At 44.8% G+C, this 125,971-nt stretch overlaps 2 protein-coding genes and 1 long non-coding RNA gene across 3 annotated transcripts; all 3 read right to left on the reverse strand.

Moving 5' to 3' along the window:
- Positions 1 to 270: 270 nt before the first annotated feature.
- On the reverse strand, positions 271 to 89,276 carry CCDC3 (coiled-coil domain containing 3). Its single transcript, XM_069547367.1, has 3 exons — positions 88,447 to 89,276; positions 84,430 to 84,604; positions 271 to 2,087 (listed from the first exon to the last, which is right to left on the reverse strand). Exons 1-3 carry the CDS (start codon positions 88,818 to 88,820, stop codon positions 1,812 to 1,814), a joined length of 825 nt encoding a protein of 274 aa, XP_069403468.1. The 5' UTR covers positions 88,821 to 89,276; the 3' UTR covers positions 271 to 1,811.
- Positions 58,156 to 60,955, reverse strand: LOC138416925 (prefoldin subunit 1). The gene has a single exon (XM_069546405.1). It carries the CDS (start codon positions 58,868 to 58,870, stop codon positions 58,502 to 58,504), a length of 369 nt encoding a protein of 122 aa, XP_069402506.1. The 5' UTR covers positions 58,871 to 60,955; the 3' UTR covers positions 58,156 to 58,501.
- A 20,586-nt stretch (positions 89,277 to 109,862) lies between the features above and the next one.
- Positions 109,863 to 110,624, reverse strand: LOC138417796 (uncharacterized). The gene is made up of 2 exons (XR_011248283.1): positions 110,375 to 110,624; positions 109,863 to 110,293 (listed from the first exon to the last, which is right to left on the reverse strand). It is a non-coding gene; the product is annotated as an uncharacterized lncRNA (long non-coding RNA).
- Between the last annotated feature and the right edge of the window lie 15,347 nt (positions 110,625 to 125,971).

Below are 125,971 nucleotides of genomic sequence, written 5' to 3' on the forward strand. Positions count from 1 at the left end.
TCGGTGCGGATCAGAGTGCACTTTTGCAGGCATTGATTATTGAAGCTGCGTGTCCCTCATGAGGTGAGGCCAGGATCACACGGCTCATCTGCAGGTGTGTGGGAAGATGGGAACCCAGGAGACAGCAAAAGTGGACTGGGCTCAGTCCCCCCTTTCTCCCAGGTATGACCCGCAGGTGCTCACCCCAGAGCACGGAAATGGCCTTTCCAGGCTCATGCTGGAAATCCCGCAGTCTCCCTGCTCCAGAAGAAACACACATCACTTTGCTGCTGTGGCTGAACTACTGCTCATCTTTATTGAAAAGGCAGAACATAACGCATCTGAAGAGACCCAGCTTCCACAGTGCTCCAGACGCTGGCTGTAAATCACCCGTGGGTGGCAGTGAAACTGCAGAATGGAACGTCCCTGGGAAGAAGCAACCAGAAGATGCACCTCCTGTTGTACCAGACTGTGAAGACTACGACTAATAACGTGCAGGCAGAAGCGTGGCTGTGAAGAGCCCTTGAGAAGTCCCCCTGCTGTGCAGACCAGGGCACCAACTTCTCCCCTGAGGCCATTGCCTGCCACCAAGGGACACAAGGCTCATGCCCCAGACAGTCTCCACGAGCAAGAAGGACATGATTTTTCTAAAAGCAGTGGATGGAAATCTGAGCATTTCCAGTGGAGAGGATGGCATTATCAGGCCCTCCTGTATCTGGGGTGGTTACGGGGCAGGGAAGGGAAAGTGGTTGGTCTATAAGATCGTTAGCAGAGGATAACCAAGGGGTGGGTGACTACTTAATCACACACCTGGAATCTGATCACATGTGGGTAAGTCAAGGGCTCAAGTGTTAGCACTGCAAAAAGTAAGTAAAAGATATTCGCAATACCTCTCTCTCTAAAGGTTTCTTCCCAAAGAAGGTGAAGTGATCGTACACAGAATCTACCATGGTGAGAAGTGGACCAACACACAAGCACTACTGCTGGGGTCTGTCTGGACAGTCCAGGTGGGGGGAAAGCATTTGTGTAAAGAAGCCAAGATCGGGAGGTCTGCAATAAGCCCTTTCATGAATAGAGTGCAGACGGCAACAAGGCAAGATCCCCAGGTCCCAGTAGGTAAAGAAATGTCTTTGCACAACAGAAGTTCACAGCATGTTGGGTCAGCTCACCTCGAATTTGGAGAAGTTGGAACCAAGCACCGAGCAAACAGTAAGTTCGAATTTAGCCGTGGAAGTTCAGGCTCTTCCAACTTAGAAATGTGCTGTGATGAAACACGACAGGCCCATAAAGGCAGTTCCCCTTTAGGTTAAAGTGGCCCACGGGAGTCCTCTGGGACGCTGAGCAGCTGCTGTTGGACAGCAAGTATTATTCACCCTGCTCAATTACCAGTTCCATTCCCTGACCTGTGATGAGCTCATTAAGTCTTAATGACACCAGGAGGTACCACCACTTGCTTCTTAACCCTCCTCCAAGCTCAGGGTGGTCCTGCCACTCAGAACTGGGACCACACTGCCTTTCCTTGAAAATGGAGGCCGAACCCCTTGAGTCCTTGTGCCCCTAGAGAGATTCTGAAATGTTCTTTCCCTAGTAAGTGCATTTCCCAGCTGCTCCTCGATGCCAGGGTCAGGCCCCAGGCACACAGGAGGGCAGGAATCGGGCAGCCAAGGAGACAGGAGACTTGCCCTGTAAACCCAGTAGCCGCTACCAAATGCAGAGTAAAAACGTCATCTACGAGGGTTCTTGACTTATGTGCGTGTACCAGTCCTGCCTCCCTTTCCACTCCCTGGAAAGGGCCCCGCCTGGGACCAGGGGAGGCCGGTGCTCCATGCCCGCTAGCCCCGCAGGTAGGGGGCACCCGCGGGCTCGCGGCCCAGCGCGTTGATGTGCGGGAGCACGCCCGCCGCTGCTGCCAGCTTCTCGCTCAGCTTGCGGTTCAGCAGCTCCAGGTGGCGGCCGTTCTTCCGCGCCTGCCGCAGGGACCGCTTGACCTTCTTCACCCGCTCCCGCAGCTGCTTGTTCCGCTTCTCCAGGGTAGCGACCTTCTGCTGCAGCTTCTTGACGTGGTCCTCCTCCTCAAACAGGGCCTTCTGCACTGAGGAACACATGAGCTGGGGAGGAAACGCGAGGTGTTGGGGGGCGGGGAGGGGGAGAGAGAGGCAGGTAAGTTTCAGAAACCTCCCCAGGTAAGCTTCCTGGGGTTGCTAGCCCCGAGGCACAGGCCTCCTGTCACTAATGGCCTGACCCCAGAACAAAGCCAGCCCTCATACCCCCTTTTTGCTTCCCCACTGTGGACCACACTGCAGAGCCCCGCTTTTGCTTTCTGTGTTGGGTACCTAGATAATTTTGCTGTAAAAAGATGCTCCATGGTTTGTCTCACATGCTTATCCATTTGTATCCTGTCTCTCCCCTGCTGGAGCAGTCAGTCTTCACCTTGTGCTCTTTCACCTGTACAGTCAGTTCAAATCTGTCTAGAACATTTTTCAGGAAAGCCAAAGCTTGAGGATCACCTAGGGAAACTTGTTCCACAGAGGGCCTTCAGCATATTTGCACCAAAGAGCTTTGCTGGCACCAAGGTGCAAATACCCTCATTCTGGAAATCTTTCTAGTTGCTGTGGGATGGACTGCAAGTGAGCGCCTCTTTTGAAAAATTGAGTTGTTTCTTACCTAAGTCCTTTTGGTTTCTTACAGGGAAAAATTCTAAATTTTGTCACTCTAGCAAAAAGGACAGCTCTAGTGACCCAAAAGAACAAAACCTAAAACAGAAAAATGCACAGAGAATATGGATGGTCTACAGGAACGGTAATATATGATTCTCTCTTTAACATAGGAAAAGCTTAACCCTACTCTTAAAGGTAAATGCAAAGTAGATCCACAATGGATTGATTTCTTTCAACAAAATGAAATTTTGATTTTACCCTTTGGTAAAATCAGAGTCCATATTTGGGGAAATAGGCATTCTCATATACTGCAGGTGGGGAGTAAACTTCTATAAAGGACAATTTGGCTGTATCAAAATGAAAACTGCATATAGCCTTGATCTAGTCATTCTGAGGCTTCATCTGATAGAAACACTCCCACGTGCAAAAATACATATTATATATCATCTAGAATAATAATTATGTGATATCAAATATAATATAGTAATTGTATTATATATAAACACACAGAGAAAACAACAAACACTGTTATAAGAAGGCTGAAGAATGATATTAGCATCGTGACCACATAAGACATCCCTCTCCCCTGCCCCAACAAAAAAATTGGCATCTATCCGTGAACAAAAGTGACTTTAGAACTATGATCCACCAGGGGACCCAGGAGGAATCTTGCCCACCCATGCATCTCTGATTTCCACCTCCTTCTGATTTCTTGCCCATCTCCTGTTGTGTCCACAGAATATGGACACAACAATATGTCCCTGCATATGCAATTTGTATAAGTGAAAATGTTAATACATTTTGTTAATCTTGAAGCATTAAAAAAGACACCAGTCCCGGCTATGGACACTGCAATGGTCCATGAGTTTCACCAGACCTCAACAGATGTTTCTCCAAAGAAGACATACAGGTGGCCAACTGGTATGTGGAAGGTGCTGGACATCACTAATCATGAGGAAAATATAAATCACAACCACCATGAGCCGGGAAGCAAGGGAAGCTGTCTGTTCTCCCTCCCAACTTCTCGCCAGGCCTCTGATCAGTTTCTATTGATTAAGGAGGCCAAGAACCCTGGTTGTTAACACACGTTGTGTGCTCAGTGTGTCCCCTTCTGGGGAGAGCTTCTGGGCACCCCTGGGCCCACTGAACACGTCACCCATGGGGAAGCAAAGAGGCCACCTGCAACCCCCGTTTTAGCGTCACCACGTTTGGTAAATCTGCCTTCCTGGGGCCTCAGGACCTTTATTCAGGCAATGCTTCCCTCTCCCTCCCCTGGACTCTCTCTACTTCTCTCTCTGTCCTCTCCTCTGAGAGAGCAGGTCCAGCATCACCCCTCGCAGTCTGTGAGACCGGCCCGCTCTGGCCAGCAGTGGCAGGAGAGGCTCTCTTCACGCCATGCAGACCCTGGTCCAGGGGGCTCTCCCTGACCAGAGATTTATAAGAGGTTCAGGCCTCATCTTGTGTAGTAGATGGAAATTCAGTCCTTCCAATATTCTCATCAAGAAAAATCCTGCTGGGAACAGGCTGGAGTGGCAGATTTCTATATGTGGGTGTATGCATGGGTGAGACTCCCACCTGCAGGTTGGGGGCCCACAGACAACCTCCAAGTGGCTGGTTCCGGGGCTTGACCACCTCAGTGGGCCGTGGACAGGGTGCTTGCTCCCTCCTCCACTGGCCCTTTCTGGAAACATGCATGTTGGTTGAAGCAGCAATGTCCTTCGTTTTAGTCTTTTCTCTCCCTCCTCTCTTGACCTCTCCTCCCTTGGTTCTCACCCCTGCACATCCATCCCCTTTACCCTGAAGACTTCTTCCTTGTGTCTGTTTCGTGATTGCTATCTTTGTGATGTAGTTTTGTCTGTCCAACTATTCCTGCCAGCCTTGTGAGCACAGTGGAGCTCTTCAGCCTTGAAACACAACCCACACTGCCTGAGACTCCAACTTGGGTTATATAGTGGGATTTTAAAGAAAAAACAGGACAGACAGACACTTGCATCTCTCCCTCCTATGTAATTATTCTGCCTGGGCTCTCAGGAACTACCTGATTCATCTGTGGTCCCCCAGAGTAAGGGGAGAAATGGACCATTTTTTTAACGGATAACAATGTGTTACAAATATATATAATGGAATATTATTCAGCCATAAAAAATCATTAATGCATATATGTGGGATTTAGACAAAGGTACAGATGAACCTATTTGTAGGGCAGGAATACAAACAGAACAAACTGACTTGTGGACACATTATAAGTGCCTGGTGACCTGTGATGACCTAGACAGGCGGGGAAACACTGTATAACTATGATCCACATTTGTAAATCAGTTATCCCTCCAATACAAAAAAAATTAAAGAATAGTGCACAAAGTTCCCAAGTTACACTCAGGTCTCGCTGTGACTTCCTTGTCTCCCTCTCTTTCCTTCACACACACGAGAAATGTCATATTAATGCATATATGTGAAATCTATAAAGATGGTATAGATTCTCCTCTTTGCAAAACAGAAATAGGGAACCAATGTATATACACCAAGCAGGAAAAGAAGAGGTGCTTTGGGAGATAGGGATCAACATATATACACTATTAATACTGTAGATAACTAATGAGCACCAACTGTATACCACAGGGACTCTGCTCTGACCTAAATGGGAAGGAACTCCAAAAGAAAGTGGATATATGTATACATATATACCTGATCCACTTGCTGTACAGCAGGAACTAATACAACATTGTAAGGCGACTCTACTCCAATATAAATTAATTAAAAGCACAGGCTCTTGGCAGAATGTTAGTGTACCCCTGAGACAACACCCTTCACAGGCATCTCTCAGACCCAGGGGCCAGCTCTTCCCCATTCTTGTTGTTTAGTCGCTCAGTCGTGTCCAGCTCTCTGTGACCCCAAGGACAGGAGCACACCAGGCTTCCCTGTCATTCCCTGCACTAAAGACCACCCTGACAGTGGCCTGGAGGAACCAAGATGTAGCACAGAAACAGCTAGAAGTGTGTGTGGGGATGGATAGAATGACTAGAGCTCCTCAGTGTGTCACTCTTGAGCACATGGCCTCCCTTTGACATGGGTAGGGTCCGAGTTGGAGCAGGAAGATGTGAGGAACTGTATCCACGTTACTGCCTACATGCATATGTACAGAACCCATATGCAATAGAGAATCACCTCTAGATACATGCTTATTCATTTCAGCAAGAAGCATTTATTACACCATGCTTGGTACCGTATGTTGCAAAGTTCTTCCTGAATTATTCTGCCACTAAGCTCTGTATCTAATAAACAAAAAGACAGTACATTAAAAATTACTGTTTCATGGCAGTAGACACACTAAGGCTCACTGAGAGGAGTCTTGCCTTTGCAGCTGTTTTCAATTTAAATAACCTAACCTATAAAGACAAAGTGTACTTTCTGAAATGTTAAAATTAGGCAAGTCCCAAAATGGTAACACTGATCAGCAACTTGCCTTTTTCATACTTCACTTCCATTCTTAAGATTCAAAACAGAGGGAAAAAGGAGGAAATTAAAAACGAGAACAGAGGTCAACAGACTGGCTCATGGACCCAGTGTGGCCCACCACCCATTTTTGTGAATAAAGTTTTATTGGAACACACTGCCACAGTCTTTTGTTTACACCCAGTCTGTGGTTCCGTTCCTGCTACAGTGGCAGAGATGAGGAGTTACAACACAGACCGTGTAATCCAAAAAGCCTAAAATTGTACCTGGCCCTTATAGGAGAAAATTCTGGAACCCTCGTCTTGAGAGGAGCTCAAGGCAAACCAAGATGCAAAGGTAACAGTTGACAACTGGATGCATTTGGAGGGAAAACAGACAAGGAGTGTGGAGGAGTGCAAAGGATGAAAATAGCATCGGGTCCCAGAGTCTGCCAAGACCCTCACTGCCCACCCCCCATCCTTTTCACACCACTTTCAAACACCAAAGTGCGAGCACTACTTTGGGCAGCCAGCTCAAGTTCTCAGGGATTCTCTCAACAGACTGCTGCTGGTTTCACACCCCCAGATGGACGTTCACAAAACAGCTCTCTCCAAAATGGTTAACACACTGTTTCTAAAGTGATTCCCCAGGGACACTGGAAAGATAAGCTTTCTGGAACCTACCCCACATTGCCCAGGAGCATCCACTCTCAGGGCGAGAGGCGCTCTGAAGTGGGTCACTGGTCACATGATTTGTCAGTTCCGCAAAGCTTACACTGCCTCGTGTCTTCTGACCCAGTCAAGGCCAGAGGCCAAGATGCCTCCTTTTTCTGGGTGAAGCAGGGAACTCCTGGGGGTGTTGATGGCGAGCCCACCAGGCTTCAACCCGAGTTCCCTCCAGTTCTCTCAGGCCCTGTCTCTCCATTCTACCATTGTTTTTAAACCTCTTAGAGTGGGGCAAGGAGGGGAGGTGCGGAGCCAAGTCAAAGCAAAACGGCTTCCTAAAGGACTCGACAGTAGTAATTTGGATGATACCCAGCACTACCGAGAAAACTCCCAAGCTGGAGTGACCACAGGGCAGTTCTACTGCGGACTCTCTGGAGAAGCAACCCGAGGTTCCCATGACTCTGACTTGGCACCCGGTCCTGTGCTCCACCCCAAGTCAAATGCCATCATCCCCCTGTGCCAGGAGCCCAGCAGAAGGCAGAGCACACTCCCAGACAGGCTGCTTGGAGGACAGCGAGCAGAGGCGGGGGCAGAGCTGGAGGGGGGGTGCTCTTCCCACGGGCGGCACTGGCTCCAGGGCTCCCCCGCCCCAGACACGCCGCAGGATCCGGCATCCCGGGCTTCAGAACCAAGCAGCACCGGGACAGCATCCTGGCTGCCCCATCTGACTGTGGGGCCTCGGCGGCGTCAACGCAGCTGCTGCAGCACCTCCCCCTCCTCATTCATACAACAGGAACAGTGACATCTTTGAAGGTGAAAGGTTAATAGGAACTTCCTTGGTGGCCCAGTGGCTAAGACTCTATGCGCCCAGTGCAGAGGTTGGGGGGCCAGGTTTGATCCCTGGTCAGGGAACTAGATCCCAAATCCACAACTAAGACCTGGCGAAGCCAAATATTTTAAAAGTAAAATAGGATAATAGATGTAAAGCATTTGACATAGCACCTGACATACAGTAACCACAGCATATGAATCTTTATGACTGTTACTCATCCCGAACTTTCCTGATTGATCTACTCCTCCACACGGGGCTCCTTCAATTATCCCTCAAGTTATCTATGCCTCTGCACTCCTGCTTAGGAAACCTCCACTAACTACCCCACAAACCCTGAGACAGTTCTTATTCTCCAAGGGTTCAGGGTCACCTCCTCTGTGAAGCCTTCCCTGATTTCTCCAGAAAGAGCCATGTCATCTTTCCCCAGTTCCATTGTCAAGTTCATCACACTGTGAGTCTGACTCTCTGCTGGACAGTCAAAGCCACTCAAGTGCAAGGGCTCCATCTTTTCATTTTTGTATCTAGCACCTGGCATGGAGTACAGCCCTTAATGAATGAAGCGATGCAGGTTGAAACAGAATCAAGTTCAGTGATTTAAAAGTGGACAATGAACAGAGAAGCAGGAACAACCTTTGGAAAGTGGGTACTGGGTTCCATGTGGCCCTTGTGAAGTCCTGTCCCAAGTCCATCTGACTCCCTGTTGCAGTAAGATCAGGAACTGGCTTTAAGGGTCCCTGAAGTTCACGCATTTTCTTTTCTGATTCCCACCCAGGCCCAGCTGACTAGGTTGTCTTGGACATCCCATACCAAACCCACAAGAGTTGCAGGACATGATGGAGATGAGAAAAAGACTGAATTTCAAATGGGAGATGCTAGGTTATAGGAACCCAGGTAAATTTGGGAGATGGCGCACATTTCAGAAAGACTCCAGAAATGGTGGAAGAAGCGGACAAAGTCTTAAAAGGCCAGTGCTCAGCTCCTGAATTGACCACAGTTAAAACTAGGAAAGATGGCACTGCTTTGGGTCCATTCCCTGCCACCACAGAGAGGGGAGTTTACCAGTTCAGTTACAGAGAAATAAAGTCAGATCTCCCAATTAATGCACTTAGAAAGCACTGCCAAAGTGAAGTCCACACAATGCTCATCAGATGCTCACATGGGGACAAATGGAGGTGGTTTTTTTTTTTTGGTCACATAGATTTCAGAAATTCTGCATATTATGTGTCCCTCTTTGATGTGATACACATTAACCTATTAACCGTACTCACTGGTCTCGTATTAACTCAACCGCTATAACTACACCGTCTCTCTTGGCTGTGGCAGAACCCTCCCACAGGCAACAACAACCAATTTCAAGGGTGAGGGTTTCCCATCTCTTTAGGCCTGGAGGAGGCCAGACCCCCTAGCTAGTCCACTCAGCTGTGAACCAGGAAATACTACCCACTCAATTACATGCACATGGACCTCACCGATGGGAACTGAACTTGTCTCGTTCTGCGGCATTCCAGTCTAGGTTCTCAGCTTCTTGTGGGGGAATCTGTATCTCTCCAAGGAGCTCCGCAAACATCATTTTCCACTGTGATGGAGGGATGACTGGGAAGCACGAGGTCACAGAACACTGATTCCAACCCCTGAGGCTTTTCTGGACCTATCAAGGGAGGTAAAACTGAAATCACAGATCCCAGGGTGAGAAGGCAGCTAGCAGCTCTCCTTCAGTTCTGAGCACCTTCCATGGTGTAAGGAAGAAAAGATCCAGGGAAAGCAGGAAGAAGAGTGCGATCGTTTAGGTTCCAGAAACTCACTCCAGACATTGGCATCACGGTAGAAACAGGGGCACCACCATCTAGTCCCAGTTCTGCCACCAATGAGTCAGTGACTGTAGTGAGTCATGGTCCTCCCTCAACCTCGGTCACAGCCTCAAAGACATCTTCCCAGGTCCCGTGCCTCTGAATGTTTGGTCAAAGCCTCTGTGGGCATTTCAGGCTCTCATTGGCCATGGCTGGGGTTCTCTCCCATGAAAACAGTGTGAGGAAAACAGACCCATGGTTGACTTGCCAAAGCAGGGATTCTCTTTGGGGGCATGGGTGCCGTTCCTGGTCACTGGGATCTCAAGGTTTATTTAAAGATCCGGCCGCTGGCCTTCTGATGTACGTGCTCCGCCTCCCCGGCATCTCGGGCTGTGAGAGAGGAAGAAGGACAAGGCCTGCTGGTGTAGGCACCTCCCCTAGAACCCAGCAGTTGACAGACGTGCTGCTACTGGGGATGGGGGCCAAGTGCATTCCTGCCACAGCCACTGATTAGCTCCTTAAGCTCCAGGCCTTGGGTCACTGCTGTTGCCCAAGGAAACAGCATGCCAAGTTGAAGCTTCCACCTTGCCCTGTGGACCTCTGAACTCGGTCGTAGATGACCCAAAGGCAGCCCCTCTGATCTCAGGACGTCTGGGTGAGGCTGCTGAGAGTGGGAAGGCTGGACCATGGACCACCAGGATCCACCAGGGATGGGGAAAACTGAGAGCAGAAACTAGCCCCAGCAAGCTGCCTGCTCTGTCCTGCTCTCCCTCCAAAGGCACCATCGTCCTGACCCATCTTGGATTGAGGCTCATCTCCCTGGGGCCTTTCACACACGCAGGTTTTGAGCATTCAGTGTCCAGCCCTTCTTCTAGAAGGAAAGGGCAGTTAAGGACCAGGCTCTACTTTTCCTCCCGATGCCTGGTGTGTTTTCCTGGCATCATCAGTACTGGCTAAAAAACCCAAAGGGTTCCCGCCACCCGCCCAGCCCAACTGGGGAATGTGACAGAGATTTATAAGCTGTGAGCGCACTCCTGTTTACTTCCCAGAGACTGATGACTTGTCCACATGCCACATCCAGGGCCTGACTCAGCCCAGGGTCTGTTTGCTCCGGAGAATTTATCAAACCCAGATACAGGCTTTTCTGCTACTGAACCAAGACAGATAGCCTGGGAGCCGCCTGTCCTTAAAGGGGCAGAACTGGGGATGGGATTCAGTGAGAGTCAGCTTCAAATCTGGCTCAGGCTGCGTGGCTGTTTCTGCTTTCAGAAAGTGGAGATTCAGATAATGGTGAGACTGCATGGAGGCATGTGGGAAGCATCCACTAGATACTGACCATTATAATTACATACAGGCCCAGTCTCTAACCTCATGTCCCAGCATCAGTATTTTAATAGGTAAAAATATTACTGGAAAATCCTTAAACCATAGATGACAAACAGATACTCAAGCACAGTGATGTGTCTCTGCCAGCCTTCAAGGGCTATCCTTCTAGCTTGGTATGTGGCACAAATCCTTGCAAACTTGAAAGTTTCAATAACATGGCCAGGGCACATTTTACATGTGAAAGGCATTATAGAATCCTACCCACTCTGCATGGTTATGGCCAGACTCTATGACAAATGAAAAAGAAATGTTAGCTGTGAGGAGAAAAATTTTAATATGCCTAATTATTGTCCCATTATACAAAGAGCCGAAGTTATTCCTAGCCACTTCTTTAACAATTTGCTCTTCCATCTTCCTGAAATGCTGTTCCATGACTGGATAGCAGGTTACTTCTCATCCTTCTGGTTCCTGTGGCACCTTCTCAGATGTCTTTCCTTGCCACCCTGTAAGTAACCTCTCCTAATGACTACTGGCACCCTGCTCGTATCCCTAGTAGCATAAGCAGTTGGCTAAATAATGGTTAATCTCTTTCTTCCACCAACTATGAAACAGGGGCTCTGTCTCTCACTTTTAACTATTACCCCCTAATGCCTAATACAGTGCCTGCCATACAGTAAGTGCACAAAAGAGTATTGACTGAAATAATGAATACTATTACATGCTAAGTATTTTAAAAATTGGAAACTAATAAAAACAGAAGAAAAAAAAAAAGTCACCGCTAAAAGTGACTTCTTTTACTGGTGTGATTTTTTTTAACCCGGTTATAAATTACCCTGTATTTTCAATTTTGAATTTGGCTTTCTCAAGCTTTCATTTCATAAAAGCCTTACAGTCTGAGAGTTCCATTATTCTGATGGCTGAACCTATTTCATTGTAAGATTACTCTTTAATTTATTTAGACACCTTCCTTTGGTTGGGCACACAGGCTGTTTTTATACATTGTGCTATTGTAAATAATGTTCAAGAAAATAAAACACCACATTTTTCTTTATTGGGGTTATTTCTTTAGGGTTGAACTTGAAAGTGGAATTATTAGGTAATTAGACTGGAAGCACAGCACATTTCTAAGAATTTTGCTCTGTGTTGCTAAGTTGTTTTCCAAAAGTATTATACTGATTAAAGGTTTACTTTTTCATATTCCTTTAAAAATTTACCTAGAATCTATTTGGGTATATGGTATGATGTGAGTACATAAATACATTTTTTTTTCAAATAGCAAATTAATGATCCTCCCACATTTTATTAAATACCCTTCCCTGAGGACTTCCCTGGTGGTTCAGTAGCTAAGACTCCACGCTCCCTGTGCAGAGGAGCCCAGGTTCAATCCCTGGTCAGGGAACTAGATACCACATGCTGCAGCTAAGGATCCTGCATGCCACAACTAAGACCCAGTGCAGCCTGGTAAATATTTTTTAAAAACTACTCCTCCCTTTCCCATAGATTGTAGTACCTCCTTCCTCAGGATTCTGACTTAGACACTAAGATCTGATTGGACCAACTTTGTCCTGTTCAGCTATGGGATAGTACACCAATCTCATGGGGCTTTTGTATTAAAAGTATATTACAAGATATGATCTTCCTTTTCAAAAATTTCTTGGCCAAACTTTTTAAATCCAGAAGGATTCTATACGGATCTTAAAACATACTATGAACCCATACAGCTCTAAACATATTTTGAATAGATCAAAAACGACTAACCATTATTATCTAACTTTAAAAATTGCTTCAGAGTATATGCTTTTCTGATCCGTCTTCCTGCCCATTGTTTTTTCCTAAATAAACCCTTGATTCAACACTGTCTTATTCCTATTCAGGGAATAAAGCCATGAAAGTTTATGTTTCATTCTGGATTTAACCTATAAAAGCTGTATGTTCCCTTCTTCTCATTCAGTTCAGTCGCTCAGTTGTGTCCAACTCTTTGCGACCCCATGAATCGCAGCACGCCAGGCCTCCCTGTCCATCACCAACACCTGGAGTTCACTCAGACTCACGTCCATCGAGTCAGTGATGCCATCCAGCCATCTCATCCTCTATCGTCCCCTTCTCCTCCTGCCCCCAATCCCTCCCAGCATCAGAGTCTTTTCCAATGAGTCAACTCTTCGCATGAGGTGGCCAAAGTACTGGAGTTTCAGCTTTAGCATCATTCCTTCCAAAGAACACCCAGGACTGATCTCCTTTAGAATGGACTGGTTGGATCTCCTTGCAGTCCAAGGGACTCTCAAGAGTCTTCTCCAACACCACACTTCAAAAGCATCAATTCTTCAGTGCTCAGCTTTCTTCACAGTCCAACTCTCACATCCATACATGACCACTGGAAAAACCATAGCCTTGACTAGATGGACCTTTGTTGGCAAAGTAATGTCGCTGCTTTTCAATATGCTATCTAGGTTGGTCTTAACTTTCCTTCCAAGGAGTAAGCGTCTTTTAATTTCATGGCTGCAATCACCATCTGCAGTGATTTTGGAGCCCAAAAAAATAAAGTCTGACACTATTTCCACTGTTTCCCCATCTATTTCCCATGAAGTGATGGGACCAGATGCCATGATCTTCGTTTTCTGAATGTTGAGCTTTAAGCCAACTTTTTCACTCTCCTTTTTCACTTTCATCAAGAGGCTTTTTAGTTCCTCTTCACTTTCTGCCATAAGGGTGGTGTCATCTGCATATCTGAGGTTATTGATATTTCTCCCAGCAATCTTGATTCCAGCTTGTGCTTCTTCCAGCCCAGCGTTTCTCATGATGTACTCTGCATATAAGTTAAATAAGCAGGGTGACAGTGTACAGCCTTGACGTACTCCTTTTCCTATTTGGAACCAGTCTGTTGTTCCATGTCCAGTTCTAACTGTTGCTTCCTGACCTGCATATAGGTTTCTCAAGAGACAAGTCAGATGGTCTGGTATTCCCATCTCTTTCAGAATTTTCCACAGTTTATTATGATCCATACAGTCTACCCATCTGGAAAAATATGCACAGATGTTCCTAATGGGGATAAGGAAGGATGGTCACAGAATTGTTTATAAGACTGACAAAATAGGAACAACTTTCATGCCCCTCAGTAAGGGAAGGGCTAAATAAACTAGAGCCTGCCCACCTGATGAAATGCAATGCACAATTAAACGGATAAAAGTCTCCAACATATATTGTCAAGTAGGAACCACCCTCCCTGGTTGCAGACCCATTCATATATTATGATATCATTTATACCACACACATATAAAAAACTCACAAAACTTGTTTTCATCAGAGTCCACATACATGCTTGTGAAACCCTGTCAGAGGTTTGGAAGTTCATCTCCAGGGAGGGTCCTGGGACTCAAGAGTGTAAAAGTGTTTTTACCTGTAGTATTCAAATACTCTATTCATGTATGTTTCACTCGTAGAATGAGAAATCAGTACATGATTTTAAAGGCATACACTCTACAAAGTGATGGTCAGCTCTTGGGTGCACAGGTGGTCAGCAATACTTAGCCCTATGGCGCACCCGGGGCATCAGCCTCCCAGGGATGTGCTGTGACCGAGTCCTGGCCCCACAGGACTCACAGAGATGCTGCAGTTGCCATTTCAGGTAAAAAAAAAAAAGCCATGCTCTGGAAAGCTTGATCAGGAGGAGCTTGATCAGGGTCAGACCAGCAGCCAGGGCATGGATGACACTTTCCAACCCCTGTCATGAAGGAGCTGTTGCCAAACATGTGACCGACTGGGGACATAGGATAGAACCTGTCAGAACTAGCTCACGGCTTCAGAGGCACTGTTACATACCCATGTCCCAAGATCCCCACACTTGGGACTTACTGGTCTCTAGATTTTGGTGTTGCAAACAGAACAATAACCACCCTTTATCACTTCATGGGAAATAGATGGGGAAACAGTGGAAATAGTGTCAGACTTTATTTTTGGGGCTCCAAAATCACTGCAGACGGTGATTGCAGCCATGAAATTCAAAGACGCTTACTCCTTGGAAGAAAAGTTATGACCAACCTAGATAGCCTATTCAAAAGCAGAGACATTGCTTTCCCAATAAAGGTCCGTCTAGTCAAGGCTATGGTTTTTCCAGTGGTCATGTATGGATGTGAGAGTTGGACTGTGAAGAAAGCTGAGCGCCGAAGAATCGAAGCTTTTGAACTGTGGTGTTGGAAAAGACTCTTGAGGGTCCTTTGGACTGCAAGGAGATCCAGCCAGTCCATTCTGAAGGAGATCAGCCCTGGGTATTCTTTGGAAGGAATGATGCTAAAGCTGAAGCTCCAGTACTTTGGCCACTTCATGTGAAGAGTTGACTCATTGGAAAAGACTCTGATGCTGGGAGGGATTGGGGGCAGGAGGAGAAGGGGACGACAGAGGATGAGATGGCTGGATGGCATCACAGACTCGATGGACATGAGTCTGAGTGAACTCCGGGAGGCCTGGCGTGCTGCGATTTATGGGGTCGCAGAGAGTCGGACACGGCTGAGCACCTGGGCTGAACTGGCCGGCCCAGCATCCGCGTGCCAGGCACCATACTGCCACCTGCTTTGGATGTGTTCTCTCATTAAATTCTGACATTTGACCCCCAAGGTAGGTTGCACTATTTGTCCCATTTTAGAGACCAGAAAAAGAAGCTCAGACTGTGGAAGCAACTTGCCTAAAGCCCACACTCTTGTCTCTTCAAGCCCTTTGCTCTTAAGCTCTGTAACAGAGCTCTTCAAAGAAGATTTCATTTGCAAACCAATAGCTCAAGAGGTTTCCTCGGGCCTGGCTTTCCTCTCTGGCCTTCCCTGACCCTCAGCCTCACACATAAGGCCATTTTCCCTGAACCACCACCTTCCAACTACTCCCCCTATTGCCCCACCACCCACCCCCCCCCCAAAATTGGGCAAACTACACATGATGACATTTGCTGGTGACACCGTGGTTTCAGTTACCAAAGAAGAAAACTGAAGACCAGCAATCCAGGTGCCTACCTCCTCCTCCCTGTTCCTAATCCCACTAGCAAGCAGTCAGTCTGGATATTCAATTTAAAATGAATTAAGAAAGCAACTTTAGTGAAGAAGGACGTCAGCGTGGCTTTTAAAATCTCACAGTTAATGAACATCAAATTCCACTCTAGTCCCTGAGAAGGTGACCTTTTGATGCATAAACTTTACACATCCTCTGTGGCCAGAGCTGCCTTTGTGCTGGGATCCTGTCCCCAGGGCTGGGGGTGCATGTCTGCTGTGAGGTCAGCCCAGAGAGGGCAGCCAGCCCCACATTCACCCTCTGATAGAGCTGGAAGGCAGGAAGCCCTGCCCACTGATAGACTTGACTGATCAGGGGAAAAGCCAGGCCTTATTCTTTATTTCAAATAATTTTTTAAATTGTGGTAATGTACACAGAGGGCCTCCCTGGTGGCTCAGTGATAAAGAATCCACCTGCAATGCAGAAGGGTTGGGAAGATCCCCTGGAGGGGGGCAAGGCAACCCACTCCAGTATTCTTGCCCGGAGAACCCCATGGACAGAAGAGCCTGGTGGGCTATGATCCGTAGGGTCAGAAAGAGTCAGACACGACTTAGCAACTGAACAATGACAACATACACAGAACACAAAATGCACCTTCACAGAGCCAAGTTTATGTGCACAGCTCCACAGCATCAAGTGCACTGATGGTCATCCATCTCCAGGCCTCACCTCTGGGCTCCCTAAGGGTTTCCACCCCACCCTACCTTTCCCAACATCTGTTCCCCTGCTGCCCTCACACACTGGCCTCCACTTCTCCAGGTGGTGATCGCTTTCTGCAGAGGCACCATGCTGCGGGATGAAGCCTGCACTACAACTACCCACGTGGCACAGGCTCTCGAGGGGGCCCACTCTGATAGCCTCTGGGGCTCCTTACAGACTCAGGCTGGACCTCCCTGCCCAGAAGCCTCAGGATCTGTTGCTTGGACAGCCCAGGATCCACCCCTTTGCTCTCCAGGCTTCTCCTTGTCAGGAGATGCTTCAGAAAAAGGTTACAATCCCACCCTCCTTGGGCAGCCAGGTGGTCCTGGGCAGGTGGCCAAACCTCAAGGAGCCCACACACTCTTCTACAAAATAGGCCCCATATCTAACTGCCAGGGTGGATGTGAGGACTGAAGAAGAGTCGTGTCAAGGGCATGGCAGCAAGAAAGCTCTGTTAGATGCCAACACTCTCCTTCCATGGGATGGTGCCAGCTCCCACCGCTAACTACCCCAGCACCCTCTGTCTCTACCACACTCCTTCTCTTGTCCTCACTTCCTTTTCCCACCACACCCCCGTCCACCCGCTCCTCACTCTCTGCCATCGACTGGAATCCAGAAAGTTTGTATTATCCCACCACGTGGTAGAAAGAGAGAGCCTGGCCCTCCATTGTCTGAACACCAAGGAGCCTCTGTTTCTAACATCTTCTCTTGGCTGAGTCTGGCAGAAAAAAAATGCCCGCTTAAAAAGAGATGTCTCCTCTCAAGCAGGGAATGTACAGAAAGAGATGGTTCCCTAAATGCCAGTTTACAGCCTGGAGGGGGAGCCCAGAGCCTCCTGGGCTCAGAAAACACACTCTTGTCCTGATGCTTACCAAATGTTCAATCCACAGATACAAGACATCCCTTCCTTCCCTTCCCCTTTGTGAGTGAGAGAAGAAAGACAATCCCTTTTAGATGTGAAGAATAAATCACTTATTTCTAAAAGTCACTGTGCAGGGGGAAGAGACCATCTGTAAGCTTTGAAAGTCTTAAACACAGGAAAAAAACTGAGTAGACAAACCAGACTGGAATGGGCTTCCACAGACATCCCCCGGGCCTGTCTGTACCTTTAATCTCCTAGAAGAGAGAGTAATCTGATTGTTCCTCTGCTTGGGAAGTACATGCCAGGACACTTGGATTACATCACTTCTCTGCCCAGAAACCTTCAAAGGCAACCAGAGCCCACCAGGAGGTGGTCCTCATTTAGTGTGCTGACTTGTCATCATGAAGCACTAAATTACAGGCACCCTGAACTAGTCTCACTGTTCCCTGAACAAACTCCAACCATCACTCCTAGACTCTCTATTATTGATTATTTCTTTACCTGGCCTGTCTCAGGCCACCCTCTCTCAGGCCAGACTCTGATGCCACCTTCACAAAGCCTTTCCTATCCCTCGACTGCATGGAATCTACCCTCCTTGGCCTCCCATGGTGCTTGGAACCTCCCTTTTTGCATTCCTCTTGCAGAGGCAAGAATTAAAACCAACTTCATGAAACCTTATATAGTTCAAAGATGGGTCCACCCTAGAGATACATCATGGTCGTGTACATACTTGTCTTCACCTCCATGCTTGATGATGCAACTTTGAAGGCAACACGTGTGTCTGCCTCCTGGTCTCCATCACTCAGCACCCCTGCTCCATGCCTGGAACTCTTCTAGTATTCAGTAAACATCAGTCTACCAAGCTTTGCAAGTTGATGACACTTCTCTAAGCATACAGCCTGTGGATACAACCTCCTCTCCATGTGGATCTTTGCAAATGTAGGTAAGGAACCTGAACCCAGCAATGCACACATCCCGGCAGAATGGCTGCCCTCTGCAGTGAAACCAAGGGAAAGAAGAGTTTTCTCTCTGTGATAGATTGGCGACACACTAGGTCTGGCCTGAGATTCATCCGTGCGTTCAATTCTGTACCCTGAAGGAGACAGGTCTCAGAAGAGGCAGAATTCTCATCACCTCAATTCCTGCTTGAGGCATCTGGTGTTAATAGCTTCTAAGCTATGCACATTTCCAGGCGAAGCTCTGAGTTTTTAGAGCCCTTCCCCATCTCTCAGAAAACTGTAGGGCAAAGAGCTATTCCCTATTTCCTACTCTGTCTTGAAACCACCTCACTATAGAGTGTGATTTAAGACACAGAAAGCACTGCATTAGGCTGCAGACTTTCGAGCACCAATGAGCTCATTAGGTTCTTCTGCTCTGTTTCAGGAAATGCGATGCCTGTGGGTTGAAGCAGAAATCCTAGAATGCCTTCCGAAGTGAAAATTCGTTGCCAAAACAATTTATAACTGTTGCCATGGCAGCGAAACCTGTCATGTTTTACTCAGCCTAACAATATCTAAACCCTGATGTTCTGAGAACAGGTGAAGTGGAACGGCCAAGTATGATCTCCACAGGGGCCTGGGGTAAGATCCATTTTCCCGCTCTTAACCCGCTGTGCCTCTGTGTGGACCTCTCAACTCCCTGACTTCTCCCCCTGAGTGTCACTGCAGGGACACAGCTTTTAAACTGGGGGATGCCGGCTACAGCTTCTGCTTTTCTACCATGCTGTTTGTGCATATGTGTATCCGTGTGAGGCTCCCAAAAATATGTGGTCAGTGTGGGTCTCCTGAGTGTGGGGGACCATGGAGAAGAGCAGGAAGGAACAGACAAAGAGGAGTTGGAGATTTTCAAGGGAGACTTGCAGTTCCCCAAGGTGGGGACCGGATGTGACATGATGAACAGCTCCTGGGTATCACTGAGCACAGGGGGAGAGGATGCAGTAAGTCTGAAGTTCTAGAAGCTTCTGTGTGCTGAAGGAGAGGGAGCCACCCATACCATTCATGGGTGAAGGTAGGTTTGGTGAGCAGAGATGGTCTGAATGAAACACAGGGTCCCAGGAGAACCCATCTGGGGAGCAAGAGACCTTGGTCAGAGCAGTGGGTCTCCATCAGGAAGCAGGGAAGTGCAAAAGAGTTTCCAGAAAGAGTGAGCAGCAAGGCCTGTAGAGACACCTTGAAATGCCAAGAAATCCTGCTAGTGGGAGGGCTGTTAAGGTCACCAAATGAGGGTATCCTCTTCACTTGGCTTATGCTTGTCAAATGTTTGGCAAAATAGGTGACCAACCCTAGTCAAAAAGTCATCCAGATGGCCTTTCTCCTCTTTAAAGTCCTTGAGGGCCCACTATGAATCAAGAGTAATTTCAAAACTCAGCCCCACTCAATCATATGTTTCGAGCTCCTGCAGGCAACCTCTTGCCCAGTAAAGGCAAATGCCTCTGATAAGTGGCCTCCAGGGAAGAATATGCCTGACATCCAGCTCACTTGATTTTCCAGCACAGCTACCCACCACAAAGGCAAGAAAACCTATGCGCCTTGCAGCAGAATATGACACAAACACTTTCAACTCTCCCTTCTGGAGTCGCACAGAATAAAGCCCTTCCCCCTTCTCCAAGGTAACATGCCAAAGGTTTGTATCAATGCTACACAAGTTCAAGCCTTCTTTAAGTCCTCTCCATCTGAGAGTATTCTCACATTACACTTTTCAAGACCCCTTGTGGTCTGACTCTGCATCTCAAGAAGCCCTCCAATCAATCCATCCATCCATCCATCCATCCATCCATCCATCCATCCATCCATCCATCATGTGATGTCTAGAGCAGAGACCACTGTGCTTAGGAGGTGTTCTAACCGGGGCTGTTAAAGCCCAAAGCTTATGTAGGAGGCAAGAAGGAGAAGGAAGAGGAAGAGCTGGGACTCTCATAAGGAAGTTCACTAGGGTAGAATAGGCTGTGGAGGCCTTCACAGGCTATAGAAGGAGAATCTGCAGGTACGGTTGGGTGTTTGTGCTGCTGTGCTAAATAGGTTGGGCAGTGATAGAGAAGGTCAACTGGGCACCTGGTGATGCATCTGTTCCAGTCCCGGGTGGGGTCTATGACACTGGGCAGGGCAGAAACAGGTGGACCGTCAGGAGTAGAAACCAAAATAAGAACATCAATTCCTATCAATCCTTTCTATGGACCAGGGAACACAGTATGAAGACAGCTGTGAATAAGCGACAGTAGGCTGGTCTCTACTCCACACACTGGGCTGTGTGTAACTAGTAGTGGTCATTAATTTCTGAATCAAAAAAATTGACATAACCCTAAGATCCACTGAACAGAATACCAAAACCATGTACTTAAAGCCATTAATATATCTTTCTTGTATACCAAGAACTGTGGCTGAATGGAACCGAAGGATGGCAGGCACCAGTAGCCTTAGCTATGAGGTCCAGCGAAAGGAAGGCGGGACAGATATGATGCCCTCTCCAGGGTGCCTCATTGGTGATGTACCGGAGTGGTGATCTAGCAGGACTCTTTTTAAGACTGTGATGTGAATGCCTCCTGGAATTCTGCACCTGCCCAAACTCTCTCTGCTCTACATCCTGTTTTTCTATTAATGTGGACACAAAGATCAAATCACATGTAAGACACAGAAAATGATAAATAGCAAGATGGTACAACTAAATTCAACTATTAAATATGAATGAACTAAGCAGTAATTAAAAGGACAGAGATGACCTAACTGGAAGGAAAAGGAAGACCCAACTACATGCTATTTATAAGAAATGAAGTTTAAATAAAAAGACACAACTAGGTTGAAAGCGAAAAGGTAGAAACTGATATATCATGGAAATATACAGCACAAGAAATCTGGTGTGGCCACTCTCAGGCAAAGTAGATTTCAGCACGTGGTGTCCATTACTCGAGATAATAGAGGATATTTTACCAAGAGTCAGCTCATCAGGAAAGCATTATAGTCATACACATTTTTATCCCTAAGACAAAAAGTGTAGGAAATAAACTCAGGGAACATTTCTTTAATGGTGTGGGGCATTAGAAAGATAAATAAGATACAGTCACTACCCTCAAACAACTTCCACCTTGTAAATAAACAAGTATTTAAAGATTTTCAGAGTCCAGTATTAGCAACAGAGAAAGACACTCCAATAGCCTGGTCTTCCAATCAGCTGATGTGATATTTTCCAGCTCCACCCAGAAAAGGAATCTTTTTTTATTGTGGAAATTTCCAAACACATCAAAGCAGAGGTGAATACGGTAAATCTCCATGTACCATCACCACCCACTGTCAGCAATTCCCAGCATTCTGTCTTTCTTGTTTTATTTATCCACTGGCCCTTCCCCCAACTATTTTTTAAGAGTATTTTACCGGAAATCCCACATAGCACATCATCTAACCTGGAAATACTTTCGTAGGGTTCTCTAGTAGCTAACAACATTTTTGAAAGCATAATCACCATGTCCTTATCACACTTAATAATACCTTAATATCAGCTAATACCAGTACTATTGCTTTACGGATATCTTTTGTCTATGGGGTTTGTTCAAATCATGATCCAAGTAAGGCCCTTATACTGCATTTGGTTGTTACACCTCCTGAGTCTCTTGTGCCATAATAATCCTCTCCTTTTTCTTTTTACGTTATTGATTTCTTAAGAGAAACTGGTGGCTTATGCAACTGAATAACAACAACAACAAAAAGCAATGTTTTATGTAAACAAAGATCTCTGCTAGAGATAAGTATTACCACCACATAAATAAAAAATATTATAGAAGTTTAGGAGTGAATTCTCTAATACATACTCTCTGTTCCAAAACATTCTGAAGAGATGGCTTCTCATTCCCCAGGGAATTCGCTCAATCTGTTTTAAGCCAGTTTGAACCTCATCAGAAATCCACAGATTCTATTAAAATCATCAGGAGCAAGGCTTTTCAATTTCAAGAGAAATTCAATCTGCATTTCAAAAGTACTAACTAGACTTGCAGGTTCTGTCAACCTCAAAGCACACACATATATCCAGAAAAGTCACTAAAATGGAGAAAAACTTCAGAGGGCCCCCTGGGCCTGAAGGAGATGAATGCTGACTGCCAAATCATAAGTAACTATCTAATTTTTTTCTAACTTCTAGGCTTGCCAGGGCACATGGAAGATGTCAAGGAATGCAGGTGTACACACCCAGGGCCTCAGCGTGTTCAAACACAGTCAAGCAAATGGCATCGCACCACTGTCCAAATAAGACTTAATACTGACGCACTCCGAGCTTAGAGGAGGTGCTCACGACAGCCGCAGCCCAAGGCTTCCTTGGACTCTCTTAGAGAGCTTGGAAGCCTACCATCTTGGGAAGAAAAATTCAGAAAACCACAGGCAGGGAAGCACTAAAATAAAGAATGCAACAACAGGAAAGAAAGAGAAAGCATTAAATGACTCTTCTTTGTAACTGACATCCTCGGTAGGACATACTGAGGAGCTGAAGAAGGGAAAGGCAAAGTTTCAGTTGCTCAGTCATGTCCGACCCTTTGCGACCCCACAGACTGTTGCCAGCCACACTCCTCTGTCTATGGGGTTTCCCAGGCAAGAATACTGCAGTGGGTTGTCATTCCCTTTTCTAGAGGATCTTCCCTACCCAGGGATGGAACCCGGGTCTCCTGCATTGCAGGCAGATTCTTTACCATCTGAGTCACCAGGAAGCAACACCAGTTTATCTCTAGTGATTCACCTTCCTGCCCATGGACAAGGCTATACTCAGTCACCAAAAGGAAAGTGGTCTCTTCAATAAGGGAGATGGAGTCACTGCAGTAATCTCCCCCTGGAGCTGCTTTTAGGGGTGTGACTTACCTCTCATCCAAACCACCCAGGCTTCCAGCCTGCCCCAAGCCTCCCCGCAGGAAGGGACTCTGCACACAGGAGCCCTGGTGGGATGGAGTAGAAGTATTCTAGGAACTCTATCCTCTGACCACCGCCCCACCCCTGGACCACCCCCTCCCCACAGAACAGGTTCTGATGTGGCAAGAAGGCTCTTGTTCTGCTGAAGATACACCTAGTCCCCCAATATCCAAAGTGAGAGGACAGACAGATCTCGGTCATGGATCATTGGCAAGAACAGCTTTGCAGGCACCTGGTCGACCCCAGGTGGAGGTGAGTGTGATGGTTAACTTGATGTGTCAACTTGACCGGGCTAAGGGGTGCCCAGAGAGCTGGTAAAACATTGCTGTGTGTGACTGTGGGTGTTTTTGGAAGAGATGAGCATTTAGTTGGTAGACTGAGTAAATAAGGCCTCCCTTCCCAGTGTGGATGGGCATCATCCAATCCCTTGAGGGCCCGAACAGAACAACAAGGGGAAGGAAGGGCGAGTTCTCCCTCTGCTTGAGCTGGGATGTCCCTCCTCTCCTAGCCCTACACATCAGCACTCCTGGTTCTCGGGCCCTCAGACTCAGAGTGAGACTTACACCTTTGGACCCCTGGTTCTCGGGCCTTTGGGTTTGGAACCACACCACTGTCTTTCCTGGACCTCCAGCTTGCAGATGGCAGCTGGTGTGAGTCAATCCCTTCTAAGAGGTCTTTCTATATTTCTATATTTATCCTCTTGGTTCTGTTTCTCTGATACAGTGAAAATCCAGGCCAACAGGGGCCTCAGACTAAAACAGGACTCAGAAATGCGACAGAATGCTGCCTAAACAGGACCCCTGCTCAACACTGAGGTTTCTTTTTTTTTTTTTTTGCACCCTGTCATGACAGAGAAAACACTCGACCTGCCTCTGCCTCTTCTTAAGGCCACTAAAATCGAGGTGCAAAGGCAGTAAGGGACTCTGATGAAGGACTGTCATAGAAACAGAGCTTGTGAGCATCAGGTAAGACGATGCTCCTTCTTCAATCCCTCTATCGTTTTCCCTGGAAAGCCCAGTCCGTCCTTGTACTGATGGGTGATGCCCACACACCCCTGTGCAGGTTAGAGTCATGGGGAAATGAAGACCACGTTGCCCCTTTCTGCCATGTATCTTCCCCATCACTGTCCGCCACATGCCACCTAACATCACAGTTACACGCTCACCCATCATGGTGGCCCAGGACTGGTGTTCACCCCTTTCCACTGGTCCAAAGACCAACGTGCCTCAAGACTGATCCCCTTAGGACAATCCAACATCACTTGATCCTGAGCCGGTAACCTTTGCCTCTCAGGGCTGTTTTATTGTACTTAAAATGAAAGTCCTGATGCCAATCTGATGGAACTGGGAATCACATCACGCACAAATATGTATGCGTAAGGTCTTCGTAAACTATAAGATGCCACACAGAAGCAAGTGAAGGATCGAGGTGAGAGAAGTAAAGTCCTATTCTGCAAGGCACAAAGACAGAAAAGCCAGGATGAAAAAGAATCTTCTGGGCTTGCTCTGGCCACTGAAATTTCTTTTCATAAGGAGTAGATGAAAAGTGAAGGGTATTAGAAGGCAGTTAGCTAACATAAAATGGGAAGGAAATGATGATTAACAGCTATGTTTTCAAATAAAAGTACTGTTCCTGTATCTATGTGTCATAATGAGAGATGCTAACTTGGGAGCAAGTCATGGTAATGATTTTCCTCCCTGGTTTTTTCTTTCATAATTGCACAGTTAACTGGAACAGAATTCCAGATGTCATCAAGCTCACACTCCAGACAGAATCTCAGCCAAATCATTTTCATCAAATAGGTTTCTAGTTCCTTCTTTACAACCCCTTTCTCCTAGAAAGCTTTTTAAGTTTCTCTGTGAAGGGTCTAACATTTCTCACTTTCTTTTCTATTCAGTGATAATGGGTCACCAATTTGGAATGTGCCCTCGGAAAATGTATGTGTCGCAAAAGCAGTCTGCAGACATTTAGCAGAGTGATGAGCATAATCAGGTATTATTTTGAGGGAAAGCATTACCCGTTTTATGTTGTCAAATACTGTAAACAATGGAAAATGCTCTTTTCCCATGACTCAGATAAGAGTTCCTCTCAATCTGCGAACATTTCTCTGTACTAAGAAAGAAGTGGAGTGTAAGTCACTCAGTTGTGTCTGAGTCTTTGCAACCCCATGGACTGCAACCCACCAGGCTCCACTGTCCATGGAATTCTCCAGGCAAGAATACTGGAGTGGGTTGCCATTTCCTTCTCCAGGGAGTCCTGGCCCAGGGATCGAACCTGTGTCTCCTGAGTTGACAGGCGGATTCTTTACCATCTGAGCCCAGAGGTTAATTTGACATTAAAGGGATGGGATGCCGTTTTGACATGTGCAGTAGAATTATCTTTCTGCACAACTGACAGGTAGTGGCTGCTACTTTTGGGTTAACAGCTGACACCATGTTCTGCAGCAACTGTTCTCAAATGGGGATGATTTGAAGCCCCAGGGGACATCTGACAGTATTTGCAGACATTTTTGTCTGTCATGACTTAGGAGACAATGCTACTGCCATCAGTGGACAGAGGCCAGGAATGCTGCCAAACCTCCATAATGCACAGGACAGCCCCCCGTGGCAGAGCAGCCCGTGTCTGTCCCCTAATGTCAACAGTGCTAAGGCTGAGAAAGCCCGTTCTAGAAGGAGAGCTAGAGCAGACAGCCAAGGCGGAGCCTGTGATGATGGGGGGTCAGGGGGAACTCCAGTGACACGTGTCTGCCCCAGGTTCTGGTCCAGACCTGACTGTACACAGTGAGGGGCACAAACCCACTTAAAGCTCTGACGAGTGCACTGTGTCCACAAACCTACGTGAGTGAGGTCCACTCCTAAGTACAACAGTTATCAACTTTCTTAGGCAGATACGGTAAAACGGGAAAAGCCCGAAGTCCTAATCTGTCTGCATTTCAAGAAGCAGGTCCTCGGCTTATGTTTCCTCTGTGGGGGTTTCTTACTCTGGGAGACCCCCACCCCACAAAGGGTCTGTGAGTAGAATTCAGAGACTCTGTGGATTTGGGTGGGAAAACATATTGCATATTTATTTTCACTCTTTTCTAACTGAAACATAGCATTTTGCTCTACTCTGCATTCAGTCAACAAGCCACAGCAGTATTAGCAACATCTGACATTCAGTCACTGGTGGAAATCACACATGTTCCTCTCACCTTGGATCTCAGTAAATTACTGATGCTCATCATTACCTGAAATTATAAACGTTATGAGGCCTGCACCTAGTTTTTATTCTGTAAGGTGTCAATAATAAAGCATGTGTATTTCTATATCACAAACTTGGTTTTTATATTCTGATAACCTCCTTACATGAAACTTGTTGCCTTTGTAACCCTGGGCATCTTATGCATTAAAAAATATTATTCTGAAAAGGGGTCTGCACACCATCACCAGACTGTTAGAGAGCTGTCTGGCACAGAGGAGGTTAAGAATCCCTGTTGGGGGACTTTCCCTGTGGTGTTAACATTTAGAGGCTGTGCTCCCAATGCAGGGGGCCCAGATTCTATCCCTGATCAGGCAACTAGATCCCGCATGCAGCAACAAAGATTCCATATGCCACAGCTAAGATCCACCACGCTAATTAAAAAAAAAAAAAAAAAAAGGTTCCCTCTTGGTGACACAGAGAACAGACTTATGGTTGCCAAGGGGGAGGCTGGGGAAGGAAGAAATGGGAACCGGGGATTAGCAGAGGCAAACTGTTATGTACAGGATGGATAAACAACAAGGTCCTACTATACAGCAGAGGGAACCGTACTCAATATCCCATAATAAAGCATAATGGAAAAGAATATATACACACGCATAACTGAATCACTCTGCTGTACAGAAGGAATTAACACAACTGTAAATCCACTCTGCTCCAGTAAAAAGAAGCCCCGTCAGAGAGGGACAGAGGACGATTCAGAAGCCCGTTCACAGCTGGCTGCCAAGGCTAAAGGAGAGCTGATGGTCTGTGGAAAGCAAGTCCGTTTTGGCCTGGCTCGGATGGAAGGCCAACCTGGGCCCTCTGGACAATGGTCACGACCTGGACCTTGGCCTGCTGGAGGTCCATGCAACTTTACACCAGGGCCCCACCTGGACCCGTGAAGGCAAACAGTCCACCCAGGCCTGTTATCAGTCAAAACATTGGCCTCTTCCACCTCCCATTCTTGGCCCTGCTCCTGTTCCCATCTTGTCTGTGTTCTGATGCTTGGATCCAGGCTCCCCACACCCTCCCTTCCTCCCACATCCCTGGAACTCGGTGGAGCAGAAAATAAACCCTCAAACATCTTCACCTTATGGGAAGAATCCTCCTCCCATCTGCCTGCTAAGCTGAGGCCTGGCCCGTCCCCAGGAACACAGCTTCCCAGTCCCTCAGGCTGCAGGGTTGGGAGGAGGGACTGACTTTCTCCTCCCCCAACAATGGCATTTCTGAACTAATTCTCCTCCACTCACCTGTAATAACCTGGAGCTTTCAGACTCGGGCCATCTGACTGCATCACCATCCCCAGCTCATCGTTTGTCATCCGCTGGCCTTCTAACCACCAGCCTACACTCCTGAATGTTTTCAGCCCAGTCTTCTCTCCCCGCAGGAACCACGTGGATAATGTTCCTTCCATCTTGCTTCCAGGGACCTTCGTCCACACTGGGCTTTCGCCACTTTCTCCGATGGATGTCCCCAGCGCTGGGTAATCACCTGCAACCACCTCACCCTTGGCATTCTGCACACACTCTGACCACAGCTTCCTAGAGGCAGTGTAGGTACAATGCAGAAAGCTTGGGCTTTGACGCTAAACTATCTGGGTTCAGAATTCCAGCTCTGTACTGAACAGGTTACTTAATTTTTCCAAGCTTGGAAAGTGTGAAGTCTTTTCTCATATGGTTGCGGGAAGAGTTAAATGAGTTAGTTTCTACCAAGAACCTAGAATAATGCCTGGCACACGTACAGGGTTATTTACACCTTGGCTTCCACTATCATCCTTCCAGATTATTCATACCCTCCCTTCCTTTCTTGGTCCTTGACTCCCTGAGGTTTCTCATCTCCTGATTGCTCCTTTTCTCCAAAAGTATCCGTTTATTTCTGAAATCACCACCCTCCCTATCCAGCCACCCTGCCTCCCATGGTTGCTTCATAAATATTTGCTTAATGGATGAATGAATCAATGAGCTGTAACTCCAACTATGTTCTCATACTTTCAAACCCCCTGCCTTTTAATAAATACACCAGCAATACACCAGCCCCAGAGCTAACCAGAGACCTGTCTTCTCTCCTTCTCCCCACAAAGACACTGACTGTTTCCTGTTTCCACGGAACTCAGCATCTCAACTTCAACCCTGCCCAGCTCTTCTTTTACTTACTTTTAAAATTAATTTATTTTAATTGGAGGCTAATTACTTTACAGTATTGTAGTGGTTTTTTGCCATACATTGACATGAATCAGCCACGGGTGTACATGTATCCCCCATCCCGAACCCTCCTCCCACCTCCCTCCCCATCCCATACCTCAGGGTTGTCCCAGGGAATCAGCTTTGAGCACTCTGTCTCATGCATTGAACCTGGACTGGCGATCTATTTCACATGGTAATATACATGTTTCAATGCTATTCTCTCAAATCATCTCACCCTCACCTTCTCCCACAGAGTCCAAAAGTCTGTTCTTTATATCTGTGTCTCTTTTGCTGTTTCAGGTATAGGGTTGTCGTTACCACCTTTCTAAATTTCATATATATGCATTAATATACTGTATTGGTGTTTTTCTTTCTGACTTACTTCACTCTGTATAATAGGCTGCAGTTCATCCACCTTAGAACTAATTCAAATGTATTCTTTTTAATGGCTGAGTAATACTCCACTGTGTACATGTACCACAGCTTTCTTATCCATTCATCTGCTGATGGACATCTAGGTTGCTTCCATGTCCTGGCTATTATAAACAGTGCTGCGATGAACATTGGGGTACACGTGTCTCTTTCAATTCTGGTTTCCTTGGTGTGTATGCCCAGCAGTGGGACTGCTGGGTTGTATGGCAGTTCTATTTCCAGTTTGTTAAGGAATCTCCACACTGTTCTCCACAGTGGCTGTGCTAGTTTGCATTCCCACCCACAGTGTAAGAGGGTTCCCTCTTCTCCACACCCTCTCCACCAGCTCTTTCACGCGTCACAAAAGTCAGCTCTCTCCCCCATCAATCACAACAGCGATGCCAGCCTTCAGCACTCTCCTCAAAGCCACCCTCTCCTACCACCTGCTTTTTCAGTCCTGGCAGGTGACTTTGCTTCCTGCTTCATAGAGAAATAAAGGCTTCTAGGGGTGGGTGTGTGTATGAGAAATGAGAGAGAAACAAAGAAACGAAAGTGGGTAGAATAAAGGCTCCTCAACTTTCTTTAAACATATCTACAACTTCTAATCTCCCTGTTACAATAGAAAAGCTGCCCTTCTTCGGAGTAAGCTAAATTCCTACTCCAGTGCTCAACATCCATCCAGTCCATTCAACTACAGCTCTTAAGCTGCCTGAGAAGAAAGCTTTATATTTTATAGTGAAGATTACTAGTATGTAATAAATGATGGAAATGGGTCCATCCTGTCCAGATATCAGCTGGCCTATAAGAATGAATAAATAACATTCGGGGATGGTCAGTTCTCTCACACGGGGCCAAACTAGAGATTCTAACCAACTCATGATAAGTATCTAAAAGAAAGATGAAATCAAGGCATAAGCAAACCTATTAAGAACGACCAAAATTGGGACTTCCCTGGCATCCCAGTGGTTAAGACTCTGTGCAGGAGGCATAGGTTCAATTCCTGGTCAGGTAACTAACATCCCTAATGCCTCGCAGTGTGGCCAAAAAGGGACTTCCCTGGTGGCTCAGTTGGTGAAGAATCCACCTGCAATGCAGGAAACTCTGGTTTGATTCCTGGGTCAGGAAGATCTTCTGGAGAAGGGCTAGACTACCCACTCCTATTCCTTCTTGGGCTTCCCTGGTGGCTCGGATGGTAAAAATCCACCTGCAATGCGGGAGACCTGGGCTTGATCCCTGGGTTGGGAAGATCCCCTGGAGGAGGGTGTAGCAACCCACTCCAGTATTCTTGCCTGGGAAATCCCATGAACAGAGGAGCCTGGCGGGCCACAATCCATGGAGTTGCAGAGAGTCAGACATGACTGAGCAACCAAGCACAGCACAGTGGCCAAAAAGAGGGAAAAAAAAAAAAAGACTGACCAAAATCAGTAACTTTTTACAGCCCCCCACGATGTAATAAAAATCTTAACTAATTGGCAAACCCAAAGAATCTCCTTGAGATAAAGACTGTTAGGTGCTAGCCTAATTCTTCAAAGTGAGACTGGAGGCCTTTAAACATAGGACAGACCTGGCTCAGATGGACCAAACGCCCATTCCAGAGCCTTCCCTGTCTCCAATTTTACTTCTGTGTTAATGTATCAGACCTAAATGTCTGAAAACAGGCTGATTTTTTCCAACAAAGCACAGGACCCTGCTGGCAGATGTTTTACAGGGAAAAGAAAATAGCTTAAAATACATTAGACTATATCAGTTACAGAAGCAACAACACAGAAAGAAAAAACAAGGCATCTGGAAAAAGTAATTGAAAGAATTTGGTCCCCTTAAGCCAAGCCCCAGTACACCACTTCTCCTGGGAATGAGATTTTACAGTTGAGAAAACTGCTACCTTCCAAATATATTCCTGGTACCCAGGAGACTGTAATGGATTTAAAACCACATGGTCCTTTGAGAGTTACACTAGTAATATCCATGTTAGGAACGAGCTTAGGTGTCTGTAGAAATCACAGTAGGGTCAGAGTGGTTCCCTAGTCACAGGACGGCAGGGCTAAGAATTGGATGTGGCTGAAGGAAGCCAGGCCACATACATATTGCGCTGTCCAAACAGTAAGTTCGGGTTTTTGTACCATCTCACCAAAAAACTCGAACTTTTTGACCAACCCAATGCATGATGGAGGGGAGGGGCCACCTTCGCCCCAGGCTGCGTCCTTCTTTCTTTTCTTTCTTTCTCTACTTGTATCTGATCTCTTCCTAGAACAGATCTTCCTCAACCTTGATGTGAAGGTCACTGTTGGACAGGGTGTGCCCCTCTCAGATCCCAGGTTCATATGCCTTAGGTCACTGGGAGCATTAAATACACCTCTGGTGACCAACTGAAGACCAACAGGTCTGGTCAGAACTCGACTTCTTGTCGTTAGGCCAGTTCATTCATATCCTGTGGCATTACAGGGGTACACAGGAAGCTGGGCTGGGAGTGGACTGCAACAGCACATTTGATTTTTAGGGCTCCTGGGAAGGAAGACTCTTGCTTATTTAAACAGCCAAACATCACTGCCAGTGGTCCCTCAATATCAGGTCTCTCTTTTCCTCAGTAACAGAGTCCTATAAAGTGAAAGTGAAAGTCACTCAGTCGTGTCCGACTCTTTGCGACCCTAGACTATACAGTCCATGGAATTCTTCAGGCCAGAATACTGGAGTGGGTAGCCTTTCCCTTCTCCAGGGGATCTTCCCAACCCAGGGACTGAACCCAGGTCTCCTGCATTGCAGGCAGATTCTTTACCAGCTCACCCACAAGGGAAGCCCTACAGAGTCCTACAAGAAGTGTGCAACTGGGCACATGGCTGCCCAGATGAGAACCGATGTATCTTAGCCTACCTTGAGCCAAGTGTGGCCATGTGAACAAGGCTCTGACACAGGATATGTGTAGAAGTGGTAGGTAGAGTAGCATAACGTACAACTCTGGGGAGTGCTTCATAATAGAAAAATCCATGTCCTTCTTTTATCTTTCCATCACCTTCCCACTAGCTGGAATACAGATGTGATGGCTGGAGCTGGAATGGACATCTTGGGGCATGAGTTCAAGTAAAGTCACAGAGGCCATGCACAGGGAAGTAACCAGACGGAAAGACCAGATCCCAAGGCTTTCCATTCCAGCCTGGCCTGCCTAACTGACTTTCACACGAGTGAGAAACAAACTTCTGCCTGAGCCTGTTGGATTTTCTGATCTTTGACCCAAACGTAATCCTAAGGAAGATATGTCAAGTTATGTAACATGACAGGACTGGTTGTCTTGCTTACTGGGAAAGAAGTTGTAATAACAGTCTCATGGTTCTAACTCAGTGGAAGTAATTACCTGGCAGGACTCTTTGAGGAGGTCACGTCAGATTCTTGGACAAAAGACTCTTTCCTTAATACCAATATATCCGGGTTTTCTGACCAGAGAAAAGGGTGGCCATGGGCTTCTCTGGCTGGAGATCACTACGGGTGCAGCCTGTCAAGCAGCAGGTGCTGACATAAGCCCATGGTATATACACGTGGTGGTCATGCAGGCCCATCAAAATGGCGGGACAGTGGGCTAGGCATCGCACCATACCTGTTCCCGAGTGTTCCTGAGGGGAGCACACCTGTGCTCTCTCCTAGCTACTACAATCCCTCACCCTTATATACCAACACACTCTGAGCTCCCGTGGCTGTCTCCTCTCCAGGACAGCCCTCTTCCCACACCCACAATTCTCCTGAAGGCACAGATTCAGCCCCATCCCCTCTTGGAAGCCGGTCCTTTCTTGATCCTGCTCTCACCTGCACACTGACTAACCCAAGGGCTCCCCATGACAGGTCAGAGCTCGAACATACTTACTGAATGAATAAATATAATCAGTAAGGCTTCAGGTCTGAGAGTTAAAGCTAACAGGAAATTCCCTCCAAAGCACCACCCCCTCACCCCGCCTCGAGAAGTCAAGCAGCAGCGCCTATTGAAAAGAAAGCCAGCCTGAATGGCCACTGCTCTGTCCATAGGAGCACCTGTGGAAAAAAAAAAAAAAAAAAAAAAAGAGGGAACACTGCCTGCTGGAATGCTAAGCAAGACTCTGAGGGAGAAATTCATCCATCACCCGTTCAGATGCAGGCCATCACGCCCGAGGTCAGCCCAGGAGCGAACAGCAGAATGAGGTGAATTGATCTCTATTGAAATGAACAACATGAAATGCTTTAACCACCTGGGGTTGGTGAACCCCAGAGAAACGTATATTTGATTGCCATCTTTTCTCTTTATCCTGGATTTTCTGGCTAACTCTCCTGTACGCCACTGGAATAGAGAAGATAAACATTTCTCAATTTTCCACCTCCTCACCCACATCTGAAACCCGTAGAAGAATCTGCATACCCCAAGCAGAGCACGCGACACAAGCAGTCTCCCCTGGGGGAGGTGTCAGGTCACGACTGTTTCTTCAGAGCTGAGAGCAAGACCCTCTGGAAGGACGGTTCTGACTCCATTTAATGCCCAACTGGAGCAATTATGGCCAGGGTCACCACAGGAGGGGCAGGGGAGGTGGGGGGGCATAGATGGCTAGGATTCCTCAGCCACACAGAGCCTGAGTGATCTGTGGTTGCGCTTATGCACAGTTGCTTGGCTTATTAAAGGCCCAGGAGCTGCTGAAACAATCCATCAACAAGTACTTAGTGAGCACTGGGAGAAATAAAGACAGTTGAAACCCTGTACCAGCCAGCAAGGAATGTTAGCCTTCATGCCAGATTCTTAGCCTGGAGGTCACGACCCAATCACAATGGGTTATGAAATCAATTGAGCGGGTCTCTATCTGCACTTGTAAATAAATCAGGACAGAATAGAAAGTATCAGGGCAGCACTTCCATAACTCTGTGAAACTTCTGTTTTGGTTCTAAAGTGTTCTTTGTGAGAGCTCCAGCCAAAAACATGTGGGAACCACTGCCTGAATGAGCGATGGCTGGGAATTCATGGGAATTCCTCTTTCCTGTTTCAGTGTATACGCCCTGGTGGAATTCCACCCCCATCTGCACAACCTCTGACACTGCTCTTTGAGTGAGTTCAAAGAAGCCACGATTATATCCTTTGGATAGATCAGGGATGCAGGTGCAAAATATATTAACAAAATGACTCCTGGTGGCCACACAGAGGACACAACTAAAATGACTGTGCCCAAAAGAAAAGAGACCAAAAGGCAGGCTTATGTGTTTCTCCCCAAAACTCCTGCGGAGCCAAACAATGAACAGCCACAAATAACCAGTGGCTGCCAGTTAGAATGGACGCTCCAAGAGGCAAAGCTTTTCTATAGCTCACTGCTCTACCTTCAGTCCTGGAAACAGTCCCAAGCACAAAGCTGGCCATCAATAAATATCAGTTGAATGAATTATTCAACAAAAGAATGAATTAGGACAAAATCACAATGTACCAACAAACCCGACAAACCAATCATACTTCACCGAGGTGCAATAAAGATATTCAGCCAGACTTAGAGAACTCGCTGTGTTAGAACCAAAATGACTGAATGCCAGCTTGAAATGTATTGATGGCATCATTTGGACTAAACTGCCCTGGCCGGGGGCATCTCTTCACCCCCGAGTTCCCTCCAGCCTTTCTAGCTACACCTTCTTCTTCCCTCTCAGCCTATGTTGAAACTTCTTCTTCAGTAAGAATGAACTCAAGGAAATTCTCCCGTGTGTGGACTATCGTATGATTTGGTGCCATTGCTTCTTCAGTGTCCTTGGTCTGAAATGCTGGTCTTCTTTGAGAGCCCAGCCACATCATCCCATTGTCCTTTCAGTCCCAGGTCAGGTATGACCGCCTTAAAACATGCCCTTAACCCCAGCATCTGCAGAGTAAACCAAACTCTCATCTGTGCCATCTGCGTACTGCATACAAATCCAGTACAGCTGCCGTTTGCTAACATCCTGCTGCAATTTACCTGCTTATGTGTTTTACTCCCCAACCAGATTGTGAGCCCCCTGAGGTCTACTGAGGCTCATATCCAGTGAGTGTTTATTGGGGGCAAAAATGAATACATGAATGAATGAATGAGTAAACCAGTCAGTGCCCCTGGAGCCCTCCTGCTCAGCCTTAGCCCATCTCATCCTATTCCCATAAATTACAAGGAAATTTAAAAGATTAAAATATATAAACATGCAAATCAAATAGTGTACAGCCTGAAGCAAAAGGAAAACAGAAAGTCAAAGGCTGGTGGTGCTGTCACAGGCAGAGCACCGGGAAGTCAGTGGGCTATGCCCCTGGCACTGCCCATCTGAACGTGCGCTGGGCACATTCTCACTCGCTTCAGAGACACGCTGAGAGGGTGGCTCGCTCGGGCTTAACCCTGGGAAACTAGGACTCTGGGACTGGGGAAGAGCCCAGAGGGCTCGTGGGCACTCAACCACAGGGTGCCGACCCAAGAGGAAGGACCTCTCACATGGGAAGAGGAAAATAGCGGAAGTCTCTAAAAGGGTTTAGGGTGGGGATGGCGATCTTTTGTGATAAAAGGCCAATGAATAGGTATTTTTGCCTTGTGAGGCCCTCAGCCTGGAACTATTCATCTAGACCGTTCCAGCCCAGAAACAACTACACACAATCCCCAACACCAACCAGGGCTGTGAGCCAGTTTACACACGCTGATATACAAATTTCTTACCAATCTTGTGTCACAGAAGTTTTTGTTTTACACCTAAAAATGTGAAAACCACGGGACTTCCCTAGTAGCCCAGTGGTTAGGAAGGACTCCATGCTCCCAACGCAGGGAGCCTGGGTTTGATCCCTGCTCAGGGAAATAGATCCCACACTCCGCAACTAAGAAGTCTGCATGCCACAGTGAAAAGATCTCACATGCCATGACTGAGACCCGGCACAGCCAGATAAATAAGTAGATAAAAAATAAGTAGATAAAAAATAATTTTTAAAAAAGTGTAAAAACCATACCTAGCTCAGGAGCCATACAAAGATAGACAGTGGGCCAGAAGTGACCAGCTGAGGCCAGAGGCCCGAAGTTTGCCAACCTCTAGCCTAGTGTAGAGAAATCATGCTATGTAATGTCTGAAAATCTCCACTCAGAAAGCAAATACTGACATGTATGTATGTAACTGAATCACTTTGCTGTATACCTGAAACTAACACAGCATTATAAATCAACTACGTGCTGGGCTTAGTCACGTCAGTCCCGTCTGACTCTTTGTGACCCCATGCACTGTAGCCCACGCCAGGCTTCTCTGTCCATAGGATTCTCCAGGCAAAAACACTGGAGTGGGTTGCCGTGCCTTCTTCCAGGAGATCTGCCCAACCCAGAGATCAAACCCAGGTCTCCCACACTGCAGGCAGATTCTTTACCATCTGAGCCACCGGGGAAGACCAAGAATACTAGAGTGGGTAGCCTATCCCTTCTCCAGGGGATGTTCCTGACCCAGGAATCGAACCGGGGTCTCTTGCATTTTAGGCGGATTCTTTACAGCTGAGCTACCAAGGAAGTGAAAATTTAAGAAAACAAATACTATATTAGTTTACTCAGAATGCTCATGATCTGAGCTATGCCAAATATTAATATTTCTAGAATTTGGATATTTTAAGTCAGAACAACACCATGTTCATAAAAGACTTCATCCAACTCAAATGCTTTTTGATTTTGGATGATCTTACTGTTTCCTTCCATGATACAGGTTATTGAATGGGCTATTTAATAGATACTTGCCCAATTATAATCCAGTACTCTAAAAAATGAGTTTTGTCCATGACAACAAGCAAGGGACCCAGTCACAATGTGTGTGTCACCTGGGAGACTCCCAGCAGAGCCCTGTGAAGTCCACTGCCATCGGCCCTTCCATTTTTACTGTCTGGATTAGCCACATAAACCTCACTAGCTGTCACTCACAGCCCGGCACTTTAACGCAACCACCACACACCACCCACAACATCAAACCGTTCAATTTTTTGATGACTCATCATTTATTTTTAAACATTTAGAGTAAGTTTATTATTGTCCATACACATCTGGTATTTAGACTCTTCAGTTGGTATGTCGAACGCAGCTATGAGTCCCCAAATTGTTTACAGAGTCCCTGTCAGGTTCTGTTAAAAACTAAGCTCTGTTAATTCAAATAAAAAATAACTTGCTTTCCAAGGACACATCTGCTAGACAATTTGCAGAGTTCCACTTAACGAAATCCTACTACTTGCCTGCTGATGGGGATTCCATCCTGCCCCCACCCCATCTACTCCATCCATCACTTGATTCCCATCTGAAAACAACACCTGTCTGAGGCCAAGCCCAGTTATTTCCAAGCCACGGTTATTACAGGGCAGGATGTTGGCAGTGAAGAGAGGGAGAAAAGTTCCAAACGAGCCCTGTGGATCGTCTGGCTTGTAAACAAGATGCAGATTCAATAACTTTACCCTTATTTCCCTGACTTGTGACCACTACGTGTTGCTCTTCTGCCAAACCACCAGCCCCACGGTCAGAAGGAAAAACTCCCTCACTCCACCATTCTGTGCTTTTTGAGATTACATTGAGCTGTCCGAAAGCTCAGGATGATACTCATTAGGCCAGTTTTCCCATCGAGCATATCTATGGAGAAAATATGGTGAAGACGGACACCAATGGGCCCTCCACCTCACAGAGCCGGGGAGTTAGCAGCAGCCCCAGTGGCAGAGCTGAAATCCACTCCTTGTTCCCTCTTCCTGCCCACAGAGGCCTCATTCTGTTCACTTTCCTCCTGGTCTTGGACTCAGAGAAAAGGCTCTTCCCAGCTCTCAATGGATTAAGATCCAGGAGGTGGATCTTGAGGTCAGACTGGACACTAGTAACAGGAATCACACTTGTTTCACCACAGTCTAAGCCTGGGGCTTTTGGTGGTGGCTTAATTATCATGGGCTGTTAAACTCAAAATGAATTAAAGAGCTAAGTGTAAGGCCAGACAATGTAAAACTCTTAGAGGAAAACGTAGGCAAAATATCCTTTGACATAAATTACAGCAAGATCTTTTATGATGCTAAAGCGGAAACTCCAGTACTTTGGCCACCTCATGCAAAGAGTTGACTCATTGGAAAAGACTCTGATGCTGGGAGGGATTGGGGGCAGGGGGAGAAGGGGACCACAGAGGATGAGATGGCTGGATGGCATCACTGACTCGATGGACGTGAGTCTGAGTGAACTCTGGGAGTTGGTGATGGACAGGGAGGCCTGGCGTGCTGCAATTAATGGGGTCTCAAAGAGTCGGAGACAACTGAGCTGAACTGAACAGCAGGATCTTTTATGATGTACCTTCTAGAATAATCAAAATAAAAACAAAAGTAAATAGATGGGACCTAATTAAACTTAAAAGCTCTGGCACAGCAAAGGAAATCATAAACAAGACGAAAAGACAACCTTCAGAATGGGAGGTTCAACTGACGAGGGATTAATCTCCAAAATATACAAATAGCTCATGCAGCTCAACATCAAGAGAAAAAACAATCCAATCTAAAAATGGGCAGAAGATCTAAATAGACATTTTTCCAAAGAAGACATACAGATGGGCCACAGGCACATGAAAAGATGCTCAACATCACTAATTATTAGAGAAATGCAAATCAAAACCACAATGAGGTGCCACCTCCCACCAGTCAGAAAGTCATCATCACAACATCTACAAATAATAAATGCTAGAGCGTGGGGAGAAGAGAATCCTCCTACACTATTGGTGGGAATGTAAACTGATACAGCCGCTATGGAGAGCAGTATGGAGGTTCCTTAAATTTAAAAAAAAAAAAAAAATAGAACTACCACATGACCCAGCAATCCCACTCCTGGGCATTTACCTGGACAAAATCAAAATTCAAAGAGATATGCACCCTAGTGTTCAGTGCAGCACTATATACAATAGCCTTGACGTGGAAGCAACCTAAATGCCCGTCAGCAGAGGAGTGGATCAAGACGACGTGGTGCATATAGACAATGGAGTAGTATTTGGCCATAAAAGGGAATGAAACTGGGTCATTTGGAAAGACTTGGATGGATTTAGAGACTGTCATACAGAGGGAAGTAAGTCAGAAAAACAAGCATTATATATTAATGCATGCACGTGAAATCTAGAAAAATGGTATACACAGCCTTTACTTGCAAAGCAGAAAGAGACACACAGACGCAGGGAACAAACACATGGATACCAAGAGGGTGGGATGAACTGGGAGACTGGAATTGACATACATACACTATTGATACTATGTTTAAAACAGGTAACTAATGAGAACCTACTGCATAGGACAGGGAACTCCACTCGACGCTCTGTGGTGACCTTGATGGGAAGGAAATCGGAAAGAGAGGGGATATGTATACATATAGCCGATTCACTTTGCTGTACAGCAGAATCTAACACATCGTTGTAAATTAAACATTTCAATTAAACTTTATTTTAAAAATAATAAGGCAATTCTGGCTAAGGAAACAACAAACACATCTTCTCGATGAAGCTGCCCTGAGGCCTGGTGAAGAAGAGGACCTTCCAACTTCTAGCACAAACGATCTTGCCCCTGCATCCCGTTAAAGGACATGAACCAACTCTAATGAGGCTTCTAGCAGCCTGTGGACACGTCCCTGGGTGGACCCAATGCCCTATAAGTTCTGATCAGAAAAGACTCAAAGCTGCCAAAAGAATTTACCATTTGTCTCTGTCACCAGCCTGATAGGGCCTTGACCTCCCTCTTCTTAAAGCATTTATTAAAAAAATAATCTCTTGCAATTTTAAGTCCTTCTTCTGCTCCTTTGAGATGTACTGGGTTGGCCAAAAAATTTGCTTGGGTTTTATGAAAGAAAAACCAAAACTAACTTTTTGGCCAACCCAATATATGTATCTCCTATTACTAAGGAATGTCTTTCTCAAGGATCTGAGAGCCCTTCCCTTCTAATGCAATCATCAGGAGCACCCTGGTCTTCCAGGCTCTGTGGGACACTAGGAACCTAGCTTCCACCAGTACCATGTAGCAAATCCATGTGGCCTCATGGATGTAGGCTGCTGATTAAGCAGCCTACTTTCTGAGATTTTCCCTGCCTACGCTCAAGCCCCCTACTCACTCTTCTCTTAAAACACCCAGCTCCCTCTACCTGGGTCAGAGTTGAGTCCAGTTCTATGTAGACACAAGTCTCTCTCTCCTACTGCCAGAGTACTGAGTGAAATCTCTTTCCCACCTTTAACTCATGGCAGGCTTTTTTTTTTTTCACCTGAAACATAAGGAAAGTCTGCTAGAGGGCTGCTAGTAGGATTCCAACCACCCAAGACTATGAGGGAATTTGGGGAGAAATTTCCATTTGGGATACAGCAGTTGTGTGAGGAGGTGATTTCTAGGGTTGCAGCCTTGCGCCATGAGGGAACAAACTCAAAGATGATGCTGAGAGCCAGGTCCCTGACAGCTGGACAGCCTGAGCCTCTGATGACACTAGACACCGACCCTGGACCCATGCGGCCCTGGGATTCTCATTATAGGACATGGATGAGCATCCCACTGTTCAGGCTGCTTTGCATGTGATCCTGAAGCCAAACACATCCTAACTGATTCAGCCCACAGGATGAAGAGCTGCCCAGAGGCTGTGGCAGATATACAGTAGTGCCCAAGGAGCATCAGTGACTGTGACCGCTGTAGAACACAAATGCAACCCAGAACTCCAACAGGGAAGAAGGATCTCGGGCCCATGAAACTGACACGTCCAAGCCTGAGTTTCGGTTCTGAACTCAGCTATGCTGATAAGACCATCAGAAGCCTCTTCCATCTCCTGTGACTTCCCCGGCGTCAATCTCATCCTCGGCAGGTCCATCCCATGTCACAGTGAAGACACCAACAATGTCAGGTGTACGTTCCTTCAACTGGCAACCCCAAAAGGAAAGGGGAGCCTCTGTCCTTACAGTTCCAGCAAAGAACTGGAGCCGATAGCCCGTTTCTTAGACACTGACTGTGGCCAGCAGACGTGAGTTCTACTGGGCCAGGCCTTCCTCACAGGGAGGCCATTGGTTCAATGAGAAAGGGTGGCCATAGGGAAAGTTGGGGTGCCACTGCCAAAAGCAAGAAGATGGCTGAGACAGCAGCTGTCCACAATGGTGGGAGTGAAATTAAATCTAGGACTCTGATAACTGTCCTCCAACAACAACTGCCCCAATTCATTGTGACCTAAGGAGGACACTCCTCCCACCTCACCCACATTATCACATATTATTATTACTTTACAAGCTACAAAGACTATGCTTTATTATTCCTGAGCACAGTGCCTGGCTTACAATCAACACTACTTACCCACGTGTTCCATCATTTGCATATAGAGGGGTCAGGGTAACCCAAGGACCAGCTCGTAGCAAGCCATCTCCATGGACTTAGTATCTCCTCTACTCAAACAAGAGAACATCAGAGCTGAAAGACACCTTAGAAACCTTCTAGGCCAAACCTCTCAGATTATGGTCGGAAAAAACCTGTGCACCAGAGAGGGTTGGAGGTGTGGCCTCAATCACTGACTCAATGGACATGAGTTCGAGTAAACTCCGGAAGTTGGTAATGGACAGGGAGGCCTGGAGTGCTGCGGTTCATGGGGTCGCAAAGAGTCGGACACGACGGAGCAACTGAACTGATCTGAACCAGGGAGGGTTGGAGGTGTGGCCTGGATCTCAAGGCTGGTCAGGGTCAAGGTCAGCGCCAGGGCCTCTTCGCAGCCCAGTGTTTACCGCTACCTCATGTGGCACCCAGAGCACTTACAGGTGAGACACAGGAAAATTAAAATGTTCCCTCCTGTCTTGACAGTTTTCTCAGCGTAACTGTACTGTCCTTGAGGGTAAAGGCAATGAGAAGGAGAGACACAAGATTTTTGAATCTGTGTTGTGCTTTTATCCTCCAATTCCACAGACCTTTGGGATTACTCATTTTTTAGTGTTTCCCTTGCATGTGTTTGGAAAGAGTGCAGGAGAAGAGCCAGAATAAAGAAAGGCTGGGGCAAGAAAGATCACTGGAAGCCAGAAGGACGTATCTGGGTCCTGGTGACTCCGAGGATGGAAATTCCCTGCCCCTGGGTTCAAGGCTTATCTGTTTATTGGCCAGAGAAGGCAGCTGCCAGACATGGGAGATTTATAATGTGACATTCCAGCCTTGATCTCTGTGGAACAAATAGGCCAAAGCCCACAGTACTCAGTGTCACCCAGTGCTTTTGTACTGGGCTCCAGATCCTTCCCACCACAATGACAAATGAGGCAGAACTGAAACACAGGATGGGGCAGGGGATGCTGGGCCATGGGGAAAGAAGAAAGTTGTAGGAAGGACCCCAGACCCCCGAAGGGGGCAAAGCTGCACAGCCCTCCCCAGGCCCAAGGATCTGGAGAAGTCACCACCTTACCAGAACTACTCTGCAGGCCAAACTCGGCCAGCCAGATCCCAACTTGGGATTTCGGTCCCAACACCCAGAAGCAGCCCTACTGAAAAAAAACCGCCAAACAGGATGGTACACGGCAAGTTCTCCAGGGGGTACAAAGCTCTGCACACAAACGCAGGGAGCTTTGGGGGGACTTCAGACTCTTAGCCTCACAGTTTAGACTGGTCTGTTTAGAATGTGCTGTCTCAGTGGGAAAAAATTAGGCAGGAGGTGGAACAGATGCGCCTAACAGCAGGGAAGAGCCCAGAAATAGCACCAATACCCCCTTAGCAATATGGATCCCCTTGAAAGTGCTGTCAGAGAGCATCACCATCCTGCAACCGCCCCAGGGGTCTGCAGAGAAGCACAGGCTTGGGACCCCCCCCACACTCAAGCCCCGGCCCAAACTGCCCTCGCCAGCTCGGTGATTTCACCCCACCCTGTCTCTGCTTCCAAGCCTATGACATGAAGGTCCTAAGAGTATACACATCGCAGGGCTGTTGTGGAAACCTAGCGTCTCCAGAGGCTGCCGTGACTGTTCCCAAAAATGTGTCATGAAAGGACACAGCAGGTGGATTGACTCCTTGCTGAAAACCAGTATTTCCTTCAAAGCCAAAGAAGAATCAGAAGGGCATGAGAAATGCAGAGAGGGCAGAAGCTTCCAGCAGCCTTAAATTATCCATGCAACAGTTTATGTGGCAAACATATTCACAGAAAGGACCCTTGTGAGCCTTAGAAAAGATGCTGCATACATAATTGGGCTGTTTTTTCTGCTGCTTCTTTCTCAAGGCTCTGGGACTACCCTATACAACCAGCCCAGTTTGAGCCCACTGTTTGCTCAGAAGCCTGGAGAACTCAGGACAAAGAAGGGCTTTGCATGAGGAAGTTAACAGAAGCACTAGGCTCATGGTGCTGGGGATGCACTAAGGACTTCCCACCCCCAAGAAACCAGCTGAAATCAGTACAGTTACCACTTCAACCTTCGGTGGTCCAGGTTTGCACTACAACTCCCCAATGAGGCTTCCAAATAGTTACTTCGGGTCTCAACTTCAAAGAAAATACTCAGGTCACCTCAAGGAAGACCCCCTTTTTGAGAGACATGAGAGAAAATGTCAGCCCCTGAGAAAGGAAGAAATGATCATTTGGATCAGTGGATACTAAGTGTCAGAGCAGAGACTGGCAAACATCAGAGTTTAGTAGGCCGATGATAAATAATGGAGCGTAGCTTCCTGAGATTCAGAGTCAAACTTGATACAAGGCCAAGAAGAGTGAAAACAGAAACTGCTGTTTTTCACACCAGAGGAAGAACTCCAAAATTTCTCCCTGCCTTCTCTGGATTCCCTGAAGTCGAAGGATTTGATATGACAAGTTCTACTGGCAGATGGACACCCTCCCTTCAGAGTGATTTGCTTTAGATCTAGGAAAAATACCTAATGATCAGCAACCCCCTCGAATCTCTTCAAACTCTAAGGAGTAATCATCGAGTTAACGCAAATAAGCATTCCCTTTCAGAACTGCCTTCCTTTCTGCTTCTAAAGACAGGTAATTTTGCAGTTGTCCACTGTTACATTGAAAATGCCATATCAAGTGACTGGCACAAAAATCTAAGACCCAAATAACATAAAACACCATCAGATACAACAGGGACCTTTTTAAAACCATGCACTGTGAAAATGAACTCCAAAATCATTCAGGATACAGAGTACATTTCTTCCTGAGTAATGTATCAAACATGGTCTTAGGAAGATTATTTTTAGTTCTAGTTAAAAGCTTCAAGAAGCCAAGTTTTTTCTTTTCCTTTTTTTCTTGGCTAGGATTGCCATAGCTTTTATATGGTTTCTTACAAGTGTACGTGTGTGCTTTTCATAAACAGATATTTAAACGTACACACACAGATACATAACACAATTTTCCAGCTCCATTCTCCCCCCATCAAGAGTAACGGAATCTAAGCTTTTTATTTGGTTAAGAGACCTCCAGCTGTGTTAAGAATACTTCTGCAGTTAAATACCATTTTCAACTAGTGAAAGAAAATAGCTGTGGGAAAGAGGAGACTTCTGAGACTGGAATTCATTAACACGTTGGACAATAGTATTTTTCCTTTCTTTAGAAAGCTGCTCCAACTCCTCCCAAGATAAAGACGATGACCAAATATAGACCAACTGCTCACTCTGGCTCCTCTTTGGTTCTCTGCACCAACTTGATTTTTTCTCTCTTGTTTACCCTGCATCTCTCTTCTTTTATCTCTTATCAAACAATACCATTCACAATACTACTTATTATTGGCATAGCATGCAGGCTCATCAAAAACACGTATGCAGTACAGTAAGCATAAATCCTTCCTCCTTCCTATTAAAGTACAATGTTGTTAAAAGTTCCTTCCTTTTTCATGTGGCCACTGCTTCAGGAGGGGTTGTCCTAAGAGGTGGGTCCTTATTGGGCCAAGTTAAATAAGGTACAGGTATGTGACACTTCCTGGTGGCTCAGAGGTTAAAGCGTCTGCCTCCAAAGTGGGAGACCTGGGTTCAATCCCTGGGTCGGGAAGACCCCCTGGAGAAGGAAATGGCAATCCACTCCAGTATTCTTGCCTGGAGAATCCCATGGATGGAGAAGCCTAGTAGGTTACAGTCCACGGGGTCGCAAAAAGTCAGATACGACTCAGCGATTTCACCTCACCTTATGTGACACTCTTCTAGCCAATGACGTGTGAGAGAAAGTCTGCCAGGTTGTGGGGAAGGAGAAATTGTTCATGAGAATAATTTTATTCGTTCTCAACAAAAGCTAGGCAGGAAAAGAAATATCTCCCTCTTTTGGATCCTGTGGGACCTGGGCTGGGTGCCTTGAGCTGCTGCAGCAGCCTTCTCGCCACCATGAGGGAAGCTAGTCTGAGGACACAGAGTCACCCGGAGGGGACTGAGAGCCCTGACTGTACTGTTCCTGCAGTTGCCATACTTTTTGCTGTCTTGCCTCATGTGATAATACATTTCCTCATTGTTTCAAATTATCTGGGCACAGATTTCTCTCTTACTTGCAGCCAAAGGCATCTGTAATTGTAAATTAAGGGAATAAGACGGAAGGAATAAGAGAAGAAGTGACTAACCTAGAATCACGAATCACACTGCTCGAAAACGTCCTAAGAACATGCAGGCACTAAGGGACTCCAGCTCATACACAGAGGCTGAACACAAGTGCTGAGAGACAGACTTCCAGACACCGTTGCTATAAATTATGCGTGCACACACTATCACAGCCACACGCGCAGTCTCCGTCTCTCTCATACACACCAAGCACAACCAATCTTGAAATTACGGTTAGCAAGTTCATCAGCGCTCAATATATATTTCTGTCTATCCCCAAAGATTGTTGGATTTTGAGAGAGAGAGATTACAGGTGTAAGTCACTACATGGATGGCATCATCGACTCAATGGACATTAGTTTGAGCAAATCCTGGGAGTCAGTGAAGGACAGGGAAGCCTGGCGTGCTGCAGTTCACGGTCACAAAGAACCGGATACGAGAGAGACTGAACAGCAACAAACAAGTCACTGACAGTGTCAGAAGGTGCGTGAAAGGCAGGATTGTTTAAAATTAAACTACAAATAGGGAAAGGAGTACATCAAGGCTGTAGATTGTCACCCTGCTTATGTAACTTACATGCAGAGTACATCATGAGAAACGCTCAGCTGGAAGAAGCACAAGCTGGAATCAAGATTGCCAGGAGAAATATAAGTAACCTCAGATATGCAGATGACACCACCCTTATGGCAGAAAGTGAAGAGGGGCTAAAAAGCCTCTTGATGAAAGTGAAAGAGGAGAGCGAAAATGTTGGCTTAAAGCTCAACATTCAGAAAACGAAGATCATGGCATCTGGTCCCATCACTTCATGGGAAATAGATGGGGAAACAATAGAAACAGTGAAACAGTGTCAGACTTTTTTTGGGGGGGGTTCCAAAATCACTGCAGATGGTGATTGCAGCCATGAAATTAAAAGGCGCTTACTCCTTGGAAGAAAAGTTATGACCAACCTAGATAGTATATTCAAAAGCAGCGACATTACTTTGCCAACAAAGGTCCGTCTAGTCAAGGCTATGGTTTTTCCAGTGGTCATGTATGGATGTGAGAGTTGGACTGTGAAGAAGGCTGAGAGCTGAAGAATTGATGCTTTTGAACTGTGGTATTGGAGAAGACTCTTGAGAGTCCCTTGGACTGCAAGGAGATTCAACCAGTCCATTCTAAAGGAGATCAGCCCCGGGATTTCTTTGGAAGGAATGATGCTAAAGTTGAAACTCCAGTACTTTGGCCACCTCATACGAAGAGTTGACTCATTGGAAAAGACTCTGATGCTGGGAGGGATTGGGGGGCAGGGGGAGAAGGGGATGACAGAGGATGAGATGGCTGGATGGCATCACGGACTCGATGGACATGAGTCTGAGTGAACTCCGGGAGTTGGTGATGGACAGGGAGGCCTGGTGTGCTGCGATTCATGGGGTCGCAAAGAGTCGGACACGACTGAGCGACTGAACTGAACATGGAAGCATATATTACCATATGGAAAATAGATAGCTGATAAGAATCTCCTGTAGGACTCAGAGAACTCAAACTGAGGCTCTGTAACAACCTAGAGGGTGGGATGGGGAGGGAGGTGGAAGGGAGGTTCAAGAGGGAGGGGACATAGGCGTCCCTATGGCTGATTCTTGTGGATGTTTGGCAAAAACCAACACAATACTTTAAAGCAATTATCCTTCTATTAAAAATTTAAAAAGTAATAAAAATGAGGAATTCCAGCATGAAGTTTCCTTAAAAAACTAAAAAGAGAACTACCATATGATCCAGCAATCCCACTCCTGGGCATATACCCAGAGAAAACCATAAGCCAAAAGGAAACATGCACCCGAATGTTCACAGCAGCATCGTTTACAATAATCAAGGCAAAGAGTCAAACTAAACATCCACTGACAAAGGAATGGATAGGGGAAAACACACACACACACAGAGAGGAATATTATTTAGACATAAAGAATGAAATAATATCATCTGCAGCAATACGGATGGACCTAGAGATTATCATACTGATTGAAGTAAGTCTGAGAGAAAGAAAAATATATGACATTCACATGTAGAATCTAATCTTTTAAAAAATGGAACAAGTGAACTGACTTACAAAACAGAAATAAATTTTGTTTTGTTAATCAGGCCCCCCACCTTGCTTAGACTCTCTGCAGGGCCTCCTTCAGAGAGTCTGGTATCAAAAACAAACTATAGTTACCAAAGGGGAATCATGGGGAAGAGGGATAAATCAAGAGCTTGGGATGAACACACACTACTGTACATAAGACAGATAATCAACAAGAATCTACTGCACATCACAGGGAACTCTACTCAATATCCTGGGATAACCTATATGAGAAAAGAATGGATACATACGTGTGTATACACACACACATATATAACTGAATCACTTCACTCTACACCTGAAAAGCAACATCGCAAATCAACAAAGAAAATTTAAAATTTAAAAAAAATTTTTAATAGAAGTGAGGAACTCCAGAAATCAACTTGGTTTGGGGTGAACAGCACAGCAGAGGGGAAAGCAGAGTGTTGTAGTAGAAAAAACCCCAACTTTGAGAGTGGACAGACCTGCACATTACAAATCCCAACACTGACTGACTTCTGTGGCCAGGCAGCCTTGTCCTCTAAGCCTGGTCCCTTCACTGTGAGGTAGGGGTCACACCTGGCTTTTGGAATTGTCGTGAGGAATAAAGTATCAGAGGAACAACGACAGGCGCCCTTACTACATGCCAGGTGCTCAGCCCGGGATGCGGGGAGACAAAGCAAAGCCCGTGGCCTGTTTCATTTCTTGAAGACCTGAAGTCTCTCTTGCTAATACACAGTCAGATGGATCACAGGGGAAGGAGACCAGATGAGACCGGCTCTTAGGGATGCAGGTAAAGAACATCCTAGCACCTTGCCAACCCCAGCCTCCACTGTGAGTCCAGGGATGGGGCCACTACAGTCGCCCACCCTACAGGGTAAGTCGCCATGCTAAATGAAGAGGAAGGAGGCCCTGCAGAGAGTCTAAGCAAGGTGGGAGGCCTGACTGACAGAAGAAGGGGAGAGACAACCTGGCCTCATCCTTGAGTCCTTGGGGAATGTCATTGGTTCTCACCTGTCTGGACCGGCACTGGCCAGCTCTGGGAAGTAGGGGGAGGTGACCATGCTCTTCTGATATGGAAGTCTCCTTCCAGAGGTCAGAGGCTGAAATTATCTGCTGGGTTCCCAGGACCACCAGAAGGCTGCTGTTGCCCCAACATCAGTGAGGAGGGATGAGTTTCCCTCCCATTCATGGCATAGTACCCAATTTCCAGTTCACTTAGGGCTTCCTGGTAAACTAGCCCCAGTCCCACATCCCCAAGGCCTTTGCACGTATAACCCCAGCTGTTCCCCTAGGGGCATTATGTAGCTCTTTAGAAAAGCACTAGACCACACATTTGGGGACCTAAACTACTTTCCTACCCACTAACAACCTCTGTGACTTTGAGTAGGTCACTAGCCTCCATGTTCTCATCTATAATGACGTCTGTGGTTGTGCAGATGAAACAAGAAATAAAAGCACCCCAAGACCGGGCAGCAGTGCAGAAAGGTCCAACATGGTCAAGGACATGGTCAGTAGCCCCTTTAACGGTAGGAGATTTACCAGAAAATGGACAGAGCGTCCCGAATCTGTGGACCCCACAATGAAATATGTTGGACAGGAAAGACCTGCTGGGTATACTGAGAAAAACCTTGTCCCATGCAGAAACCATGGCCAGGCTTTCAAACGTCCTGTCTGGTGTTTCCATTTATGAGACAGGCAGCTTTCGGAGCCTGGCCAAGCCAGCTGGCATGGCCCATGCGAGGCATGACCAACAAGCGCAGGAACAGAGGGCAGCTCAGCGCAGGCCAGAGGTCTCCACTGCCACGAGCGCCAAGCCTGCCGGCAGGGACACACACCTCTCCTGTTTTCCCCTCAAAGTGTGTTTTTATAGTTGTTATCTCTATCAGCAGAGGGGAGGGAGCCGCCTGATGGTAGCCTGATACAGGGAAGGGACAGCAATCCTACAGAACCTGGAAATTACGCATGTGGCCGTTTGATCCAAACTTGGCCTCAGAACATCCCACAGAAGGGGAGGGTGGGGCGGGGTGGAAAGGGAATTACAACCTGGCTGGAGCACTGCCGAGGTGCTGCACAGCAGAGGGCATGGGGCTGAGGGCCAAGTGAGCTCTGACTGGGAGCCACGGTGGCGCCAGGGGCCAAGCTCACAGTGAGGAAGACCCAAGGTGGGCTGTGCCCCAGGGCCACCAGGACACCCCCATCTTTCCAGAAGAAAGGAAGAGTGGGTGAGAGGGTCAAGAAGAGGCCTGGTTTTTCCCGGTGATATGATCTCCATCCTTAATCCCAAAAAAGAAACTGGAGGGTATTTATGAGAGTTCTCCTGCGGCCCAGAGATGCCCTGTGTTCTGTTCATTTCCTCTCTGCCTGGAGGCCTATCCTTCAAGGTCGGATGAGGACACTCTCTCACCACCTCCTCCAAGGGTAGGAACCAACCTTATGTGGAGCAAGACGTGTTTTCTGCCAGGCACACAGTTAGACAACTGGGCTGACTCAACCCATCAGAATGGAGGGCAGCGAGGGGGTGGGGGGGGGCGCGGGAGGGTGGACAGGATGGACCCAGCTTCTCACGACAGACCCAACAATCCCCTGCCTTCCTGGAAACTTCTTGGAACCCAAATCAAAGGCAGGGGGTGGAAGGAGAGGATGGGGGCATGGGAGGAAAAGATGAAAGAATAATCACAGTAAGAACCACAGAACCAATAATCATCCCTTACTCTAAGTGTATTAAGTATATGAATATGAGTTAATACAGTTAATGCCTTACAACCTGATAAGGTAGGGTCAATTATTATCCTATTTTTATTTTTTTATGAAGAAACTAATCCCACAGCTGATACCGTAGTTCACTTTGATGCCAGGTGTTTGAAAAATACCCCAAGGCCTCCTAGAGAGGAGATAATTGTCACTCTGAGTGGCCAAGTAAAAAAGGGTGGCATGTCTGAGAAATGCCACTCCAGGGGCAAAAGCTTTTTTTTTCTTTTCTTTTTTGGCCACGCTTTGTGGCATGCTGAACCTTAGTTTCCTGACCAGGGGTTAAACCAATGCCCTCTGCAGTGGAAGCACTGGGTCCTAACCACTAGACCACCAGGAAGTCCCAGGAGCGCTTTACCGAGAGTGTTGTAGGGAAGAGAAGCAGACACAGCTCTCGCACCCTTGACACTGACCCACAAGCAGAGGCCCCCAGCTCTCTGAGGAGAGCTCCCACCTTCCTAGGTCACTGCCCGCCTGGGTGGCGGCATTCTCTGAGGCATCACCCCACAGGGTACAACCAGATTCTTGAATTCCATCCAGGGATGAAGGTTGATGGCCAGCTCTAGATCTCCTCAAAGAGCTCCAGGAATGTGCTTCCCCCAGTTAACAGCTGACAGGGACTTTTCTGGTCCGGGGCTAAGACTCAGCGCTCCCAATACAGGGGCCCAGGTTTGACCCCTAGATCCCACATGCTGCTACTAAGAATTTACAAGTTGTCCCACATGCTGCAGCTAAGACCCGGAGCAGCCAAATAAACAAGTAAATAAATAACTAAAAATTAAAAGAACCAACAGTCGACAGTGACCATATTTTGCACACCTGTCAGGTGGCACCAGTGGTAAAGAAGCCACCTGCCAATGCAGGAGAGAGAAGAGACCCAGGTTCAATACCTGGGTCGGGAAGAGCCCCTAGACAAGGGCACAGCAGCCCACTCCAGTATTCTTGCCTGGAACATTCCATGGACAGAGCCTGGCGGGCTACAGTCCATGGGGTCACAGAGTCGGACAGTTGGACAGGACGTGACTTAGCATGCACTGTGTGTAAAGGGCTTGCAGTAGCTGGTGTTTTATATGCGTGATCTCCTGAAATTCTCATCTCTTCTGGGTAAGTCATGCCTACCCTGTGCACAATCCCATGACAAATGAGGTCTCTGGGTCCCCCTGCAGTGAAGGCATTTCCAAAGGTCAAACACCTGGCGAGGCCAGGGGTCAAGTCCGTCCCTGACTGACTGCACTCAAATCAACGTGCACGGCCTGCATTCTTAGGTTTACACTGTTGGAACGCTGTGGACTTGGACCCCACCATCCACATTGTCTCACCAAGGCCCTGACCCAGCAGGGAGCAGAGATAACTCTCCACCATAAATGTCCTCCACCGGAGCCTACCAGGCCTCCATCCCCCTCATCACAGAGGGCATCCCCTCATCTCAGAGGGCATCCCCCATCTCAGAGGGCATCCCCTCATCTCAGAGGGTGTCTCCTCTCATCTTGGAGGGCATCCCCCTTCTCAGAGGGTGTCCCCCCTCATCTTGGAGGGCATGGTGAAGAAGACGCTGGCCGCCCCTTCCACCCACCTTGCACCCACAAACACAAATGCTCTCCAGGCCTCCCCATACCCTCCAATGGAAATCAAGCAAGGCTCCTTCAAACCCAGTCACCAGCCCAAGTTCTGAACAGACAGGAAGCTTCCCATGTTCTCCTCAATTCCCCCAACCCCTGCTGATACAGGTCAGCCTTGTAATAGAAAAGGAAGAGTTTGAGTTTCATGAGAAAAGTTGAAAGTTAAAAAGTCCATTAAGTCGATTTGCCCCTGGTTGTGTTTCCAACTAGAAGAAGAATGACACTCAACAGCTCCTCCCGTGAGCCAGGGGGACTCAGTCTCCCTGCTTTGTGGGCCAGGCCAGGCCTGCAGCTAGGGGCTCTCAGCAAGCAGCTGCCCACCCACTGATGTTAGCGGGCTGGTCCTGCTAACACCCTTCTGTGGTCAGCACCCTCGGTCACACAAGGGGTACCCCTGGCAGGTGACAAGAGATGGACACACTGCATTTAACCAGCAAGTCCTCTAAAAGAGCCTCAAGGCGTTTCACTCATCATCCTTTAATCATGTTGCCAAGGGTGGCAGAGTTAAGCCACCTCCAGTTTGCAGGTGCTAGACTGCATGTCCCCAGGTTTCAGTGAGTTGGTCTGAGCCAGGCTAGAAATTCAGGACACAGCAAAGCCTGGGCCTGAGACACACCCTCCCACACTGTTCCCTACCGTCAAAAGATGAGAGCTGAGAGCCCCTGCAGGAGTAAGATGGCTGCTGTTTGCATCTAAGCTCCCAGGCCTTCCCAGATGAGGCTCAGACCCTGGAGCAGAGCCACCTTAACCCGGCATAAGCACAGGCTCAGTGAGAAGCAACCGCCACATCTCTCTGGAGACTGGGGTCTCTGCCCACTTTCCCCCCTAGACGGATGCACGGAAAGAGGAGTAGAGGCAGCAGCACGCGGGAGGCAAGAGTGGCAGCAGAAGCTCACAGAACAGCGCGCGTGACAGAAGTGGGGTCTTAAAGCCGGCGCTTGAGCATTCATCCTGCCATCACTGAGCACGGGCTGAGCAACCTGCGTGTTACGCTGCAAGGATGAAGAAGACACAGTCCTTGCAGACATTTCTCCAAAGACGACACACAGACGACCAAACACATAAACAGATGCTCATCACTAATTATTAGAAAAATGCAGATCAAAACTACAGTGAGGCACCACCTCACACCAGCCAGATGCCGCTGCTAAGTCGCTTCAGTCGTGTCCGACTCTGTGTGACCCCATAGATGGCAGCCCACCAGGCTCCTCCATCCCTGGGGTTCTCCAGGCAAGAACACTGGAGTGGGTTGCCATTTCCTTCAATGCATGAAAGTGAAAAGTGAAAGTGAAGTCGCTCAGTCGTGCCCCACGCGTAGCGACCCCATGGACTGCAGCCCACCAGGCTCCTCCGTCCCTGGGGTTCTCCAGGCAAGAACACTGGAGTGGGTTGCCGTTTCCTTCAATGCATGAAAGTGAAAAGTGAAAGTGAAGTCGCTCAGTCGTGCCCCACTCGTAGCGACCCCATGGACTGCAGCCCACCAGGCTCCTCCATCCCTGGGATTTTCCAGGCAAGAGTACTGCCATCATCAAAAAATCTACAAATGATTAATGCTGAAGAGGGTGTGGAGATAAGGGAACCATCTTACACCGTTGGTGGGAATGCAAACTGGTACAGCGAATATGGAGAACAGGATGGAGGTCTCTTAAAAAACTAAAAATAGAACTACCATATGATCCTGCAATCCCAATCCTGGGCATACACCAGAGAAAAGCATAATTCAAAAAAGAAACACACACCCCAGTGTTCACTGCAGCACTATTTACAATAGCCAGGACATGGAAGCAACCTAAATGCCCACCAACAAAGGAACGGATGAAGCATATATGGGACATATATACAATGGAATGTTACTCAGCCATAAGAAGGAATGAAACTGTGCCATGTGCAGAGGCACGGATGGACCTCGAGTCCGCCATACGGAGTGAAGTAAGTCAGAAAGAGAAAGACAAATATTGTATACTAATGCATATTTGTGTGATCTAGAAAAATGGTATAGAGGAACTAACTTGTAAAGCAAAAATAGAGATACAGACTCAGAGAACAAATGTATGGCTACCAAGGGGGAAAGGCGTGGAATGGATCGAGAGATGAGGGCTGACACACAGTCACTATGATATTGTGTATGAAATAAGTTACTAATGAGAACCTACTGCATAGCACAGGGAACTCCACTCAGTGCTCTGTGGTGACCTAAACGGGAAGGAAGTCCACAAAAGAGGGGATATACGCATACATATAACTGATTAACTTTGCTGTGCAGCAGAAACTAACACAGCATTGTAAAGCAACTATACTCCCATTAAACAAAAAGACATAGTCCCTATGCTCAGAGTATCTGGTGTCATGGAGAAGCGGAGGGTGAGGAGTGGCACATATGGGGAGCAGAAGTAGCCGAGAATTCTAAGTGAATTACACCACGCAAGGCTGACTTGTCAAGACGAGAATCCCCTGCCACAAGGAAAGGTATGTTGTAGAATTTACTTTTCTACCTCTGATCCGAACCTACTTTTAACTTATGGTCTTATGATATAGATAAAAACAGATGCATGCACCTCTAAGTATGTCCTGTCCCACTGGCAAAATAACTAAATCCTCGCTGAAAGCCCAGTAAGCCTAGTGGGGAGGGAGTGGGTGAGCTGACAGGACCCAGGGAAGTCTCAGGCAGTGAAGCTACTCTGAAAGGTGCTCTGACGGTGGATACATGCCATTACGCATCTGTACAAATGCACAGAACGCGGACCACCAAGGGCAAACTTTAAGGGAAACTGTGGACTCCGTGATCACCATGTCAGGGTAGGTTCGTCAGCTGCAACACAGGCAGCATCTGGAGAAAGATGTTGATGATGGGGGGAGGCCCTGCATGCGTTGAGGAAGCGGGGAGATGGAAAATCTACCTTCCTCTCAGTTTTGCAGTGAATCTGAGAATGCTCTAAAATGTATTTTTTTTAATTCAGTAAGACCACTGGATCGTAATATTGGCAGATATCTTAGTTCAGTCCAGCTGCTATAACAAAACACTATAGACTGGGGGGCTTGTAAAAGATAATCGGAAATTTACTCCTCACAGTTCTAGAGGCTAAGAAGTCCAAGAGCAGACATTGGCAGGTTTGGTGTCACGGGAGTGCAGCTTTTGGGTGGGTAAGCAGCCATGTCCACACATGGGGGTCAAGGGAGCTCACTGAGGTCTTCACAATCCCATTCATACGGCTCCGGCCTCATGACCCCATCACAGCCTCCCAACTCCATCGCACTGGGGGCTCCGCTTGACATCTGAATGGTGGGGGGAGGGGGGGACACACACATTCAGTCCATGGCTGTAAGAGCTCCGTCGACTTCTGAATGGTGGGGGCGGGGGGGACACGCACATTCAGTCGTGGCTGTGAGAGCTCCGGGCATCCAGCCAGCCTGCCCACCCTGAGCCCTCTCTCCCCCTGCCCTCTCCATGGCAGCAACCAAACCCACGCTCCCCCTGCCCCCAACCCCTGAAGGAGAGCTGCGTGCCAGAGCAAGACAGTACATAGCACAGCCAGCCATGGGAGTCTCCATGGTCACCCTCTGGGGTCCAAGACTTAAGGAGACATCCGCTTGGAAGCTCAGATTCCTGTCTGCAAGCTCCACCGTCACACACCATCCTGAAACTTCAATTAGGCCCAATGCGAACTATGGGGGGATTTACCAAACTCTAAGGCTTCTATTCACTCCCTAGCCACTTCTTAATCTGTGCCAAACTCTGCATACAGTGAAGGTGAAGGTGAAAGTCCCTCAGTCATGTCCGACTCTTTGTGACCCCGTGGACTATACAGTCCATGGAATTCTCCAGGCCAGAATACTGGGGTGGGTAGCCTTTCCCTTTTCCAGGGGATCTTCCCAACCCAGGTCTCCCATATTGCAGGCGGATTCTCTATCAGCTGAGCCACAAGGGAAGCCCTGCTCCAGTATTCTGGCCTGGAGAATTCCATGGACTGTATAGTCCATGGGCTGCAAAGAATTGGACACAAATGAGCGACTTTCACTTTCTCTGCACACAGAGCTCACGTAAATCTTAAAACAGGGCTGCTCAAAGAGATCATCAATCCAGTTTCACAGATAAAGCAGCTGAGGCTCAGAGGGTGAACATCTCACCTACAGTCACAGCACCAGTGTAGAGCAGTAGTAGGATCAGCCCCAGGGTCTGGCCCAGGCCAACACTCAAGACAGTACCCACCACTTCAAGTGTCCATAGGAGGGATTCCTCTGGGGGCCCAGTGGCTAAGCCTTTGTGATCCGAATGCAGGGTTTGATCCCTGGTTAGGGAACTAGATCCCATATGCCGTAACTAAGAGTTTGCATGCCACAAGGACCCGCCATCCCATGAGCTGCAACGAAGACCAGGCGCAGGTCTTCACCAGGTCATATTTATTTATATATATAATTTTCATATTTTAAAAAATATTTTTTAAGTGTCCATAGCAGAGTAAGCAGTGCCCTTGACATATTTCCTCGGTGCCCTGAATGCCTGTAGACACCAGCACTGATGAAGTTTTTTCAAAGGAAAAGACCAGACCTGCTGCCTCTGCAGAGTCAGCGAGCCGATCCCAGTGCTGACAATGACAACATCTCAAGATCATTTCCTTGGACAGGTCTCTCCAGGAAGCATTCAATTCCACCTGTGAGAGCAACATATTTGCCATGTGAATTAACTAAGGGGAGAAGAAATGACCTGCGCTTAAAGCTTTCGGTTCATTGGTGTTTCTCATAACACAGAATCCAAGCCCTCACAGGGCTGTTCCAATCACCCTTGTACGTGGTTTCCTAAACTAGTAAAGACTTACTGCTGACTCCTTCTGGTTTATTAATATTCAGTTGTTAACAGATACATATTAAGTTCCTATTGTTCACAAAAATAACTGGATTTGAGAGAGAGGATTCCTTTTCATTAGTAAATTACGACCTGATTTACAGACAGACAAAAGCAGGTTTCAGTTCAGTCACTCAGTCGTGTCGACTCTTTGTGACCCCATGAATCGCAGCACACCAGGCCTCCCTGTCCATCACCAACTCCCAGAGTTCACTCAGACTCACGTCCATTGAGTCCATGATGCCATCCAGCCATCTCATCCTCAGTCGTCCCCTTCTCCTCCTGCCCCCAGTCCCTCCCAGCATCAGAGTCTTTTCCAATGAGTCAACTCTTCGCATGAGGTGGCCAAAGTACTGGAGTTTCAACTTTAGCATCATTCCTTCCAAAGAACACCCAGGACTGATCTCCTTCAGAATGGACTGGTTGGATCTCCTTGCAGTCCAAGGGACTCTCAAAGAGTCTTCTCCAACACCACAGTGCAAAAGCATCAATTCTTCAGCGCTCAGCCTTCTTCACAGTCCAACTCTCACATCCATACATGACCACTGGAAAAACCATAGCCTTGACTAGATGGACCTTAGTCGGCAAAGTAATGTCTCTGCTTTTGAATATACTATCTAGGTTGGTCATAACTTTTCTTCCAAGGAGTAAGCGTCTTTTAATTTCATGGCTGCAGTCACCATCTGCAGTGATTTTGGAGCCCAAAAAAATAAATCTGACACTGTTTCTACTGTTTCCCCATCTATTTCCCATGAAGTGATGGGACCGGATGCCATGATCTTCGTTTTCTGAATGTTGAGCTTTAAGCCAACTTTTTCGCTCTCCTCTTTCACTTTCATCAAGAGGCTTTTTAGCTCCTCTTCAGTTTCTGCCATAAGGGTGGTGTCATCTGCATATTTGAGTTTATTGATATTTCTCCCGGCAATCTAGAGAGTTCCAGAAAAACATCTATTTCTGCTTTATTGACTATGCCAAAGCCTTTGACTGTGTGGATCACAATCAACTGTGGAAAATTCTGAAAGAGACAGGAATACCAGACCACCTGACCTGCCTCTTGAGAAATCTGTATGCAGGTCAGGAAGCAACAGTTAGAACTGGACATGGAACAACAGACTGGTTCCAAATAGGAAAAGCAGGTTTACTCATCCTCAAGAACAACTGGACAGAGGAATGAACTACAGCCCGGATGTAGGCACGGCCAGTGTCTGGATGGTATCAACTGTGTGATCTGAGTGACCCAATGTAACATCCAGAAAAGAAAAGCTACTTTCCCATTCTTCCTAGAGTGGCCTGTTCCACTTTTTTTTTTTCAACTGAAGTATAGTTGATTTGCAACACTGTACTAGTTACACATTTATAACATAGTGATTCAGCATTTTTATAGATTATATTCCATTTAAATTATTATAAAATGTTGGCAATATTCCCTGCGTGCTGTACATTACATCCTTGTAACTTATTTTAATTTTGTTTTTTAAATTTATTTTTTATTTTTTATTTTTTTTAGAGTGGGACAGATGTCTTTTATTGGTCTGACCGGCGTGACCAGCAGTAGGCCCCGGAAGAACTCCCCTGTCTGTCCTGGCTCCCATCTTCCCTTCCCTGGAGTTCATGATTCAACCACAGGGGAGAAGGGTAGCAGGCAGAGCCAGGATAAAACATACAAGGATGAGAGTGAAAGGGGCTCCAGGCCATGCATAAAACATAAGGTTACTAGACCATCCAGATAAAGTGTCCCTCAGGCAGAGCAGTTTCCCTACACAGGCCCCTCACCAGGAATGGCAGGGCTCAGAAGGAAGAGGTTCCTGAGAGGCTGCCTACTGTGCCCTTCGCGCCATTAGCATCTCCCGGATATTGTCCTCGGCTTCCTTCACACTCCGCTCCAGATAGGATTTTTTCTGTTCCAATTCTTTAATTTTTTCTTCTGCTATCTTCTGTTTCTCTAACAGCTGATTATGAATTGCCTCCTTGGATTGAAGAATAAACATTCTTCCTACACCTTCATACATGTTAGTCTCATCTACCAAAGTCATAATCTCTGTATCTGTAAGATGTGCATGCTTTTTCGTTCTGTTCAGCTGTTCAATCTGTACATCTGCAAGCTTCACCTTCTGTTGAGTGTCAATAACTTTGGCTTGAAGCTCTGTGAAGGCCTTCTTCAACTCCAGATCCACGGGGGCCGCCATCTTGCTTCTAAATTTATTTTTAATATTTTTATTTTTTGGCCACACCACGAGGCATTGGATCTTAGTTCCCCTACCAAGGATCAAACCCACACCCTCTGTATTAGAAGTGGGGAGTCTGGACCACCAGAGTATTCCAGTTGTATCTTATTTTCTACCTACTTCTTTATACCTCTTAATCTCCTTCCTCTATCCTGTCTTTCCCCTGTTCTCTTGACTGTTTTTAGAATTAAAGGATCTAAAGCTTTAAAACGTAAATGTTTATGGAAAGGCAATAAGGAATGCCTCTAATCTTCTTTTCCACTTTACCTTCAATTAGCCTCTGGGATCAGCTTTAAGTATCTAGGAGAGCCTTGGAGTGAAACAACACAGGTCAGCAAAGGACAGGTAAGGGAAAAGAAACCTCTGAGGTCCGGAGAGTGGAACTTTGAGAAGGAGGTAAGGTGGAAGCTTGGATGCCAGGTAGGGAGCCAGCCTAGGTCCACAGGGAGAACTCAAAGACAGAAGGACAAACAGCCCACAGAGACTAACCCTGGTCTTCAATGCAACCACAGCCATTTCCCAGAAAACTGAGAAACTGACGCTCCTCTCTGGCCACAGGATGAGGAAATAGGGGGTGGAAAGGACACTCTTCTCAAAGCAAATAGATAGAAATGATTTAGAAAGCACCTACAGGGTTGCCATCTGACACTGTGCAAGAATGTCCTTCCCTTACTTTTTACGTGTGTGTGTGTGTGTGTGTGCGTGCACACATTGGTTGACTTCCTTTGACCTATATTTCTGACCATTTTGCTTTAGTACAAAGCTGTGACAGAGGCGTCACACTTTTGGAACCCTAAGCTAGCTTCTACTAATATTTTAACAGTTTTATCATTGAAATCATAGTTATTATATTTAAAGTCAAAATAACATCACTTGGCCACATGCTAAGAACTATAGCTGGGAGCAGGTCTTTGTTTTCCAATAAAATTCTTCCATGATGTTGCATTAAGGGGTTAATGATATGACTTTCAGCTCCTTTCCAGCACTGACAGTCTTCTCCCCAGGTCTGTGCAGAGGAGATGGACTGGCCTTGAATGCACTCCAGGGACACCAGGCCCCAGAACATGCTGGCAGCATCTGGGTTTGCCTCAGCCCCCACGAGAAGCAGGGCTCTGCCAGGTGTCAAAGCTGATTTAACTGAAAGAAAGATGAAAACCAGCCATGGGAACTGAAGCTTGACAGCATCCCTGAGGGTGTGATGAGCGAGAACCAGAGCAGTATGGAGGACACTGGAGAAATCTCTGGCCAAAGATTCCCAGGCAGTGTTTGTCCTAACCACCCAGATCCGTCCCCAGAACACAAAACCACGGTGCATGCTGAGACAGGTGAGAGCTGAAGCTGCTGGTCAGCTCTCAGGGAGGGGAGCTGCAGAATCAGAGTCTACAGGGAAGAGGGCGGGTGGGGAAGGAAGAAAGGACAAAGGCAAAGATATGTACCCCCTTCCCAAGAGAAGGCTGCATGAGATAAGATGTCCATGGGGAGAGTTCAGATGCTGACAGATTTTTTGCTTTTAAGACAAGAAGGGGTATAAATGATCATCCTGTCTTATTTAAAAACCACAGTGTGATGGCCAGAATCTTCTAGATCTCTCCTGCCCTTTGTAAAGCCTCTAAGCGACAGTCCACACTTTCAGCCTCCATGTCCACAGGGGAACAAAGAAACATTGAGAAAGAATTTAGTGCAAAAAGCAACTGCAGGAGACTTTGGGAACAGACGTCAAAACGTCCATTTCCTAGCCTCCAAGACTCCTGGAATGCTTTACTTCACTGCTTCCTCGTACCAGAGCACATTTCCATAGCAACTCCCTGAGAACTGGCTGTTTCTCGGGGTCAGGAGGAGGCTGGCTTGGGGATCCTCCTCTTTGGGGGCACAGAAGCCCCTTTAATGAGAATCAGACCCCTAATGGGTCCCCCCCACTCCTTTCCTTTTCAGGATGTGTATGCTGAGACACTCTGGAATAGTTTGGGGACTAAACATTATGCAAGAAAAGAAATTAAAAATTAAAAGAGAAATGTGGCCATTCAGTGAAGCCTCTTCAACAAACCAGGATGAGAGGGCTTCCGCGGTGGTCCCGTGACTGGGACTCCACGCTCCCAAGGCAGGGTGTCAGCGATCCCTCCCTGCTCAGGGCGCTGGATCCCACATGCCACAGCTAAGAGTTTGTATGAGGCAACCAAGACCCAGTACAGCCAAATAAATAAAGCAAAAAATTTAAAAAACTGAGCGAGGACATTCTCCTGCTGATTTTGACTACTTGGCAAAAGTGCGTATCTCCTATCTATGAGGCTGTCTATAGGATCAGAGTACTAACTATTCACAAAGGTCTGAGTATTAATTATTCACAAAGGTCTGAGTTTAATTATAGCCAAATTCCATATCACTGTGACCATTTCCCTGATGGAGAAACTGAGTCATGGTAAGATCATGTGGTTATTAGTGAGATAAAAATGAGCACTCGCCTAGCGTGGATCAAAATCTTACAGCTATGCAGCACAATTCACAACAGCCAAGCCGTGAAAATAACCTAAATGTCTATTAAGAGATGAATGGATAAAGATGTGGTGCATATATACAACAGGATATTACTCAGCCAGAAAGAAGAATGAAATGATGCAATTTCTAGCCACATGGATGGGCCTAGAGATTACCATACCAAGTGAAGCGGGTCAGAAAGAGACAAACACTATATGATATTACATATATGTGGAATCCAAAATATGACACAAATGGGGAACTCCCTGACAGTCCAGTCATTAGGACTCCACGCTCTCACTGCTGGAGGCCTGGGTTCAATCTCTGGTTAGGGAACAAAGAGTCTACAAGCCGTGAGGCATGGCCTCCAAAAATAAATTGTGCTGTGTTGTGCTTAGTCGCTCAGTCGTGTCTGACTCTTTGCGACCCCATGGACTGCAGCCCGACAGGCTCCTCTGTCCTTGGGGATTCTCCAGGCCAGAATATTGGAGTGGGTTGCCATGCCCTCCTCCACAGGGTCTTCCTAACCCAGGGACTGAACCCAGGTTTCCCGCATTGCAAGTAGATTCTTTACCGTCTGAGCCACCAGGGAAGCCCAAGAATACTGGTGTGGGTAGCCTATCTCTTCTCCAGGGGAAAAAATCAATTAATTAAAAAATAAATTTAAAAAATTTTAAAATATGACACAAGTGAATTTATTTACAAAACAGAAAGACTTACAGAACAGGCTTGTGGTTGTTGAGGGGCGGGGTGGAGGGATGGATTGGGAGTTTGGGATTAGCAGATGCAAACTATCTGAAAACTATCTTTTATATAGAAAGTGGATAAACAACAAGGTTCCACAGTATGGCACAGAGAACTATAGTCAACATCCTGTGATAAACCATAGTAGAAAAGAATATGGAAAAGAATGGGTATATTTACATGTATATGCATAACTGAATCACTTCACTGTACAGCAGGGATTAACATGACACTGACAATCGACTACACTTCAATAAAATGTTTAAAAACCCTACAGCCACGGTCACATACTACAATATAGATGAACCTGGAAGACACTATGCTAAGTGAAATAAGGCCGTCACAGAACAAACAATGCATGATTCTATTCATTTAAGGTATCAAAAGCAGCCAAACTCATAGAAACAAAAAGCAGAATGGTGGCTGCCAGGGGCTTGATCTAGAGTTTCAGTTTGTGCCAAGCGAAAAAGTTTTAGAAATCTGCTTACAACAACACGCATATAGTTAACATGTGCACTGTACACCTATTTGTTGAGGGCAGATTCCATGTTACGTGTTTTTAATCACAATTTTAAAAATCTATAGCCATGAGCCACTTAACAGGTTTGTCTCTGATCCATGCTAGCGCTGCAGCAAAGAAGAGTCTGAAGACTAATCCAGGAAAATGTCTCCAGCCGTAGCTGTAGTAAGAAGCAATGACAAACATGCGCGAAGCTACAAGTGGACATGTCACCAAAGGGGCCATTCACACAGAAAACATGCGGATGAACGACGACCAACATCAGCAGTCATTAGGGAAACACAAATCTAAAGCACAGTGAGAAGGCGGCCGGCAGAATGGGAGAAACGACTGGCATTTCACGTATCTGATAGCGATCTGGTGTCTAAAATATGTAAGGAACCGTTACAACTCAAGACTAAAAAGATACCTGCATTTAAAACTTGGCAAGACACCTTGCCAAGGGCGGGAGGGGAGTTTGGGGGAGAGTGGTACATGTATATGTATGGACGAGTCCCTTTGCTGTGCACCTGAAACTGTCACAACATTGTTTATCAGCTATACTCCAATACAAAATTAAAAGTTTAATTTTAAAAAATGAAAGTTAAGGGGTGAGGGGGACGCTAAAGACTTGAATAGATATTTCTCCAAAGAAGCTACACAAATGGCCAATAAGCACATACGAAGATGCAAAAATCATCAGTCCTCAGGGAAATGAAGAATCAAAACTACAATGTAAGACCACTTCACTTCTAGTAAGATGGCGAGAATCAATGAAACAAATACAAGTATCGGCAAAGATGTAGAGAAACCAGAACCCTCATACACTGCCGGTGGGGAGGTAAAATGATGTAGCTACTTTGAAAAGCAGTTTGGCAGTTCCTCCAAAGCCTAAATACAGAATTACCATATGACCTAGTGACTCAACTCCTAGGAAAATACCCCAAAGAAAACATGCATAGGCAGAAATACTTGTACATAAATGTTGTGAGAAACATTGTTTATAATAAGCAAAAGTGGAAACAATAAAATGTAGTGTACACATACAACAGAATGTTATTTAGCCATACAAAGGAAAGAAGCACCGATTCATATTACAACATGCATCAACCCTGGAAGTACTATGCCGAGTGAAAGAAGCCAGTCACAAAGGGCCATATATTATCATATTTCATTTATATGATGGGTGTAGAATGGGAAAACCCATAGAGCAGAAGATCAGTGGTTGCCAGGGGCTGGGAAGACACCTGAATTGGGAGTGACTGGTAATGGGCCCTGCATTACCAGGGATGAAATGTTTTGGAAATACAGATAATGATGACGGTTGACCCTATATGGGAATATACTAAAACTCACTGAATTATATACCTTAAAAGGGAGAGTTTAATAGAATGTGAATTATATCTCAAAAAAAGTAAACAGTGAGAGCACACCCATCAGAATGGCTCAAACAAAAAGTTGTGATAAAAGCAAATGCTGGGGATCTAATTAAAATTAAAAGCTTCTGCACAACAAAGGAAACTATAAGCAAGGTGAAAAGACAGCCTTCGGAATGGGAGAAAATAATAGCAAATGAAGCAACTGACAAACAACTAATCTCAAAAATATACAAGCAACTTATGCAGCTCAAGTCCAGAAAAATAAATGACCCAATCAAAAAATGGGCCAAAGAACTAAAAAGACATTTCTCCAAAGAAGACATATGGATGGCTAACAAACACATGAAAAGATGCTCAACATCACTCATTATCAGAGAAATGCAAATCAAAACCACAATGAGGTACCATTTCACACCAGTCAGAATGGCAGGGATCCAAAAGTCTACAAGCAATAAATGCTGGAGAGGGTGTGGAGAAAAGGGAACCCTCTTACACTGTTGGTGGGAATGCAAACTAGTACAGCCACTATGGAGAACAGTGTGGAGATTCCTTAAAAAACTGGAAATAGAACTGCCTTATGACCCAGCAATCCCACTGCTGGGCATACACACCGAGGAAACCAGAATTGAAAGAGACACGTGTACCCCAGTGTTCATCGCAGCACTGTTTATAATAGCCATGACATGGAAACAACCTAGATGTCCATCAGCAGATGAACGGATAAGAAAGCTGTGGTACATATACACAATGGAATATTACTCAGCCATTAAAAAGAATACATTTGAATCAGTTCTGATGAGGTGGATGAAACTGGAGCCTATTATACAGAGTGAAGTAAGCCAGAAAGAAAAACACCAATACAGTATACTAACACATATATATGGAATTTAGAAAGATGGTAATGATAACCCTCTATGCGAGACAGCAAAAGAGACACAGATGGATAGAACGGACTTTTAGACTCTGTGGGAGAGGGAGATGGTGGGATGATTTGGGAGAATGGCATTGAAACATATATACTATCAGGTAAGAAATGAATCGCCACTCTATGTTTGATACAGGATACAGGATGCTTGGGGCTGGTGCACGGGGATGATCCAGAGAGATGATATGGGGTAGGAGGTGGGAGGGGGGTTCAGGATTGGGAACTCATGTACACCCGTGGCTGATTCATGTCAATGTATGGCAAAACCAATACAGTATTGTAAAGCAAAATAAAGTAAAAATAAAAATTTTTAAAAATATATAAATAAATAAATAAAGATTAAAAAATTAGAATGGAAGAAAAGTTTTTGAGCATTCACCCCAATAAATGTATACTTATCTGTGCAGTTAATTTTACATGCTGTATATTAATACATATTGATAAGTGCCATAAAAATATAAGTAAATAAATGTAATTACATATTAAACAACAGTAAATTTAAAAAAAGCAAATGCTGGCAACTATGCAAAAAATTTGATCACTGATACACTGTTGGTTGGAATGTAAATGATTCTGCCACTTTGGAAAATAGTTTGCAAACTTCTTTTTAAAATGACAAGTGTTTCTTTTAAAGTGACAAATGACCCAGCCTATGACACTCCTGGGCATCTACTGTAGAGAAATGAAAACTTCTGTCCACATAAAATTCTACACACCAGTGTTCAGAGTAGCTTTTCCATTACAGCTTATAACTGAAAACTACCCAGTGTCCTTCAGTGGTGAAAGATTAATCAAATGATGGTCCATCCATCACACAGAACGTTACTCAGCAAAAAAAGAACAACAATAAGTCAGATTAACCTGAGGGAGATTACTCTGAGTGAAGGAAGATAATCTCAAAAGGTTCCACAACCAGTATAGCTCTACTTGTGAAACCACTGAAATAACAAAACTCTGGGGACAGAGAACAGGTGAGTGGCTGCCAAAGTTTGGGGTGGGCAGCAGAGAAGGCGGCGCTGTGAGGAGGAGCACGAGGGAGCCTGGGATGACGGGGTGGCTCTGTGCCGTGACTGCGTTGGTGGTGACAGGAAGCTGCAAACACAGAAGTGCATGAGTAAGTGGCAGCATCTGGATCAGCTCTGTGCATGGTTCCCATGTCATCACCCGGATCTGCTATCGCCCTAGTTACCCAAGATGCTCAGTGGGGAAGAAGGGGCAGAGGGGTGCCAAAGACTTCGCTCCATTTCTTTGCAACTGCCAGTGAATCTATATTTATTCCAAAATAAGAAGCTTGTGGGTGTTTTTTAAATAACTACATAGGGTATTAGCCAATGTTTAAAAGTAACAGCTTATCTGCAAACCAGAAAGAGACAGACAAAAGAACAACCGGATGGATACCAAGAGGAGAATGGAGGGTGGGGATGAACTGGGAGACTGGAATTGACGCATATACACTCCTGATACTGTGCATAAAATAGATAACTAATGACCATGTACTGTACAACTAAGGGAACACTAGTCAGCGCTCTCTGGTGACCAAAATGGGAAGGAAATCCAAAAAAGAAGGGATATATGTATACGCATAGCTGATTCACTTTGCTGTACAGCAGAAACTAACCCAATGTGGTGAAGCAACTGTATTCTAATAAAAATTAACTTTAAGAGAGGCAACAGCTGTGTTTCAATAAAGCTTATAGTTCAAGGCAGGAGAAGAGACGATAACCCTAACCCTGATGACTACAAACCATCACCTCTCCAACATGTCAAAGAACTCCTCCTTCTAGTGTGAACTGCACGTACTTGACAACAAATCAAGAGCTTCTGGCACGGAGCCACTAACTCACATGACCTCACACTCACCCTCTAGCCCCTTGCATGCAGCTCTTGCTGTCCTAACACACCCTCATCCTCATCTCTGGGCTTCCCTTCATGCTCTTCCCTGTCTAAACTCATTTCCCCAGGTATCCAAATACTTCCCCAGCTTATCCATCTTTCCATGTGGGTTAGTTATCTCTAACGAGATGCTCCAGTTCAGACCCCAGGTTGTCCTCCTCTACTATATTCACCATAACACATGACACAGCGCTGAGGGTGTAGGAAGCACCCAAAGACCGCTGCAGATGGAATAAAGGGCGTCCTGCCTCAAGACCTTTAATTCTCACTCTTGTGAGCTACACGATGCAGAGCGGGCACATGCAGGCACGAGAAAGTCAAGACATAACGTTCCACACGTAATCACTACTGTGCATTTTTAAACACTTTTGCGGGAAATGTGGTACTTAGCCAACACCTTGGGGGTGGCTGAGGCCCTACAAGATGAGGAAAAAGACAAAAAAACAGCTTTTAAAACTGGGCATAGGGACTTCCCTGGTGGTCCCGTGGTTGAGATGCCCCCTTCCAATGTAGGGGGTGCAGGGAAGTAGTATCTCACATGCCTCATGACCAATAAAGCCAGAGCAGAAACAACATAAGCAATGTTTGCAACAAATTCAATAGAGACTTTAAAAATGGACCACATTTTAAAAAAAAATCTTAAAAAAAAGTGGGGAAAGAAAAGTAGACTGCGATCAGGGAGCTGGAAGGACACAGGAAGAGCCCCACTTCCAAATGTATCCTGAACCAGCTGTTCCTCTCCAGCGCCACCGCGGCCCCCAGCCCCAGTGTGCGTGCCTCACATCACACCACCCCTCCGTGGCTCCCCAAAGCACAAAGCTCTAAACCTCATACGTTTGCTTAGAAAGCTCCGAATGGTCTGACTCCTGCTCACCTCTACAAATTCATTTCATTTCATTCTTCCCCACCAACAATGCCCGCTCCACACCTTTCCATCCCTCAAGCATGTCAAGCAAGGTCTAGGTCGCACAATGGCACTGCCTTGTTCTTCTCCCTGGAATGCTTTGCCACCTGATCTCTGTATGGCCAGCCTTAGGTCATTCAGACTTCAGTGCAGGTTTTATCTCCTCAGCCTAGTTACTAGTTCCTCCTTGTCCGTCACCACCCTCTCTTAATTCTTTGCCAAACCCCTCATCATCTGACATTTTTCTTATCGACTGATGTAGTGACTATCTCTTCCTCATCCCACCACAGTGTAAGTTCCAGGAGGGCAGGGAACTCTCTTCTCGGTTTTTCCTTTTTTTACTCCCAGTGCCTGACATACAGCAGGTATATAACAAATATGTGTATGGCGAAGGTCTGAACAAATGAATGAATGAAAAAGAGCACCACTCTACCTACCGCACAGTCCTGACTCTCTGGTAAATGAATGATCTATTAATGGCAATCTAGGAACTTCCCTGGTGGTCCAGTGGCTAAGACTCTGCGCTCCCACTGCAGAGGGCCCAGGTTGAATCCCTGGCAGGGGATTTACATTCCACATGCTGCAACAAAGATGGAAGAGCCCACGTGCCAGAACTAGACGCAGAGTAGCCAAATGAATTTTTAAAAATAAAATTAACACAAAGACCTGTCAGGTTTTTAAAAATGGCAATCTAAAAGTTACCAGCATTCAGTTAGAGGATAAGTTGGTAACATGATCCTTGATACCTCAAAAGGACTCTGAAAACAGTGAACCACTGACTCCTGAATGACACGGAGGTTAATCCACATCTAATACAGTTGGCCCTCTGCATCCGTGGTTCCCCTGTATCCTCAGACTCAACCAATCATGAACCGTGTGGTACTCTACTTACTACGAAGAATATCAACATATAAATGGACCTGTGCCAGTCAAACCTGTGTTGTTCAAGGGTCAACTGTGTTATAGATCATCAACAAGGTCCAGATCAAGCCTCCTCGCTTCTCTAGAATCTTTCTAGAATAGTCAGAGCCTCACTGACCACCTCCTTTCTCCAACTTCCTAAAGCTTTCACTGCCTACACCATTCATGTGATACTCCACAACCCCCTTCTGTATGTTGGTACTCATGCCTGCCATGAGAGGGACTGTGAGGTTCTGGGAATACAACCACCAATAAGAAGGAGTTTACCTTCCAGGTGGGGGATAGAGAGAGTAAACCAGTCTTTTCATAAATCATTATTTAGTGGTTTTTAACAAGTGCCACACACACATAAACACAAGTGTGCACTAATAGTACAATCAAAGAACAGAACAAGACCAGCGGCACAGAAGAAGGACAGCAGGTAGGAAGGGGGTCAGGGACATGACAGTCCATGAAAAGAAAAGCTCTCCGTTTTGCAGAGACCAGGGAGTCGGCAGCATGGAGACCAGAAACAACGTGAACTTGAGGTCAGGGGACACTGGTCTCACATCCAGCACCAGCACTGTCCACCCACAGCCCTTGACTTGTCTGGGTGAAAGCTGACTCAACTGCGATAATTAGAACAGAACCAAGCTCGATGTTGACAGAACCCTTAGAGAAATAAAATGTAACCCTGTCATTTTCCAGAGGTGAAATTATTTCATTTCAAAGAACATTTATTGAGCATGTATTAATTACATTTTAAGCATAAAAATCCATCGAGGTGAATGGATTTGCCCCATATTAGCATGAGTTAGCGGAGAAGGCAACGGCACCCCACTCCAGTCCTCTTGCCTGGAGAATCACATAGATGGAGAAGCCTGGTGGGCTGCAGTCCATGGGGTCGCGAAGAGTCGGACATGACTGAGCGACTTCACTTTCACTTTTCACTTTCATGCATTGGAGAAGGCAATGGCAACCCACTCCAGTGTTCTTGCCTGGAGAATCCCAGGGACGGGGGAGCCTGGTGGGCTGCCGTCTATGGGGTCGCACAGAGTTGGACATGACTGAAGCGACTTGGCAGCAGCAGCAGCAGCATGAGTTAGTGGGCACAGTCTCCCTTCACTGAGCTGGTCGAGAGCAGTGACTCTCAAAGTCTGCAGATTCTTGGGGGATCCTGAGTTCCTTTCAGGGGAGCCCATGCGATCAAAACTCTTTTCAGAACAACACTAAGATGTCAGGGTCACTGTGTTGACATTTGCACCGCAGCTGTAAAAGCAAAAGTGAGCAAAACTAACGGCACCTAGCACAAAGCGAGGCAGAGCTGCCAAGTAACACTAATAGTCATTGCATTGTTTAGTGCCTGATGTGGGCAGAAAAGAAAAAGGCGGTCCACAAGGTCTGTGATAAGTTTCCCTGGGGGTCCAGTGGTTAGAGGTCCATCTGCCAATGCAGGGGACACAGTTTTGATCCTTGGTCTGGGAAGATTCCACATGCTGTAAGAGGCAACTAAGCCCCAACTACCGAGGCTGCACTTGAGAGCCCACAGACCACAACTACTGAAGCCTGCACGCCCTAGGACCTGCGCTCTGCAAGAGAGGCCACCACGAAGAGAAGCCCGCACACTGCAACTGCAGAGTAGCCCCGCTTGCCACTTCTGAAGAAATCCGAAGCACACAAAGCGCCCTGAGTGCTCAAAGTACAACGGCTGTCTCAAGGCAAAGCACCTCCATGACTGAGTTCTGAGCTGAACTAGCGGCTTTCTTTGTGAAAGACTATTTTTACTTGAAAGGACGAATGACAGATAAACTCTAGATTTCAGCATTTGATAGAAATTTTCTTGAAAATGAATAAAGGAGGCCTGTCATGTTAAGGGAAAATAACAGATTTTTTTGCCACTGATAAAACTTGAGCTTTCAAGCAAAAAGTAGAATTTTAGAAAACTTGCCACTGCATGCTTGACATTTTTCCACTACTTCAAGACTTTTCTGATGAGATCGATGGTGATATTGATGAAGTGATTTTTTAATACTGTATAATTAAAAGTCTCAACATTTTCAACATCTGTGAAACTCTGAACCAGTATTTTTCATATGGTCAAATCATCATGTTACAAAATCATGCATGGATTTAAAAAACCCATTCAAAGGGCAAGAAAGACTATTGGATTTTCATGTAGGAATACAACAAAACTCACTGATAAGATTTCAGATTCTGCACCATAGCTATTAAGAAACTATCACTTTTTGAGTTTTGATGTAGTATCAAAGAAGAACAAATACAGAAAAAGCCCTTAACCTACACTTAACAAGTGCACAAACACTCATTAAATTGACCTTATACTCCTCCATGCCTAAGGGATATCTTTGTTCTTGAACAAATAACATGTAAATTAGACTGTCTAGGCAAAGTTCCAGGGACATTTTAAACCAAGTACTTTTGCACTTTATGGAAGATGTGGATGAACTGAATTATGATTTTTCTTGACCCATCTGGGCTCAAATTTCACTTTTAAAATGACAGATCCTCTTTCCCATTCCTATTTGCTTCCTCCCCCATTCTTTTTTTTAAATTAATTTATTTAATTGGAGGCTAATTACTTTACAATATTGTAGTGGTTTCTGACATACATTGACATGAATCAGCCGTGGGTGTACATGTGTTCCCCATCCCGAACCCCCCTCCCACCTCCCTCCCCATCCCATCCCTCAGGGTCATCCAAGTGCAGCAGCCCTGAGCACCCTGTCTCATGCATCAACCCTGGACTGGTGAAATATTTCACATATGAAAATATACATATTTCAATGCTATCCTCCCCCATTCTTATTTGCTTTTGATCATCAGAAAATAAATATCATTCTTTGTCTCCTCATAATACATTCCATGCAAGATTGACCAGATGTTCTCAATAGGCCCAGTCAAACAGAAACATCAACTTCCAGCAAGTCAAGATGAAGGAAACTGAATGGAGCCTATGACTCCTAGTGATTATGTTAAAATCTGTGCACATAACGCACAAAGCAACTACCTGAAGACTCTGAAAACTAAACAGCTAGAGGCAATGGGACCTGAATCAAAGAGGGCTGAATCACTATGCAGCAGGAACTCGACAAGAAATCTATGTCTGTCTAGATCAAGAAAAGGAGCCCCAGTGTGCTAGAGAGTATGGAGGAAGTCCCTGGCTTTCTTTCTTCTTCCTCACCCAGCTTTGTACCACAGCCAACTCCAGTCTCAGATCTGCACTGCCACGGCAGCACAGCCAGAACAGACACCCTAAATGGTCCCTTCTGTTAAAGAAACGGAATGAGCAGAGAACCTTCCAACAAAAGAAGACTCCAGGTACAGATTGTCCACTGATGAGATTTTACCAAACTGTTATGGACTGAACTGTGTCTCTCCAAAATTCATTTGTTGGAGCCCTAGTCCCCAGCACTTCAGAATGTGGCTGTGTCTGGAGATACGGCCTTTAAAGCAGCCATCAGGTTACAATGAGCCTGTTAGGGTGAGCCCCATCCAAGCTGACTGGTGTCCTTATGAGAAGGGGAAATCAGTACAAATGGAGAGATACTAAGGACATTCACACGCAGAGGGATGACCAGGTGAGGAGGCAGAAAGAGGGGAGTCACCTCCAAGCCACAGATGCCCCAGAGGAGCTCAACTCTGCCAGCACCCTGATCATGGACTCCTGGCCTCCAGGACTGAGAGAGAACAAATGTCTCTTGTTGAAGCCACCCACTATGTGATATTTTTTTTGTCCACAGAAGACTAACCTACCAACATTTAATGGGAAACAAACACCACCAATTCTACACAATCGCATCCATAGAACAGGAAAGAACACTTTCCAACCCATTTTGGAAGGCTAATACTATCCTCATGCCCTTTTTTTAATTAAAACTACAAACAAATATCTCTCATGAACATAAGTGTAAAAAAATTCTCAGCAAAATATTAGCAAATAAAGTCCATCAATAGCTGAAAACAGGATTTATCTTGAGAATATGAGGGTGGTTCAGCATTTGACATCCAATGTCATGCACGTAATTACAAACTGAAGAAGAAAGATGTCATGATAATCTCAGATGCTGAAAGAGTTTCTCACAAGATTTAACTGTAATTTACAATTAAAATTCTCACCAAATCAGAAATATAAGAAAATTTCCTTAACCTGCTAACAGGCGCTGACACAAAAACTAATGATATCATGCTTAAGATAGGTCATCCATGCTCATCAGCCTATGCAGCCTCATACAGGAAGTCCTAGCCAGTGCAGTAAAGAAACAAATTCATACAGACTTGAAAGGGAGAAATAAAACTCCTTCTCTCCTTGAGGGTACATCATTTGGATCAAGGAGGATATCAAAAGGGAATTTTTAAAATCTTGCGACAAATGAAAATGAAAACACAACATACCAAAACTTAAGGGCTACAGCAAAAGCAGTACTAAGAGAAAAGCTTATAGAGATAAATGCCCATATTATAAGAGGTCTCTAATAAACCACCTAACTTTATACCTCAAGGAACTACAAAAAGAACTAAACCCAAAGTTAGCAGAAGGAAGGAAATAATAAAGATCAGAGAAGAAATAAATCAAATAGAGACTAGAAAATAACAGAAAAGAATTGTAAGTTGATTTTTTGAAAGAAAAAAACAAAATCAATAAAGCCTCATATTTACACCCATGGCTGATTCATGTCAATGTATGGGAAAAACCACTACAATATTGCAAAGTAATTAGCCTTCAATTTAAATAAATTAAAAAAAAAAAACCTTACCTAAACTAAGAAGGAAAAAGAGAAAACAAATAAAAACAGAAATGAAAGTGACATTATAACAGGTACCTAGAAAGTAAAGAAGCATAATCATAAGGGACTATTGATGAACAATTACAAATTGGAAAACTTAGAAGAAATAGATAAATTTTGAGAAACATACAACGTGTTAAGACTAAAACAAAAAACAGAAAAACTCAACACACCAGTAACAACGAGATTCAAACAGTAATTTTAAAAACTCTCAAAGCGAAAGCCTAGGACCAATTAGATTCAAAGTTGAATTCTACCAACATTCAAACAAGAATTAACACCAGTGCTTCTTAAACTCTTCCAAAAAGTAAAATTAGAGGAAATACATCCAAACTCATTTAATGACAGCAGCCTCACCAGATATCATAGCTGGACAAAGACACTGCAAGAATAGGAAACTACAGACCAATACCTCAGATAAACATAGGTGTAAAACTCCTCAATAACACTAGCACACCGGACTCAAATATGTATCAGAAAGATTAAACACCATGACCAGTGGTGTTCCCAACTTCCCCTGGGAAGGAAAGCTGGCTTAACGTACACAAATCAATGCAATATATAGCACATTCACAAAATGAAATATTTAAACCACATGATCATCTCAGTACACAGAAAAAAAAACACTTGACAAAATCCAACACCCATTCATGATAAAAACTGAATAAAATAAATATAAAAGAATTTCCTCAACACAATAAAGGCCATTTGTGAAAAGCCCATGGCTAACATCATAATCAATGGGGAAAACTGAAGGCTTTCCCACTCATGCCAGTTCTACTAAACATAATACTGGAAGTACTGGCAAAAAAAAAAAAAAACATAAAAGGCATTTAAATTGGAACAAAGGAAGGAAAACCATCTCTGTTTGCAGATGTTATGATTCTATATGTAGAAAACCCTGAAGGCTACACACACACTCCAAAAATTTGGAATACATGATCCAGTAAAGCTTCAGGATATAAATCAACATGACAAAAAAAAACCCAAAAGCAGTTGTATTCGTTTATACCAACAACAATCTATCTGAAAAGGAAATGAGTGAACAATCCTATCGATGAGGGCACCTAAGAGAACAAAATACCTAGGAACAAATTTAACCAAGGAAGTAAACGATCTATGCACTGAAAACTTTATAAGATTGATAAGAAAAACAAAAATCAATAGGGAGAGGTCCCATATTTACAGACTCGAAGAACTTATATTGCTAAAAATGCCCATATTACCCACAGTGATCTAGATATTCAAAACAATGGCTATTAAATTTCAGTGGCATTTTTCACAGAAATGGAAAAAACAATTCCAACATTTGTGTGGAACTGCAAAAGATTCTGAATAGCCAAAGCAATCTTTTTTTTTTTTTTTTACCACCCATGTGTATTAACTTTATTTAGTGATAAAGAGGCCCAGAGAGTTCAGTGACTTGCACAAGGAAACAGAACTAGCAGGTCATGGAACCAGGATGCAAAAGTGTCAGGGGCTTAACTAGGTTGTCCTTTTTTCCCCACCTCTTTCTTTTTCCTTTTTTTAAGAAATTAATTTATTTTAATTGGAGGCTAATTACTTTACAATATTGTGGTGGTTTTTGCCATACATTGACATGAATCAGCCATGGGTGTACATGTGTCTCCCACCTCCCTCCCCATCCCATCCCTCTGGGTTGTCCCAGTGCACCAGCTTTGAGTGCCCTGTTTGATGCATCAAACCTGGACTGGTGATCTATTTCACATATGGTAATATACGTGTTTCAATGCTGTTCTCTCAAATCATCCCACTCTCGCCTTCTCCCACAGAGTCCGAAAGTCTGTTCTTTATATCTGTGTCTCTGTTGCTGTCTCACATATAGGGTCATCACTACCATCTTTCTAAATTCCATACATATGTGTTAATATACTGTATTGGTGTTTTTCTTTCTGACTTACTTCACTCTGTATAATAGGCTCCAGTTTCATCCACCTCATTAGAACAGATTGAAGTGTGTTCTTCTTAATAGCTGAGTAATATTCTGTTGTGTATATGTATCACAGCTTTCTTATCCATTCGTCTGCCGATGGACATCTAGGTTGTTTCCATGTCCTAGCTATTGTAAACAGTGCTGTGATGAACACTGGGGTACATGCGTCTCTCAATTCTGGTTTCCTTGGTGTATATGACCAGCACTGGGATTGCTGGGTCATATTAACCAAAGCAATCTTAAAAAAAAGAACAAAGCTGGAGGCATCACTGTTCCTGATTTCAAGTTATAGTAAAAGGTATAGTAATTAAAACAGTATGGTACAGACCTAAAAACAAAGACCAGGGGAACAGAATCGAGAGCCCAGAAATAAATCCACAGTTATAGTCAAATAATCTACAGTAAAATGCCAAGAACATAAAATGGGGAAGATTCATTTCTTTAACAAATTATGTCGGTAAAACAGGATTCACATAAAGATAAATGAAATTTGACCCTTATTTCACTCTATATGGGGCTTCCCTGTTGGCTCAGACAGTAAAGAATCTGCTGTAATGCAGGGGACCCAGGTTTAATCCCTGGGTTGGGAAGATTCCCTGGAAAAGGGAATGGCTAACCATTTCATTATTCTTGCCTGGAGAAGAGTGGGACGTGACTAAGTGACTAACACTTTCGCTTTCACACTTATACACAAAGGAACTCAGTGTAAAGACTTACAGGTAAGACCTGAAACTAGGAAACAGGAAAAGACATTGCCTCTTGATGCTGGTTTGAGCAATTACTTTCTAGATAGGACCCCAAAAGCACAGGCAGCAGAAGCAAAAACTGATAAATTGGATTACACCAAAATAAAAAGCCCCTGTGCAGCAAAGGAAACAATAAAAGGGCAACCTATTGCCCGGGAGAAAGTGATTTGAAAACCATCCATCTGGTCCAAAATATACAAGGAAGTCTTACAAATAAATAGTAAAACCATCTGATTGTTTAAAAATAGGTGAAGGTTCTGAACAGACATACAAATGACCAGCTAATCGAGGACATGCCAACCAAAGCCACAGTGGGATATCACCTCATGCCTGTTACTCTGGCTGTGAGTGTGTTAGTCACCCAGGCATGTCTGTGTGACCCCACGGACTGTAGCCGACTAGGCTCCTCTCTTTCCGTGGAATTCTCCAGGCAAGAATAATGGAGTGGGTAGCCGTTTCCTGCTCCAGGGGGATCTTACCGACCCAGGGATTGAACCTGGGTATCCTACATCACAGGCAGATTCTTTACTGTCTTTAGCCACCAGGGAAGCCTGTTACTATGGCTACGGTCCAAAAAATGAAAGATAACGTGTTAGCAAGGATATGGAGAAAAGAGAACATTTGTACATCGTTGATGGGAATGGCAACTGGTGCAGTCATTATGGGCAACAGTCCAAATGCAGGGTCCTCGGAATATTAAAAATAGAACTATCGTCCAGAAAACCCTCTTCTGAGTATATAAGAAAATAACATCAGTATGTCAAGAAATCAGTACCATGTTCACTGAATCATTCATCACAATAGCCAAGACATGGAAACAACCTGTATCCATCAACAAATGAAGAAAAATGTGGCATATGTATTAATACATACAAAGGAATATTATTCAGCCACAGGAAAGAAGGAAATTCTGCCATTTGTGATAACACAGATTAACCTTGGGAACATCACAATCAGGGATACAAGTCAGGAAAAGACAAATACTATTTGGTTGCACTTATACGTAGAATTTTTCTTAAAACCCACACTGAGATAGCACCACACACTTATTAGAATATCCATTTTTTTTAAACTGACAATACCGAGTATTAATGAGAATGAAGAACAACTGGAAAACTCATACAAGGCTAATGCAAAATCAAAATGAGAAATGCATTTCAGTCTCTTCACCACTTACTAGCTGGATGATCTTGTGCAACCTACTTAACTGCCCTAAATCTCAGTTTCCTCATCTGTAAAACAGACATATTGACACTTCCAATGTTAACGTGCCTCACAGTGTTTCTGAGAAGTCGAACTGAAACGTAAATACTTCTAAAAATTGGGCCAACTACACAAAGATTATGACTTCCCTGGTGGCTCAGACGGTAAAGCATCTGCCTCTAATGCGGGAGACCCAGGTTCGATCCCTGGGTCAGGAAGATCCCCTGGAGAAGGAAATGGTAACCCACTCCAGTACTCTTGCCTGGAAAACCCCATGGACGGAGAAGCCTGGTACGCTACAGTCCATGGGGTTGCAAAGAGTCGGACACGACTGAGCGACTTCACTTCCACTTTCATACAAAGATTAAAGTCTCATCTTTAATTTTAAAAAATGCTTTAGCCATTAAAAGCAAACTATAGACATATACCACAGACAAGTCTCAAGTGTATTCTGCTATATAAAAGAAGACAAATTTAAAAACGAAAAGCAACATAATGATTCTATTCACATGACATTCTGGAAAATGCAAAACTAGTTGGAGAACCCTTTAGAAGTCCCCAGGATTTGAGGTTGGGGAAGGGTCTGGCCACACAGTGGCAGCACAGGGCAGGGTTTCACCAGCGATGAAGTTTTCTATACTGTGGCTGTAGTTGCAATTGTTCAACCATGTGTATCTGTCAAAACACAACTGTATATGAAAAACTGAATTTTACTGTGTGGAATTAAATATTAATTTAGAGAACAGAAATAGAGAAAGAAAGAGGGGCCCCTGCTTTCTAAGGCCTCAGAGCTCTTTGAATGAAAGAGAATTCGTTTAACAAATGCATGAGACACCACAAAAATACACCACATGTACAACAAGGAACAGAATAGATACTCCTGCGCTCAAGCAGTCTAGTCTATTTGGGAAGACAGCATCTGATGAGTAGGAAAACAGGGACCAAGAGGCTGTGACCAGGATGGCTGCCATTAAAAAAAAAAAAAAAAAAAGCCCTCCCTCAACAATTTTGCCCCTTCACCTGCAGCCTCAATGGTGTTCAACCCATACCTGAACACCCCGAAGGAGCTGCCCTCTCTCCTCCAGGCCACAACCTAGATTCTGCTCTCTCCCTCTACTGAACTGTTCTCTCTGCCAGTGGAATAAGGTGCTTACTTTTAGCCCTCCTCTTACCTGACTTCTCAAGAGCTCTTGGTTGTCAATCACTCATCCTTCCGCACACATTCTATGCTGTTCACTCTCCTGGTTTTTTCTCGGGCGTCTCTGCCTTTTCACCAGTGTTAGCATTTCACAAGGCTCAGATCTACCTGAGGGCTTCGACTCTCACTCTAAGTCCTCTCCCTTGGAAATCTCATCCGAATCCAGTTTCAGCTGACACCTGGTTATCACTTAGTCCCAAAGGCACATCCTCCACTCAGAGCTCTCCTCAAACCTTCAAACACAGCTCCAACCACCTACTCAGGCTCTCACGTGGACAGCTCAAGAGCACCTTAACTCAACATGTCCAACACTGGACTCAGGAATTCCCCTCCAAACCTGTCCTATTCCATTTATCCTGGCATGTGTTAGTTCCTGGTATGCAGTCAGCCAGGAACACAGGCGTCATCTCTGTCCCTCCCACATAGTTTACCAGCCAAACCCAAACCGCCATGACATCTACTGATTTTATCTCTCTCAAGTTTGCCTACATCGCTCCATCCCCTCTACCTTCACCCGAGCCCAGCATCTAAGCTGGCTGCTTTCAACCACTGCCTCTTCTTACCATATCATCTGGATCCCCTCCAATATATTTCCCACTTCTGCCACTTTGGTTTTTTTTTAATATGGATTTGCTCCCATCACCTGTTGCTTTTAGAACATCAGAGGTGTCCCATTACTGTTAGAACAAAGCCCAATCCTCACCAGAAACTATCAATCCCCACATGGTCTGGCCCCACTTGGAGCTCTTGCCACAACCTTCTCACTCACTCCCTTTCCTCCAGCTACTGGGGATTTCTTTGATTATCTCAGAGGCACCACAGATCCTGCTACTACACGGCCTTTGCACAAATTCTTCACCTCTCTGGATTTCTCTCATTATCCCAATACTCCAACATTAACTAGGGTATCTCCTCTTCCATCAGATTTCAGCTCCAGTATAATTCAGCAGAAAAAGCTTTCTTTACCCCTAAGTCTCAGTCAGACCTCCTGATTATTTCCTTTCTTTCCCTTGAAGCATTTATTTCCATTTTAAATTCTAAAGTCATTAATGTGGTCTTTTGATTGTATTCACCACCAGCGCTAGGATTATAACCTTCGTGAGATCAGGGACTTTGTATTTTTCTCAACATTGAAACTCTGGAATCTAACACAGCAGCTGCCTCGTGGCAGTCACTTAACAGTCACTTGCTAAAGACTGGACTCAACGATTCCACAAAATGAGGTGTGTACTGATATAATGTCATACATGTCCACACTCCATGTAATATCCATGGACTGGAAACAGTGTAACTACCTGTCCACAGGGGACTTGATTAAACACACAGCAAGGCATTAATACAATGGAATACAACACAGCTGTTTACACCAACTTACACGTCTAGGTATAGCAACTTACATGTCTACTTACACGTACCCACTTGTGAACAAAGCAGGGCACAACCACGTGTGCACACTGCAGTGCCACTGGTACCAAAAGTGTGTGTTAGTCACACAGTCGTGTCTGACTCTTTGTGACCCCATGGACTGAAGCCCGCCAGGCTCCTCTGTCCATGGGATTCTCCAGGCAGGAATATAGGCGTGGGTTGCCATGCCCTTAAGGAAGACAGTGAATCTTGACTGAATTGTTTGTTGGGGGAGAATGCTCATTGGAAGCTTATAAGAAACTATTTACAGTGGTTCTTCATTTGGAGGGCAGGTGGGAACTGGGTAGATGGGTGTCAGAGGTGGGAGGAAAAAACTCTGACTACCATTTTATACTTTCAGATTTGGGAATCCGCATGAGTGTGGTTCATAACTCAGTACGTGAATTTTTAAGTGCTCTGTGACCAGAACCCAGTAAAGTCTGTTGAATGAATTATAACACACATGAGAGCGTCCCCATCATCTGTTCCCCTCTCCACCACCTACCCTGGCACCATTGCTCCCACTGCCACCGCCCTGGGGAGGCACCGGAAGCTTTTTAAAAGCTGCATCATCTTTAAGTTTTAAAGCCACACTTTCTAACTATCCATTTATAGTCATAAACCCCTCCATCACTCTTTACAACTGACAAAGTGCTTTCAAACCTACGATCTAATTGGGTCCTTAGGACAACCTGAGACCGTTCACATGTTTCGAAAGTGAAAGTCGCTGAGCGGTGTCCGACTCTTTGCGACCCCATGGACTATACAGTTCATGGAATTCTCCAGGCCAGGATACTGGAGAGGATAGCCTTTCCCGTCTCCAGAGGATTTGCCAACCCAAGGATCGAACCCAGGTCTCCTGCACTGCAGGGGGATTCTTTACTAGTTGAGCCACAAGGGAAGCCCAAGAATACTGGAGTGGGTAGCCTATCCCTTCTCCAGCAGATCTTCCTGACCCAGGAATCAAACTGGGGTCTCCTGCATTGCAGGTAGATTTTTTTTTACCAACTGAGCTATCAGGGAAGGAGAAAACTGAAGTTGTGGGAAATTAAGGGTTCTGCCTGAGGTCACGCCTCTGAAAATGGCACAGCCAATCCTGATTGCCTGATGAGGATGGTACCTCCCTCACCATCCTTCCCAACTCTAAAAAGGGAAAAAAGAAAGATAACAGGAGGTCTTCTACAGATTTTATGTCAGTCCCATGACGCTCTAGGTCAGATTGATCTATGTGTGGGTCAGTCTGGGTTGCAGTCCCGGGGGACAAGACTTGCTGAGAGAGGAAAACAGCCAACTTTTGTTTTGATTGTTACACTCACCCAGCAGGGAAGAAAAAAGGAAAGGAAAATGTTCTTGGCTGGCGTGGAGAGAACCCTGCCAGAAAATGGGATGGATGCTCTAACTTGCCAAAGACATCCCCGGAGGCCCCATTAACACCATGATACTGAACCAGAGAGATGCTGAACACTTAGAAGTGCTGCTGATTCCCTGGCAACTTTTGAAAGCAAGCTTGTTTCCACTGACTGAAGCAAAGGTTGGGGGGGAGGAGGGAATGTCTAAAGATGGAACTAGAGAATGGGAGGATTTGGCTGCTGAGGATGGAGTTGCAGGTTGTCCTGGATATGTATCACAAAAAGTTTCCCTACATCCGATTTTCCTCTGGTTCCATTTCTTAACCTCCGGACTGATCCTAGAGTCCCAGATTCATGTGACGCTGCAAGAGAATGAGGAGGAGATGCACCCTTCACGACCATGATCTAAACACACTGTTCGAGCTGACTGGGGACTTAGAGAAGAGCAGCAGCAACAGTGGAAATGATGAGAATTCATCAGTGTGCCCCCGGAACGCATCGTCATCTGAGACGCGGTGTGGGATACCAGGAAACTGTAATGTGCACCGTCCAGGGCCATTCATAATGGTCTCAGAACAAATGAAGGGTTCACATGTTCCCATCAGCAAGAGTCTAACTGGAATCAAAAGGTGACCCAAACAAGCTCCTCTGACCCCGTCTAAGATGGAAGACCCATCACCTTAGGAAAAACAGACTGTTTGTGTCATAACATGATTTATTTACCTTGCATAGGAGAGAAAGCAGGATACTCACCTTCACACAGAAAAAGCAGAGGACTTCCCTGGTGGCACAGTGGATAGGAATTCATCTGCCAAAGCAGGGACATTGGTTCGATCCCTGGTCCAGGAAGATTCCACAAGCTGCAGATCACCTAGGCCCGTGTGCCAAAACTAGTGAGCCCACAGCCCACAACTACTGAAGCCCATGTGTTCAGAGCCTGTGCTCTGCCACGAGGGAAGCTACTGCAGGAAGAAGCCTGTGCACGGCAGCAAAGAGGAGCCCTTGCTTGCCCTAACTAGAGAAAGCCCTCACGGCAACAAAGACACAGCGCAATTGAACATAAGGGTTTTGGTTTTTTTAAGGCAGATAATTTTTAGTTTTAGTTAGGTTTTTTTTTTTTTTCCAAGAAAGGAGCAAGTAACTGTCCATAACTATTCATCTAATTCTGACACCTTCAATTCACAACGATTTTAATCACTGCAGAGAAAGTAAAAATTTCTCAAGGAATAGCATAAAATATAAATGCTAGCACCTTAGCTTATTTTAAACCTAAATGCTCAAATGAACTAGCTAATTTGAACGAGCTGATGTGGTACCTTTCAAAGTGGGCAGAAGAAGGAGCCAAGATGTGATACATACAAAGTCCATCAACACCTCAATTTGGCTCCGCAGCGGCTCAGCAACCTGGAACAATTAATTCTCTTTCCCCAAAAGCTTCTGACTCGGAGCAAACACACATACCCACCCTCTGTTATCTAAGAGACCAGGATGATGAAAGGGAAAAGGAATTCTCCCCAAGATCAACATCTGACTACCCAAAATAGGACTGCCTTCACATTAAAACAATTCTCCACAGTCCCATTGTTCTATTTTTTTCAAATGATGGAAAATCTAATTGCAGTGAAATGTTAATAGCTTCATTGTGTGACCACAGGGCTAATCAGTTATATATCTAAAGAGTTTGGGGCTCAGCTGTGAGGTATTTTTGGATCAACATCTGATCCCTTGACATCAATGTACTATTACCAAGGATTTAGTACATGAAGCAAAAATCCCACAAAACGGAGAACCACAGAACCAAGACTAGAAAGACTTAATTTGAACATGCTACGGTCTGATCCAGGCTGAGGATACTCAGGCTTATACTTGGTGGATCCAGTTCAATGTGGAGTGGGTGCTGGCACAGATTAAGAGTCGGGTAGCAAAAAAAAAAAAAAAAAGAGTGGGGCAGGGAAAGAAAGAAAGAAAAGGGGGAGGGAAAGAAAGGTGCTTAGATCCATGTGGGGAGTGAAATATATGACAAGCACTCAGAAAATTTTGGCACATCTTGAAGAGGGGTCAGGGTGTTGAGAACTGTCAGTAGGGCAGGCCTAAGGAAGGAACCCTGGATAAAGCATGGAAAAGAAGAATTAACACTTTCCTGCAGTTGGATGCACTCGCCCGCGATGAGAACAGTTTCTGCGCAAAGAACGTGAAGAAAGCCTCCAGGTGCCATGGAGCCCTGGGCAGGAGGTTTGACAGAACAAGACCACTCCCCTAGGCCAACCCACCAGACAAGAGAAAGACAGCGCCCCCACCAAGGGCACCACAGATGGGGGAAAGAAGGAAACCACCTAATACGTGCACATTGGTTCACTGTCCCACATCAGAACTATCTCCTGCGGTCTGTCACGAGGCCCTATAAACATCTTGGTGGGAGGCTGGGAGCGATGGGCCACGGCCTCCCTGCTCCCCTGGCTCAGTTGCAACAATGCCACTGCTTGGAGAAAGCGACAGTCCTCGAAATATCCCCACAACTCAGGCATCTGCCTCAGACTGAAAGATGCCTTTTCTATCTTCATGCCCAGAGTGATCCAGATCCTTCTGTTCCATGGGAACTAGATCCTGCCACCAAGGGTTTGCATGCTGCAGCTGAAGATCCTGCCTGCTGCAAGGAAGACTGAAGATCCCACATGCCACAACTAAGGCCCAGCAGGGCCAAGTAAGAACATACATAAGTATTTGAAATCAACAGCAGAAGTAGTCATAACAGCTCCGTGTATTGAGTGCTTACTCTCAAACACCTCACTAAAGGCTTTACCTACTGACATTCCCTACATAGTTAAATCATGCCGCATCCGCCCTAAGATACAGATGTTACTATTGCCTCCAATTTATAGAAGAGGAAACTGAGGCACAGCCTGCCAACCTTCAGCCCATCTTGTCCCCTCACTTTGTTAGGAACCTCATGCCACACAGTACAGCCTGAGGACTCCAGAGTTTATGAGCAGTGCTTGTTAACTTCTGGGAGGGCTGTGAAGAGGGTGAAAAATACTTCTTGATCTGGACTTTGGAAGAGGACTCTTGACCCCCTTGCTCACAATATTCATATGAGTCATAGCTATCTTATTATTTTGCTATAGCACAGGGTACAGCCAATTCTTACCCTAGTGTCTTCTTGGACCTCCCAGTCACTGGAGAAAGTCGCCAGCTGCTGCCCTTGTGAACAGTTTGAAAACTGGAAAAGGCTAGAAAACATCCTTCTGTTCTCTTGAGTGTCTGGAAAGATGGCATCTTGGAAATTGACTCCATGAGGCAAGAGGTTATAGTTCTCATCCATCCTAATGGAAAAAAAGGAGGCAAGAGCTGTAGACTGGATACCCATGGGGTGCACCATTTTGAATCGAGAGTCAACAGAAGACTGTGTGACAGTGTTGCCAGTTATACAACGTCTTTTTTTGTTTTTAAGTAGAGTTTAATTACAATGCTGTGCTAATTTCTGCTGTAAAGTGACTCAGTTATACATATACATATGTTTTTAAACATCTTTTCCATTATGGTCTATCCCAGGAGATTGGATATGCTTCCCTGTGCTAAGGTAGGACCTTGTTGTTTATTCCAAATGTAACAGTTTGCATCTGCTAACCCCAAACACCCAGTCCATCCTTCTCCCTCCCTCCATCCCCCTTGGCAACCACACGTTTATTCTCTGTATCCATGAGTCTGTTTCTGTTTTGTAAATAGGTTCATTTGTGCCATATTTTAGATTCCACATATTAGTGATATAATATGGTATTTATTCTTTTCTTTGTGACTCACTCCACTTAGTATAATTATCTCTAGTTCCATCCATGTTGCTGCATATGGCATTATTTCTTTCTTGTTATGGCTGAGTAATATTCATATATATATACCACATTTTCTTTAATCATTCAACTATCAAGGGACATTTAGGCTGTTTCCATATCTTGGCTGTTGGGAATAGTGCTGCTATGAACATGGGGGTGCATGTATGTTCCTGAATTACAGTTTTGTCTGGGGATATGCTCAGGAGGGGGACTGCTGGGTCATATGGTGGGCCCATGAATTTTCTGAGGATCCCCCATACTGTTTTCCATAGTGGTTACCCCAACTTACATTCCCACCAACAGTGTAGGAGGGCTCCCTTTTTTTCCACACTCTCTCCAACATTTGCTATTTGTTCTGTTTTTGATGTTAGCCATTCTGCCATAATAGGAGATGGTACCTGGCTGTAGCTTTGATTTGCATTTCTCTAAGAATTAGCGACACTGAGTATGTTTTCATGTGTCTACTGGCCATCTGCATGTCTTCTTTGGAGAAATGTCTATTAAGGTTTTCTGCCCACTTTGTGATTGGGTTTTTTTTGTTGTTGAGTTGTATGGTCTGTATATTTGAAATTAAGCCCTGGTCTATTGCATCGTTTGCAAATATTTTCTCCCATTCTTTAGGTTGTCTTTTTTTTTTTATGGTTTTCTATGCTGTGCAGAAGCTTGTAAGTTTGATCAGGTCCCCTTTGTTCATATTTGGTTTTATTTCTATTACCTTGGGAGACTGACCTAAGAAAACATAGGTCCAATTTATGTCAAAGAACATTTTGGCCATTCTCTCTTCTAGGAGTTTTATGGCGTCATGTCTTACGTTTAAGTCTTTAAACCATTGTGAGATATTTTTGTTCAGTGTGAGGGTATATCCTAACTTCACTGATTTACATGCAGCTTCCAATTACACATCTACATGGCTCGCATTGGAGGAGGCTCTCTCTCTCTGTTCTCTACCTCACACTGCACGTGTCTATCCTTAAGTTTTTCAAAACATGTGAGTTGGGGGATGGCTGCGTGTGAATCTGAACATTTGTGTATCTCCCAAGCCGCCTTCCTTCTCCTAGTGGAGTGCTCCTTGTTTCCTGGGCAAAGGAAAGCCAATTGCAATGACCCAAGATTCAAGTCCTACCACTGCTACTTATCTCCTGTTTGACACACAATGAATTTCTTAAATTCTCTAAGCTTAAATGCACAATCTATTAAACGAGGATGACAACAGCATCCTTATTTTTTTAATGGTGGTGTAAGGAGTGCACTTTTTTAAAAGTAAGTATTTGGCACAGAGTAAGCACAGTATAAAACTTAACATTTTTACAGAACCCTGCATAAAGTACCTGTTGGCAAGATAGAGAAGTCAAGAGAACGAAAAGGAGAGATGGAAGCTGCACTCCAGCCCAAAGTAGGCATTTGGGGGTGCAGCAGGGAGTGTCCGCTGCCACTTTCTCCTGTGACACCGACCGAATCTGTTCTCCTCCCCGAGGGGCCCAGAATAACAGGAATGATGTGCATGTGGTTGTTAACACACATCAAAGCAACACAGCCCTGTGAAATAGAAATCTTGTCAGACTACCTTTTGACTCTATCTCTGCCCTAACATTTTATAAATATGCCAGAGAAAGAGGAAAGAGCTGGCTCACCACCAGAGAGCCAGTGGACAAAACTGTGTTTCATTATAAAATCGGAAAAGAAAATAATGTCTTCTTAAGTACCCTGGCTCTTTTTACTTTGGAAAATAAAGTTTCATTGTTGAATAGTTTTAGAGCTGGTTTCCCTAAATAAAGACATGTAAAAATCTAAGAAGGTACTATCTCACTCCTTGCCAGCTTTATTTAGAAACTGTACTTCTCCGGTATTTTTTTTTTAAATTCAACTTAATCTGGCTAAACCACCCAAGGGAACACAAAGCACGCCATGTATTCTAAACTTAGATATTCTGGCTTTAATATGGAAAACATGTGTTACTGCGAGCTTACGGACGCCCCTCTGTGGAACCTTCTGTCTTCTTTCTCAGTGATGTGAAATCTCAAGAGCTAAAAGTTAGTCTCCTGACCAAGGTCATAGCCATTCCAAATATCCTTAATGCTATGCCACATACTGGGAAGATGGAACTTATTGTCAATCACTATCTATTAGATTCCATTTTGAGGTTCCTCCCAGTTCCTGCTTCAGCCTCCTCCTCCAACAGGAGAGAACCAATGCATTAGGGTTCCACCTGCTGTTTTGTATGGCAAACTTCAGTTGAACGCATAACCTGAACCTTTATCTACATGCATTTCGTCATGAGCACCCGACAAACTTTCATGGAACTTCACAAGATTCCAGGAGTCTCCCAACAGACAGGGCCTGGTCTAATTCACCTCTCTGTTCTTCAAAGCTCTGTGAGCACCTTCCCAATCCCTTAACGGCCCCGCCCCCAGGCCCTTTCTCTATCAACTTGGGCTATCTGGAAGAGCCTGGCCCTGAGGTCTGCTGGCAGCTGATGTGAGCTAATCCGAGTGGAACACGAGGACAGCTGGGCTGCATTCCACGCGGCCCCATCTTGGCGGTCAGGCAGGTGTGCAGAGCTGAGCACCCACACGCTCCTCATCTGACCTGCACCAGGTGTTCTGCAGCAGCTACTAGGCTCGAATCTCATCCAGCCTCGTCTGGCACGTTATGAAGGTGAGGCTCTTGACAAGGTCAGTAACTTGCTCAAAGTGACAGGAAGAACGCAGCCAGAATTCCAACAACAGTCTGATTCCAATCGTCTTTGGATTGGCTTTGACCACTGTCCATCCCAAACGACGCCCACTGCATCCACTTTAAAATATAGCTTTCCTCCTCTAAGGATTCCACGTCAATTAGGGTTCCACTTTCTTATTTCAAACTCCAGGAGATGCCATGGCCTGAACTCTTACCCACAGGCATCTCATCTGCACCACAGACGAACCTGCATGGAACTCAACCAGACAGGGCTCCTGTTCCATTGCCCTTCATGCTCCTCAGAGGGCTGTGACCAGGGCCTTCCTCCCCCATCAACCCCCGCATAAACCTCTGCTACTGGGAACAGGCTGTTTGTTGCTGGAAACCACCTTGAGCTTTGGCCTGAAACACTCTTCCCTGGTCAAGCACGGGAGCCACCCCTGTTTTTCCAACAGTCTTAGGCAGAGGCACCCAGGATCTCTGTAGACCCAACATGAGGAGCACCAAAGAGCAGAAAACGGGAAGGAGACCAGGGCAGCACTTAACATCGCCCTGACCGGATTCTGGAGGAGTTCCTGAGCCTGCTGGGGATAAAGGTACCTCTGCTGGCCATGCCAAGTGGCCGAAGGGATGGTATGGGCGGGAGGTGGCAGGCTCACCTGAGGAAGAAGAAATAGGAGTAATCCTGGACCACGGTGTGGGAGTGGCAGGAGAAGTAGCCCAGGCCGGTGAGGTTGAGCCTGGAGCCCGCGGGCACCTCGAGCATGCTGCCCCACGCCTGGTCGCACAGCATCTCGATCTCAGCGGAGTAGAAGAGCCCCGCGTCGCTGGCCTCATACTGCCAGGGCAGGTAGTTGTACAGGCCGTGCACCTCCTCGTGCAGCGCCAGCACCTTGGCGTACACGATGATCTCGGCCAGCTCGGCTCGGCAGCCCTCGCTCAGGGGTCTCCACTCGGAGGGCAGCTGGCAGCTGCGGGCGGCCCCCAGCCCGCCGGCCAGGCAGAGCGCGGCGAACAGCAGCGGGCGCAGCATGCCGGCGGCTGGGGCGGGCGGCGGGAGCCGCCGGGTGGGCGCCGCGCCCCAGGCGCGCTACCCGGGGCGCATGGCCGGGGGGAGGCCCGCGGCGGCAGCGAGAGCGTCGGGGAGCCCGAAGTGCCGGGCCCCACCGGCGGGAGGGGCAGCCCGGGGCGCTCGGCTCCGCGCACCGCTGCGGAACTCAGCGTGCTGCTCCCTCCTCCGCCGGGATCCCCCTGCCGGGCCCACTTGGGAGGCTTTTAAAAGGGCACGGGGAGGGCCGGCCGCCGCCGCCTCCTTCCCCCCGTGGCTGGGGCGTGGGCGGCAGCGGGAGGGGCGGAGGCGGGAAGCCGTCCAGGGGCGCGCGGTGCTGGGGAGACAGCGCAGTCGGCGCTGGACCGGGAGCCCCCGAGCTCGGTGTTTGCGCCAGCTCGGAGGTCCGCGGCCGAAAAGTCAGTGTGGGGAGAGGCGGCCCAGTCCTCTTCCGGCGCCCTGCACACCTGCCAGGTGGAAGCTTTCAGGCACAAAGCGCGCTCCAGACATGGCCTTCTTAGAATGATTGCCGTCAATTGCCATGAGTACTCAGCGTACGTTTTTGTATTTTCTGAGTAGTTCATTTCCACTCAAATGGCACAGAAATCTAACTTTACCGTCGCAGAGTTTACCTTGGAAATTCTGTGTGATCTAAAAAACTTTCCTGAATCTCTCTCTCCCTTTCCATCTCTTATGTTTTAATGATGCTCTTAGCAAAGCCTTCAACATCTGAAAAGCCAAAGCCGCATTGCTTGGATTTTCCTACAGCTACATGGTCTCATGATTGACCTCATTCCTACTTTCAGATTCTGAACTCCCTACACCTGAGAAATAGGTTCAGAGGCTCCAAAGAGCTTTTCACGAGTCAATGAGTGACTCTGAAGAGACCTAAACTCCACAGTTAAATCTTTATTTCTAAACGAGGCAGTTCCTTTTATCTCTCAATTGTCTTAATTATTCTTCACGTAGTAAGAAAAAGAAAGATTATTTGTAAGTATAAATATTTTATATAGTCAAAACATCATATATATGAAATAGCATGGATATAATATACATATCATCGTACATATGTCATACATATTATATTTACAATAAGTTGATAAGCAAAACTGCTGTAAAATGGAAGGCTCTTTGTTCTGCAAGCATCTTATTAACCAGGCTTTCTGCAAGTTTAAGTCTTAGAACTCAGCCAAAGTCTTCTCTGACTGAAAGGAGGAGTTCTTAGGGAATTCGGAAAGGAAACGTAAGGAGAAAAGTGGGGAGGGGGGAAGAGAGAAAATCCCAAGGCCTCACATCCCATGACAACCAGATCTTCCTGGGATCCCCGTCTTCAGTCAGGACAATTAAATTCATGCATGCTTCTTGTGACAGGGCAGAAATCCAGCTGGCGTGAGGCAGGGACTCAGAGAAGAGGCCATGAGCAGCATGATCTCAGGGAACCAGAAGACCCTGGGAAGGCTTTGGGCTTGCCTTGAAGTGAAATGGCCAGGACTCCAGCCAGTGTGGCCCAGCTTCTGAGGGAATGAAGGCTAAAGATCCATAAGATCACACCAATCCAGAATCCAACCGGTGACTCAACAGACAGATGTGTGCTTAATCGATCAGTCATGTCCTGCTCTTTGCGACCTCAGGGACTGTAGCCTCCCAGGTGCCTCTGTTCATGGGATTCTCCAGGCAAGAGTACTGGAGTGGGTTGCCATGCCCTCCTCCAGGGGATCTTCCCAACCCAGGGATCGAACCCAGATCTCCCACATTGCAGGCAGATTCTTTTTTTTTTTTTTGCAGGCAGATTCTTTACCGTCTGAGCCACCAGGGAAGCGGTGACTCAATGGACCAGATTCTTCTTCCTACAAGATCATCTGTGTTGGAAGAGGAAAGAAGTAAGAGTAAGAGCTCCTCACAGACAATAACTAACCCCTACAGAGCTGGAAGTCAGCCTGGAGCCTCAGTTAATTCTGTAGAAAACAGTTACATCGAGGGAAGCAAATGGACAGTAGTCCCGCTGGTATATGACTCCTCCCGACAACCCCACCACCACCACGGGAGATGGTAGAGTTAAGCTTTTCCCACAGGGAGAAATGGCATTTGAGGATGGCATCAGACATCCTACGTTAGGACTGCCCGCTTGTCTCTCCTTCAATATATGAGTTAAAACGTTTCATAACGTCTTAGTGCGTTCAGGGTGCCATGGCAAAACACCACAGCCTGAGGGGCTTAAACAACAGACTTTTATTTCCCACAGTGCTGGAGGCTGGAGTCCGAGATCAGGGTGTCAGTGGGACTGGTGCCAGGCTAGTAACAGCCCCTCTCCTCTGCGTCCTCACATGGCCTGTCTTCTTTATACATGTAGAGAGACAGAAATGTCTGGCCCTTCTAAGGACATCAGGCCTATCAGATTAGACTGCACTCATGTGACCTCATTTAACCTTAATCACTTCCGTAAAGGTGCTATCTCCAAATACAATCTCATTGGGGGTTAAAACTTGAACAGAAGAATTCAGGGCAGGGAGGAGGGGATGTGAGCAAGGGACAGAATTCAATCCATAATGGTCATTTAGCAGGTGTTCTGCAGGTTTGTAGAGAAAGAGGGGATATAAAATGGTTTATATTTCTGGCATGCTAACTTAGAGCAAGCATTGCCAAATTATAATATTAACAATAACAACTGCTAACATTTATTTATTCACCACTTACTACGTGCCAAGCACTATTGTAACATATTGCCTATGTTATCGTAATGAATGCTCCAAGCACTCAAAATGGGCACTGCTATCATCCTCAGTTTAGAGACAGGGGACTTAGGTATGGAGAGGTTAATTGACTACCCAGGATCACATGGCCAGAAAGGAACTGAGCCAGGATTCAAACACCAGCATCAGATTTCAGAGTTCATGTTCTTAACTACAGCATTAAAATATGGACAAAACAAGCAATGTTTTAAAGGCACAGGTGGGCCCTTTATCAAGAAACAAGTAGAGGGGACTTCCCTGATGGTCTGTGGCTAAGCCTCCATGCTCCAAATTCAGGGAACCCAGGTTCAATCCCTGATCCAGGAACTAGATCCCACATGTCACAACTAAAACCCGGTGCAGCCAAATAAATAACTGAATATTTAAAAAGAAGCTGAGTATATAAATAGTAATAACCTTCGCAGAATCACCAGTGATGGCTAAGTGAGGGAGTAACCGGACTAACATTAATTTTGTTTTCACCAGCAGCCCTGCTCTATTTTAAGTTGTTAAGTTTATTTTAAGTTAGTGCTGTAACTTATGCAGACAAGAGAATAAGGAAGTTTTTCTTTAAGTTGTATCTAGTGCTTCAGAGGGCTGGAAAAAGTTTTTCTGTTTCTACAGACCTGAAGACCCTGATTATTCTTTCCGTTTAGATGAACAAATGAGCAAAAATCAGTATGCGCAGCTGATGTCGCTCTTGTTGTATAAACTGGACAGAATCAAAACTCTCCCAGTGCTACCCAGAATGCATTTTCTGGATGCAGGGGCCTGTGAGGGTTGTCCTTCTCCTGGATTCTTCACAGACACATCAGTCATGCTTTGCTTCTCTGGAAGGTCTGGCAGAGTGCCTCCCTGATTGGGGTTGTTCACCTGGAGCCCTGGACATATGTGAGCATCCCCTGGTGAGTAGCTCCCCTTTGGGGACCAAGATCTCCAAAGAAGCAGAGCTCAAGGAAGCCAGGATGGGAAGCAAAAATTCTACAACTGGGTTGTGGGTTCAGTAGTGAAACAAGCTGCTTCCACCCCTTGATTACAAGACCCGTATATTCTGGCTGAGGGGGAAGATAGCACCATTATGCTTCAAATATACACTGTATCCTTCACAGCATGTACAGTACCCTTTAAGACTGCACCCCACCCTTTCAGGATGTTGACTCCCACCTGACACACTTGAGTCTTCATCAGCTGTCACACTGTCTCAGTAAGCTTTCAAAGTTTGTCCAGTTGTTTCTAGGTGATGGCGTTCTTGGTAAAACCAGCTAATTCCACGGCCAAGGGCACGTTGCTGTAGTCCCTTTGCCATCAAAGAAGAGATGCTATGAAAATCACTGATCAGAAGCCAATGCTACAGGAAGTACCACAATGCTGGAAAATGGGTTCTGTGGACAGAATTCCTAGAAGAAGCACTGTGGGGCAGGAAAGGCAGATGTACACCTAGAATGTATCTACTCCAGTGAGGACAAGTCTCTGCTCCCTCCAAGATGGAGGAGGTTCAGTGTAGTCTCTCCAGTCATTTCAGTCGCTCGGTTGTGACTGACTCTTTGCGACCTCATGGACTGCAGCACCCCAGGCTTCCCTGTTCATCACCAGCTCCCAGAGCTTGCTCAAACTCATGTCCATTGAGTCAGAGATGCCATCCAAACAGCTCATCCTCTGTCATCCCCCTTTCCCTCTGCCTTCAATCCTTCCCAGCATTCAGGGTCTTTTCAAATGATTCAGTTCTTTACATCAGGTGGCCAAAGTTTGGAGCTTCAGCATCGTTTCTTCCAATGAATATTCAGGACTGATTTCCTTTAGAATTGACTGGTTTGATCTCTTTGTAATCCAAGGGACTCTCAAGAGTCTTCTGCAACACCACACAGTTCAAAAGCATCAATTCTTTGGTGCTTAGCCTTCTTTATGGTCCAACTCTCACATCCATACATGACTACTGGAAAAACCATAGCTTTGACTAGATGAACCTTTGTCAGCCAAGTAATGTGTATGCTGTCTAGGTTGGTCATCGGAGATGGTGATGACACCCCACTCCAGTACTCTTGCCTGGAAAATCCCATGGACAGAGGAGCCTGGTAGGCTGTAGTCCATGGGGTCACGAAGAGTCAGACACGACTGAGCGACTTCCCTTTCACTTTTCACTTTCATGCATTGGAGAAGGAAATGGCAACCCACTCAGTGTTCTTGCCTGGAGAATCCCAGGGTTGCGGGAGCCTGGTGGGCTGCCGTCTATGGAGTCACACAGAGTTGGACACGACTGAAGTGACTTAGCAGCAGCAGGTTGGTCATAGCTTTTCTTCCAAGGAACAAGCATCTTTAATTTCATGGCTGCAGTCACCATCTGCAGTGATTTTGGAGCCCCCCCAAAATAAAATCTCTCACTGTTTCTATTGTTTCCCCCATCTGTTTGCCATGAAGTGATGGGACCAGATGCCATGATCTTGTTTTTTGAATGTTGAGTTTTAAGCCAGCTTTTTCACTCTCCTCTTTCACTTTCATCAAGAGGCTATTTAGTTCCTCTTCACCTTCTACCATAAAGGTGGTGTCATCTGCATATCTGAGGTTATTGATATTTCCCCTGGCAATCTTGGTTCCAGCTTGTGCTTCATCCAGCCCATCGTTTCACATGGTATACTCTGCATATAAGCTCAATAAGCAGGGTGACAATATACAGCTTTGACGTACTCCTCTCCCAATTTGGAACCAGTCCATTGTTCCATGTCCGGTTCCAACTCTTGCATTTTATCCTCATACAGATTTCTCAGGAGACAGGTTAGGTGGTCTGCTATTCCCATCTCTTTAAGAATTTTCCACAGTTTGTCATGATCCACAAAGTCAAAGGCTTTAGCGGAGCCAATGAAGCAGAAGTAGATATTTTTCTAGAATTCTCTTGCTCTTTCTATGATCCAACAGATATTGGCAATGTGATCTCTGGTTCCTCTGCCTTTTCTAAATCCAGCTTGAACATCTGAAAGTTCACGGTTCACATACTGTTGAAGTCTGGCTTGGAGAATTTTGAGCATTACTTTGTTAACAAGTGAAATGAGTGCAATTGTGTGGTAGTTTGAATAATCTTTGGCACTGCCTTTCTTTGGGATTGGAATGAAAACAGCCTTTTTCCAGTACTGTGGCCACTGCTGAGTTTTCCAAATTTGCTGGCATATTGAGTGCAGCACTTTCATAGCATCATCTTTTAGGATTTGAAATAGCTCAACAGGAATTTCATCACCTCCACTAGCATTGTTCGTAGTGATGCTTCCTAAGGCCCACTTGACTTCACACCAGGATGTCTGGCTCTAGTTGAGTGATCATACCATCATGGTTATCTGGATCACGAAGACCTTTTTTGTATAGTTCTTCTGTGTAGTCTTGCCCCCTCTTCTTAATATCTTCTGCTTCTGTTAGATGCATGCCATTTCTGCCCTTTGTTATGCCTGTCTTTGCATGAAATGTTCTCTTCATATCTCTAATTTTCTTGAAGCGATCTCTAGGTTTTCCTTTTCTATTGTTTTCCTCTATTTCTTTGCATTGATCACTTAGGAAGGCTTTCTTATTTCTACTTGCTATTCTTTGGAACTCTGCATTCAGATGGATATATCTTTCCTTTTCTCTTTTTCCTTTTGCTTCTTCTTTTCTCAGCTATTTGTAAGGCCTCCTCAGACAATCATCTTTCCTTTTTGTGTTTCTTTTTCTCAGGGATGGTCTTGACCCCTGCCTTCTGTACAGTGTTATGAACCTCCACCTATAGTTCTTCAGGCTCTCCGTCTATCAGATCTAGTCCCTTGAATCTGTTTGTCGCTTCCACTGTATAATCATAAGGGATTTGATTTAGGTCATACCTGAATGGCCTAGTGGTTTCCCTACTTTCTTCAATTTAAGTCTGAAGTTTGCAATAAAGAGTTCATGATCTGAGCCACAGGCAGCTCCTGGGACCATAATAAGGCATTGGTACAGGTCCCTACTACTGACAGAATAAGCCCTCAGCCTTGGGCTGACCTTAGTAAGATAGATTCAGGAACACAAAGTGAGCAAATACTGGTGGGAAAATGGTACCAACTGACTCGCTCAACACCAGGTTGCCACAAAACTTCAGTTTGTAAATAACATATCTGTAAAGTGCAATGAAGTGAAGCATAATGAAAAAATATATGCCTATATCCTGCTGCTAAGTCACCTCAGTCGTGTCTGACTCCTAGCGACCCCATTGATGGCAGTCCACCAGGCTCCTCCATCCATGGGATTTTCCAGGCAAGAGTACTGGAGTGGGGTACCATTGCCTTCTCCGCCTATTATCCTAAGTATATACAAATATAGGTATGTCCTGATATATATTATGTACACATATATACATATCATGTTGGTGATATTATATATATAGATATACCTTCATCTGTTGTTCTGACCATGCCTGACCAGCACTCTATCCAATCAAGCCCCTGCACCTGTCTTTTTAATACTGTGCATGTGGAACAGGCCTGACCAGAGACATGCGGAAAGGCTGAGCAGAGACTAACAGCTTAAAAGACATTCCTCCCATTATATCGTATTTCCCAGTTGTGTGGTGCCTTTCTTGGATGTTCTCAATGTGCTATGTAAATAATAATTCAGTCTTCCTTCTGTCCCCTTGGGAGGCAGGAAGCCAGTATTATTTCACAGACAAAGATGCTGAATCCCAAGGGTTAAACGCCTTGCCCTTACAGGCAGTTAGGGGTGCTGGGAACGGGGCTTGGGGTTAGGAATCCCTGCCTGGGGTCCCTTGGCTCCCAAACAGGGCCTTCCTTAAAGATAATTCTGTGTTCAAACTCTGTGGGAATCTTGTTCTGTAACAGGGAAATGATGGGACTGCTGACATGCCACATACATCGTCCTTCCCCTGCATGTTCACACAGAGTACATTTTCAGAAGGCAGGTTTAGGGCATGTAGGCATTGTCTATAGTAGCTTCAATCCATCCAATCTGGGGACCAATGTTTAGCCTAAACAACCATTCCTGTGCTGAATCCATGATAGTTCTATCAGGAGAAGATAGAAACGAGGGATGGACTCTTGGTAGAAATCTCACTCTCTAGTTTTCCATGTCTGCATTTCAGAAAAAGAAGGAGCTAAGAGTGGAGTTGACAAGCACCTCGCAGGAACGCATCACTCTCTTAGGTGATAAACACTGCGCTCGCATTTTTTCCTCCCTCCGTCACAGTGAAGACTTGGCCAGACCCCTTTTCACAGTTGGCAAAACAGAAACAGGGGGACTCGTTGGTTTTTCCAGAAGCTGAGCTGAGGGTCTAAGAATTCCTGTTGCAATTTTAAGTCCATCAAACCAAATCCCCACCATCCTCTCATGTCAGTTTCTAGATGCCAAATGGAAGTGGTTTGGCATAGATTGGCATAGTGGATTGGCCCACGTGATTTCCCCGTGGGGCCCACGTGATTTCCCCTGGGGGACCACGTGATTGAGCATCTTGACACTGTTGTCAATCACATGTACGTTTCAACAAATAACTTGCAACATTTCCCTTTCAACTGCTATGTGTCAGGCACTATTCTAGGCTCTGGGGATACAGAAGTGAATAACACAGAGCACCCTCCTTTTGAGGGGAATATCCACCAAAAGTCAAATTGGTGCCATCAACAGGTTGGGGAGAGAAAGGCGTGCCTTGGAAGACACAGCCTTTACCCGGGGAAGAATGGCTTGAGAACCTTGTTCAACGTCCTCTGAAACACCTTCACTTAAATAAAGTCCATGGAACTGACCACGGTTAAGATTTAGCATGGTGGGGCTCAAATGGGTCTCTAAGGAACCAAGTTCCCCTGTATATTTCAGAGCATAACCAACCCTCAGACTGAAAGGAAGGTGGGTTTCATTGACATCAATATCGCATTGTTCCCTTTCACATCAGTGTCCTTGGAAGCAAATGGAAATAAGCCACAGTTGAGAAGTGGACAGAGGGTATCTGTGTGATTATTCTAATGCTGCTCTGACTTTCCCTGAGATATTATCAATGAGTGGTTCTTTCCCACAGGAAGTGAAGTCTCCCGGGGAGGTAGGAGAGGCCATGGCAGGCTGAATGGGACACAGTTCTTAAAAGGGAAGAGCCCTCCTGCTAAAGAGAAGACCCAAACTGGGTCCACTCTCTAGACTGAATTCACACACTGTGTATCCTGGGCCAATTCTCACCTCCGAGCACCTGCCTGATTCCTCAGCTCTTCGGTACCTGTCCTGCGAATGTATGAAGCTGACTGAATAGCACACGTGGGAAATTTCATTAAGACCCAAGCATACATACCACTGTGTGTTTTCAATTTGCTGGTTCAGTGTTTAGGCCAGCTGCATAGAAGAGGTAAAATCCTGTTGGAAACCTTGCTGAGAAACAGGCTCTTATTCCAGAGGAAGGATCTCACAGGACTTTTGGCTTGATGGGACACTGTGATGACTGTTGAGAAATGAACAGAAAAGTTGGAAGCAGTTTGGGGATTCTTACATTTACTGTGAAAGCATTGGAATAACAGGGTTAATAAATGTAACTGAAACATAAATAATACTAGATTGCAGCCTCTTTTCTGGCATCAGGAAAAAGTCCAACAGGTTCATTTATAGCAAAACCCCAAAGGCGTCACAATTAAAATTTTTTTCCCCTGATTTTTTTTCAGTTGCCTTCTGCATGTATTAACCTTTCTATCTGTGCTCTCATTGCAAAAGCATAATGTGATCAGTATTTCAGCAACTTCTACCTCTAAGATAAAGTACATTGCAGAAGAATATGTTTTTTTTTTTCCAAATTTACCATTACTGACTTTTTTCCATTTAAAAATTCTATGACTTACTGCCAGTGACACTTCTTTACCCATTACAGCCTTTAAAATAAGCTTTCTAAATTTGCATTGATAATATGAACACTACATGTAATGACAAGCAGTGAGCAGGCACTGAATAATTGTTAAATGAATGGACAAATATATATGGTCTGTACCTATAAATGTACAACCTCAGCTGAACGTTTATCCAACACTGAAACAATTTATTCAGTTTAAATGTCATCTTTTCATGTATTAAATTTGTGTGTTCAAACTAAAAAAAATGTGGGCTTTGGGAGTAGATTATAACTATAATATAATATAGCTATACATGTTCTACTCTTTATTTACAAAAAGGAGTGCTTTGTGGAAATGCCTAAGCTTAACACTCAGGAATAGAAGCAGGTAGCTCTTCTGGAATAACTCTTTTAAAGAAATCCACTTGACGCACAATACGTTCCTTCGGATCTCTCTCCTCTTCGTAATCTCAGCTTAATCTGACACGAATCTCTAGATCGTCACTCCAGAGCTTCTCATTCCACTTCAATCCTTTCCTGGAGTCAATTCCCTTCTATTTCTAGTAACAGACTTTGGGGAAAATGGGCTTTTAAAAACTCTTACAGCTTTTTTTAGCAATAACTTCTGAACTTCAACTTGAAGAGCTCATTCCTGTAACCAGCTTCTATCACAGTTGCTAAAGCAATGCTGCCCAGAAGTGTGGCTTCCTTTGCTCAGTTCTCTTATCTCCTCTCCAAAGGGGAAACGTGAGAGCGAAATATAGAGGGATCTGCCCTCTGAGCACAACACCTACCTCCTTTCGCCACTTTCTGACCAACCAGCCTCCCATCACCCAATGGATGGATTCTCTCCAGTATGACGGACCCTGTAGAGACAGGAGATTCTTTTCTCCTCTTTTCCTGCTTTCCTACTTCTTTACCCACTCCTTCACCTATCTTCCCACAAGAGATGAAAATGTACTGATTTTATTGCCCAGCGCCCAGGACATGCCTCAGGTCACACTTGCCAAGAACAGGCTCATGGTGCCTTGGAGCATTACATGGATGGGCAGAGCTTTCTTGTCAGCCTCCTCCTGCACACTGTGCAGAAGCTCTCTCCACAGAGCATTCATTTCTTTTCTCCACCTCTTCCACACTTTACAATGGCATGCTAAGTGGGCCAGACTTCTCTCTAGTTCTCTCCTGCTCCAAAGTTACATCTGAGTGGGTTGCACCAAGATTTAGATTCAGGGTGAAAAACAGAAGCTCCTCTTAGACGGTGAGCCTGAATCACATACTTCAACTCAGCTTCTACCAGAACGTTAAGCCCTGTCTGGTCCTAGGGCCTGTTCAGTTATAAATTGAGTGGTACTGGAGTGCCTCTCATTATATGAGAATCCAATGTCTGGATTGTTTAAAAGAAGCACAACTTTTTAAAGAAAAATTATTCATTAATAAACTGACTACTTACAAAATTAATGTCTAACCGAAGACCGATTCTTTCAAGACATTAGTATCCATCCTACCAACATTATAGCAGATAATAAATTCAAGGACAGTAAAAGTGAAAAGAAACTGTAAATACTGCAAAAGGTGCAGGATTTCATGAAGTTGATGAAAGCAATCTCATAGAACTGCTTGAAATATGTCAAGCCAATAATAAATGAGAATATGCACAGCTTGCGAAGGTGGTGGTTTAATCACTAAGTCGTGTCCGACTCTTGCAACCCCGTGGATTGTAGTCTGCCAGGCTCCTCTGTCCATGAGATTCTCCAAGCAAGAATACTGGAGTGGGTTGCCATTTCCTTCTGCAGGATATCTTCCCGACCCAGGGATCGAACCCGGGTCTGCTGCATTGTAGGCAGATTCTTTACCAACTGAGCTTACAAGGGAAGCCCTTATATACAACTTGACCAGTTAACAACTTAAGAAGAGAAAATAAAGATGTTGACAAAGATACAGAACATGTGGGTAAGAATTGAAATTTTGAATATTTTTTGCAAAAGTAGCCCTTTTCTGACTATATGGCAAAAGTCAAACGTGAAGTCAAAAATATTTTATCCTACCATTATCCAAGTGCATCTAAATCCATTAGTGACCGGTTTGGCTGGTCTATTGCTGCATGAGAAACCACCCGTATACTTAAAGACTTAATAACAAGGTAACATTTCTCCCAGCTCCTCTGGATGATCTGGTAGTTCTGCTTTACATGCCACCTTAAAGATTCTTAGAAGTTTTCTTGTTTAGCTGAGAGGATCACTGAGATACTCTTTAAATCTTGCTCATGTTTTAACAGAGACATTGACCCTGAGGTCATGTTTTACTAACAGCACTCTGGATTTCATCTTCAAACCAAGGCCATTTTTCACGTTGAAAAATTTTCCTTGGAGAGATGAAAGCAATTTTATTATCAAACCCGCAAGTTCTAGTGCCTTTTTAGTTCTTCTAAATTTGCTTGAAATCTAAACATTTCCTTCTTTAGCTCAAGTAGCTCCTCCTGGACTTTACCACAGGTGTCTAAAAGGAGGCAGATGACACTTTCAGCATCCTGTCCAGGAATCTCCTTAGCCAGACCCCACGTTCACGAGGCACCTCTTCTAGTTCCCATATTTCCACCGGTATAGTTCTGATAACTGTTCTGCGGCTATATGACTCAAGTTCTCTTTCCTGCACCTTCCAGTAGGATAGCCTCCACTGCGTTTCAGCCTCCACCAAACAGTCTCTTCGTCATTCCTCCAAACTTCTCCACTCTTCCACCAGACACAAAATCAATGCCACCTGTGGTGGCAGGACTCCCCATGGCTCTGTTTTAGCTTTCGACTGCTGCATAACACATCACCCCAAATTTAATGGCTTCTCACAATTTCTTCTTCCTTTTTACAGCTCTGGGGGTTAACCACAAGGTTTCTAGGCTTCAAGAATGTTGCTGGCTTTGAGCTGGATGTCTAGAAGATCTAACATGGACTCATACAGATGGATGGAAATCGGTACTTGCTGCAGGCTGGGAGCCCAGTTGGGAGTTGGCTCAAGGCCTCCATTCTCCTCCAAGTGGGCTTCTCCACATGGCTGCTTATGCGTCTTCACAGCATGGCAGGTGGATTCCAAGAAAACAGAGCCCAACATGCAAGGACTTACCAGGCTTTCACTTGCATTGCCCTTGCTAACGCTGCACTGGTCAAGGCTTGTCACGTGGCCAAGTCCAGAATCAGCATGTGATGGGGCCCCCGGGGTACACGTCAGAAGCAAGCCAGAATACTGAAGTGGGTAGTCTTTCCCTTCTCCAGGGGATCTTCCCAACCCAGGGATTGAACCCAGGTCTCCCGCATTGTAGGCAGATTATTTACCAGCTAAGCCACAAGGGAAGCCCACAGTGTATATGAACCCTCTACCATGGACTTCATCATTTAACCATTGCAGCACTACAAGATAGATATTATTAGCCTCATTTATTGATAATGAACTGAAGCAATAGTTTAGAGAGGTTATATTAACTTGCTCAAGTTCTCAGGGTCGTACTGCTAGTAAATGCTGGAGCCAGCATTTAAACCTTCTAGTCTATCTTCTCAATCAGTGATGGAAACCAAGGTTAATATTCCTCTTAGGGAGATACCATGATTTTGCAGTGGAATGCTGACCGCATTTTTGACCAGGAGCCCCCTGGTTTACAAAGGCCAGGTCAACATAAGACATGGTGTCTCAGCATCAATAGTCAATGGAATATCTCAGAACAGAACTGGGGACACATGTGACCCAGACATCTGAACAACCTCACTGGGATTTCTAATTTATTTGTCAACTTTTTTCTAATTCACAGTTCCTAGAGCACTCCCAGATGACAAAGCAGTACCAAAACTTGAGGGATTTAGTGGATTATGCTACTTCACCAACCAAAAAGAAAAAGGGTATTGCAGCCAACTTGTGGACTACTGCTGGTTTCCTAGACTACTACATAACCGGTCTGAGTTGGAGTCCTAGGAGGACAAATTGATGCAAAAACACAAATACAGAAAATACAAGGACAGTAAAGTATAAAGGGGGCAATCTCTTTTTCTGACAATCAAAGCTACCAAAACCAGGCTTCTGCCTCTTTATAAATGAGGTATTACTTCAGACGTTGCTCGACTACAAATGCCACAACGACAGGAAGCGTGGTGTCCCAGTCCCTGCTGCATCACCGCACCCTGAAAAGTGGTGGCCACACTGTCAGCGCTCCACAGACAGTGAACGGGTCACTGTGTGCTCTAACCATGCATGGGATTTCCTGCTGATTCAGAGTAACCTGTTCTAAACAAGGCGTGTGGTGTGTGAGCAAGGATGAGAGTGGAGGCTGGTAAGCCTCTCCCCCGGGCTCCTGCTGTGGGCTCTGACACAACTGCCCCACTGGGGACCCACTTCTAAGTCTCACACTTCTGGAAATTTTTGTGACAGGAGGAAAGCTGCTTTGATGCTGCCTGAGGAGCTAGTTTCATTCTGTACATTTGAGTTACAGACAGAAGAGACTGAAGGAACTCTCTGTAACACGCAGCTCTGGGATTATTTCAGGATGCCCAAGTAGAGCACACCATGGCTCTGTTTCTGGGTGGCAATCTTACATGTGGGAACTTTACTAGGTGGAAGTGGCCTCTGCAAGCTTCAGTGCTTTTTGCTCCTGTTTTGCTCCAGCATGTCTTACATTAATTTTCTACTAGCACCTGAAAGTCAGGTAAAAGAAACTTGCACCTTTTGGCATGACACTATGATGGGTTTTATAGCACAGCTGCTAAACAATAGGTATTAGGCACCAAAAAAAAAAGAGAGAGAGAGAGAGAGAGAAAGAAAGAAAATGAATACCACCAAAACTTAACGGATGGAGCAAAAGAAGTTCTCAGAGGAAAGTTTATAACAATAAATGTGTACATTAAGAAAAAAAGAACGCTCTCAGATAAGCAACCTGATACAGAACCAGAAAAATAAGAACATACCAAGCCCAAAATTTATATAAGGAAGGCAAAGAACGGAATGGAAATAAATGAAATAGAAACTAAAAAAAATAACATAATATCAATGAAACTAATAAGCTCTGTTTTTTAAAAATATAAACACATCTTTAGCAAGACTCATCAAGAAAAAGAAAGGATTGAAGTAAAATTCTAAATGAAGGAGAAGACATTACAAATGATAAGATACAAGAACAAAGGATTGTTAGAGACTTCGATGAACAAGTATATACCAAAAAATCGGATAACCTAGCAGATACAGACAAATTCCTATTTGTTCTCAAATATCCAAAAGTTCCTCAAATACCGAAAACACTCTTTCTTACCATAGTCTTCTTTGAGACACTATGTAGGGTTATTATTATGTGATTTGGGTCTCTTTTACATCTCTTTCACATTAGAACATCCCCCCTCCTTTCCCATGTCATTGAGTAGCTTGAAAAACCGGGCTCAGAGTCCTGAAGGACTTGCCACACTCTGAACATGTTGCGTGGCAATTCTTAAACTGTGAATCCCATGGCCAGCTAGGATTTCCAGAGGCGTATCATTTAATATTGTGGACACTCTGCATTGTCCCATTTGGTGAAACTGGTGCGTGTATCATCTGTGCCCACACCACCCTACTCCTCCCCTGGATCCACTTAGAACCCCAAGCAATAGCTTTCCTCTCTAGGAGGTCCCTAATGGATTTCCAAGGAGAGCTGAAAAGGAGAGTAGTGTTACCACAGTCCAGAGAAACAGAAGCCTAGGGCTGTGTAGGCGCTCTGCTGGGAAAGAACAAAAGCTGATTGTCTCAGAAAAACAAACAGCCAACAGGATCTGTGTTCTGGAAGAGGAAGCTCCTATCACAAACACATGTAGAGGACTTGTTGAGGCCCAGCAGCAGAGCTGCCACATCTCTTCTTGGAAGGCAGCAGCAGGCTGGGGCGCTCAGGAGGATTTGCATGTGAACCCAACCTTTCCTTGTACTTACACGCAGCCTGCATCAGCAGGTTAGAAACAATAATATGGATGAAGTGCCCACGGCTCGGAGCACCTGGGAGCCAGCACCTTGCTCTGGATGCTAAGGCTCCTGGCAGGGGGCCTCTTCTACACACCAGCCCAGCAGCGCTGGCAGCTCGTCCTGGCCACATCTTGCATGGCTGCTCAAGCTTCTGAAGAAGGTTCTGAAGAAGGCAAGAACTCATGGCTTCTGAGTTCCCACTCACCTGGGATACTTTCAGGGTCCAGTTTCCTCCCAATAACCCAGGGGAGCCTGATAGGAACCCCTGGAGGAATCAGAAATGAAAAACTCTAAGATACTCCTTTGGATGAACTAATAGAGCAGTTCAAATGCAGACAAGCACATGCTTCAGTCTGGATGAACACACACTGGCTGGCTGTCAGCTTTGAGCCAGGCTTGGGGCTCGGCACTGGGGCGTATGGAGAATATTCCAGACTACTCCAGACTGGAATATCCCACTCCTCCCAAAGCTGTCAGTCTGGGCACAGTTGTGTTCTATCCATCCCTGATCTTTTTTTTCTTTTTTTTTCAAGTATTTTCAGAATGGGATTCCAACTTAAATTTTTCTTCTATAGCTTATATTCTGTTGCTACTGCCTTACACTATAAACAGATATTAAATCATACTAATTAAATACCATTAGCATCTTTGAAGGCTTTTCAGGTGGCAGAGTGGTAAAGAATCTGCCTGCCAATGCAGGAGATGCAGGAGAGCTTGGGATGATGCCCTAGAGGAGGGAATGGCAACCCACTCAAGTATTTTTGCCTGGTAAATCCCATGGACAGAGGTACCTGGTAGTCTACAGTCCATGGGGTCTCAGAGAGTTGGACAAAACTTAGCGACTGAGCATGCACACAAGTATCTTTGGCACAGGACATTACAACACTTCACAAACACTGGCCATGAATAGTAATTTAATCTGTAAATTGATTCCAAATTCACAGGTGGATAGTAGTAGGCGGGGTGTTTAGAGTCAAGAGATATCAGAAAAAATTCTGTCTTACCATTAATAACTTGCATTATGATCTCAGGCAAGCCCCTCCACCTCCCTGGAGCCCTGGGTCCTCTCTGTATCTAGCACTGGCAGCTGAAAACAAAATGATCCTCGGTATTTGAAACTCTGGGAGAGGTGACTTTCATTCATCATAATAGTAGCAGAAGCATCACTGATATGTAGACACCAGGCGTCTGGATGCTGTTTCTCCTGTACAGCAAAGTTTCACAGAAATAGATTTTCCTGCCCCAAATGCCAGGGGAGGTCATTTACACTGGTCTCTTCCACCCTTCCCTGCTGGACAATCTACGCACGTTGATCACTGACAGTGAGCCTAACTACTGAGCAAGTTGAGCTGTGCTCAGAAGGAAACCAGAAAAGGCAATGGCACCCCACTCCAGTACTCTTGCCTGGAAAATCCCATGGACGGAGGAGCCTGGTAGGCTGCAGTCCATGGGGTCGCTAGGAGTCGGACACGACTGAACAACTTCACTTTCATTTTTCACTTTCATGCATTGGAGAGGGAAATGGCGACTCACTCCAGTGTTCTTGCCTGGAGAATCCCAGGGATGGGGGAGCCTGGTGGGCTGCCATCTATGGGGTCGCACAGAGTCGGACACGACTGAAGTGACTTAGCAGCAGCAGCAGCAGCAGAAACAGCAGGAGCCAACCCACGAGGACAGGTTGAATAAGTCCAGGTTGCTGAACTCCTGGCCATCTGCACACTTGAACTTCCAGGTGGTCTTGGAGAGCAACCTTCAGCTGTTTATTGCGCCACAGTCCTTTCTTTAGTAAAGTGTGTCCTGTGTGTGCTAAGTGAACTAAAACTATTCACTGTGTATCTGACTTACAGATCGACTCCTTTAAGTCCTAAGGAATCAATTACTCTGTTGTTCAATTGTTGTTTAGTCCCTAAGTTGTGTCTGAATTTTTGTGACCCTAAATTCCAACTAACTTTACAATGTTCTTAAGGGCTGTCTCAAATGAAATACCTCACACTGAAGAATAAATATAAAGCTCCAAAGTCAGAGTAATTATTTTTTTAAACTGTATATCTGAATGCACTTAAAAAAAAAAAAAGGTATCCTCAAAAGTTTTCCAAAAAATAACACAAAAGCATAGGTGAAGTCAACTTAGCCAGAAATAACTATAAATTTGGGCACTTTGAGGTGAGTTGAAACAAGTTTAGTATTTCTCTTGGTTTCTAAAAGTCAGTGTCTTTGATTAAAAATAAAGCTGAAGTTAGATGACTGGTGTTTTGACATCTACCCAAGTTTTATTTCCGGTACAACTATCTAGACTAAAATACCACTCACGGCAAAACTTGCCCGTTTTTATTTGAATGTTTGTTTATTCTCATCTATCTAAACTCCATACCATCATGTCCTGTTCTAAGTAATCTTGTCCCACAGTACGTGGAAGTACACATATGTGTTCATTTCCCCAGCTCTAAGTCCTTTCCAAATATCTGGCAGAGAACCTGGATGAAGTGTGAAGACCCCAGACGGTAGCCATTGGACAAAGACCACGTGCTAACACCCACCACTATCTCCAGGGTTACACGATCAGTAAGGTTTCTGAGTGGGCCACCCCAGACTCAAAAGATTCCAATTGGTTTTCTTTGACCTTGGACTTGCCCGTGATGTTGTGCATAAGGCGGAGAGTCTGAAGACAGGTGCTGCTGCTGCTGCTGCTAAGTCGCTTCAGTCTTGTCCAACTCTGTGCAACCCCATAGGCAGCAGCCCACTAGGCTCCCCCGTCCCTGGGATTCTCCAGGCAAGAGGAAGACAGGTGGCCTGTTTCCAAATACCAACTCCACCATTTCTTGGTGCGTCATCACAGGCAAACCATCGAAATCCTCTGAGCCCCCGTTTCTTCTTTCTACCTACCTACCTACTCATCCATCCATCCATCCATCCATCAATCCATCTTCTACCTTCATCTATCACAGCAGGTCGTGGCACAGAGGAAAAGAGGAAGTATAACGAGGGAGGCACTTTGAAAACTGCAAATGCACAAATTAATAGCAATCGTTCAGATGATGATAGATGGACAAGGGCTGAGGGCCTAGGCCTGAACTTGGGCTTTCTATTGTCTGAGGGTTTCTGGGATTTGAGGCAAGAGTGAGGCAGGGAGCGTGGGCCAGGGGACGATGACTCCCCGGATAGTTCCATGAGGTGGTCCCAGGGCCAAGTCAACATGATTGTCATTAAGTGTGAAAGAAATGAGTGCCACACGTGGGAGGAGGAGAGTAGTGGTAACGTGGGATATTAAGCTGGGAGCTGAGGACCTGTTAGACCTGGGTCCTGTACTAGAAGGAGGGCAGTGGGAGGAAGTGTGGAAAGAGCCTGAACCCAACCACATGGAGCCCTTTCTGGACCCTGTTTCTCCATTCTCCTTATGTGCTGCTGGATATAGAGAACTTCCACTTCCTGCTTGATTATCCCTTAAAATAATTTTTTAAACTCTATGTCTTTTCAAATTATGCATTTGTGCATCTTTCAAAATGCATAGTAACACTATCATTTGACAAAAAAAACAAAAACCACTATATGTCTCTTCACATGTGTTGAAGTTAACATCTAAAACATTTCTTCATCAGCTTAAATCGTTGCAAAGGATATAATCTCTGGTGAATCAGAAATAGGAAATTTAAAAAATAAAATCCTAATCTGACTTCTTCACTGTTACCAGGACAGTCTAATACCACAGCAATTTGATATCTACCATAATTCATTTTAATATACACCTACAAGCTTGTCTTTAGTAGGCAAAAATTATTTCATTTACTCCTTAAACTTGTATTTCCACTTTACTTTCTTCACATAATTTTATGTTAGTGTGATACATTTTATGCCTAAAATCCTTTCATTGATCATCCATAATTATCTGCAGCAAAAATAAGTATATAACTTGAATTCAATTTTGTACATTTTAATTTGAAGGTAATGTTTAAATCCTGTAGCCAAGTAGCTCTAGAGATTAAAGAAATAATTCTAAACTGAATTATCACTATAGGCACTATTAATATGTGATTTATCACACATGATTTTATTAATAATAAATATAAAAAGTAAAATTTTATTGGAGAAAACAGTTTTCATCAGACTTACTAAATTAAGATGCATCTAATTCCTAAAATAGATGGCAATCTTCACCAACATTAATCTCATTTTACAATTATTGTTGTTACAGTTGTTATACACACTATGAAACATTTTTCATGAAAATGAACAAGAAAATGAAAGGAACTTTATCATAGCAATGTCCGTTACCAAGCTCCCTCTGATAGAGTGATCTATCATCAAAATGATTTTTAATGATCTAATTTCTGATGGCTCAATTAGGTCTTCCCTCAATTTTCATAAAAGCAAAATATTAGGAATCATCTGAGTTGCAAAAAGATTTAATACTAAATCAACAGACTCTTTCACTTTCTCAAAAAAAAAAACATTTTATCTGGCACCCAAGAGATTTGTGGCCTCTGGAGAAACTCATCATAGTAAGCAGAGAGAGAGAGGCAGGTCTCACCTTTATGGAGAGGTCTTTGCAGAGAGCAAGACCCTCCACCCACCTGGAACCGCTCATTGCCGCTCAGCTCTCGGCAGAGCAACCTTTGGAAAGGATGCACAGGCAGGCTGTGGATTGTCAGGGTTTTTTAATCCATGCACTGATGTAACCTTAGCAAGCATTCACATACCGCCAAGCATGTGAGGACCCAATTGTGAAGGGCCCCCACCACCAGACTGTCTGGGAGCTGATTCCCACTGACTTGGGACCTGAGTCTCCCCAGAGCTGGCAGCCCTGGACAGCGGGGGATTCCCTAACCTCTCCAGCTGATATTCTCCAAACTGGGTTGGGGCTGGGGTTGGGGGGCGTTTGTATGTATTGAAATGTGAGTGATTCTCAGTGGAGATGGAATCCTAGTTGAAAAACATTTAGGAAAAGCTCCCATTTATTTCCCCCTCTTAGAGATTTGCCACTAAATCAGAATATATTTGCCACTAATATCAGAATTTTGAAACCAGTTTGCTCTCCCACCCCAATCTTTTCTCCCAAAGAACACACAGTTATATAGAAAGAGACTTTAAATCATCTGCTCTGATCCTGAGTGCCAGACTGAGTCTCCTATGAGATCTATGTGGTCTGACCTGTTCGTGACAGCTACAGGCCTCTCTAGTTTCCAGGGGACCTGAGATTGGTTGGTTTTCAAGCACTGTTAACCTGCTAGGGCAGTGTTACCCTCTGCCCCAGCCTTCCTGCTGATGTTACCCGTTGTTAGATGGACGTTCTGGTGCAATAGGAAGGTTTCTGTGCTACTGATGTAGGGGCTGCACCCACTGCAGCCATGAACTTGAAGCCTTATGATCAGCTCTCAAACAACCACCAGTGGAGGTCAGTTTGGTGCCTCCCTAGCTGTCTTTCTGGGCCCCATGGCCCATGACGATGTGGGCCTAGTCAAGAAAGGACTATAATTAGATGCAGAGTACAATTAAAATCAAACATATATGAGTGGAATGTGTGTGTAAGAAATAGACTGTGTCTCATCATATGCCTGTCTTTATTACATCCAGAGCCACGTGGATTATGATCATCTGGTTTGAATTGTCCATCTTCTCGTTGCCAAGCACGAAGAGTTCACTACATTATCATGATGAAGATGAGAATACACAGTTCAAGTACCACCGCTGGGGAGAGACGTCCCCGACGCTGTTCACTACACGGGAAAGAGGGCTGGGTCGCCTGACTTGGGTCACATTTGGAACTTCGCAGGCATTTGATCTAAGACACCACCACTGACAACACACAAGGACAAGTCCCTGCTATCCTTTCCTCCAGGAAGACCCCAGGACTTCCAGTTAGAAATCAGTCGATATGCGATGCACCAGTGCTGGACATTTTGGTTAGCACGGAGATCCAGTCAGACTCTCCACTCTGACAGCAGCTCAGAACTCAAACAAATCCGTTGTCCCTGCTGGGAAACAAGGTTGAAGAGTGAGCTGGTAGAGCATCTCTGTTCTTGGAACACAGGAACTGTGAAGCGTTCTGCCTGTACCTTCACTCTGCACACCGTCTTCACTTTACACAGAACAAGACAGCTGATGAGAACCAGAGGCCAACCACATGGATGACTGGTCCAGCCTCAAATGGAACTGGACTGGCCCTTGGGAAGCCTCTGCTCTCACCTGTGAAGCTGCAAAATAACCAATGCATTTTTATAAGCCTCTGCAAACCAAGGAGAAGGCAATGGCACCCTTCTCCAATACTCTTGCCTGGAAAATCCCATGGACGGAGGAGCCTGGAAAGCTGTGGTTCGTGGGGTCGCTGAGGGTCAGACACGACTGAGCGACTGCACTTTCACTTTTCACTTTCATGCATTGGAGAAGGAAATGGCAACCCACTCCAGTGTTCTTGCCTGCAGAATCCCAGGGATAGGGGAGCCTGGTGGGCTGCCGTCTATGGGGTCGCACAGAGTCAGACACGACTGAAGTGACTTAGCAGCGGTAGCAGCTGCAAACCAAGGACAGAACTCACAACAGCTGGAAGAAACGAGATAAGGCATCAAAACTAGTTTTTGATCTAAAACCACTAGAAATTTCCTGGGAAATCATCCTCCCAAACTCCCTTTTATGGGAAGACAAGGGGAGCAGAAATCAAATGGTTTGCCTACAGATGAAGGGCGAGAGCTCTCAGCTCTTCAGGTCATGGGTTCTAGATGTTAAGGTTCAGAGAAACCTGCCAGAGAAGTGCCAGGGAATAAACACCACACAGCAAGTCTGTGAGCAGGATACTCTACATGTTCAGTGAAACCTCCTGAACAAATTCGGCTTAAATATTTTCTTTTTAATGCTGTGGAGGAGGGCTGGTAAGAAGAGCTGTGTGAGGAAAACAAAGTAATGAGATTAAAATTTCTTCCATGTAATGAGATAGGCAAAAATACAACCTCAAATAATAATATGTCTAAGCGTAAGTCTTAAAGAACACAGCTTTCTTTATTAAACAAGAAGTAATTTTAATTACACTAATCTTCCTCCTTTGGTTTCAAATCCTCTTGATCATCGTCTTTTTTAAAAAAATGTATATATAAAATTATTTATTTTAATTGGAGGTTAATGACTTTGCAATATTGTATTGGTTTTGCCATACATCAACATGAATCCGCCACAGGTATACACACTAGAGGAGAACATAGGCAAAGCACTCTCCGACATGCATCACAGCAGGATCCTCTATGACCCACCTCCCAAAATATTGGAAATAAAAGCAAAAATAAACAAATGGGATCTGATCCTCTTCTTAAGATGCTCATTGTCTATGCCCTTCATGTGTCTTATGATAATGATTTTAACTCTTTAAAGCAGCTGGATGATATAAATATGGATCTGTCAAAAGCATACAATAAATATGTCATGTCAAGCTTTCCTACCATTTACCAACTTATTATTTGTTTTTTTTTAAAAAAAATATGGTGCAATTGATGCAAGAACACTGAAAAAACAAGGAGATGATGTTGCTAAATTAGGAACTTCTGGCTTCTCGTCCTTTATAACTCCTCTGAAGGTTGTTAACAAGATTATTCTTTTAATCTAATCCCTTTGCCACTCTGCCATCTTCACTGTAGGTTTATGGATGTTCACAACATCCTTGCTTAACAACTATTCTAGGAAGTGAATTCTGTTCATTCATCTCGAATATTCTGTTCATTCCCATCAGTCAGGGCCCAGGCTATGTCCCACCCTCCCGAGCTAGTCTTCTCTCCCGACCTCACTAGCTCACTACCACGCAACTTCCTCCTAAATTCCTGCCACACTCTCTTTGGTATCACTGAAAATTCAAAACTTACCACCTGACATTGTCGTTCATATATAAATATATTATATATATAATATAAACATATAATATGCAAAATATAGTATGTAAGATATATGTAAAATATAATATGGAGAAATTATACAGAGTCCTTGAAATAAAGAATTCCCCTGGATCGGTCCCAGGCGACCTGGTGTGTTTCTTCTTGTCCTCCACTTGTATGACAGTCACTGAAATTCAACTGTTATTAGAACTGCAAGAAAGAGAGGACCAGGATCTTGCCTCCTGGAGCCCCCATGTCAGTACTTTTACCCGCCTTCCCTGGTCCATGCCCCCTTGAGCTCTCGTTTCTCTCTTTCTCTCTCTTTCATGACCCACTTTTTTATTCTTTTTATAGGTTTTTCTACAATATTTTCTCTTTACCTTTTTTTTGAAGTATGTTTCATCACCTCCATTCTTTACTGTTTAATCTTTCTCAGAAGCACAAGTACACACACACACACACACACACACACACACAAGTTCCCATACAAGCTCTGTGTTTAGGTGCTGTTTGACTGGGATGTCTCTGTGCTTGACTCACATTTTCATATTCCACAATATTACCACGTGCCAGGAGAGGCAACCATTTTCCTTTCTGCTTCTCATTTTGACCCACGTCACACTAAAATGAAGCAAAAGCAAGGGTCCCAGACAGACCATTGAATGCTTTCAGATGCTGGCCTTTCAGAATTACATTTCACGTTTTCCAAAGCATCAGAGCTCTGGGCAGTCATTTGGCGCCTTCTGCAGGACAAAAGAGCCACAGGCTGGGAAAATCAGATCTGATCTAATGAATCTGATTGAATCTGATTTAATTCACGGTGGCCACCACAAACCTAGAACCATTCTGAATAAACCATTTCCTGCTATCAAAATAACTGTACTACCCCCAGCAATCTACTGATCCAATGCAATTTGTATCAAATTACTAATGGAGTTTTCCACAGAACCAGAAAAAAAATTTTTACAGTGTGTATGGAAGTAGAAAAGACACTGAATAGTCAATGCAATCAAGAAAGAAAAGCAGGAGCTGACAATATCAGGCTCCCTGACTTCAGACTACACTACAAGCTACAGTGATCAAAACACTGGTTCAGTTCAGTTCAGTTCAGTCGCTCAGTCGTGTCCGACTCTTGGCGACCCCATGAATCGCAGCACGCCAGGCCTCCCTGTCCATCACCAACTCCTGGAGTTCACCCAAACTCACGTCCATCGAGTCAGTGATGCCATCCAGCCATCTCATCCTCTGTCGTCCCCTTCTCCTCCTGCTCCCAATCCCTCCCAGCATCAGAGTCTTTTCCAATGAGTCAACTCTTCGCATGAGGTGGCCAAAGTACTGGAGTTTCAGCTTTAGCATCATTCCTTCCAAAGAACACCCAGGGCTGATCTCCTTCAGAATGGACTGGTTGGATCTCCTTGCAGTCCAAGGGACTCTCAAGAATCTTCTCCAACACCACAGTTCAAAAGTATCAATTCTTTGGCACTCGGCTTTCTTCACAGTCCAACTCTCACATCCATACATGACCACAGGAAAAACCATAGCCTTGACTAGACAGACCTTTGTTGGCGAAGTAATGTCTCTGCTTTTGAATATACTATCTATGTTGGTCATAACTTTTCTTCCAAGGAGTAAGTGTCTTTTAATTTCATGGCTGCAGTCACCATTTGTAGTGATTTTAGAGCCCCCTCAAATAAAGTCTGACACTGTTTCCACTGTTTCCCCATTTCCCATGAAGTGATGGGACTGCCACAAAAAGAGAAATATATTGCATAGATCAATGGGACAAGATAGGAAGTCCAGAGAGAAACCCATGCACCTGTGGTCAATTAATCTAGGACAAAGGAAGCAGGACTATACAAAGCAGAAAAGACAGCCTCCTCAATGAGCAGTGCTGAGAAAACTGGACAGCTACATGTATAAGAATGAAATCAGAACACTCCCTAAGAGCATCCACAAAAATAAACTCAAAATGGATTAAAGACCTAAACATAAGGACAGACATTATAAAAGTCTTAGAGGCAGAACACTCTGCCACAAATCACAGCAATGTATCTCTTTTGAGCCACCCCTTAGAGTAATGAAACTAAAATCAAAAGTAAGCAAATGGGACCTAATTAAACTTAAAAGCCTTTGCACAGCAGAAGATATCATAAACAAGACAGAAGAAAACCCACAGAATGGGGGACAATATTTGCAAATGAGGCAACTGACAAATTAATCTCCAAAACATTCAAACAGCTCAAAGAGCTCAATACCAAAAACAAACAACCCAATCAAAAAATGAGTGTAAGATCTAAATGGACATTTCTCTAAAGAACACTTACAGATGACCAAAAAGCACAGGAAAGGATGCTCAGAAAGGATGCTGCACATCACTAATTATTAGAGAAGTACCGAAATACTACTATGGGGTATCATTTCACACCAGTCAGAATAGCCAGCATAAAAATTCTACAAACAATAAATGCTGGAGAGGGTGTGGAGAAAGGGGAGCCCTCCTACAGTGTTCATGGGAATGTAACTGGGTACACCCACTGTGGAGAACAGCATGGAGGCTTCTTGAAAAACTGAATATAGAGTTGCCATATGAGTCAGCAATCCCACTCCTGGTCACTTATCCAGAGAAAACCATAATTTAAAAAGATACATGCACCCCAATGTTCGTTGCAGCAATATTTACAATAGCCAATACATGGAAGCAACCTAAATATCCATCAACAGATGAATGGATAAAGATGTGGTACACACATGCATTCACACAATGGAGTATTACTCAGCGATAAAAAGAATGACATGATGCCATTTGCAGCAACATGGACGGACCTAGACATTTTCATACTAAATGAAGTAACTCAGAGAGAGAAAATCAGATACCATATGATATCACTTAACAGTGGAATCTAATAAAAATAAGCTTATTTACAAAATAGGAACCAGCTCCCAGATCTCAAAATCAAACTTACAGTTACCAAAGGGGAAACATGGGGGGAGGGATAAGTTCGGAGATTGGAATTAATATATATACACTGCTATGCATAAAATAGAAATAGATAACTCATAAGGACCACCAATATATTACAGGGAATTTACCCAATAACCCATATGGGAGAAGAATCTGAAAAGAAAAAGAAGGGGTATACATTGTTAATCACATATATATATATATAGTTAATCACTTATATATATAATGATTCACTTTGCTGTACACCTTAAACTGGCACCACACTGTCATGCACACTCCAACAGAATTTTTAACAATTATTTCCTGCTGGGACAAGGCTTAATATCCCTCAGAACAAATCTCTCCAACTCCCAATAAATATCTCAGAAGCTAAGGGCTCTTTCCTATGACTTCCTTCCATTTTCTTTGCAGTTTCATAAAGTACCTTTATTCAGTCCAAAGAGTCACGAGCATTGAGGGGCTCAGTGGCAACCAGTAACAACCCACGTGAGAGAAGAAGCCACATTTGTTTGTTTTTTTCCGTCTCTAGCACCCAGCACAGAGACTGGACTCTGGAATTGGTTGCTTTTGGGTGTGCGGCTTGTGAAGGACAGGATGTGTATTTAATATATGAGGCGGAGGAATGTGACACACAGATTATTTTAAGAAGAGAGATTTTTCTAGATGTTCCAGCCTAGGTGGGTTATGAATGAAAAACTCCTAACTCGGAACCCTCTCTCCACCTCTTAAATCTATTAAAAGTAAAGGAGGACACACTAAAAAGAAAAATTAATGGAAACTGAGTAGGACCCTGTGAGGAGCTGCCCACAGACCCTGCCTTTTGTTTGTAGAAAAGCTTTAGCCTCTGAGGCTTTGTCCAAAGAGCAAATGTAATCAGAGAAGCGAGAAAATGCTGAAACAAAAACAGCTGAGCAAGACAAAATAATGATAGTTAACACCTCCAAGTCAAGGACCTTTAATTCCTCAAGGGCTCTAGATAACACTCTGAGCCATATCCTTGAATTCTTCTGCAGATACTGAAACACCCACCAGGTGGAAGAAGTCAACTGCATGCTGACTAACGCTATGTACACCCCAGACCAGTTGAAACCTGATGGTTGATGATACTGACTCCTAGAGTCACCCAGTTACCTCACCACCAACCAATCCAAAAGGATGTACACAAGCTATCAGGCATCTCACACTCTCACCCCTAACTCTGCCATCAAAAGCCCTTTCCTGCATCTGGGGGAGAATGGATACACGTACGTGTGTGGCGGAGTCACTCGCTGTGCTCCTGAAACTATCACCACATTGTTCGCTGGCTATACTCCAATACAAAACAAGTATTTTTAAAAAATTGTTTTCATCCTTAGGAAACCTAAGCCACATACATTTCTTTATTCTAGTTTACCAAAAGGTGCGTTCATTTTTTCCCAAGTATTCTAACTATTGGGAAATGTTTAAAATGCTGTTAATTCTCTCATAAACTAGCCTGTTCTCCTTGTTTAATACAAATATATGTCCTCCAGTTTAATCCAAAACTTGGGGACATATATTTCTATACCACTATCTCTATATCTACTCCTGTCTGTGTGTTTTTGTGTGTCTATATCTAGCTATTTCTCCGTACTGGAAATATGCTGTGTAGTATTTGGAAGCTTGCCTTGCTTAACAATAAATCACTGATATTAAAAACAAAACAAAAACACCACCAACAATAAAACCCTTCCCCGGAAGCCATCAGAGACTTTGAGTCTTTTGAGAAGGAAACCTCTGTTCTCCTTGCCTGGCCCCAACATTGGGCACCTTGCAAGAAACACCAGTTTCCTTCATCACGACCTGGTGTCAGGAGATTAGTTTGACTGTGTATTGGGCAAGTGGACCCAAGTCTGGTTGGGTAACAAAATCAATAACCAACTCCTGCAGGAGGACAGAAAGGAATAAATAGATTGTGGTACAGGTTTTCCATAAAACCTAGCCTAGAATTGGAGAAATATTAGACAATTTCAATATTCTCCTTAAAACTGATGGCTTAAATATCTTCCCAGTGTCCTGGTTAATTTAATCTGTCGACTTGGCTAGAATATGATCCCAGCCATTTGATCAAATATCCATTTAGGTGTTTCTGTGAAGGTATATTTTAGATGTGATTAGTATTTAAATCAATAACTTTGAATACAACTGATTACCCTCCATAATGTCCAGGGGCATCATCAGTTAACAGCTGTCAGAGCAGAGACTGAGGTTCCTCAAAGTGGAAGGATGCTTTCAAATTGTGGTGCTAGAGAAGACTCTAAAGGGTCCTTTGGAGGTGGGGGTAGGGGGTGAGATACAGGACAGACAGACACACGAACACTGATGGCTGATTCATGTCGATGTATGGCAAAAACCACCACAATACTATAAAGTAATTAGCCTCCAATTAAAATAAATAAATATTTTACAAAACAAAAATTAAAAAAAAACAAGAACTACATAGACCTTTTGAGATTTTTTTAAAGCTATGGAACATGATGAATAAATGAAGAAGGATCTTTTTCACTATGACTGCTCATGCTTTCACATTTTTCATTAGCTATGCATAAGAAAAACCATTTAACGTAGCATCTGTTGTGCAAACAATGGCCAAAGATGCCATTTACTGTTTTCAGTGTATTTCAGAAATCAATGTCTAAATTTAATCCATAAGTTTTGGCAACATACCTTTTGTTGGTTCTCTAGTCATACTCCTGGCCAATTCCTTGCTGCATCTGAAATGAGTAAAATATTATTTATGTTTAAGTTAAGCAAGAGATATTGTCATAGAAATGACACAGAACTGACTAAATGTGACATTTAAATAATACTTTTAGAGACTAGATCTAACTTGAAGATTACTTAAGTAGAAAAGTAATCACATAAATAAAAGAAAATGAATTCCCACTCATTCCGCTTTTAGATAACAGAGAACATATGTATGGAATGCTGTTTAATCTGATAAAGTGTACAATAAATACCAGTCTACTGAGAACACACAATTTCAGAGAACTAGGGGAATCACGCATAGGCCTAGAAATGACCCACGAGATTACTATCTTCTCCCCTAAAAGCCTCCTGCCCTAAATACATACTTCTGAGACCTTTATTTTGATTTCTAGGTGAGGATCGAGTTCAAATGGAGGAAGTAGTTTGAAATCAAACTGTTGATAAGGAGAACACGTCTGTGATTTTCTTTAAACTTTTCCATTTAACAAAAACACAGAAAGGTGAGAAAATTATACACAAGAAAACAAGGTACCAGCAGTTTTAATTCTAGAGATGTTTAGTGCGAAGGATTCTCTCATAACTGTTAGTTTCCAAACCATGTCCCACAACAGTGGAAGGTCCCACAGGAGAGCTGAAGAACAGAGAAACCACAGCTGCGGGGTCTCTGGTCGCTCCTTTAGCTAAAGGGCCCTATGCTTGTCTCTATTTTATATAATATGGTTCCACGGAAAAGGTTTTTTCTTTTTGTTTGTTTGGTTTTTTTTTTTTTTTGAAAGAAAGGTTGTCTTTGGGGGGAAAAAAAACTTTTTGTAAGGTATGAGACTCATTGATTCAGTCAAATTTCCTAATTCTACAAAAGAAGTAACAAAGCCAATGGCCTTCTTACTGAGTCCTATGCCAGCTACTTCCTCAGTTTAAGAAAAACACATAGATGTTTAACTATAACATAGAGAGAATGAATATGTAAAACCTTGTTTATAGTTCAATGACGCTTGTGGCATGACACCATGTAGTAGCTTTCTAACTAAATCATATGCTTTAAAGGCATGAATAAGAATAAATTAATATCGAACTCCTATTTGGAGAAGATATATTTAACTTATAAAGCATGAATTTTTTTAAATGCAGGAAATGGAACTTGAAGGAGAAAATCTTTATTTGAATCAAGCAGGCCAAAACTGAAGAGATTCATCCTTAAAAGGATGTTTGCTTCCTCCAGATAAAACCTGGTTTATTAAAATGAGTCAACAAATGAATTATCCACATTTGGGGTTATTTAGGACAAAATTTAAAACACACAACAGATCTCTCTTTACTGTCTAGCATACTTCTATCTGAAGCTCTCATCATTAGTTGGTATCTACAAAAAGCATGAGTGTAATCTCAATTATAATCTAAATCTGGTCAGAAATTACAGTTGAACTTCATTTCCTCAGCCTGAAGTTTCAAGGGGAGGAATTATACTCCTACCCTCTGTATGAGAAGAGAGGAGATTTATCTAACAGGTGAGTTTGGGAGAAGGAATGAAGAAGTGCTTGCTTGGCTCCAATTCTCTTCTTTGAAAAGATGTATGTGCCCGCAGCACTGTGAACGTAGGTCTGCAGTAGGCAGCCTGTGTCTGGGATGGGGGTCAAGCATTTGCTTTCTCCCCTTAGGCCTGCGTGGGGAAGTGTCTGACTTGGGATGAAGTGTTCAGAGGCCCGTTGTGACCGCACAGCTAGAGCACATCCTCCAGTTTCACAACTCACACATACTAAGACCCAACATAGCCGCAGTGCTGTCGAAGAAACCTTAGACTGCTCTTCTATGATGGCAAGAAGTCAAATGAGAAAACCGGTTGAGACTGCATTTAACAAGGGCTACTTTTATCTGCACCATAAACATCATGAAAACACTATCAAATGATAAACCCATGTGCACTGACTAAAATGGATATTTTAATCACAGTGACTATACAATGAAATCTAGTTAAAATGTAAAGACTCCCCATCATTGCTATCTCAGTCATCATTCATCCAGGTGATGTCAAGACAGAGACAAAAGTGAGCTTCATTGACAGTTTTTAAATATTTGATTTATCTACAAATTTAGAAACATTCTACAACTGCTCAGCAAGATATTGTTTCAGTTCAGTTCAGTTCAGTTCAGTCACTCAGTCGTGTCCGACTCTTGGCGACCCCACGAATCGCAGCATGCCAGGCCTCCCTGTCCATCACCAACTCCTGGAGTTCACTCAGACTTCCGTCCATCGAGTCAGTGATGCCATCCAGCCAACTCATCCTTGGTTGTCCCCTTCTTCTTCTGCCCCCAATCCCTCTCAGCATCAGAGTCTTTTTCAATGAGTCAACTCTTCGCATGAGGTGGCCAAAGTACTGGAGTTTCAGCTTTAGCATCATTCCTTCCAAAGAAATCCTAGGGCTGATCCCCTTCAGAATGGACTGGTTGGATCTCCTTGCAGTCCAAGGGACTCTCAAGAGTCTTCTCCAACACCACACTTCAAAAGCATCAATTCTTCGGTGCTCAGCCTTCTTCACAGTCCAACTCTCATATCCATACATGACCACTGGAAAAACCATAGCCTTGACTACAAGGACCTTAGTCGGCAAAGTAATGTCCCTGCTTTTCAATATGCTATCTAGGTTGGTCATAACTTTTCTTCCAAGGAGTAAGCATCTTTGAATTTCATGGCTGCAATCACCATCTGCAGTGATTTTGGAGCTCAAAAAAATTAAGTCTGACACTGTTTCCACTGTTTCTCCATCTATTTCCCATGGAATGATGGGACCGGATGCCATGATCTTCGTTTTCTGAATGTTGAGCTTTAAGCCAACTTTTTTACTCTCCTCTTTTACTTTCATCAAGGGGCTTTTTAGTTCCTCTTCCCTTTCTGCCATAAGGATGATGTCATCTTCATATCTGAGGTTATTGATATTTCTCCTGGCAATCTTGATTCCAGCTTGTGTTTCTTCCAGTCCAGCATTTCTCATGATGTACTCTGCATAGAAGTTAGATAAGCAGGGTGACAATATATAGCCTTGACGTACTCCTTTTCCTATTTGGAACCAGTCTGTTGTTTCATGTCCAGTTCTAACTGTTGCTTCCTGGCCTGCATACAGATTTGTCAAGAGGCAGATTAGGTGGTCTGGTCTTCCCAACTCTTTCAGAATTGTCCACAGTTTATTGTGATCCACACAGTCAAAGGCTTTGGCATAGTCAATAAAGCAGAAATAGATGTTTTTCTGGAACTCTCTTGCTTTTTCGATGATCCAACGGATGTTGGCAATTTGATCTCTTAGAAATTTAAATTAAAAAAAGAGAGAGAGAGAGAGAGAGAAAACAAACACCACCAAAACTTGAGGGATGGAGCAAAAGAAGTTCTCAGAGGAAAGTTTATAACAATAAATGTGTACATTAAAAAAAAAGAATGCAATCAGATAAGCAATCTAATAAGGAACAAGAAAAATAAGAACATACCAAGCCCAAACTTAATATAAGGAAGGCAAAGAATTGAATGGAAATAAATGAAATAGAAACTTAAAAAATAATCAAATCAATGAAACTAATAAGCTCTGTTTTTTAAAAACATAAACACATCTTTAGCTAGACTCATCAGGAAAAAGAAAGGACTGAAATAAAATTCTTAATGAAGGAGAAGACATTACAAATGATAAGATACAAAAACAAAGGATCATCAGAGACTTCAATGAAAAATTATATACCAAAAATCTGATAATCTAACAGATATGGACAAATTACTATTTGTCCTCAAATATCCAAAAGTTCCTCAAATATCTAAAACACTATGTAGGGTTATTATTATGTGATTTAGGTCTCTTTTACATTTCTTTCACATTAGAACATTTCTCCCCACTTTCCCATGTCACTGAGTAGCTAGAAAATACTGGGTTCAGAGTCCTGAAGGACTTGCCACACTCTGAACATGTTGCATGACATTTCTTAAACTGTGAATCCCGTGGCCAGCTAGGATTTCCAGAGGCGTATCATTTAATATTGTGGACACTCTGCATTGTCCCATTTGGTGAAACTGGTGCGTGTATCATCTGTGCCCACACCACCCTACTCCTCCCCTGGATCCACTTAGAACCCCAAGCAATAGCTTTCCTCTCTAGGAGGTCCCTAATGGATTTCCAAGGAGAGCTGAAAAGGAGAGTAGTATTTCCACAGTCCAGAGAAACAGAAGCCTAGGGCTGTGTAGGCGCTCTGCTGGGAAAGAACAAAAGCTGATTGTCTCAGGAAAACAAACAGCCAACAGGATCTGTGTTCTGGAAGAGGAAGCTCCTATCACAAACACGTGCAGAGGACTTGTTGAGGCCCAGCAGCAGAGCTGCCGCATCTCTTCTTGGAAAGCAGGCAGCAAGCAGCAGGCTGGGGCGCTCAGGAGGATTTGCACGTGAACCCAAGTTGCTCCTTTCCTTGTACTTACACGCAGCCTGCATCAGCAGGTTAGAAACAATAATATGGATGAAGTGCCCACGGCTTGGAGCACCTGGGAGCCAGCACCTTGCTCTGGATGCTAAGGCTCCTGGGCAGGGGGATTGATGAGCTGCCCAGGGGGCCTCTTCTACACACCAGCCCAGCAGCACTGGCAGCTCGTCCTGGCCACATCTTGCATGGCTACTCAAGCTTCTGAAGAAGGTTCTGAAGAAGGCAAGAACTCATGGCTTCTGAGTTCCCACTCACCTGGGATACTTTCAGGGTCCAGTTTCCTCCCAATAACCCAGGGGAGCCTGATAGGAACCCCTGGAGGAATCAGAAATGAAAAACTCTAAGATACTCCTTTGGATGAACTAATAGAGCAGTTCAAATGCAGACAAGCACGTGCTTCAGTCTGGATGAACACACGCTGGCTGGCTGTCAGCTTTGAGCCAGGCTTGGGGCTCGGCACTGGGGCGTATGGAGAATATTCCAGACTACTCCAGACTGGAATATCCCACTCCTCCCAAAGCTGTCAGTCTGGGCACAGTTGTGTTCTATCCATCCCTGATCTTTTTTTTCTTTTTTTTTCAAGTATTTTCAGAATGGATTCCAACTTAAATTTTTCTTCTATAGCTTATATTCTGTTGCTACTGCCTTACACTATAAATAGATATCAAATCATACTAATTAAATGCCATTAGCATCTTTGAAGGCTTTTCAGGTGGCAGAGTGGTAAAGAATCTGCCTGCCAATGCAGGAGATGCAGGAGAGCTTGGGATGATGCCCTAGAGGAGGGAATGGCAACCCACTCAAGTATTTTTGCCTGGTAAATCCCATGGACAGAGGTACCTGGCAGGCCACAGTCCATGGGGTCACAGAAAGTTGGACAAAACTTAGCGACTGAGCATGCACACAAGTATCTTTGGCACAGGACATTACAACACTTCACAAACACTGGCCATGAATAGTAATTTAATCTGTAAATTGATTCCAAATTCACAGGTGGATAGTAGTAGGTGGGTGTTTAGAGTCAAGAGATATCAGAAAAAATTCTGTCTTACCATTAATAGCTTGCATTATGATCTCAGGCAAGCCCCTCCACCTCCCTGGAGCCCTGGGTCCTCTCTGTATCTAGCACTGGCAGCTGAACATAAAATGATCCCTGGTATTTGAAACTCTGGGAAAGGTGACTTTCATTCATCATAATAGTAGCAGAAGCATTACTGATACGTAGACACCAGGGGTCTGGATGCTGTTTCTCCTGTACAGCAAAGTTTCACAGAAATAGATTTTCCTGCCCCAAATGCCAGGGGAGGTCATTTACACTGGTCTCTTCCACCCTTCCCTGCTGGACAATCTACGCACGTTGATCACTGACAGTGAGCCTGACTACTCAGCAAGCTGAGCTTTGCTCGGAAGGAAACAGCTGGAGCCAATCCATGAGGACAGGTAGGATAAGTCCAGGTTGCTGAACTCCTGGCCATCTGCACAGTTGAACTTCCAGGTGGTCTTGGAGAGAAACCTTCAGCAGTTTATAAAGCCATAGTCCTTTCTTTAGTAAACTATGTCCTGTGTGTGCTAAGTGAACTAAAACTATTCACTGTGTATCTGACTTACAGATCGACCCCTTTAAGTTCTAGGGAACCAATCACTCTGTCCTTCAGTTGCTGTTTAGTGGCTAAAGTTGTGTCTGAATTTTTTGTGACCCTGAATCCCAACTAACTTTAAAATGTTTTAAGGGCTCAGCCTCAAATGAAATACCTCACAATGAAGAATAAAAATATCAAGTTCCATAGTAGGAGTAATTATTTTTTAAATTATATGTCTGAATGCACTTTTTAAAAAAAGTATCCTCAAAAGTTTTCCCAAAAAAAACACAAAAGCATAGGTGAAGTCAACTTAGCCAGAAATAACTATTAATACTTTGGGCACTTTAACATAGGTTGAAACAGGTTTAGTATTCTCTTGGTTTCTAAAAGTCAGTGTCTTTGATTAAAAATAAAGCTGAAGTTAGATGACTGGTGTTTTGACATCTACCCAAGTTTTATTTCCGGTACAGCTATCCAGACTAAAACACCACTCATGGCAAAACTTGCCCCTTTTTATGTGAATGTTTGTTTATACTCAGCTCTCTTAGCTCCACACCATCATGTCCTGTTCTAAGTAATCTTGTCCAATAGTGCATGGAAGTACACATATGTGTTCATTTCCCTGGCTGTAAGTCCTTTCCAAATGTCTGGCAGATAACCTGGACGAAGTGTGAAGGCCGCAGACAGTGGCCATCGGACAAGGACCACATGCTAACACCCACCACTATCTCCAGGGTTACATGATCAGTAAGGTTTGAGTGGGCCACCCCAGGCTCGAAAGAGTCCAGCTGGTTTTCTTTGGCCTTGGACTTGGGTTCAGTGATGTCTTGCATAAGGCAAAGAGTCTGAAGACAGGTGACCTGGTTCCAAATACTAACGCCATCATTTCTTGCTATGTCATCACAGGCAAACCATCTAAATCCTCTGAGTCCCCGTTTCTTCTTTCTACCTACCTACCCATCCATCCATCCATCCATCCATCCATCCTCTACCTTCATCTATCACAGCAGGTCGTGGCACAGAGGAAAAGAGGAAGTATAAAGAGGGAGGCACTTTGAAAACTGCAAATGCACAAATTAATAGCAATCGTTCAGATGATGATAGATGGACAAGGGCTGAGGGCCTAGGCCTAAACTTGGGCTTTCTATTGTCTGAGGGTTTCTGGGATTTGAGGCAAGAGTGAGGCAGGGAGCGTGGGCCAGGGGATGATGACTCCCCAGATAGTTCCATGAGGTGGTCCCAGGGCCACGTCGAATGATTGTCATTAAGTGTGAAAGAAATGAGTGCCACAAGTGGGGGGAGGAGAGTAGTGGTAACATGGGATATTAAGCTGGGAGCTGAGGACCTGTTAGACCTGGATCCTGCACTAGAAGGAGGGCAGTGGGAGGAAGTGTGGAAAGAGCCTGAACCCGACCACATGGAGCCCTTTCTGGACCCCTGTTTTTTCATTTTTATTATGTGTTGTTGGATATAGAGACCTTCAATTTCCTGCTTGGTTACCCTTAAAATAATTTTTTAAACTATATGTCTTTTCAAATCACTCATTTGTGCCTATTTCAAAATGCATATTAATACTATCTTAACAACAACAACAAAACACTATATGACATTTCATACCTGTTTAAGTTAACATCTAAAACATTTCTTCATCAATCTAAATAGTTGCAAAGGATATAATCTCCGGTAAAACAGAAGTTCAGTTCAGTTCAGTCACTCAGTCGTGTCCGACTCTTTGCGACCCCATGAATTGCAGCACGTCAGGCCTCCCTGTCCATCACCAACTCCCGGAGTTCACTCAGACTCATGTCCATCGAGTCAGTGATGCCATCCAGCCATCTCATCCTCTGTCGTCCCCTTCTCCTCCTGGCCCCAGTCCCTCCCAGCATCAGAGTCTTTTCCAGGAAACAATTAAAAGTAAAATCCTAATCTGACTTCTTCACTGTTTCCAGGACAATCTAATGCCACAGCAATTTGAGATCTTCATTTTAATATACACCTACAAGATTATCTTTAGCAGGCAAAAGTTATTTCATTTACTCCTTAAAGTTGTATTTCCACTCTACTTTTTCCACATAATTTTATGTA

Source organism: Ovis canadensis, chromosome 13 (assembly GCF_042477335.2).
Source record: "Ovis canadensis isolate MfBH-ARS-UI-01 breed Bighorn chromosome 13, ARS-UI_OviCan_v2, whole genome shotgun sequence".
Lineage (NCBI taxonomy): Eukaryota > Metazoa > Chordata > Mammalia > Artiodactyla > Bovidae > Ovis > Ovis canadensis.

What these genes read in the sequence shown, in the direction of transcription:
- LOC138416925 (XM_069546405.1), bottom strand. Translation starts at nt 58,870, where the DNA reads ATGGCGGCCCCCGTGGATCTGGAGTTGAAGAAGGCCTTCACAGAGCTT.
- CCDC3 (XM_069547367.1), bottom strand. Translation starts at nt 88,820, where the DNA reads ATGCTGCGCCCGCTGCTGTTCGCCGCGCTCTGCCTGGCCGGCGGGCTG. An exon ending in TCCTATTTCTTCTTCCTCAG is followed by an intron (nt 84,605 to 88,446) that starts GTGAGCCTGCCA and finishes TTTTTCCATTAG; the next exon opens with GATGGATGAGAACTATAACC. An exon ending in AGGTCCAAGAAGACACTAGG is followed by an intron (nt 2,088 to 84,429) that starts GTAAGAATTGGC and finishes TTTCCTCCCCAG; the next exon opens with CTCATGTGTTCCTCAGTGCA.